The following is a 144,179-nucleotide window of genomic DNA, read 5'->3' as shown; positions in this document are numbered from 1 at the left end:
CATGACAGTGGATTTTATTAAATTTCTACCCCTCCCTTCTGCGTGTTGTCAACCAGTTGTTGTGATCTGATCCGGTCCTTTAAAGTGGTGTTTTGGATACCAGAAGGCAGACGGAGAATACGCCCTCCTCCTAAAGATTGATTGATACATCGTCAGCCTTGTTCAGCTGATTTTTGTTTTCTTTTTTTTTTCTATAAATAAATCCATACAAATATACATTCTATGCACTAAATTTCATTCTCGGCACTCGCTTTTGATGCTGTTTTGCTTCGTGCTCCTATTAACATATTAAGATGCACAAATTGCTGCACATGTCGGATTCTTCCTTGCATCACTCCTCTGAACATGTCACCATAGCTGACGCAAGACTGCTTGCACTGTGTTGCATTAACAGTGGTAAAGGCTTACACCATACAAGTGTTGTGTAGTCTCTTGTATCCAGGAAACTTTGTTCACGAGGCGCGAGGCCTGTTTTTATCCTTTGCACTTATGTGAGATCCTCCCATCCATCATGCACGAGAGACGATCACAGCTCAGCTGGTGGTGCTTGTCTGCATGTGGAATCGTTGGCTTTCTCTGTGTACAATAAGTATTAAGTGCTCCTCTCAACTGTAAATAACATAAGATGGCTCGCAGTAATTGTGTCGTGCTGTTGGATTTGTGTCAGGGAACGCACTTAAGCCTCAAACAGACCTGCTGTTCTTAATTTCTACACGTAGAGACAAATGGAGGACGCCTGTCCTGCAAAGGAAAACAATGACATTGACACACATGGAGAATATGTGCTCTTTCTCCAAATCATATGCCGTATGTAAACCTAGAGATGAACTTAACGACTGTCAGGCCGATTATGAATGCAGTTTGGAGGTGCTGGCTGATGAGGACCAGTCCCACCAGATCAGTTCCAGTTGGGCTCAGCTGGTGTTTACATTCAGCAGATAACGCCGTGCAGTGTGTGCGGCGTGTAAAGATTCTAGTCTGAATTCTTCGGAACAGTCACTGCCAGACGTTCTCATTCAGATATTTTTTTAAACCTTGTTTAAAATTTGTAACTGACAGCCGCGATTTATGGCGTCACTGTTGCTTGGAAGATGCAAAACAAACACGAGAAGAGGAATGGCGGGCGAAAAAGTTTGTGACATAGAAGTATCCCTGCAGAGCGTCCCCTCCTTGGATGGTCTCGCACATTTTGATGACGCTATATACAAGCCGCACAGTGTTATGGTAAAAATAAAACCAGCTGTGATTGTTTGGCTCTCTGCGCTGCACAATTTCTTTGTTTGTTTGTTTCGTTTTTGCACACTACGTTTTATTCCAATTGTCACTTATTTGAAAAAGTGGGACGATCCTCATCGAAGCACGTGATTTTTATTTCCAGTTATGTCTGCTCTCTTGCATCTGAACGTAGTACATAAAATGTCCAGTCATGGGACATTTAACTGAAAGATGAAGGTGAAAAACTGGGGATAGGAGCAAGAGTGAAAGGGAAGGTTTACAAGATGAGACCTGCTATGATGTATGGTTTGGAGACAGTGGCACTGACAAAAAGATGGTGGAGCTGAAGATGAAATGATTATCAGTGAGTCTGAAAGAGACAGTTCAGGCAGAGCAGTTTGGAGACAAAGTTAGCGAGACAAGGCTGACATGTTGAGAGGAGAGAGAGTGGATATACTGGACCAAGGATGTTGATGATGGAGCTGCCAGGCAGGAGGAAAACAGGGAGCAGAATGATATTATCAGCCATTAAGTGCAGTGCATAGTGGACTGCTTTAAGGGATTTCATGGTTATGCATTGATTGCAAAGCTTTGCAGACAGTCGTCTACATGTTGTAGCTGTTTCCTGTCGCCCCCACCCTCAAACCGGGAACGGCTGCCCCTCCCCGCGGCTGCTCCTGCTGGGAAGGAAAATGGTTTGATTGTTGGGGTTTTCTCCAGAACACTGCAGGGTCTTTATCATATAGTATAAAGCGCCTTGAGGTGATTGTTGGTGTTATTTAGATAAATAAACCTGAAGTGAATTTTTACGCCATCTGTGTCACTCAATCTGCATATTTTGATCTTCAAGCATGTTTTGTGCTTCTTTTTCTTTATGCACTCAAAAAAAAAATTTGCCCAAATTTCTGACTTGAATGTAAAATTTTCCCTGTAATTTTGTTACATAAGTAAAATTGTTACATTTGATTGAATCTGGTGAAGTACAATGTACTTGAATGAGCCTTTGATTGAAGGTGAAGAACGAGTGAAGGTTTGTTTCCTCACTGCCAAAGTCTCTGTGTTGGTCAGATTTTCCCACAACAGTGTCTTTGGTGGAACTGAGCACATAAACAACATTCAGCTTTTCCTTCCCCCTATACATGAGGATGTCCTGCTGTGCCCACGTTAAAAGCATTGTTATTCGCTCTCTTCCTATGGATTTTACGACTATTACTTCCTGTTCCCTTGTTTGTGGATGCAGAGTGTAGTGGTTTACACATTTGCCTAACCAAGCAAAAGATCCCCAGTTTGATCCCATGAGGAGATACAGATCCTTGTGGGGGTTGTGTCAGGAAGAGCATCCAGTGTAAAAATCTGCCAAATGTTTTTGACACTGTAGGCGACCTGTGGTGAATAGGGGATTAGCTGAAATAGCTTTAAACGTCCCCTTCCTTTGTTCGTTGGGGACTTAAAAATGTATTTTGATCATCCTCGTTTGTTTGAGATCAGTGTGACCTGCAGTCTACCATCTTTTAAAGCTCTTAAACCAGAGTTTATTTCACAATTACCCCTAATGTGAGAGGCGGGTACCCATTAAGGCCAGGTGGGTGGGTGTCAATCTGTGAGTCAGTCGGCGTAAACCTCAGACTAATTGACTGAAACACTGTCAGGTTTTATTTCTGCATTTGTGAAAGAAAAGTCCCCCTGCAGGATCTCAGTGATACTTTAAAGAGCTGTGAACATTTCACGGCAGAACTGCATTTGTGTTGTTCGATTTGGGTTATAAATTTGAGTTATTATATCATGATCACAGAAATAACAGCAAATACATGCTGCAGATCTCTTTGGTGTGGTTACGTGTAAAACAAGTGCTTCATACTGGCAAAAGCACTGGGATTTCTCTCTCATGATCATGTAAAACCACCACGCCCAGTATGAAACTGTGAAAACTTTCAGTGAGAATTGGTTTGATTCATGCAATATCAGTCTATATTCGCTTTGTCGTGTGCATTAGTCTGGACTGAGAATTGTGTGAATAAATAGACTTCAGCGCTACTATGTTTGCATGACAGATTAATTTTATTCATCCTGTCAAATTTGCTAAACGAACTTGCAGCTTTAGTGAAATCTTTCTTTTAAAAAAAAAAATTCACTTCACAGTATCAACATAAATAAGTCTGAACCTCTATATTTATAACAGAGTGTATATGTGCACACCAGACACATCTGGATATGGAAAAAAAATCCAGTTAAATGTAGTCGAATACCTACTAAGTGTTTCCCTTTGGTTTTAGTTCAGAACATTTCAAGCTGTTTATATTTGAGCTTTTAACTACATGTTTATTATTGGTTATGTCTGGGTTACTGTAGAGTTATGGATTTAATCAGAGGGAGTTGTCTTGCTTTCACTCTGTGGCATACTACATCCCCTTCTTCCTCAGCCTGTAATTTAGAGAGTGGCGGGAACAAAGTGTCCATTAGCTCTGGATGTATAGGACGGGGCAGACGCAGCTGTTGGCCCGCAGCATGTAAGCACAACAATAGGCGACTGTGGCCCTCTAAACATAGGACAGGGGCCTCTTTCAGTGTTTGTTATGGATATAATTCTCCAGGCTATTTTGAGCATCTTTGTGTTGTTCTGTCTAAGATGCACGAGCTTCAGAGCAGACAGTTTCCGTTCACCTAGATTAAAAAAGGCAACAAACTCTAGCCAATCACAGGCAGAGTATCGGCAGAATGTAGATAAGTGTGAAAAAGGAAGAGTGAGCGTGGTTAGGAGGGTAAAAATATTACAAATATGTATTGATTACATAAAGAAAAACTTTAACTGAGGTTACAACATACAAAAGTTATGAAAAGCTGTGTGTGTGTAATGCCACGGCTGTGGCTCAGGAGGTGGCGCAGGTCATCTCCTAATTGGAATGTCAGCGGTTCGATCCATCTCTCCTAGATACTAGATACCATCCTTGGGTTGTCCCTGATGCATCCGTCACTGTGAATTTTAGGTTTAAAAAAAGCTTGTGTGAGCGAATGAGGCTTGTAGTAGGAAAGCGCTTTGAGTGCTCTGTTAGTAGGACCGATTATCTACAGAGCGCCTGCAGAGCTCTATAAATAAATATTTGCTGGCCTTTAGCAGCATAACACAAGGTTGATTCAGGGTCACCTGATCCAGTTCAAACTGTAAGCTTTATCAAAGAGCAAAGTTTAAATGTAGAGAGGTTTTCACGTCTTTGTCCTGCAGCCAAACTGGGAGCTGGTTCCACGGGAGAGGAGACTGATGGCTCATTGTGACATGTTGCATCATTAACATGGTCTAGAGTGCCAGATGTGCATTAATCCGCAGCCAAATATAGTCAACAACAAATGCTCTCACCAGCTGTTTTAGCTCCTTTTATAAATGCTATTTTTAAAAATGTATATGTCTCTAATGAGGGGAGGATTTAAGGCCTGAATGTCATTAACAGCTAGAGTATTCAGAGATTGTCTGTCTTTTTACGGGGGGAAATATATATTTACCCTTAATGATCTACACTGTAGTTCCCTGTGACTGGTGTTGGCTGCTTTTTATGTAGTGTATCTATATCTTTATTATTAAGTCCTCCAGTGTCAGTTACCTGACAGACCAGTAATACCTGTGTCGCGCTCACTGTCAGAGTCACAAGTGGAGAAGCTGACTGTATAAGAGGAGCCTGGGTGGTACCAAGTTCCATGGATAGGAATAAAAGGGAGGGAGCGGCAGAGAGTATCCATGTGGGTCAGCAGGCTAAACATAGCACGAGTGGACGAGATATCAGTGTGAAGGAGAGTGGGAAAAACAGACAGTGTCCATGCATGAGGGCCGTGCACATCTTTAGCTGCGGCTTTAACTAGAACTGTACCTCAGCCATGCATATTTTACATTCCCACTGCTACATCAGGTCAGCACTATGTGTTTTGTTTGTGTCATCCTTTTGGCTCAAACTCTTGTTTCTTCTCTTGTGTATTTGTTTTTGGACCGCGCGGCCACATTCGGCACACACGTCGAGCCGCAAGGAATTCATCTGCTGCTCTTGAACGCCAGTTTAGGTTTTATACTGTTTACTGCGGAGAATGTAGAGTATGTGCATTGAGTTTTCCGAGAGGCACAGTCTACAGGACTCGCACATTTAGAACTGTGTTGCAATCTGTATCTCTTTTTTTTTTTTTTTTTTTTTATTTAAATGACATCAGAAACAGCAGTATGCGACATTACGTGATGGCAGAGCTTCAGTTCATCCTTTGTCATTTTTTTTTTTTTTTTTTTTTTTTTTTTTTTAATAAATAGGACAGGGGGAATGAATGAGAGAGAGAGGGGGGGAGAGAAAGAAAGAAAACCAAAGGGGAGAAGAGACGGTGAGAAGGGGGGGGAAGAGAGACAAAAAAAAAAAAAAAAAAAAAACTCCTGGGTCACCTGTATGGAGAAAAAAAAAACAAACAAACAAACAAACAAACAGAGGAGGCAGCAAACAACAAAGAGCAACATAATAATAGAGAAAACAAAGCACCATCACAATAAACTAGCTAGTCATAGATATCAGTATTTACTAAGTAATAAACGATATTGTGCAGCACGCAAGATAGACAGCGCACAGTGTGCTTTGAGGCAGCAGCCAGGAAAGCTTTAGTCCGCGTCTGTGAATACCCATGTGTGCATACCTGTGTGGATCAGCATGCTTGCATTCCAAAGGTTTCTCCATGTAATGATCTGCTAGGGAGTGTGGGGGGGCCACAGCCCCGTCCTCCAGGGTGTGAAGCGGGTATGGAGGAGATCAAAACTCCAGACATCCAGAGGCCCCCAGAACACAAGAGACCATGGAAGACCAACAGAGGGGCAGCCGCGCCACTGTCCCAGTAAGAGCTGAGGAGAGTCCCGCGTAATTGCTCCTTTGCCAACTTGGCACACTGCACACCAGCCAGTAACATCAGGATTTCAATGTGTAGCAGGAATTTAAGGCAAAAATAATATATGTCAAGGATTAGATGAGACAGCGGAATAATGTCACAGATCATACATTAGAGGTAGATAGGGATCAAGACAGAATAAGAGCAAAAGAGGAGACCTGTGCAATCTGTATCTCGCCGCGGAGCAAGACCTGGGAATTGAACTTACTTTGGTATGCTCGTATAGCACACGCTGTCCTGCCTCAACCTGCAGAGACTCAGATTCCATCAACATATATTCAGTTTAAACCCATGAACAGAAGGTCTTCTATGTGCTAAGTGACCAACGTCTTCCTCAACTGTGCAATACAATTATTTATATATATATATATATATATATATATATATATATATATATATATATATATATTATATATAAAAACAAATGTACTTTTCTGTTTGTTTGTAGCAACAAAACATCATAACAGATGAAGATGCAACATGCCACTGTGAATCTAAACAGCCGTAAAAGCTTTCAGACTAAACCACTTTTTAAAATACAGTCATTTTATGCCATTATGTTATGTATTATACAGCTATTTTATTTTTCAGGGTCACTCGTCACAATGTCTGTCTTTTTTTAATGAGAGCTCTTTGAACAAAGAACACCTCTGAGGTTACTGCATAGACTGTATATAAAAGGCGGAGATAGGCAATGTAATATGACTCATTAGCTTCTGGATTCCCATATTAAAGCCTTGATTTTAGGCATTGCCATCTGGTAATAAGTTCTAAGTTGTGGTACCACAATGTGGATGTGACATCATGACTACATTTGAAGTTAGGGTGGGTTATAGCCTATTTTATCATGGCTTTAGCTGATGCTAATAGCATGCTTTTTACTGTGGCTATAAACCTCTCTTGCATATTTGTAGAAACTCACTCTGTTGGTTACGTAATTCTTATTTTGATTTAATACAAAGTTTGTTTCTCTGCACTTGCGGCTGCTGTTGATCCTCATCTTCTCGCTGTTTTTCAAGTGGTCCACGTTAGCTAGCTAAGGCTAGCTGGCTGCTCTGGTCACAAAGGCCTAGAGACCAGTTAGCAACCACCGGTTGCTAGGGAAAAGTATTTCCTTTTTTCCTGTCACTAGTTAAAATTGGTCAGAAAGAGCTGTTGTTTCTGTGTTTTTGTTATTATTTTGTTATAATTTTCAGTGAATCACTAGTCATTACTCTGCCATTTGTTGCATCATTCATCAGAGCTCACGTTGCCGAGCTTGTGTTGCGGCACCTTAGGGTTTGTGCAAACTCTCTGTACAGAAATGCAGAGGTATAGGATAGTGTTTAGTGTAGTATAGAAGTATAGTCCTTGTAGGAGTGACAGAGACCTGATTAATGAGTATCTGATGTCATCCCGTTTGCTGATGTTCCCATCTGCACCAACATGCTGCTGCACTGGAAGACTGAGCTGTCACATAGCTGACAGTCTGATGGTTGTCGCCTCCAGCAGCTCCGTGGAGTGATGTTGGAGCCAGTTGGCAGAGGGAGAGATATTTACCTTTGAGTGGCATTGAGTGAAAACCCCATCGCATCTTTCTGCTGCTGTGACAGCTTTAATTCTTTTTTTTTCGCATCCTACTGGCACTTTAACTGACATGTTTGCCCACAAAGTGAATGAAAAACAACAGCCGTGTTCAAAGGCTCTCGGATTTCTTTAGGTATTACTTTGTAAAATATGCATATTGCATCAATTTGTTGTTGTATGTAGAAGTGTTGCTTCACAGGTGAGCAGCATAACTGCTAGAAATGGAGACGGTTGTCAGTGCCAGTAACATTATACCGTGCTTTTGACCACTGAAATCCACTAAAGAAGATACCCAACAGTCATGATAAATCAAGCCTTAATTCAACAGGCTGTTCAAGAGCCCAGTATAATACACATTTGTATTCTGAAAAGTGCAAAAGGGAACCATAGCTGAGAACAAGACACTGCTATAATTAAAACCAGTTTAAAATATGAAGGGTAGTTTGAGCCGGCATTCATGCACAATTATAGCAACTCGTGAGCCTGACAGGTAATTATATTGTTATGTTTCCCAGTTGGAGACAATGTTTGCTGGTGTGAAACACAAAAACATGCTCTCTTAGAGGAGAAAAGAAAAGCCTGTGTCTCATTTAGAAGCAGTAACATAAAACATGTTGTTTATCAGACGTGTGGTTTTTTTTTGACCAAGAGAGCAGAGAAGAAAAATGTGCTATATAGCCACAGAAACATTAAGCAATGAGTAACATGACTGGAGCTCATTTAGTGTAGAACTTTTTTGTTTTGTCTTTGTGTAAACAAGACATACTGAGAGCTGCAATCATGGCAGTATAGCGCTTTATCAAAGTCAAAGTCAAATTTATTTATATGGCACATGGCTGTACAATTAAGATAATCAAAAGAGAAAAACATAGGGAGACATGATAAAAGTTAAGAAAAACAATCATCAAATTAGAAGATTTGAGTAAAACATAAGATCAATAAAAGTCATACAAACTCATTCTGATTTAAAAGCCAGGGAGTAAAAGTTGGTTTTCAGACGGGTTTTGAAAGTTTCCAGTGTTGGGGAGGTCCTGATGTGAAGGGGCAATTTGTTCCACAATTTAGGAGCACCAAAGTCCCGATCTCCTCTGTACTTGAATTCTGCAGACCTCAGTGATTTTGCAGGAGTTTGCAGGAGTGTATCAATTTAAAAGATCGGAAAGGAATGAGGGTGCTAACCCATGCAACGCCTTTAAAACAAATAATAAAATCTTAAAATTAATTTGAAAACTAACTGGCAGACAGTGTAATGATGCCAGTATGGGAGATATGTGTTCTCGCTTGCGTGTGCCACTTAGTAACCGTGCTGCAGTGTTTTGGACCAGCTGCAGACGGCTAACTGATGACAGGCTAACAGCAGAGTAAAGACTATTACAATAGTCGAGGCAAGATGAAATGAAGGCATGGATAGCTCTCTCAAAGTCTCTAAAAAAGAGAAATGGCTTCACTTTAGCAAGTAGCCGAAGATGAAAAAAACTTGATTACAGCATTGATCTGTTTATCAAACATTACATTGGAGTCAAAAATCACTCCTAGGTTCCTCGCAAAGGTTTTTTTTTTTTTTAAACATTTCTAAGGGGCCAAAGTCGCAGTGGTCACAGGGACCAAACACAATCACCTCTGTTTTCTGTTCATTTAGGTTAAGAGAGTTTATCGCTTCATAAAGCAAGAAGGCTCCAGAAGCCACGCTCTCATGTTAAAACGCTAACTTCCTCCATACAGTTCATGGAGTCTGGATGGCAGTTGAATATTTTTGCAAGTCATTTGTTCAAATTATATCAAGCTTAAAGCTATTCTTTATTAAATGCATCAGCTAGATTTTAAAGCTCATCAAGCCACTGAACTGTCCATGTTGATGCTTTTTTGGATTTATTTCATGAAACAGTTCATATTGTTGCTATTCGTGAGTTTTCAGATTTACTGTTTTACAAAAAGGCTAGAAAATAGAAAAGCGTGTTATGATTTTTTTTGATTAAGATGACACTTACTTTCTCGCGTTCTTGAAAGTGTGCTGGGTCTAAAAATGTGAATTCACTGCTAGTATTAGGTAAGTTGGAGCTTACACTATTGTCCAATTGTGGCTTTAGAGACCAAGATGGCAACAGCAATAAGCTAAAGTTGAGACTTCTGAATTCAAGTATGCAAACAATGGCTGACTTCACAGTGGCTAACGCTCCTTTATCCATGTACAGTCTGGAGGAGACTAACCTACCTTTTATTTATTTGTTGTTGATGGCTAACAGGGCAACAGCTTGCATGAACTTTACTTAATAAAGGGATGATTTGTCAACTTGAGTTAGGAAGTTCAGTCCCATTTTAAGTTTACTATTCAAATCCACTCATATGCTTAAGTTAAGAGTATTTAAATTATTAAATTATCCATCTCTCTAGATGCCTGTCTTTGGATGTCTTATTGCAGTAGCTAATCAGGGACGGCTTGCCGTGACCGCCATTTGAACCCGGTTATGTCATTAGAAAGGCAGCGACTCTCTCATTAAAAACTCCTTTCATAAGATTAAAATGTAGCAGCAGAGGAAGGATCCTTTCACCCATTAATAAAGAGTACACTCTTATACATCTCTGTCACAGAGCAAATTTAACTCAGAGGCTTGTGTGTTGTGACCTAGAGTCCAGCAGAGTTGGAGCTCAGTTTATTTATGGTTGTAATGGAGTCCTGCTCCCTCTCCTGGAGCTGGCGTTAAAGGGTCCTGGTGTGGGAGGAGAGCCGGAGGCTGTTAGAGAGCAAAGAGCTGGACTCTTGGGATTCTAAACACATCCCAGACTTGCAGGGAGCACTCGCTGACTCCGGCCCATACTGTACTCGCTTTTCATAACCCCCCTTACCTCACCTCTCTCTGCTTTCATAACTCTCCTGCAAGCAGCCAGCTCCCATCTGCGCTTTACATGCCTTCCACATGTGTCAGCGTGGCTTCAGGTGTGTGTGCACATCCTTGCTGTGAATGCGTGTTGCTTTTGGCTGCATGGTTGACACCTACACTCTTTGCAGTTCTTGTCTTTCGGCTGCTATTGTGGGGTTTCCCCATGAGCGCTCTCGTAATTGGCGTGGTTTTGGGGACCTTACTAGTATTCCCCGCAAAGTCTTTTTCCTGCTACTTGGATTCAGTTTGGGAGCACTTTCAGCTTTTACTGCCAAAATGCATCAATTTGCTGCAAGTAAAGTTGCCTTTTTCTTTGACATAAACTTTATGACTTAACTTTTGGTCTAGAGAGCTCAGTTACAACTGAAAATTAAAATTTATGGTGGCAAATCATGCTCCTATATCTCTACGTGATTTGAGTACCAGATGCTTGGCTGGTAAATGGATATAGGGAGAAGGTTTACACAAATAGAGAAGCCAGTTTACTTTCCATATATGGTTTAGCATGAATTATACAGATTACATTATCTCTTAGTCACTCGATCTGTTGTTTATAGATCTGTCCTGGAGCCCATTTATACCTGATATTAACGTGGAGACTTGGATTACTTGGAAAATGATATTTCCATCTGGTATTGATTCTCATTAGCTTGATTTTGAAGCTGACGAATCTCTATAAACAGAAGTGCTGACCATGTGTTTGCCAAAATGCAAGCTCAAAGCTACCATCTGTCATCTAAAGACATATAACAGAACTTACCTGTATTTATAATCAGTGACCACTGGATGGAACATAATATATCTGCTGGCTTCCCCTCACGATGTGGCCACATTGCTGATTGGTTTTGTTGGCATAAAGGGAAACGGTGCTATTGTATCAGATCTACTTATTTTCCATTCGCGGAGAAAGCATTTGTCTGCAGTTCTTTGATGTGCAATTTGAAAAATCACAATTGAGGGCACATAATCTGTCTGGCTGAACAACCAGACACCTGCCTGCAATGTGATGTCAGTGTGAGCCAAACCCCCTCCAGATGTGATTTGTCTGATTCAGCTCAGACTGTGATGTGTTTGGCATACCTGGCTATATATTTTCTTTATGACCTACATACATACAGCTTTACAGAAATAAGTGTTGTATATTTACAGGCGTTGATTGTTCCTCTTTGCTTGTCTCTCTTTGTTCCTTTGTTATTTCTCAGGTGGCTCAATGGCCCAAAAAGGAAGAGGAAGAACAGCCAATGTTCGGTGAAGAGCATGACTGGTGAGTGTCTGATGGATTGACTCTCTGGAGTGGCACCTAAGAAAAAAGCACTTCTCTTACCTGAAATATGCCTGACGTCTTCAGATGTACCCCTTTACTTTAGAGAACAAACAGTCTCCAAATATAGGTAACCATTCATTTTGAAAATTGCTTTTCCAGCACTTTGTTTTGGAGGTGTTTGATATATTTTTGGATTCTCTGAATCTTTTTTTGCTTTATAAAAAAGGACTCTCAGTCTCGCCACAGTGTACCCAAGCACTGAGTGAGTGACTGCAAAGAAGTTAAGCACAAGATTGATTCCTGCCGCGTGTACATTACACTTTCAATTTGTCAAGAGCAAAGAGAAGAAGTAAAACATCTTGGCACCTGTCATCAATAAACGAAAGCCTTCTGCTTTGTCTGTTTTCATGTTGGATGCAGTTCATTGTCAGAGTGACAGCTCCAAATCCCCTGAGCTGGAAGAAGCGAGTGAGGAAGGGAGGTGAGAGATTGGGAGCGATAGAGTGGGAGGAACACCAACATAAAAATCCAAGTCTACAGGATAGCTGATTTAATAAAATATATCTCCCAAGGCTGAGTCCAAATGTTTCCCCTCCCAGCAGGCTTCCTCCCTGCATGACTGCTTGTGCCATGCTTTACCTGCCATGGTTCATTTGAACTGGGAAAGTATGACAGTATGTCTGTCTTAGGGGCATGGTTGTCTGAGATTCAATTATATACACTGTCAGAATTTTCCTCTGAGAGTGGACCAACCCTCAGCAAGTGAATGGATACCTTAACAACCATAATATCATTGTGTTGTGTCCATACAGTGCATTAATAGGCGACTAGCATAAATATAGACGATTATAATATGTTAATAATGAAGCCAATAATCTAAGCCTAGGTAACCAAATCATCTTGATAGATAGTAGATTTACAGTAGAGCTACTTTACAAGAGTAGCTTTGCATGAATCGCTAATGAGCCATTCATGTCCTTATTATCCATATGGCACATTTGGTGTAATTTCAGCTTGTCGTGCCCCTTCCAGTTCTCCAGGCTGGACACAGAAGTGTACAATCAAGTCAGTTATATGTGCAGGAGCTCAGAACATCTCAGATTACACCAAGGAAAAGCTGAAACAGCTTGAAAAAGTTTCTTTGTTTTTAATCAATCGGTAGAAGATTGCAAGAAGTCCAGAGCACCCAAAATGCCAGGATAAGTGCTTACAGGGCTGTGATGATGTTACAAACTGTTGCATCCTTTAAACCAAAAACTTGTACGAGCTTTGACTGCAGACTGAAGACTGAGGTTTTGGATTACTGGCATTACTGGTAATATGTGCATCAAACATTTTAGGTTTTCGATTTTGGATGAAGGGCAAGCACAGTGGCATGGATGTCAGCACTGTTGCCTGAGTTCAATTCCACCATCAGGCCGGGGTCTTTCTATGTGGAGTTTGCATGTTCTCCCTGTGTTTGCGTGGGTTCTCTCCGGGTGCTCCGGCTTCCTCCCACAATCCAGAGACATGCAGTTAGTGGGGATAGGTTAATTGGAAACACTAAATTGCCTATAGGTGTGAATAGGGGAGTGAATGTGAGTGTGGTTGTTTGTCTCTGTCTGTGTGTTAGCCCTGCGACAGACTGGCAACCTATCCAGGGTGTACCCTGCCTCTCACCCTAAGACAGCTGGGATAGGCTCAAGCGCCCCCCGCGACCCTGACAAGGATAAGCAGGAGCGAATGCAAGGATTTTGGATGCACTGATTCTCTTTTTTTCCTTTGCACATTACTCTATTTTCCGTTCTCTCAAAGTGCACAAGCCTTCTGCCACCTCAGTTTCTTGTCGCTCCCTTTGTCTGCATTTTCACATCTTCTGTAAAGGAACCAGAAACTGGCTTTTGCCCCTGCAGGATTATGTTCCCAGGCAAAAATAAACCCTCCTCTGACAGAGCAACCCTGTGCCCACCGCTATTTTAGTTTCATTTTAACTTAATTCATTTATTAAAAGTTCAAGGACGTCCACCGCTTAAAAGAAGGCTGTTTAAAACAAAAAGCACCAGACAAAAGCGCATTGACCAAAACGATTTTTGCCACGTTTGCCATAATTGGTAGTTTGATCAATTCTTCTCGGGCCCTTTCAGCGGTACATAAACACAGCATTTAATCCATTTACAGCAATAGATTTTAAGTGGCATTCAGGGAAGGGACAATAAACACAGCTGCACTTAGCTTTGCGTAATAGCTGTTGATTCAACTCCAGCTATCGGTGTAGTATTGTCCTCCGGTGTCATCAGTGTTTACAGTTTCAAATGTCACCTCGCTTGGATGTTGTCATGTAAGGACCTCTAAGAAACAATCCCGAGACTCCTTCAGGGATTCAAACGCCCCTCCCCACCCGATTTCACTCACACACACAGACATACTCTCACATGCACACACACTTTGATAAAACAAAAACGGCAAGTGTTATGGTGGGAAACTTGCGGAGACAAAATATTTATCTTGACTCAGCCACACTTGAAAAATCTCCTTCCTTTTCCTGCGTTTTGCTGGTGGCCCGTCTGGGAGGGGCCGGCAGCCAGAGCCAGAGAGCTGCAGCGGTATTGATTTTGGGCTTGGCTTCCAAACACAGCCACAGCAGCGGCTCGGGGATCCGCCTGCTGCTGCCTGCCCTGCCAACACAGCGGGGCTCACATTTTATCTTATGTGATGGTTCTCTGGTTCTTCTGACTCCTTTTTAAACCTCTTTCCCCTCCTGCATTCTCCCATCTGACCTTTTGTCATTTCTCTGGCTCACCTCCCTTTTACTACTTTTCTTTCTTTTTCTCTTTTTAGATAAGTTCTTCTTATCTTTTTTTTTTTTTTTTAAATTTGACAGAAAGAAGCCGAGTGCTCCTCAGTTTGGAAAACTGTCACTTTTGTGCCTTTGGCAAGTGCTCTTCTCTCTCTTTTGTCTTTTTTCTCTTCTTCCCACTATCCGCTTCTTGCCTTCCCCCTCCTCCTCTAAAATCTGTAACCGAGCCAAAAAGGCAGAGCCCAACTGACACTGCCAGTCACTGCTCTCACCACGCCTTGGTGTACGCACACAGACACACAAAAGCGTATATCACTGGATCCATTTTTAACCGCTAAAAATAAAGAAAAGCAGGCTTTCAAAGATATCCCTCATTAGATTTTCTATATCATTTTTTTAATAGAAATATAATCAATAGAAAAAGTAAAACTACATTAAATCAATACTTATTGTGTACTTTGCCTTTAACATCACCGGTTTTTCAGCTTTTTTTTTTTCTTTGAATCACCGAGAGCTTGCCACAGTTCTTCTGTGGATTCGCTTCCGTCTCCTAATGTAATCTGAAACTCTGTGGGGACCGAACCATCTGTTGCGCGAACCTTTAGTCTTCTTTCTTTATGATTGGGGTCTTTGTCGTGCTGCAGAATGAATTTGGGACCAATCAGACGCTTCCTTGGTGATACTGTGTGATAGATCACAATCTCAACACCCCGATCCTCACACACAGTGCGTGTATGTGCAAAGTGCAGAGATTTGTGTGGGGCTGCACTTAAAACACCCACACTGAATTTTTTTGCGACTTGTAGTGCATCGTCTCCGCCCCTCCCAGCTTCATAGCTACTGTAAATATCACATGAAATGTCTGCAAATCTGCTATTTCCTGTGTCTCCTTGCTTGCTTTTTTGGTCTCGCAGTATGGAAAAAAGAACAAACTGTGCCTTTTCTGAGTTTAAAGCAGAGGAACGACTGTGAAATAGGACAGAAAGAGAACAATCCAAATACTGTCACTTTAGATGAGCTGGCGCTGTAGTATCTGCTGTGAGAACCTCAGCTCAGTTAGGATCAAACCAAACAGTAAAGCTCTTGTGTGTTTAATTGTGTGACCACAGTAATTTGAGTAGCTTTGTGTCAGTACACAACTTAAAGGAATGACTGAAGTAGGAAAATATGCATAGTACTTTTTTCTTGTTTTAGTTTAAAACAAAGTTTGCAGACTTTCCAAAGTAATTCATGTAATACAGCTTCCTCCCAGTCTAACCCTATTAGTTACTTGGAAACCTTGTTGAATATCCTGTTTGCTAATTAAAGACTAATTACAAATGGGGGTTCACTTCTTACATGCTCTCCTCAGAGCATTATCATATGCCAGTGTAAAAAGAAGTATTTCAACTCCGGCCACATTTACTGTAGCACCAGAGGGTAAGTGGGGTTGATTGTGAGCTCTGCTGCCTCTGTAACCACACAGCGGTGTCACAGTGCACTGATGTGCTCGTCTGCATGGCTGTAGAAAGGTTAAACCATTACAGTTTACTAGGAGGGGAGCTTTAAAGAGACGAGAGCTAAAACCGTTTGGCTTCAAAGGTCACAGTAACATAAGTAACTTAGTTTTTTATTATGTGAATCATGCAAAATTACACTAGTAAAGTCTAAAACTAAAAATATGATGCTGGAAAGTGAACTCCCATTGACCACTTTAAAGGTGCCACAGGCTGCGTAGCGGTACTGTTCACCACAGAAACTGTGTGGGTATAGTCTAGTGGCCCTATTTGAATTATTAGCACTTGTCCCTATTAGAAAGGTACTGACTGCGTTACCCTGCAGGTTAAATGATGTGAAGAAACAGACGATTTTTTTTATTCAGGCATCACAGTGAAAAACTCGAACACTACTGTTGTGTTCCTTCCAAGGTCTCCAAATGTGCTTTTACTTTCTTATTCAGAGGTTTGAATTCACAGTGATGTACAGTAGCACAAAAAGGTAAGGACGACGATGATGAAGTACTTCTGCCGTGGTAGGATGTAATTGTTTTATAGATGCTCGCCCACAGCATCGGTGAGAAACACACGATCTGTCTTTTCATTGGTTCTTTCTCTTTCAGGGTACATTCCCAGCTACCTCGAAAAGGATGAGCCATGTGTGGTGTGTGGCGACAAGGCCACGGGTTACCACTACCGCTGCATTACCTGCGAGGGCTGCAAGGTACACACACAAACCCAGAGAAGCCCACAGCAGGTTCATAACCCGCATAATGGCTGCAGGAAAACTTAATTTAATGCCTTCGAGGTCAAGTGCCAAGACACACGACTCACAGCCGTGCACGCGCACACTCTTTATAGTGAACAGCCATGCACCGAGGTCATACACATATTGCTGTCACTTCATCTCTGAGCCGTGTGTCATTTGTCTTCCTCGCTGTCAGTGTGCTGTGTGATCAGACTGCTTTGCTTCCTTTTGCTCATGTGTTTGTTTATCATTTTATATTTAGGCGTCACTGAAGGGATTGAGCGTTGCTGGCAATGATGCATTTGATGTCTCAGTTATTGGGCAGCATTGGGGGGGAAAAAGACTTTTTTTCCTTTTGTTTTTTTCAAATAAATCTGATTTATGGTAAATATTTCATGCTCACTTCCCTTCGGTATGTAGAAGTATCTACGCCTGTCAAAAGAATGCTTTAGATCTAATAATACAAGCATAATATTAAATCTCCTTTCACATTTCCATCTACAGTTTGTTTGTCTTGTGCGTAGATCATTGGGCCGCCGCGTAGCTTTCACAGAAATTGCCTCAGATTTAGTAGCAAGTGGGGCTGACAATACGTTTAATCAAATTTTGCATTAAACACATAAATTTCACAGTAAAGACGCAGCAGCGGTAATTAAAATGTCTCCCTTCCCGCCGGCAGCGGTTGCGGCTGGAAGCAAAATGTTTTCAGGGCTTTTACTGTGCTCGTATTTCTCCATCTGTGTCACATCCACGTCTGCCTGCTCTGTCTACCTCCAGGGTTTTTTTCGTAGGACCATTCAGAAGAACCTCCACCCGGCCTACTCCTGTAAGTACGATGGTTGCTGCATCATCGACAAGATCACCCGCAACCAGTGCCAGCTGTGCCGCTTCAAGAAGTGCATTGCTGTGGGCATGGCCATGGACTGTGAGTGCACGCACAAAAATATAAAACGAAAATGAATTGATGTCACTTGTTTATTTTTATAATAAACATTCAAGAGGTAGTAAGACTAAACAGCACGGGGACCTAATATTTCACAGCTGGAGCTGCAACTTTATATATATATGCAAACAAATTTCAGGTGATACACAAGCAGTGTGCCTGCCTTTTTTTCTAATTTCTTCCTCCTCCTCTTCCCACCTCCTTTTCCCTCCAGTGGTACTGGATGACTCAAAACGGGTGGCTAAACGGCGCCTGATTGAGGAGAACAGGGAGCGGCGTAAGAAGGAGGAGATGGTAAAATCCCTCCAGACCCGTCCGGAGCCCACGGGGGCTGAGTGGGAGCTGATCCGCTTGGTGACGGAAGCCCATCGTCACACCAATGCTCAGGGCGCACAGTGGAAGCAGAAGCGCAAATTCCTGGTGAGAAGCTACGGCACAGTGATACACAGCCAATTGTGATTGTGCATTTTCTTTTCTACATTGTTGCCGCACTGTTTTTCCAGCATATTTAAGTGATAGCTTAGGGTTACCTCAGCTGGGATTTTTCATTGCTGTCATTTCTTTAGAGCAATTTAAGGCGACTTCTTACATTACAAGATTATCTACTGAAAAAAGTAGCTTGTTAGGTTTCACCATTACCTTAGAAAAAAGCTGCTTCTCCGACAACATAAACAGCAACAAGCTCATTAATTTTACTCAGTGACAGCCTTAGCCGAACTAAAACCTAGCCATTGCTGTTTTGAAGCTGGCTTAATTGCCTTCCTCAGCGGGCTTCACAAACAGTGTTGGGGGGACTGTGATTAGCTTGCAGTGACTGAGGTGGAGCTCACAGACACTTATTGATGTTGTTTGTGTCAGTTTCACTTGTAAGTTCAAGGTGATTACGGCATGATGTAAAGGTTGTCCTTTCTGAAATCCAGCACGCTGAGCTACAGATAAACGCTGTGGCAAAAGTACAATTCATTGTCTTTCAATATAAAGGATCCATAGTAGCTGCACACATACAGAAACTGTGGGGCAAGGAACAAAGGAGTACAGCAGCCTTTTAACAGCATAAAATTGCTCCTTTAAAAAAAATCTTTTGTTTTGTTTGGTTTTTTTGCATTACTTCATTTGCAAAACTTATCTGAGAACTCTTTACATCAGGAATACAGGTGAGAGACATCCGAAGCAGATTATCAGAGGGTCTTTTATTTTGAAAATTCTCTTTCTTTTGAAGGCAAACAATCTGCACTTCTGATTTGTGTCAAATTTTCACACTTTCATAACCACTTAGTGGGCGAGTTCTTATAGACAAGGCATTGTCTTTCATGTAAACTATGAGTGACTGTGGCAGTCTGCTAGCAACCACAGCAGTCACAAGGAGGCTCAAAGTGCAGCACTGTACACACCTTTGCAACAAATTTCACCTAGCAGCAGCAAACAATACTCATCAGTGTTCCATTTATGGAATACTCGGAGGTTGCCGGGGTCTCGCCAGCCAGTCTCTAGACCTGTTCACTGGGGTTTTAGCTGTCAGTTTCACAGCAACTGCCAGCAACGTCCAGCAACCACTGGGTGAAATCAGAAAGCACTACGCCACATACCTCTTTGCGATTGTTTTGGTCTCAAAGTAATGGATTGCCACAGTCACTTTAGGTTTGAGCGGTGGTTGAAGAATAGTCATTTTTCCCTAGCAACCAATGGTTGACAGGCTGTCATCAACTGGTCTTTAGGCCTTAACATCATGACCTGTTTACATCGATGACGAATCAATTATCTTATTTAGTATTTTGATTTATCAACCTTTCCACTTCAGATTTTTCCTCATTTTGAAAAAGTTCATATTAAAAATATATTGCATGCATCTTAATTTTGGGATGATTTCAAAGATACCCAAGCTTTTATAGAAGCCATCACACCCATATTTCTTAACCTGCCTGCATACACAGAACCAGAGAAGCTCTCTGTGCATGTGTGAATATGTGTGTTTGACAGTGGCAGGGATAATTACATTTACCCCAAAAGATTTGAGGCTTATATGAACTTTTAATTTATATTCATATTTTGGGAGTAAAAAATACCCATTGCAGAAATAAAAAGAGAACCACTCCTGACAGAAGCATTCCCACCTGACTAATGTTATAATATTTCTTTCAAGTCATCTCCTTCTTTCACCGGTGTGGGTTGTTGCAGGGGACACATCAATAATAACTGCACTTATAGTACTCTAACAAGTTCCTTTGGATGGATTCAGTTCAATTCAGCTTTATGTATACAGCCCCCAAATCACAACAACAGTGACCTCAAGTTGCTTTAGATAATACGGTGAAGACACTACAGTAATACAGTGAAACTGAAATATTCAGACGACTCCCTATGAGCAAGAACTTGGCAACAATAGGGAGGAAAAACTCATTTTTAACAGGAAGAAACCTCTGACAGAGCCAGGCTCAGGGAGGGGCAGGGTGAGGGGAGAAGAATAGAAAGGCCATTACAGCCGAAACAAGTTTAAGTCACATTAAGGTCATTTTAAATCTGTTTAAAGCACTAAATATAGGTTGAAAATACCCAATAAACACAACCACCACAATCTATTTCACACAATAAAATTCTGTAGCTCTATTTTAGTGTTTTCCAACATACATGGAGTCACTCACATGTCTTTATCGCTGTGTATTCCCCGGTCTTTTTCTATTTTTCTCACGTCGTCTGTGCCTTTATTCCTCAGTTCCCTCCAGAGTTGTGAGTTTTATTCATTCAAATCTTCTGGGTTCTTAACGCAGACATAATTCTCCACATAGTTTTCACCTCAACTTTTCGTTTCCACTTTAATCTCACGCTCGTCTTCATTTCTTTGTTTTCTCTCTCACTGTCCCTCGGCGTCTCCCCTCGCTTTCCTTTCTGTTTTGCCCATCTGCTTTCCGTAAGATCCTTTCTTATCTCAGCCAAGGCAAATCCTCAGTCATTAGCGCTCATCTGCAAGTTGGCAGGCATTGTGTGTGTCTCTCACACACTGCTCTCCTGCATGTGTTAGTGCTCAGATTCATCCTGGACAGCCCCGTCTGGGTGTCCCCGTCTGTATCAAGCTCCCCTGTCACGCATAAACACAGACTCTGACCTTATGTTTTGGCTCAGGCTTATCGGAGATACTTACACAGTTTTAAGTGCCTGTCAACAGCTTTGCAGCAGAATGAGATGATATGTCACGTACAAATCAAGGCGCTGTATTTAAAAAATTCTATCCCACCAAGGTGGAGAGGGTTTCAAAGCATTTGTGGCCTGCTTATTTCAGAAGGCAGTGGATGGATGTGATGAGAACGTACTCACATAGCTGCATAGCTTTGTCCTGTCACCACTTCCTCGTGACTCATGACTTGGTTGAAGGCTACAGTGAGCAGGTGGAAGGTCAGAGTTGGTGTTAAAATTAGGGTTAAACATATTTTTAACAGCACTTAAAATTAAAGCGCTTTATGTTACGGACGGGTCTTGCACCAAGCAGAATTTAAAGCTCAGCACAGTAACCCTGAGCTTGGTTCCTCTAAAGGATCAACTGTTCCATTTCACACGGCATTCACACACTAACGGGGCGCTGGAGTCACTTAACCCTGAATATCTAAATTTAAATGCTAAGCCAACCAGGATGAGCCCATTCTGCCCTATGAGGACTACTACTTTAAAACAGCAGCAATCACACTTCTTCTCATACATTGTACTTCAGCATGCAAATGATGCCGGATGCACTGAGGGATGACCCTCCTCACTTAAACTGCAGTGTTTTCCTGAGAGAAGAGAAGAAATTCAGTATGTTGGAACGCTAGTTTCATTGTTACGCTGCATATATCAGGTACAGATCAGATACAGGCACAGAACAAATAAAGAATATGGGGGGGATACATGAGTACCTCGCATATATGTGTGGAAACCAGCTGCAACCCACACGAACAAATTGAAAATATGTAAAGAGTTCGATTTCCTCTGGTGGCCGATTGAGGCTGACTACTGTAGCGATCAGTAGCGGTAGACTCTTATGTGAAAATGGCAAATTCTAAAGTAGAAATAACTGCCTGATGCTAAAAATGGTTTTGTTCTCTATAGCTGACTTAAACCTTTATAAGCACAGGGGAAAGTTAAACTGTCGTGTGGATGCCAATGCACATTTTAAGCATGAACTCACCACACTCATCTGTATGGTGTTAAAAGTCCCTAGAACCCTTTTGTTCAAATATGGGAACTTTAAGACCATGGCAGGCAATAATCTCAACACAATGCAGCCTAAAGTGGAAATTTTAATTCTAATGCATCTTTTTTAATTTAAAAAAAGTAACAAAGTGCTTGAGAGAGGTGGTCCTTAGGTGTCATTCACACAGGCCTAGACACTGGATAGCAACCTGCTGGCAACCTTCAGTCTCCAGGCAAAATCGTGTATTCTCCAACTGCTTCGCAAGAGGTTGCCAGCAGTTGGTAGGTGAAGTTGGTCTCAAAGAAATGTATGGTGCTACCCCGAAAACCTTATTACGATCAATATGGCCGCTAGCAGACTGCCGCAGTGACTTGTAGCTTGCGACTTGTTTACAAGCACTTGCCAACTCTTTGGTAGCGGCAGTGAAACTGTTAATAGTGTGAAGCGCAGAGAGCATTCCCCTTCAGATTAAATGTGTTTGTTTCAGCAGTAAGGCACGACTTCTGGTCTGCTTCTTCTAGCACTTGTTGGGTATTTAACATACTTTCTATGTAAATATACAGGTGACCACTGGTTCTAGCAACCAGAGAAATTCAAAGTATATTTTTAGTGCCTTAGCCTAAGTGCAATGAATTTCAGCCAGTGACAGCAGCAGCCTACAGAATCCAACCAGTTGAGGGAAACACATTTTTTCCCTACTGACCAGGGGTTCCCATTGGGTTGCTGACTGCTCTCTAGCTCTGTGTGGCTGAGGCTTTACAGACTATAAAGGATAATAAGAAAACATCTGCTATCATTACACTTAATCTAATTTTTAGACCAAGAAGAAGTGACACATGAGCCACTCTGTTTCCATTTTTAGTTTTGTGTGCTTTGTTTGTTTGTCTCGTGGCATCACCCACAGCACATTGTGGCAGTGTTGACTGCTTGTGAATGAAACCGTTTCAGAGATAATGCGGGGCCTGATGTTTCAGATTTTTTATTGTTGCTAAGACCAACTAACATATCTAGCCCATTGAATCATTTATGGAGGGGAACACACTGCTCTGACTTGTAACACAGTGTTCTCTCTCACACGCTTTGGTCTGGCATCTGGAAACGGCGTTGATGAGAGAAGATTCGGTTCAGCTGTGTGCGGCAGCTGTGCCTGTGTGGGTCTCTACATCGGTCCAAAGGTCATAGCATTCCTAATTGTCTGATAGCGTTTCTATTAAAAGTAATAGCAAATCTTGTTCGTTCACAGTTCAACGCAGTCTGCAGAAAATGCATGAGATAGTTTTGTTTGTGCACACCTACATATTCATGTATCCATCAAACAAGCTGCAGACGAGGTGTAACGTCTCGTCGACGTCAACAACCCCGTCTCAAAGAAAGGAATGTCAGCACACTGGTGGTCTGCAGCTTTCCAATGCAGTAGGATAAGATTGATTCCATGTGTATTCAAAAGGCTTTTCCCTCAATATTCAGATAGTTCTCAAAGATAGAACTACAATACACGGGATCATACAAATTTGTGAAGCATGAATGCAAAATTATTCACTCATATTTACTAACAGGCGGGATGGCGAGCTATCCATCTTCCTTCTACTTCCCGGCTACTAATGGTCAAAATGCACTACTTGTTCCAAGTTTTCTATTCAGTTTGTTAGGCGGGAGAAGTGAAGCATAAATCGTCACGGCGGCACTTCATCTCACACAAACCTCCTTTTTTCCCCCGATTGGTCCTGAACTTCTGACCTTTAAGCTGTTGCTCTCAAAAACATTAAAAGGCCTTGAAAAGCTCTCTCTAGCTACTTAGTTGTGCTGCAACCAGGCAATGAGAAACAGACATATGTGATTCATGCATGGTGGGCATATGGTTTTGGTTGAACAGAGATATCCAGAGTTAAAAACAGCAGTTTTTTAACCTGTATTCATGAGGTGCTCTTACGATCATGCCATGCAGTTCATTTTGCTCTACTGTGTATTTAAAGCACTGATATGCAAATGATATGTGACCTTGTATATCTAAAATTCTTGCACCTTGCAAAGTCGCTTCTGAGTGATTGGCACTGATAACAATTCAGCATGTTGTGGCAGTTTCACTATCAATGTTCCGTCACATTTCTGTGATTGGTGATAATTTATTCATTAGTAATGCATTTTAACCACACACATGTTCACTGTTTCACAACAGTGAACCCAATTTATCTTCTCCAGCTCTGCAGCAGCAAACTTTTTGCAGACCTATTGCATCTGATAAAATAAAAGGTCAGGATGACACTGCAGCAAAAAGTTTTTACTGTTTTCTCCTCTTAATGAGCAAATCCCCTGAATGTAATGCTGCTCATCTTCAAGTCTAAATATCTTTTGGCTTCCTTTGGGACACATTCTGGGCCTTTTCCTTTTCAATGTGCAGTTCAAGGAGAGCTTAACACTTATTAAAAAGCCTGCTTCGGCTCCCTGACTAACTAGTCTGTACAGCAGCAAACAAACACATAATCCCTTGCCATCTCTGCGGGTACAGCTGAGTGCTTTTCCTCAGTGTCACCCAGATGGCTATGCAGTAAATAAACAATAACAGTTGCAAGAAAATCACACGAGTCCATTAGAAAGCACATATGAGCATTGCATAGGCCAGAGAAGAGGAAACTATTTACAAATACTAATTAATACCCGTACATTCATTGTGCATGAACGGCTCTATGGCAATACCAATTCACCAGCTGCAGTCATGTGAAAAAGAACGTTTTCACAGGCCTCTATGCAGGGCTGTGAAAGTTTTAGAACATCCCGATAACTTGAAGTTAGCATTTTCTGTGTGACTTTTTCAGTCTCATATCCATGTGGAGGAATTTTGGCCCAATCTTCTTTACAATGTTGCTTTAGTTCATTGAGGTTTGCAGGCATTTGTTTATGCAGAGCTCTGTTGCAGCATTACAGTCGGTTTAAACACGTGAGTCTTTCCTTTTTCAGTCATTCTGTTTTGGATTTGCTGCTGCGCTTGTGATCATTGTCATATAGCATGACTTAGTTTGGGTCAAACTCTACCTGCCTTCACTCTTGTATACCTCTTTTTGGTATACAAGAGTAATCTGCGGTCGACTCAGTTACTGAAAGTCTTGTGGTTGCAAAACAGGCCTCCTCCACCACCCTGACAGTTGGTTTGAGGGGTTTGTGCTGGTATGCTGTATTTGGTTTTCACCAATTCTGGCGCTGTGCGTAATGACCAGACATCAGCGTTTTGGTCTCATAGAACTCTTGTGTTTTATTCACATGCAGCTCTGCAGACTTGCAGCTCTATCCTTTTTACAGAGAGGAGGCTTTTTTTTAATTGTCCTGTCATCAGCTTTAGCATTTAGCATCCATGTTGGTGTTTATTTGTTGTTTATTTTCAGATTGTTTTGGGTTTTTTTTTTTTGCAATTTCTTTGAGCATTGCACACCACGCATCTGACCTTGGGATGAACAGCCACTGGGAAGACTGTAGCATTGTGTTAACACACAGTTGAGGAATGAATCAAATACACTACTCACACATATAGCTGGGTTAAAACTTGGAAAATAGTCCTGCAAACTAGATACACGAAACAAATGCTGTTGAGCGAATTCTTAAAAATTGTGAACTGTATCACTGCCAGAGCAGAACAATGCTGCATGAACTTTATTCAAAGAACTGAAGGCTGCATTTGCATTTTGTTGATTAGGCAAGCTTTACTGAATCGCTTTTAATTTAAAGATACTGGATGCCACCCCTCCATAATACGCACTTGGCAAACTATCAAGTCTACTTTGTCATGTTTAATTTAAAAGGTCGGTAAGTCCGAATGAGTAATTAAAGAGTTTAAAAGTGTTCTTGTGTAAATAAAATTGTACCCATGAAGTCGGGTAGTGACGATGGGATCTGTGGAGTGTTGCCTTTACAGATGCATTGGTTCAAAGAAGAGAAGACCATCCCCAACTCTGTCTGTTGCTGCTGCCATCATGTGGGGTGGTTTCTGCACAGGCTGCAAATATTGCACAGTAGATTTGTAATTTTAGCAGATCTAAAGCCTGCTTGCTTTCTTTAAGTGCTTCTCTTTTGTCCCCATTAAGAGTGAGGGACATCAGCTGATGTTAGCAAGTGACAAAGCACATAAGATCATTGAGAAAAGGAGCTGAGGGACGTTTTCCCAAAGTCTTCGGCCTCCTGGGTCTCCTCCAAGTGGCTATCGAAAAGAGCATCTTCTTTTTACACTGTCTGTGCACTCACCTTTTTACCTATACTTGTATTAACTAGTGAAGTGTAATAATCAGCAACGATTGTATTTTTGTGCCTGTGCAAACTTCACTGGGAATTACATAACATATTTTGCCAGAGGACCTGTGAGAGTCAGCGTCTGCGATTTGAGCTCTTTTCTTTCCAAGTTTTTTGTTTTTCTGCTGCCTCTTTTTCTGCTTGAGAATTTGAGTAGAGGAGTTTGCGTCAGCAAAGCTTGGAGCAGCATTTGTGTGCGATTTCATGACTCATGTTGCCACACAGCATGATGAACAGTTTACAGAAAATGCAGGCTGAAATCCATCAGAAGCAAAATCCCAAAGGATGATCAGATGGATGGGATCAATGGCAGCGTGAGCTGAGCGACATTTTTCCTAATGAATATTTGTAATCAAGTCTGCGGATGATGGTAGAAAATTTGAGTGAAATACAAACTTTGCTTATGCCATACAAATTCATCACACAGAACAGTGACATGATGGGATCATTTCCAAATCACATTAAGTCCCCCGGTAATACTAATCCTGGATGGATTGAGCTAAAGACTATATTACATTGTCATCTGTGTCAGTTGTGAATCGTGACACAGAGCTAAACCCGAGAGATCTGCCCGTCTCTCTCCCGACAGCTGTTTTCCCAATACTGACATGAAAAATGGCCGCTGACCTCCACCAACAAAAGCAATGTTTTGTTTTGGCTCTTGCACGACAAGAGTTGCAGTCCATCAAAGTTATTATAACAACTACTTGAAATTTTCCATAATTGCCCGGCTTTCAGCCTCACAGCAGAGGACTGGCTGTGTTTGCACTGACTTACGCAATCCTTCTTCCTCTGCATCATGATGGATGACTCTTTGTTCGAGGTGATTATTCCTCTACTTTTATCTCATCCCATTTATAGCCGGAGCAAAGTCTGAATAAATGACTCTGTCCCTGACACATGCTTTATTTACTGGAGCGGGAAACAATATTTTTCATAGTCATAACATCAATTCAAACAACTCTGTAAACATATATATTAGTGATCGGCGGTCTCCCTTTAAGTAAGTGTTATCGGTTTGATTACATGTTGCCGTCCTTTCTCCAAGGACACTCCACTGTCCTCTGAAAAACTGTTCGTTGATTTGCAGCACTTTGTGGAAAACAAACCATTTAGAAAAATGTTGTGTTCTGAAACACCTTAAAGAAATCCCATAAAAAGGCCATAATATTTACTACTTTGTCTGAGGTGCTCAACTACAACAACACACCGTACGAACTGGAAAGGCAAGCAGCTGTGACTGGGAGTTGGCTCGAATCACTTTGCTATTAAAAAAAAAAGGCTATGCGTAGTACACATAGACAAATGTAGCCACAGATATAAAAGTGCAAAAATGTCTGTCTTAGACTGCAGAGACAAACAGGAGGGATGCTTTCTCTAAGTCAAGAAGTGGATCACAGATTAGGACATCTGACTGCGAGCGCATGATATCCTCAGCACATTTCCATTCCATTTATTTTGTAATTTTGTGTAGGATCATGCTTTAAACTATCAAGCTGATGAATGACATCACTTTAATGTCAAAGAGACATGAGGGGTGTGTTCCAAAGTCTCTCCTGCACAGGCCTCCTCAGTGTCCTCTTAAGTCAGGGGTGTCCAACTCCAGGCCTCAAGGGCCGGTGTCCTGCAGGTTTCAGATGCATCCTTGATCCATCACAGCTGATTCAAATGGCTAAATTACCTCCTCAAGATGTCTTGAAGTTCTCCAAAGGCCTGGTAATGAACTAATCATTTGATTCAGATGTTCTGACCCAGGGTGAGATCTAAAACCTGCCGGACGCTGGGCCTTGGGGCCTGGAGTTGGACACCCCTGTCTTAAGTCATACTGGTTTCCACGATTGGTACAGAAGCACTGAACTACTGTCCACTGGATACTTAGGATATTATAGGCTTTGGACAACACTGAGCGTGGTTGTTTTTGATGTTTTTATGGAATTGTTGACTATAAGCATTTGAAACAATGCAACTGGCCCACAGTTCAGTCAGTTCAGTCTTTTGACTGCATTTAAAAGATGTAGGTAGCAATCGTGACATTGTGCATTGTTTAGTAAGCCCTACTTTATCCTTGTTTCTGACTCATAATTTACAAAATCAGCATTTTGTTGCACATAGGTGTTAAACCAGCAACTGAACCCAAAAATATTCATGAAAGTGTTTACTAAGGTCAAAGATCGAGGGACCCTCAGGGCTGGTTTGCAGTTGCTTGGGCATTAGAAGCCTGGGCTTCACTTTGCAGAGCTGTAAACTAGGTTCATCATATATGGATGAAACAGTTTTTATTCTTTTCTGCTTTACTAATATCTAATTTAACTTTTCCTCTGTGCACTAATCAACCGCCCACATTTATTTCCCCATTTAGCCAGAGAAAATCGGCCAGTCTCCAGTCGCTCCAACATCAGACGGAGACAAGGTGGACCTGGAGGCCTTCAGCGAGTTCACCAAGATCATCACTCCCGCTATCACCCGTGTCGTTGACTTTGCCAAAAAACTGCCCATGTTCTCTGAGGTGAGTGGCGGTTAATTTGACCTGAAGAGCACAGCGGAGGCCAGAATTAACACAAAAATTGGCAAAACTGTTCATTTACCACAGCTAAACCAAGATTGCTTCAGTTTACCAGAAAAGTCCAGCACACAAGGAAAGTGCTGATCATTTACATATTTCCTCAAGCAATCGCAGTGTTTGCAAAATAAACCGGCCTTTGTTTCTGACAATTAGTGAAGCATTCCTGCTCCTGTTTGGCCTGCCTCACTTAGCAGCACGTAATCATGTTTCCCTTCTGCGCTGCTTGTAATGAGACCTCGGGTGATTGGATAATTATCAGGGTGTATCAGAACTGTTGTCTAGCGGGACAGCTGTAGTGACAGAGCAGTATGACTGTGAGTCTGCTGCGTGATGAATTACAGAAGAGGAAAAAGTCTTTACTGTGATCTATTAGAGTTTATGAAAATGTCACTTTTTTATTTTTTAATCAGCATATTTTAATGCATTGTATAATTATTATACAAGAATCGCTATCATGATGGATACTACTAATCAAGTCAGTGTCTGAGCATAGATAAACTCCTCTTAGTTTAGCTATAACAAATTTAAAGTTTGAATATTCCAGACACAAGCACATGATCAGCAATGTTTAATTTCCTATCTTCTTCTCACATTGTAACATATTTTATTATAAAAGAAGCCATTTTAATCTGATTAAAGAGGCAGAGGGAGGGAACTTGTTTGGCTTACAAGCGATCTGTTCGTGGCTCTGCAATAAATTACTAATAAGAATCCACAGAAACAAAGCCAGCATTCATTTAGCCAGTAAAAATTAATCTGTTGCTTTTTGACAAATTGATGCAGTACTAACTGCATTATTAGGCATTTACTTTTAAGCCTGCCCCCTAGTTAGAAATTTACAAGACAAATCAAGCCAGTGAATGTCAATTAATCTGCTCTGCAGTCAAGAGCAACGAGGAAAGAAACCAGCTTACATCAAGGTACGATTAATTCAGCACATCAGAGGCTGCAGATTTAATTGAACAGGTTTTAACCCAGAGTTTCTAATATCCATGTAAATCAGGGTGTATTAGTCATAATCTGTGTTCATCAGTGGGGGGGGAGGTACGCCTATTTTCAGCCCATCTTCATATTTCTCCTCCTCCCATCCCTTCCTCTTTAGCACGTCTCTCTGCCTTCCTTGCTCTCATTTATTATTTAGTATCCTCTTTACCTAAATTCTCTCTGCCATTATTTGCTGTACTGCTTTATTGACACTTGGATAATGGCGAAGATGTGGGAAGGTAGCAACGCAGCTGAGTCATATCTAATGTGTGAGCACTAAGGCAATCAACTGAAGGGCAGATATTTCTCATTTTTCTATGAAACTTACTGAATTAAATAAAAAATTGGTGTCAAAGATTCAGTTTGTGGATGGCAGGTTTACAGGGCAGTACCGGCTGTGAAACCATGGATGTATACAGATGCCAGTGTTTGAAATAATGCTGCAGAAGACATTTTTTTGTTAGCTTGCTTCATTTTTGTAGTTATTTATTACTACGACCCGTTGATATCGGCCATAAAATGAGATGATACAAGCAGCTTAATTGAGTTTCCACTGAAGGGTGTCTGCGATCCAGATTGGCTGAGGAGCTCAGTAATTTGGGATGGACTCAGATTAGAGCCACTATTCCTCCACATTGAAAGGAGCTAGGTGAAGTGGTTGGAGCACCTGATTAGGACGCCTCCTGAACACCTCCTTGTTGAGGTGTTTTTGGCATGTTCAGCTAGAATGTTGGCCCCGGGCAAACCAGGGCTCACTGCAGAGAATATACCTCTCAGATGGCTTCTGGTGTTTCTGGAAGAAGAGCTGGTGAAAAGGAGGTCTGGGCATCTCTGCTCAGACTGCTGCCCCAGCCTTTAGATCCAGATAATGAGCAGATGGATGGATATTATACAGCAAAATGGTTTAAAAAGGAACACAGCTCTCTGAAATACAGTAAACTAAATAAAATACAGTAAAAATGGGTTAATAAATTTGGTAAAAACATACAAGGACATCAACTTTCAGATGACATTATAGTGACTCAGCATAAACAGCATGTAAAGTATAGTGGTATCTTTTATTGAATGATTATTTATTTATTTAAAAAACCTGTTAAATCGTTTTGTTTTTGGTTTTTTTGCACTTAATGTTCACGTTTATTTTTAGCCTTTCGTGTGACCGCTTGTCTGTGAAAAGCGCTTCATAGATAAACTTTTCTTACGTACTTGCTTTGTTTTTGAGAATATGACAATATGTTTGCTCGGAAATGAAAACGAACGTGTTTTTCATTCACCAGCTGCCTTGTGAAGACCAGATCATCCTGTTGAAGGGCTGCTGCATGGAGATCATGTCCTTGCGCGCAGCCATGCGCTACGACCCGGAGAGCGAGACGCTGACGCTCAGTGGGGAGATGGCTGTGAAGCGGGAGCAACTGAAGAACGGCGGGCTGGGCGTGGTGTCGGACGCCATCTTTGATTTGGGCAAGAGCCTGGCACAGTTCAACCTTGACGACACGGAAGTGGCGCTCTTGCAAGCCGTGCTTCTCATGAGCTCAGGTTAATGCTAAAACCTTTATTCCACATATTTAAAGCTACATGGCAGTCTCTGGACTTGTTGCACATGTTATTAGTGATATATCAGTTTGAATTTAATGCAATTTAAATGCAAATTTTTAGTGTCCTTTGGCCTTGCAGTTGCAATACAAAGACATCATTACTCGATACTCTACATATTATACAATGTAGCCTATTTTGAATCAAAATCTAATTATAGTCTGAAGATAAATGTCCACATGCATATTCAGTGTTGGGAGCTCAATTTAAATGTGATGAATAAGTCTTTGCATGTCTCTAGTCTTGGTTTATTTATTGTAGTTTAATAAACTGGAAAATTAGGATTTTTTTCTGGGTTGTAATCACCCAGATGGCACCATGATAATATAATGCTATTTGCAGTAAGAACCTTGGACATGATGCTTGATAACAGGTCTCATCTTATTTAGTATTGCTAACATTTATAGTTCTTACATCTTCAACTATGTAGTACTCATTGTCCATATGTTCTCTTTTCCCTTCTCCTTCTTCTATCCTTTTCCCATATTTTTTCTCCAACCCCCTCCCCACCGCCATCTGTGCTCCCTCTTCCCGCTCGCCTTCTTTGCTTTGTGCAGATCGCTCAGGCCTGACCTGTACGGAAAAGATCGAGAAGTGCCAGGAGACGTACCTGCTGGCGTTCGAGCACTACATCAACTACCGCAAGCACAACATTCCCCACTTCTGGCCGAAGCTTCTGATGAAGGTGACGGACCTGCGGATGATCGGGGCGTGCCACGCCAGTCGCTTCCTTCACATGAAGGTGGAATGTCCCAACGAACTCTTCCCCCCGCTCTTCTTAGAGGTCTTCGAGGACCAGGAGGTGTGAGGCACACTTGCCGGCACGCAAAGGGAAGAGAAAGTTGGAGCGAAACAGAAGATGGGTTAGTCCATCGTGCTTGTGGGGGAAGAATGGAGGGAGAATCCTCTCTGCAGGAATCTGCATTTCTCTGACATCACATTCACAGTATGTGGTTTTAAAACTGGAAACAACAATATCAGAAACGACACACCAGCAACAGGAGAGTGAAGCAAACAGAGGATTTTGTTTTGTGAACACCCTCTTCTCCACCTCTTTCTCCTCCTTATACCAACCCCTGTTTTAAAATCTGTTTGGGGGCCCTTCTGTCTGAGCATGATGTCTTATCTAGTAAGAGTTGTAGCCATTTGCCAAGACACAAACACACACAGACACACACACACACACTCACAGCCTGTTCCACCTCAGTTCTTCAGGGCAGCACTCTTTGGAGGGTCAGTTCCCCCTCCTTGGTTTTATTGTAGCGGTCACAGATTTACACTTGTCTTGAAGCCCATGTTTCCGGCGTCAAAGCTGGCCAGCACCTCTCAGTATTATTTCTGAATAAGTGTTAAGGCATTGATTCAGAAAGTATGGACAGTAGTGTCATCTTGTTGCTCACAGTCATGCAGGCGCACGAATTTAGCAGACACTGCACATAAAAATTTCAGCAGACGTAAACGTTTCCGTGGTGTATAACGGCGGCAGTAAAGCAGAGCAGCCACACCACTTATCAATTACTCAACTCAATCTGAGCCATGACAGCTGTTTTTGGAGCTTGTTCTTCTCATATCCCTGTGAAACCGGTGCTATATTTATATAAGGCTACTCCAGTTTTATGAAATTGTGTTCTCTACCTTTGAAAAACATACAGACCATGGCTTCATATCTACTTTCATTTTTGTCATTGGACCGGTTCCTGTGACATACAACACACACATACGCACACACACGAGCAGACTTGCCTTGTCATTGCCTATGCTGCTTGTGCCAGCAGCCTACCATCTTATGAATGACAAGTAAGCCCTTCTCTGTCTGAAGAGTTACAGCATTGAAGGAAGGGAAGGAAGAGAAAAAGAAGGGGAAGGAGAAAGGGAGATGCTTAGAGGGGAGGTGGGAGAAAAGGAAGGCGCAGGGACAGAGAGAGGAATTACAACGTAAAAGCTGGACTGTAGCCAGAGTTCAGAAGTAAATCTCCCACACCCAACCTCCGAGGAGGCTCTGAATAGCAGCAAACACCAGCAAGACGGCAGGCCTCATCACATACACACTGACTCTCTTTTTGTCTTTTTAACTCTCTCACACACACACGAAAACACACATCACCTCAGAGTAACGTGAATGCCTCATTTTACTGAATGCACTGCACGGCAGTGTTGATATACAGCCCTAACCTGCAGGGTTTGTACAGAGTCCTCTTATCGTGGGCTCAACTCAGTGTGGCCCCTCCAGGCTTCCATACACATTTGCCTTCTGTTTTGTTTTGTTTTTTTTCTTGTTTCTTGGTTATTTTATTCTTTTTTTTTTTATTTTATTTTTTTACCATGGGAGGTCACTGAGAGCAGGCAAATGCCAAGAAGGCTACCATTTACCTCAAAGTGGACACACCCCTAGGCTGGGGCAGCATTACTGCCCCTGTGGTGTCAGGCACTACCTCACCTCTGTGGACACAGGGCAGCTGCCCACAGCCTACACACAGACATACACCATTCGAGTTGGAGTATGTGTAGAATGATACACAGATGTGCATAGCTTTTTGCATAGGTGCACACTCGTAGTCATGGAAAGACTAAAACACTCACAGAATACACACATACACACAGCGCTGTCACTTGGTTCAAATGAAATACCACTGAAGACAGGAGGGCCAACCATCCCCCTGGAAGGTTTTACCCCCTTCCAGGGAGTGGTACCCATAACATTCGGGTTATCTCTTCTTCTTTTTCTTTTTCTTTTTTTTTATCAAGTGGGACCAAGTGTCATCTTTTCAAATTTGGATTTACCAGTTTCTCTAAAGACAGAAACCGGCTCGCAGAAGCAACGAAGGACAGCGTGGGATGTGCAGCCCATTAAAGCAAAAAGCAGCAAGAGGAACGATTACACGGAGTAACTGAAAAGTCAAGGTGGCCACGCCCGTCAAATCAGCATGTGGTGATGACGTACCACGCTACACTTACGATAGCTGCCACTGGAGCTTGGTAAATATTTTCATGGAAAATTTCAGCTTTCTGTCATGCATGGGCAGTGTGTTTGACATAAAAAATGATGGAGTGAAGCCTCCTCACAAGCAACTCAATCGCACTTCTAGCTCCCCAACGCTCACTACTATAGCAGTAATATCTCAGCTCAAACATCCATGGCAGATATGACAAGTTTACCCTCCAAATGACCATACAAGAGTGTTTGATTTGATTTCAAAAGCTCACTCTGTTCAATCCAATTCTGGGGCCAAGCCAAATCTCACTGGGTTGAAAGAAATCTAGTTTATTTTCTATCCGATACCAAGCAGTAGTTTATACTGGGCACATGCACAGGATGGGTTATCCACACCTCCTCAGAGCTTGAGTGCAGTTGGGAGGGGAGAGGAACTGGAACGCCATCTTTGGGCACAGCGGTGGAGTCTGGTTTGACTCTTCCTAAAGTGCATCACCACCTCTAGAGATCCATCCCCACTCTTTTCTTTTCTACCCTCCTCTTGTCCAGTCCGTGACACTGCCCTTTCTGGAGCCTAGCTCAAGTCTAACCCCCCCTCCTGCCATCAATATGATAACAGACCCCACTCAGCCAGGCTGGTGGGAGTTTTTGCACTAATGCAACACCCCATAAACTCTCCTTTTCGGGTTAGTTTCCCCAATTAAAATTGACCACAAATGGGTATCCTGAACTGCTCTGTTTAACTGGGCCTTTGCACTTGCAGTGGGCTTGGCCCTAAACCTGTCCTGTTGTCAGCATTACACCAGTAGAGCCAAAACAGCCCAAAAGCAGTGGGCAGAGATCCCTCCATAGGAGGGCTTTCTCTTTATCCGTGTAGTACTCACTGTCCCATACTAGAGCCCACTCAAAGTTCACTTTAAGCCCTCTTCTGAACACTGAAAATCCTCTCCTTTACCCAAAGCATCCTAGCTGTCACCGCTGAGCAGTTCATACCCAGTTTTGTCCAGATTCATTCACACCAAACAGGATCCAGGCCTTGTGAAACAAGGCTGGCCATAACTGCCCTTTTAGAGTGGCGCCACCAATTGAATGTGACCGACAAAGCAGCAGGGACGAGAGACTGGAGTGTGAGAATGCGTGGATGCAAGAGAAGAAGAAAGGACAGGAAACAAAGAAACAAACAAACAAAAAAAGCTGAGGGCCCCAACTCTCACTGCCATCATTGACATGGGCGAGAGGGGGTGATGTGGCTGGTTGCAGAGACAATGTCGTCAAACACAGGGAGGAAGGGCAGATGTCCCCTTCGGCTCCCACGCAGCCCCACGCAAACCCCCGCTCCCGTGCCAGCTGACGACCCCAAATGTCCTCCCTCAGCTCCCACTGTAAGGATTACCTCCAACGTTCAGATTGTGAGGATCAGGAAGACAGATCCCGCATTCCTGAGATGCAGGTTTGGGATTCCAACACATCTTTGTAAAAGAACCGATAAAGAAATCGACGGCCTTTGTTTTTGTGAGCTGACTGGGTATGTGCGTGTGACAGTAGGGGTTATAATGCTGCTTTTTACCTTCTGAGTCTGATGTAGATTAAGAAAACAAAAGATATATGAAAAGGATTTTACATCCGTCAAACAATATGAAAAAAAAAAGATGACTTTAAAAAAAAAAAAAGACTCCGGAACAAAATTATTGGAGATTTTTTTTTTTCATTTTATCATTGTTTTCTTATATTTCTGTTTGTTTGTTTTTTTTGACCCTTCAACTGCTCTGTGTAAAAGAAAAACAAAACAGCTGTTGTCACTTTTTGACCATGTGTGCAGTGTAACATATTTCACTTCTTTTTCACGTCTATAGTTTGTGTTTGTAAGCCAACTGATCTGTTTGTCCCTGTCCCCGTGTCTGTCCAGTTGTCCGTCCCCTTTTATCAGGAGGAAATTTACAACCAACAAAAAAAACCCAGGAATTTCTTTTTTTTATATATATTTTGTTCCTTTTTTTTTTAATGAAATACATCTTTGGAGGAAAGAAAAAAAAACAAATAGAAAAAAAATAATGCAACAAAAACTGAAAATACAAAAAAAAAAACAAAAAAAACTGAAACACAATCTTGTCATACCTCACACAACACAAGACTCAAAGGAACTTGGGAGGAGTCATATTTTGCAGGCACATGTGAAAGTTCAGAGATGCATATATAGATTTTAAAAAAGTGTACATGTCGAGATAATATGTGCTTGTGTACGCATCAGTGTAAGTTACAAAAGGACTCTTCCCTCAAGCTTTGGTGCCCTCTACCTTATTGATTTGGTTCTCGAATGACAGGAGGTGCAACTTAAACTCAAGAAAATGTCGAGACATCAGCTCTGAGCGCTGCCAACGTGAGCACTTCTCCACCTTAAAGGCACAGTCTTTAGACGGTAAACCTAAAATGTGAATGGCCCAGAGACTGAGGGATTGACTTCTGTAATAGCTGAGTGTTTTATGGAATTGAATGTAGCTGACAGGAGGGGGCTGGACCTGACCCCGGCACCCACAACCTAACTTCCACACACCAGCAGAGAGGATAGTGGTGTCACATAGATGTTACAAAACAACCAACAAAACTGAGAATATATATATTGCCCATCTGCAAGGTGCAATACTATGTTATGTATTTTTCTATGTTTTGTGTTTTGTTTTGTTTTGTTTTTTTCATTTACAGCTTATTTTGGCCATAACCAAGGATGTAAATACAAAAACATACAACACTCGAAGATTCATTGTAAAAAGTCAATTTAACCGCTCCATCCCATTGTCATGCAAGTGGATAAAAGTAAAAAGAAAAAAAAGAGCAAAGTAATGTGTAATGCTTGTTACATTTTTTTTATGTGTGCACCCTCTCACATGTGCATGCAGATCCATATTCAGAAGTGCCCTGTGACATTAATCGTAAGCCCTGTGCCTCGTGTTGTTTGCAAAGAGATGGATGCATACCCCTCGTGTTCTCACGCTTCACATGAATGACTATAGTTTTGTGTGTGAGTGTGCGTTTACCTATGGGATCAGATTCCGTTTTTCCAAACTATTGATGTGAGTGTTGCCAGCAGCTGTGGCAGTTAAAGGTCAGGAGTGCAGTGGGGGATGTTTTATTAAAGAGACGCTTCACCCCAAAGTCAAATCTACATGGCCCATAGTAGAGCCGGGGTTCTCTAAGTGTGCTCCAGTGGCTCTCAGTGGCATTTTTGTGGCCCAAGTAAGAATCCACTACTATTATAATTTCATATATTTGCATATATTTTATTCATCCACAGTTCTATCAGGACTGAGAAGCCAAAAGTAAGACATGACAGGAAAACAAGGACTTTATTAAAGTGTCAAAGAGCAGTGGATAAAGAGGCAGGTCGATCTAGCAATAGGGAACCCAACAGAAAAATAGGGAAACAACAGAAAAGACTTGGGAAAAATGAGGCTTGACCAAGATGGATAGGTAAGGGTGATAAGCAACAGGTGAATTCAATCAACAGAACATGTTAAAAGAAAATTCAATAATCAACTAGTTTTCTGAAGATACACACACTTAAAAAGCCTTTGATTAAATGTGCATTTTTCTTGTGCTCCCTAAATCTGCAATTGGTCATCGAAACACCGAGAACCCCTGACCGAGATTATGTTGGTGTGAGTTGCCTTTTTCTTTTCCAGAGACATGAGCTGCAGAAACGTCAGCCTTCTCTTGAGGAACAATAATTCTAACGGGCCCATTTACTTTGTGCTTCTTAAAAACTCCCCTGTCCAACTGAGCTTTCAGTCGCCAAGTCGCTGCACTGAAGGAAAGCATGCATCTACCATGTGACAAGAAGCTCGTGCCTATGACAGAATGTGAACATGACCGGCATTCATTTCAGCTGAGCGGTAATGCTTTTCATTTGCAATGGCAGGCTTAGTTTAGTGCAAAGAAAACAGTCTGTACCTGAAACTGGTCATGTCGCAACACGGTTTCTGACTTTTTTGTAAGTAACTTCACATTACTTCTGAGTTTTATAGATTTTGGGGCACTTATGTTATAATTAAAGAGAAAACAGGCGTATCTACAAATTATATATCCAAAACTCTGCAACTCACACCAAATACTCCAGGTAGATAAACGTGTATATTTGATTTTGGGTGACTTACAAAGGAAAGTTGGAAGTGGGATAGGGAGCAGGGTATTATTGGGCATGAATGCCAAACAGCTGTTTAACACCCACATCGTAGTTGTCAAAGTCTAAAATGGATTTGTTCACCAATGCCCCAAAAAGCCAGCCTAAATACACTGAATCCGAACTTTCTGTGAGGATCAATTTAACTGAAACCTGAAGTAGTTTGCAACAAGTACGTGAGGCCTCATTAACACAAGTCATTTCAGATGCCATTGGGGCCTTCTTCCACAGGTCATTTGCTGATGTGGTTGCACTTGTGAGGCATAAAGATTACTTGTGCATCTTGGAAAGACAAATGTGTATGTATAGCATTTCAGTAACTAGCTAAAACGAGTCTGGAATCACCTCTCGAATTAGTTTCAGTAATCAGATCTCAGTCAGTTTTAAATGCTTTTCTGGATCCATTTCCTTTTTTCTGCTTCTATGAGATTGAATAGCTAACCAACCTTCCCACAATGCATAAATGAAAGTACAAATGGTGTCTTAAATGATGCAAGTTTGAACCAAGCATCATATTTTCAGCTCCAACTGTTTAAAGCTGAAAGTAATTTTGGTTTATAACAATTGGTGACACCCCGAGCTCACACAAATCATGCTGTTCCTCACCACAACAAGCAGACTGATGTTTTTGAGGCTGGCTTTGTGGAGCTTCTCAGCCCTTCCCCTCCATGGATCCCGGTTTATTCTCGCATGTTGACATGTTGGACAAGGGTGGAGATTGTCTGTAATGTCTTTTGGTTTTATGGTTGTTTTTGGTTTCCCTCTCCCCTCCCCCATGCCAAATGTAGAGTTTGTTAAGACATGCAAGTAGCAAGATGTCTATGCAATTTCCCTCCAAATCCCTCCAAAAGACATGCTCACTGTAACAACTGTGAGCCGGTCTTGCTTATGAAATCAGATTTGGCCCTTGCTTGAATTCCAGAGGTTCTTTGCATGACCCAGAGACCCTTGCTACTTTCTGTGGGTGTGGGCCAGAACTGTTGGGGTTAGCTGGCCTTTAGCCCAGCCTGCTGGCTGGTCCTTAGGCTCAGTAAATCTCCACAGTCGTCTGGGACCCAGAGAAGTAGGAGGGGTTCCGGGGATGTTGTGGAGAACAAGGATTCTACGAGACGTGCTGTTTTTTTGTAAACTGCTCAGAAAGTGGTGTGTGTATGTATATGTGTGTTGTTTGGAACTTTGCTTGTGTGCGTCGAATGCGATGCTCTCATTGTTTGGTGTGTCTCAGAGCCTCAAAATATAAAATTAAAACCAGGCCCTAAATTCAGTCTTTCTTGAAAATGTAGCTTTAATCTTTGCATATCGCGACCAAGTTGCTGAAATTTATGTAGCACAAGTAAGGTTAGTTAACCATGTGCTTACCTCTTCTTTTGAAATGTGAGGCAAGTGTTTGATAGCAAAAATCCATTTTCCTTTAGCACTTACTTAGAAACACTTTGAATTGACCAAACCAACAGTAGGTAGAAGATTCTTCAGAGGTAATACTATAATTATGAATATATATATATGTATATTTAAATTGCACCCAAGCCAAATGACTTTTGCACCATTAAATTTCTGTTCAATCTGAAAGTAAAAACGGCAGAGGCCTTTGGGCAAAGCCATGCAATGAAATAATCAATTATAGCGTTTACAGTTATTTTGAATGAAGTGCAATAAGTGGCCGAGTAAACATTGTGAATTTTATTTGATTTTTATGTCTAATCAGATCTCTTTCTTACATTTGTGTGAAAATAATGCACTGTCCCATGAGAGCATCGGCAAGACCCAGTACACACACACAGACACACACACGTGCACGCACACACGCAAACACAGACCACTTTTTGTGAATGGGTAAAGGAAGCTATTGAAGGATTCTCTCAGGTAAAAGAACATTTTCTAATAAATGATGATGAACCTTGGATGAAAAAACCATTGTTAGCTCCTCTTTTTTGTCTCAATTTGCAATCAGCAGTGTTCATTTTACACTTGTTCTGTCATCCTTTCCTGGATGGAAAGGAGTAGACATCCAGGTTCCCAGAAATCGGACCCCAAGTCCAACCTCGGGCAGACATAACCAGGCCCTCACTGCTTTCGTAACCCTAAATCGAAATCGATTTCTTTACATGTGGGGAGTGTTTTGTCTGTTGGTTTTTGTTTGTTTGGGTTTGGGTGCTTTTGTGTATCGCTTGGGTTTTGTGCCGCACTATATGGAAGACCATTCCTGCCAGAAAAAAAGAAAAACATCTGAAATATTAGGAGTATTTTTTAAAGCATCAGATTGATAAGAAAATGCTGAGAGACCAAGTCATCATTTTTACTTAAAGGAGATCGACTCCCATGTTCAAGTCGTATATTTTGATTTCACACGGTGATTATCATCACTTAACTCATTCACTGCAATTGACGTCTATAGCCGTCAATTGCAGTGAATGAGTCAATGGGTTTAACTCATTCACTGCCAATGGCTGGCAGTGAATGAGTTAATTTTGACATTTGATTAATTTAAAGTGTTAATTACGGGGTTATAACATCAAAGTCACATATGTTTCATGAAACACGTCTTTCATAAAAGATCATGAAAGAGAAAGTCAAGATCTGTTGTTTTTGACTCCGTTTGGTCAGTTTTTTCGTGGAATAGGTGAGTTACCATAACACAGTAAAGACATACAAAATGATTGATTTTGGTTACAGTTTTATTTTTGATTATCAATAAATTACATTCGCATAGATATGTGCAAGAAAAACTGTGTGCAAAAATTAATTCATCCTTTCATGTCAGCAACACTCTAGCGTCTTTGCACTCTTTAGGGTCAAAGTGCCAGCAGCAATATTCAGCTTTTCCTCATCCAATTGCTTGTGGTGTACATACAGCAGTGCATGGCTCCCATCCAAGCCAGGCACTATTTGCCCTCAGCGGGGCAAATGAACTGGCTGTAGTCCTCCAGCCACAGGCCTCTTTTATTTTCTGTTTAACTCTCAGTTGTATGGCTAAAACCAAGGCTGTGCATGTATATAAGTGTGTGCACGTGGATGTTGCTGTTTCACATGAGAACTGTGCTGTGTGCAAGTGAACGTTGAGTGTAAGTGTGTGAATGCTGAATGTCTGATGGACCTGCTTTGCTTCCCCTTCCAAAAATCCCTAAAGCACCTTTTCAGGCCGCGGTGTGTGACGGAAGTCTGTAAAAACAGATTCCTGTCACATACTTGTGTTATTTCCTTTGAAGAATGTAACCAACACTGTGTTCAGCGGGCTAACAGAGAGGAAGTAGGAGGGGTCACTTGGGAAGCATTTCTACTTGAGTGTGGCGGGACTGCAAGAGATAAAAAACAAAACAAAACTGTGAATTTCAGGAGTGGGTGATATTTTAAACTAAAAGCTGCATCAATTCTTACAAATGGACTGTTGCTGCAGAAAAGCGCAGCCATGGCTGCGCTTCGAGGCTTTGCAATTTTGGGTTCTCCTTTCCAATGATGGCCTTATCGATTGTTTTTATATCCCTCCTCTTGTGTGGCATTGCTGTACAGCATGTTTCATAGGACTCCAGAGGATTTATTATGAAGGCTTGCACTTAGAAATGCTGTGGAGTTTGTTCTCGGGGAAAAGAATGAATTAATATGCTGCATGGTAGGAACTGAGGACTCCCAAGAGTGACTTTAAGGTTATCACTACATACAATATTAAATGACTATGTCCAAGCTAGTACTCCCTTTGTGGCTGCATTAGTGCAACAAGAAAATCAGAAGAGAAAATTGAAACCCATGAGCTAAACAATGTAATCAAAGCACCAAATGTTATTTATTGGACAAGCTACAAACATTGTTACAAGTTTCTGACAATGTTCAGTAAGCGTGAATTATAATTGACTGTTAGAGTATGTTTGGATAGCTATGCATTAATGGCTGAGTAAGATGCATATAAATTAAGCTGTATTGATCAAGAGACTAAAGTCACCCCGTTTATCCAAGGTTACATTAAAGGGAACAGTTATCCTCATTTCCAGCTAAATATTTTTTATTCTTGGACTGTACTTGAGTTGCTCTGAATGAGTCACAATTCATTATTATCCTTGTTTACCTCATGCTCCAGTCACACTACAGAAAACAGAGGCTGGAGACACAAATTATTGCAACAGTGTGCAATGAACTTGCAATCTTGTTACCTTTGAAATGGTTGCTTTAGAGACGGGCGACCACTCGTCAGTTGCTGCCATCAAGACAATGATAAAACATTTGCAAGGTAATTCCCCTGCTGCAAAGACGTGTCATAGATGAGTTTTGCTGATTGGCGCAGACTATTGCTGATTGCATTGTGTTGGCAGTCTGTCTGGATTTATAAATCCGACTGTAATTATTTGCAAACCTGTTCTAGTTTGTTTGAGAGTGATTGCACGCAGCCCAACTCAGATCACGTTTGTTTGGAGACTGGTCGCCTCCCAACTGGCAATCTGTGCAATTGCCTTGTGATCAAATGTGGTCACTGAGAAGTTGAGGGTGTTGCACGCTCAACCGCTGCAACAATCAATGCAATCACTGGGCAACCGCCCTTTTTTCTTTGTCGCACGGAGGCTGCCTTTTTTTACTCTCATGTGACTGAGCCATCATACTCTGCCACTATTATACTTTACGATTTTACCCTGTAAGCCAACTTTCTTCTGATTGGCTGCCCCTCATAAACAAAACAAAAAAGGAAACTTCTGTGCTGGCAGCCTGAGCTGTGTGCCTGAAATTACCATATTAGGGGATATCTGTTCTCAGCGACATCACACCAAGTGAAGAGCACACTTATTTAGAAAAGATGAACTTTGCCACCGTGGCACCCAATTATTAGGGAAGTCCCATCTTGTGACATTCACAGGAATTACCCCTTTGTGGCCATTAGAAAGAATGCTGGTTTAAGGCACTTTCACAGTGCCTTTAATAGTCACACCTATGTTTTATATGCAGTTTATAGCCAAGAGTAGAGAAAACTATCTGAAATTTGAGCTTATGGCTCACAGGAACTACTTGAACTTATCTCAACCTCATTATTTGAAACACTGATCATGTTTAATATGAGTATCCAGAGAATATATGTGACAGAAAATATGTAAAAGTATAGTTGGTCCCCTGTTAGCTGAGTTCAGTGCTGTATGATTTGGCCACTATGAATAACTTTATGTGGACACTGTTTTCCTTTTTACACCAAATACCAAGTAAGACCTGAAGATACTTATAGGTGGTACAGTGGTGTGGTCTTGGAATAAGTTTTATGCTGCTCTGACTGTCTGCATGGAGATTTATAGCAATGTTTTTTGTAAACGGGTGTAAAATGCATGCCTAGACAGATAAGAATGTACACGGATTAGCTCATTTATTAACAGTCTATCAATCAGAGATACAGATCAGAGAATATATGAATATATAAACTGTATAGTAGTTGTATGGAGGTGGGGGCTGCTTCTAAGAAAATTATGCAATGCTTGTCAGGTTGAAAAATTGGTTTAAAACTGCTCAGGTTTGATTAAAAAGGCCTCAAAGGGTGCTTTCATCCATCCTCTGTCTTTCCCACTCTATTGGTCCAAGATGTCTCACTTGTCCTGTTTTGTCAAACGCTCTCAGAGCATGTGCACCATCAGCTCTCATGGCCCATGAGCCCATTCTTGTACGCAAAATCCGAAGAAAACTCTCTCTGGTCAGCAAACCTTAAGGAAAGAAATCCATTTATTTCACTATGTAGCAGGTCCAAGTCACTTGATACAGCACCAGCAAATTACCAAAAACCACCATGGCTTCAAGGCGCCATGCCCACTGCTTACATCGTCTTTACTGCACACCTTTTTGCCCACAATGTTTGTAACAGATAGGTCTCAGTGTTGCATGTACAGAAAGCTTAGCATGCTTATAGTATGTTCTGTGAAACTCGCAAAAACTGTGTTTCAAGGAAGGTTTCATTTTACCAGGAAGCAGACAGTTCTACATCCAGTATGCAGCAGCTGGTGCTCGTGCTAGATGTTTTTGTGTCAGACTATTTCTAGATGGGGTTGTCATGTACAAATGTCTATGAGCTATATGTGTCTGTATTCACTATTTTACTATTGATTGTCCTATTTAAAAGAGACACTTTGTGCAACACGGGTGTGTGAGGCCATATGATAAATCAAGAACAAGTAAAGTCTTTAGAGCTGCAATTAATAGACTGAACGACTTAGTAGGATGTATTTTTTTCTTGATTTAACATGAAAACATCAGTTTCACGGTCTGTATTGTGCATTACCCTCAACACTTTTTACAAACCTCATGTGGTAAATATTACAGAAAAATCAGCCAATAGAAGCAAAGTAACCTCACAGTCGGAGATGAAGAGCTCTTTCGCTCTCTCCCTCTTTTTTCTCTCTCTTTCTCTCGCTCTCTGGGTTAAGTTTTAATTTGATGTTTCTTTGGGAATTTTCTTTCTCCTCTGATCTTCTCAAGGACAGTCTTTCAGCCTGCATATTTGTGTCGGTGGAAAAACACACTACAATACATTTAACAAAATTACAAAAAAGGAACCACTGTTCTTTGTTTGATACCACTCTTTCAAATGTTCCTTGTTTCACTGTGACTGCAGAAGCTGCTGGGAAAAAGATGTGTTCTGCAGACACTCAGGGGTTGACCTGACCAGTCAGGGATAATTGGAAGGTGCCAAAGACAGGATGCTAGGTGTTTTTGTTAGTTATTTTGAAACTTTTCAGCCAGGTTATTATCTTTGGAGCAACCACAAACAATTGTTACTTACCCCAATCCAGGATAATGTGTAGGATTTCATCAAGTCAGTGGCTCATGAAGTTCCTTTAGTTCATTTTAATTTAAACAAAACCTCACGTAATGAAGTGATTATTAGTTGCAACATTAGAAAAAGATTTGCATAGCTACTGTTACATGGTCATACTGTTACACAGTCCCATTTTGATGCACAAAATTAATGTTCAAAATAGATTACTTTATTAAATATGACTTAAAGCGACTGAATGACCCCAGAAACTCATCAGGACAGTGCTAAAAAGTCAAGACAGAAAACTGTTTTCCCATACAGTTCTATAGAACTCGAAATCTTTTTGCGACCACAACTATCGCCATCTGGTGGCCTCTAAATAGAATGCAGGTTTAAGACACTTCCGCATAGGCTTTATTTTTTCCACTCGGAAGCTATGTCCGCGTTTTATATTGTCTGTTAGTTATATTGGCAATTTTGGAAAAAAAAAATAGGCTAGAATCTGATTAACAATCACCAGTAACTAGGGAAAAATAAGTATCGCCAAAGAGGTTGCTTGCTTTGTTAGGTGAAACTGGTTGCAAAAAGGTATATACTGCTGCACCGGCAACCTCCTTGCGATTGCTTTGTTGCTATCAGATTGATTGACGCAGTTTGAATAAAACACACCAACTTGTTTGCAAATAGTCACCAACTACTCTCTGAGCTGTAGTAAAACAGAGGCACTTCACTTTCAAAGTAAATCAATCAATTGTCGAATGACTTCTACCGCTAGCAATGTCAAATGTCAAACATTGTTGATTTTAGCTAATTAAATCATGTTGTGCAAATATACTGAGAGAGCGACATGGTAGCCTGTGTAGTTCAACACCAATATGTGGGAAAAGTTGCACATTGCTGTGAATTATCACCCTGTTGTATAGGAACATAGTTACTAACATGTAGCTAACTTGGCTAATACTAACTGCTAATCGACAGGTGGTTAATTTGCCATGTGTTGATTGGTTGATTGATTGTTGCTATAATGATTCCACCAACAAAGATAAATGGTGTATCTCTCAGCGCGACACACATGTCATACAGTAAACACAACATACGATAACAGTGTGTCTTAGTACTAGTTTGGCAATAACGCAAACGGAAACAACAAGATTCGGACTTGACTTCACATGGTGGGTGTCATTAATAATAACAATTTTATGGCTGTTACACGAGAACCTTTAAAGTTGGCGCCAACTTCCAAGAAAGAAAAAAAGTGTTGCTTTATATTGTAAGCCAGAACAATAGAGATCTCCTGTTTAGCAAGAACTTGGCAATTGTGCTGCTTTTAGGACACTATGCAAACATAAAAGAAGGAAATCCAGAAGCTGGTAGATATTTCTTTTTTATGGGCTCAAGAGAACAGCGTCATCTTGGAATTCAGTTATTAAAACACATTCATGGTTATTTTTCACTTGTCAATCACTGATATCCCTCATCTTAGAAGTTACTACGAAGACTGCCTAAAACTGGAAGAGTTTTTATTTTTATTATTCTTGAGCTGAATATTATGAGTCACTGAAGGATCCTGGAACAGTACTAGACAAGGGGAGAGAATACAACTCCAAAGGAAATAAACACTGAGATGGAAAGCTTCAATAGAAAACCATTGAGACTGCAGGTACAGCCTTTGCTAGACTTTGGTGCATTATAGGAAACAGTGCACAGAAAATAAAGGCCATTAACTGTATGAGTACAGATCTCTCATTCAATCTTGATCCCGAGGTGCCAGACCGTCATGTATTATCAGGGTAATAAAAGGGTTACAGAAGGTCTTTAAAAGTTTACTCTTATGTTACTGACATATGGGAGACTATGTAAATTTCCTTGGTACGACAAACCCCACCTTCTGGATGTCTGGTGCCAGTTCAACCACACAAGAATAACATTATACCAACAAATTTGAGGAAACCCAGGTTTTGTTCTTTTTGTCTCCTTTTCCTCTCTTTATTTACCTCTCAGTTGACGCCACTGTCACTGGCATGCAAAGCAAAGGAACAATGTTCAGGATTCATTCCCATGATGCACGGGGGTAAACAAACATGCAAAGACATACAATGAAGCTTAAGGCAATGCTCTGGGCTAAATAAATCCACACTGACAGCACTTATTGCAGATAAACGCATATACACGCAGGAAACATCCGAATATCTACTGTGATCTCCTCTCACACCACCCACAACTTCATCACACCAAACCCTTCCTCACCTGGACCTATTACCCACCCCTCCATTTTACACCCTCCACCCCTCCCCCCCCCAACATGAGTCCAGTGGGTGGTGTGCTGTCAGGTTTATATGGTGGGCTGCTTACGACAGGTCCAGACAATCAGCGTGTTTGTAAATGTCAGTGTGTGATTTTCAAATCTTTGTTTATGGTCAGGGTTTTAAAGGAAGATATTTTTTATGGTAATTGTTGCTGGTCTATTTTACTATATATTTATGTAATAAATATGTGAGTACATTTACATCTCATTGGCTCTTTGGTCTGTTATTAGCCCTCGGTTTTCCAGCTGAACCATGTGCTGGAAGGTTTTCATTAATGGACTAATAAATGGAATTCACAAAAACCTTTTTCTCATTGTCTCTTTGTGTTTTTACAGCTGTATAAGCGTGGGATTTGTTCTTAGATTTACAATCAGATCCATATGTGCAATGACATTTTTTTGTAGTTTTGCCTTTGCACACTGCCAAGTATGCACCAGACAATCAAGATGTGATTGAATTGTAGAGTTTTAGATTTGATTCAAGGGGTTTGGCAAAAGTGTTCCATTAACAGTTTGCAATTTTTAAACAGTGTCCCGATTAATTGGATTATTTGCCAGTAAACACTTTCGTGGCTGGTTATTATTTCATCACAAATTAGGCAGATAAGACATCTGGAGTTGATTCTTATTGTTATAAATGCATTTTGTAGCCATTCGCTGGAACTTTCCATGTTAGGAAAGTCCAAAGAAATTACAGTGCAAGTGAATGACACCATCACTAGGCTGAAAAACAAAATAAACATGTCAGAGGACATTTTTCCAAATGAGCAATGTTGTGCAATTAAAAAAAAAAAGAAGAAGAAAGAAACACCAAAAGACCTGAAAGACCACAGAAGGCAACCGAAGTGCATGATGACAGAATTATTTCCACTGTTAAGAAAAACAACATCGTAGTATAGTAGGCAGTTGACCTGGGTCACGGCTGTTTATTAATGAAGCTGCTGCTAGTGCTGATAGAAGCAGCAGGATGAATTTTAAAGCATACAGGACTATACTCTGCTCAGATTCAGACACATTTTCCAAAACTATTTCACTGTAGAGAGATAATGACAAAAAAATGTACTGCAAAAGCAGCCCAAAAAGTTTATCAAGGAAATTTGATAGTCTTCAATGTCCTAGTCAGTCATCCATTCCCAGCCCATCAGAGCATGCTTTTCAGATACTAAAGAGAAACCTTTAGGCAGAGAAATCCACAAACAAGCAGTGACTAAAGGGCCTAGCAGTGCATCTCAAGGGAGGAAACAGACTTCAGATAGCCAATGGCTACAAAGGATTTTCATCCAAGTATTAGAAACAATCCTTCACCAATTACTTTTGAACCTCAAAATGTGGGCTATGTGTAAACATGGCTGTAATACTAAACAGTTAATGCAATACTTTTCCTAAACCCCTTTAAATAAACCTGAAAGTCAGCACTTCAATTACATATTGATTTAACATCCACAGTGATGGTGTAGAGAGGCAAAATAGCCAACAAGAAGTCACCATCCTAAGACTTTTTCCCTTGATTGTACACACCGTGAATAGAAATTAAATTAAAATGTTATTTCAATATCTTGAATTTATAAGAGCTGCAGTAAACATAAAATCCTGACAGTTTATTTTCACTGTGCCAAAAAAATATAAAAACATTATCACTGTTTGAACTCTTTTTAATGACCAGTCTAGCATGCTATGCAGTTCTGAGAGAGGTTTTGGTATTAATATCAGAAAATGTAAATATCCCTGTAAACCATAATCCAAGAGGAACACTTAATCCTTCTTAGGTGAAGGACAACGATGTTTGCCAGTGGTCTGTGTGTACCTCCTCTTAGTGAAACACATTTGCATAATTGCAAACAACATTCTTTACAGTTTGCAGGCAGCAACTATATAAACTCAGTGTGCTGAAATAATGGCTAAATGAGGAGTAAACAAGATTTGTCTGCTCAAATCAGCATCAGAGGAGAAGGACAGGCGCTGGCAGCACTGCTCAGTTCATCAGCGCATGTCACAGCACATCCCGTCCGATTTATTGACAGATCAACTCAGATGTCTCTCAGCGTGCTGTGAGGTTTCCCAGTGAGGTACAGTGAGTCACAGGGCTATGACTGCTAATTCTTTAACTCACAGTGAATTTCCTCATGACAGATGGGAAAGGTGTCCGCCTGCTTGGTGGGGAATTCAGCAGATTCCAGCTGATGTATTAATAACATTTAGAGATGCTAAATCTTTATTTATAATTAACATAAATAAACATATCTTTTTAATGTTGGTAGACAAATCTATGGTACCAGTTAAAAAATAATACATCTTCCTCTTCTGATGTTAATGCATTTACAAGATGTTCACAAAACTTATTCTGATCTTGAGGTCCTTGAGGTCAAGTTCACTGACATTACACTTTCTTTTTGCCAAAGCCCACCCAAGCTGGTGGAAAAATCCTATTCAGTTATCACACTCCCAAGAAGATCGAAAGTCTTATCCTTCATTTTCAAGACAACAGGAACTTTTAAGAGTTGGATTCCTACTTTATTGAAAATAATAATGGCCCAAGTGACTTCATGTAGGTCTGTTTGCTCATAAGGAAGTGTTAAACCAGTGTGAGTTGTTTGTTTGAGTCACTTGTGATTTGCATACTTTATTTATTCTAATGTAATCAATAAATAGATTAAAATGTAAGAAATTCTTGCTCAAAAGTCTATATAGGACATCCAGGTGATGCTTAAAAAGTAGGTTTAAGCAATGCCATAACTATGACTGAATGCTGAAAAAAGACTGCCTGCAGCATGGCCCTTTTCACATGAAGTCCGCCATGTGGGTGGAAGCTGTTGTGGGGGCTGTGATCTCACAAAGGCAGCTTTTCCGCCAACCAATCCCTCACTTGCTGTTTGGACGCAAGCCCAGCCCCCCTTGGATCGCCCTCCTCTTTTCCTCTCTCGCTCTCACTGGTGTGTGTGTCATGCACATACACTCTCTCGCTCACATATACACACTTAATGCTCCATGCTCAGTCATAGTAGGAATTTTCCACTCAGCAGCAGCAGGAGAACATTGCAGCCAGCTGTGCTGTCAATTGCAGTATATGCTCAAATCCCAAAGACTGTTTGCAGACATCCTTATACTCCCAACCAGCTTTTTCTGTCTTCCCTCATGTGTATGGATACAGGCACGCACACAACTGTGGGGGCAGAAAAGCACATGGCGTGCTAGTGTGTTGATGTCTATTAGCAGCAAGACTCTAACCTACAAACTACGTATTGCAAGAATAACTAAAAAGAACTTTATGCAAAGATCAATGTGTGCTTTTTAACAGAAGAGTGAAGCAGAAGCATATAAATCCAACTACTGGGATCCAGAGGAGGCTGTTTCTTTCACTCTTTTCTAAACTCTCACCTTCTCAAGAATCTTTCATGGATCCCCTCCAACAACAGCACACTCTCCCTTTCTCCTTTTCTCGCTCCTCACAGTCTCTCCCTCTTTTGCGTCATCATCACTCACCATAGAAATCATGCGTAAGGACAGACATGCACATCTAGCATGTGTTCTGTTTACATTGGAGGGCTGTTATGTAAGTGAGAGCCCACCCACTTCCCTTCCCCCTTAGCCCATACGTTTCCCTGCTTCCTCTCAAATCAGGTCAGGTGAGGACTGCTGACTGAGAGAATTGCCCTCAATCGGCCCCTAAATGAAAATATATGTACAATCTTGGAAGTCTACACCAGACAGAGAAAGCAGTGACGGGGGGAAATGAGGAGTTTGAGGAACATGTTTGATAAACATTGGTTGGATGTGCGTAAATGGACAAAGAGAAAAACAAATCGGTTCTCTATGAATCTTTGAATCCCCAGTCTGACACAGCAGATGGTGCAGCCTGTTTCCAAATACAGTTTTGTAAAACAGTATTTTCCCCCTTCTTTCCTTGCAGGTTTGTTTCAGTTGATCAAACAAATTGTAACATTAGATAAAGATAGCCCAAGTACACACAAAATGCAGTTTTTAAGTGATGGCTTCATTTGTTATGGGGAACAACTCCATCCAAACCTACCTGGCCCTATGTGAAAAAGTAACTTTTTCAAGCATGACCAGCCTGTTTAGGGTTCAGATCATTGTCCTGCTACATAACATGAACTGACGGCTGGACATCCCCGTCCAGTATTTTATGGTAGAGACCAGAATTCATCGCCCTTCAATTATGGCAAATTGCCCAGGTCCTGATAGATGCTGGAGCTATTTGTAACTTAGCTGCACCATAATCAGTAAAACGGATGTGCAATTTCCAGCAATGTGGCAACCACAACACCATAAAAAGTCAATGGCATTCAGCAAGTTAAAGTCAGCAGGTAAAATAACTGTTTGTGATGCAAAATGTGGAAGTCCCAAGTTAAACTTTTCTTAGTTTCAAGACAAGAGACCACCACTGACTGTCTGGACTGTCTGGAGTCAGCTTTTATGTCGTTGTACCAATACTCAAGTACATAAGACACTATATATGGTTGCTTCATAGTCTAGTGGTTAACATATTTGCTTTACAAATGAAAGGTTGTTGGTTTGATGCTAGTTGGAGACACAAATCCCTTTAGAGTTGTGTCAGAGGAAAGGCATCTGGCATAGAACTCTCTGAAGTCAAGCTATGTGGGCCTACTAACTGTTGTGACCCCTTGTGAAAAGAGAGCAGCCAAAAGTAGCTTTTATAGTATACTGTTTATGCTCTTGGTCATGGAACAGAATCCATGGCATGCAGTATATACAACAGTGTAACGTAAGCTTGCAGGACAGTCTTGTGTGTTTTGGTAGATATGGAGTAAGAGTCCCCTCACCACAGTACAGGGTTTGTGTCCCAATGATCCTAGGGGCTATGTTGCCTTTTGCCCCTGACAGTGTTTCCTGGGGCAAACTGGCCTGGTGGGGGGCCAGACAAAGAGTGATTTAGAGGACCCCCATGAAAAAGAAAAAATCATGGGACCAGTTTATCCTGCCCAGTATAGGGTTACCAGGGCACCACTCTGTAGCCAGGCCTGGGGATGTAGCTTGAGGGAGAGTGCCTGGTGGCTGGGCCTTAGCCCACGGGGTTCTGGGCATGTTCTATTGGAAGGATGCCCCAGGACACGCTGGAGAGATTAGATCTTGGTTAGGCTGCTGTCTCTGATAAGCAGGACACCATTGATGAGGAATTTACTCATTGCTATACCAAAAATATTTTGACATGAAGACATTCATGTTACAGAGCTTGGAAAACATTTTGGAAACAGCTATTTCATCTCTCCTTAAAGCACCTAAAATCACCAACAAACAATAGTTGAATAGTTGATAAATGATTGTAACAAGACTCCAGAGAGTTGCTGCACCTATTCACTAAGAAATAGTTACAGCACTTAACTTGCCCTGAAAGCATAAACTGTCATCTGAGTATTTAGATTAAACAAACAAGAGACATTGTGTTCGCTAACAAGCTTTAAATAGCAACAGCATCAACTGTATAAAAGATGGGTGTAGTCACTGTGAAGTTCCCGATTAGTGAAGTTCCTTAATGAAGCCCTAAGCTGACTTTTTGTTGTTGTTGCTGTTGTCATTGTTGGTGAGTGTGGTGCAGATCTGCATGAGAAGCAAGAACGCAGCAAAGTACATCCCCACATATCCGCAATGGGGACCGTCTTTGTCATATTCAGGACAACGTGAACCAGCACTAAGCCCATAGTCTTATGGGAGACAAGTGCCATTTTCCTATAACTTCTACACTACCTGAAATGTCATTGCAACTGGAGTAGTCGAAAAAAATGACAGTTTAAGGCAGTATCGCACTGACTTCACTTTTTAGATTTAGAAAGTGCACTCATCTCTTATATGAAGTTCGATAAATCGAGATGCTTTGAAATGTGGTTTATTAACATTTGATTCTAATTAATAAGCTTAGTAATAATTCAGATATGATTAATAAGCTATTTCTTGATCATACTCCATTGAATCATCATAGCAGTTCTGAGTCCCAGCGATGATTGGATTTTGGTAAGGATCTCTGTAGAGTCTAGATGTTGGTGCTGGTAAAGGTGAAGATGTAGGCTTGAATGAGGCTCTGAATGACCAGGGAGAGGTGGAAATGGGAAAAAGGGATGCACGAATGATACTCTTAAAAGCAGACTGACAGAAGAGTACTGAGATTACTGAAGCACACAGGAAAGAGGCTTATTGGCTCACAGAAGATGGGCAAGAAAAGGACTGGTTTAGAGTAATGGTGCCATTACTGATCCCATAAAGTCGATTCTGTCCATCTCGACATAACATTTTCAGTGTGAGAAGATGAAATGAAAACACTACGTCTACATGAACAAAATCATCTTTCTCAGATTTCCTTCCTTATGCATGCACCAAGACATGGTGTCAGTACTGAATTTGAAAGCGTGTGAAAGAAGAAGCAATGTAAAGAATAGAGTTGTAGCCTGAACACACAGGATACCACACAGACGCATGATTACTGGTGTTCCTTACTGAACATACCCATTAGCTCACAAACTCCAGGCCTCGAGGGCCGGTGTCCTGCATGTTTTAGATGTCTCCTTGATCCAAACACAGCTGATTTAAAGGCTAAATTACCTCCTCAACTTATCCTGAAGTTCTCCAGAAGCCTGGTAATGACCTAATCATTTGATTCAGGTGTGTTGAAACAGGGTGATATCTAAAACCTGCAGCACACCGGCCCTCGAGGCCAGGAGTTTGACACCCATGCTTTAAAGTGAAGTAAGGGCTCTTTAGAAAAATAAGTGCCAACTGCATGTTTCAACATGACAATAGCATAGCATGCAAAGCCAGATGCAGATTTTCTGACCTCACCTCTATTCAGAAGCCTTGGGATGAATCAGAGCACTATGTGTTAGTGAGACTTTATCACCCTACCTCCATGCTCAACCTCGCTAATACTATTGTGGCAGAATCTGAGCCTGTCCCTGAAGATTGGAGGACATTGTTCCAGTAGATTAATGCCCATACCTTTGGAATGAGATCTTTTACAATCACACATGGGTGTAATGTTCAGGTGTCCACACATTTCTGGCTGCGCTGTGTACATGCTTTGAACTTTTGGCAGCATAGACAGTACCAAAGAGATAAACAGTGAAATAAATTCCAGATTGCATTTTGAACAGTGTGAGAGTGGGAGAAACTGACTTGCAAAAGATCATGAGGGATTTATTAGGAAAGCAGACTGCTACAATGGGAGATTCTCCATGAGAATCCCTTTCTGACTAAGTCATACTACAGGAACAAATGGAAGGATGTGATGGCAGAAATGTCAAGTGAAGTAAAAGGAAAAAAAAAAGATCAAACATGAGTGAAATTCAGGACTCGTCTGACACGGCAAAACACATTGGGAGATAATGTTCTTTTCAAAAATGATAAAATGTCAGAAGTTATGTGGATGTTATGTGAAAACAAGGCTCTTAATCAGGATTAAAGTGGTGTGTGAAATAAGTAGTGTGTTTATGAATGGTAATGAGGATTGATTTTAATAAGGAGATTACAGGCGGGAGGCTTGTGAGGAGGGAGCCAACTAGACACCAACTGAGGGAAATGTGTAAACAGACAGATGGTGGTGGTGTGTGTGTGTGTGTGTGTGTGTGTGTGTGTGTGTGTGTGTGTGTGTGTGTGTGTGTGTGTGTGTGTGTGTGTGTGTGAACATGCACTAGGGTTCATAAGATGGGTGGGGTGTCCATTAATCGCAGGGTTAGCGGTTTGATCTCTGGTCCCACCCTGTGCCGAAGTGTCCTTGGGTAAAACTTAGAACTCCGGGTTTTTCCCAATGGTAAACGAGCAGCTTACATGGGAGCTCTGCCCCCTTTGGGGCGCATATGAGTGAGAATGAGAAACAAAGGGTTCTGCAGAGCGAAGCTGAGGTTTAAAAGAGCTATAAGACTGCAGGTGATTTATCAGTCATGAGATCAAAGCTGGGAGGTATCCAAGGAGTAGACGAGGAAGGTTATCTCCTGTGCAGTGCATACCTTAATTTATCATATAAACATAGCTTTTTGCAGTAAGTTAAGATGCAGGTGATACAACATACAGTCTTGATTTTCCTTGCACCTTTACCTCAGTGAAACGTTCTCAAGACTCCACAAGAGATAAAACAGTTAGCGGGTAAAGAACTATGAATCATCGACAGTGGCAGAAACAAAAACAGAAGTAAAGTCATAGCGTGAAACTGCTTAAACGTTCACGATTGCACAGCGTGATTCATTACTAGAAACTGAATTCTTGCTGTTGCAAATCACTTTGCTTCTCATGACCCATACACATAGTTCAGCATACAGTGCATGTGGGTAATCTTTAAATTTTCATATGTGCGGTTGCTGAACATTTCATGCCAAATCACTGGTCATTCATTTTCTAGCGGCCTCTGCTCTTGTGTAAAGATCTAACTGCAGAGAGTAGTTCCCACAAGCATTTGCAATTTCATGCAAATGCGTTGGATGGGGATGAGGTAAGGGCTGCTTGCTACTTAAGCATAAAAAACCTTATCTTAATGGACTGGGTATGTGCATGATGTGCTGAAACAGAGGAGTGCCTTTACATTCTCTGGCCAAAACCATAAAAGTCAAGACGGCAACTATACCTGTCCACATACCATTAGTAGCAGGGTTGAGGCTTTCTTTTATCATTTCAAATACCCTGCACTCATCAGTGGCAATTAATTATTCATTGCACTGCAACGTTTTTTTTATGCAACAAGGCAACAACAGACATTTGTGTTTTGAAATGCATCCCAAGCTATGGCCCATCATCATAACATCACCCACTGGTTTTTGGATCTGCATTTCAAAGCCTCATCTTTAGGATTTTGCCCATTTTTTGTTGATATTTGTAGCCAGATGTGTTCATATTTACCTGTCACCATGCTGTATTTATTCACTTTATGGGTGCAAAGAACAGCTATATACTAGAATTTCACTCACCAAAACGATGTACCAGATTCTTGTGATATTTGTACTAAAATGGGCCGAAAGAAGTTCACAACATAGAGAAAGGTTCACTGGTGAAAGGTTCACTTCAGTGCCTCAGATTAGTGGGGGTGAAGCACAGAAGACAATTGTCAGCTACAGCTCCCTGTGTCAGCACACCTGTCAGTCAAAACAGCCGCACCTAACTCATTACATACCAAATTCATTTATGGTGTTAGGTTCTAAACATGCTTTTTTTTAATGAAGCGAAGTTTAGATGCTTTAATAAAGGAGTCTATGGGCATTAACTTGCTTTCAGAGAAACCTCAATTGAACATAAGAGGGGCTGGTGCTGGCTTTATTTTTTCATTTCTCGCCACTTGAGAAGAAAGAACATAAAACATGAAAAAAAGTCAATTTATCATCTATATTGTGGCAAAAAATAACGTATTAAACATTTGCACGAATAAACCATATACAGTTTATAAAACAAGCACAAAAGGCAAAATAAGGAGGAAAGCATATGGGCTAAGAACTGGCAAACCTCTTGCAAACGACATGAAATGAAAACCCCACATGTGAAGACATCTGTGGTGGAGACGTTTCAATTCAAATTTATTGTGAGGGTTTTGAGTGCCATCGTGTGGCAAGTAGGAGCCAGACCTTGAACTCTACTAAGTGTTTCCGTAAAGGGCGGAAGGGGATGTTGCCCATATCCAATATGTCTGCCGGCGTCTACGTTGTGTGAACAAAAACAACTCGTGGACGATGGCAGACATCGGAGTCGACGAGCTATCGCAGCTCGAATATCTGTCTTTAGTGTCGAAAGTCTGCACGGAGCTTGACAACCACCTGGGAATAAATGACAAAGATTTAGGTACGTATTTTATGTCTTTAAAAATCGCCTTCTGCCAAAACTAGCTAGCTAGCTTATGCTAACTAGCGGTTGTTAGCAAACTAGCATCTGTATTTACTGTAAACATATGAGTTCTTTTTGGATGTATTGTGTCGTTTACTAGATTTAAAAAAACTTTACGTACTAATCATTCAATAAATTCGTTGTGGGTCACTTTTTAATGCTGGGATATAAACTTCGACAGTTATGAGTCTCATGTAGTTCTTCGTTAATGTGTTGTTTGTGGTTCCTTTATAGCTGAATTTGTCATCAGCCTTGCCGAAAAACAACCGAGCTTTGATGGATTCAAAGCACTTTTACTCGAAAATGGAGCCGAATTCACAGTAAGTTAGTCTCTACGAGTTGTTCATGAAGCTTATTGTTATTCAACTAAACATTAACGTTTTCTTCGCTTATTGTAGGATTCTCTCATCAGTAATCTGCTCAGGCTCATTCAGACGATGCGACCACCATCCAAAGCATCTACAAGTAAAGGTAAAGTAGTTAGGCTAACTGTAAACTGGGCAGCTAATGGTCCCAAGGACATATTTTACTCCTTAAAAGTGACATTTCTAACCGTGTGCTCCTCTTCCAGCATCCGAGTCCGTGGCTAAGCCGAAATCAGAAAAGGAAAAGCTGAGGGAGATGTTTCCTGCACTGTGTAGACCAAATGAGCCGGCACCGAAGGTGTGTGGCTTCATCACACTGACATGAAGCTGCAGTGTCCACATTATCTTTATTGCAAAACAAGCTTGTACACATGGGCGCTGTACAAAGAAACGATCTAAACACACACAGGGTGTCTTCTGTTGGCAATCAGGCTAAACGGTGTCACTAAGCTGGTTATCATTTTGATAAGTGAACCCAGGATTTTCCTTTTTGTGTTTACATGAAAGGGCTGGTGTTGGCAGTACAGCTAGGAGATGCAGCCTCAAAATTACAATATTTTAAGAAACTGCGATGATAATACAATGTATACTGACAATATATACACAAAATACCAAATGTGGTATTGATGCTTGTAGGTAGGCAATAGAAACGTTGACCAATTTATGTTGACTGATTTTTGTTATACTGAACTTCGTAGGCTCTCCTGGATGAAGATGATGTTAAAGTAGCAGCTGATGCCATGAAGGAACTGGAAATGTTCATGCCCAGTGTCAGTGGGACAGAGTCCAAAGGGAGCAAGAACAGGTAAGACTCAAGTCACTGGTCACATTTCATTGTCATGTTGGGTTTATTTAAATCTCTGATACCTGTGCTCCAACTAGCAAACTTGCGACGGCTGTTTGAATTCAGGATATTATTGTTGTGTTTATTGTATTATGTATTTCTGGCTCTTCTCCTCTCGTAGATCAGAAAAAAACAGGCGAAGTCGCAGCAGAAGCAGAGAAAAAGACAGACACAGAGATCGAGACAGAGATCGGGAAAAGGACCGAAAGAGACGGCATCGTTCCAGATCCTATTCCAGATCCAGGTCACGCTCCAGAGACCGTGATCGGCATAGAGATAGAGACCGTGGCAAGAGAAGAGACAAATCTTCCCGCTGGTCTGAGCGCTCACCTAGTCCGAGAAAAGACCAAGAGAGAGAGTCTGACCGCTGGAAGGACAAACACGTGGATCGCCCTCCACCTGAGGAACCTTCTGTTGGTGATATCTACAATGGAAAGGTTACCAGCATCATGCAGTTTGGATGCTTTGTTCAGCTTGAGGGACTCAGGTTAGTATAAGGTCGCAAACATTGTATAGTCTGCTGGTTACTAAAGATGTTTTCAGTGCATACTATTTAGAGATGTCTCCTCTTTTGTCCTGTCCCTTATTTCATTGTTAAAGTTGTCCATGATCATCTTCTCAATTTCTAGGAAGCGATGGGAGGGTCTGGTCCACATTTCTGAGCTGCGCAGGGAGGGTCGTGTGGCCAACGTGGCCGACGTTGTTAGCAAAGGCCAAAGAGTCAAAGTCAAGGTGCTCTCATTCACAGGGTCCAAGACCAGCCTCAGTATGAAGGTAAAAAAACAAAACATAACAGTGTGGTGCTCAGTTGATTTTAGAGTAGTAAGTAGAGATTTTCTGTGTTAAAGTGAAGGAAGTTTTCAGATGTCTTCCTTCTGATCCTGTCTGAAGAAATAAGATTTTTATCAAATAATTTGTGCTTAATTAATTTCACATTTATTATATTATAAATGTATGTATTTATTCATTCTGGTGAGTTTCAGCCAGTAGAACTAAATCAAATTTTCCTTGAGATTTTTCAGCTGTTGTATCTCAGCTCCAGGTACAGATAATGGAATGTTTTTATTTCCTCCTCTGTTTGCCAGGATGTAGACCAGGAGACGGGAGAAGACCTGAACCCCAACAGGAGGAGGAACGTTGGCCCCGACGGGGGGGAGGAAATTTCCATGAGGAATCCTGATCGGCCGAGCAACCTGAACCTCGGCCACGCGCCGGAGCTGGAACAGGATGACACACTGGAGCGCAAGAGGCTCACCAAAATCTCAGACCCAGAGAAGTGGGAGATCAAACAGGTGGGTTCACATTTGAAGTGGCTGAAGCTTCGTTTATGTCTGTGCGTCTATCTAATTTTAAAAGGTGTTTGTTAAAATCATCAGATGATTGCTGCCAATGTTTTGTCCAAAGAAGAATTTCCTGATTTTGATGATGAGACAGGCATCCTTCCTAAAGTTGATGATGAAGAGGGTAAGAAATTGTTTTGTCTATGACTGAACTGCTTTAATAAATGAGTAATTCAGGCTAGTAAAGGCACTTAATAAAACAGTCATCAAGTATTTAAACAATTTCAGTTTTTTAGCATTAAGCATAAATATTTAATACTATCTTGTATATTTGGGTTAGGGTTAGCTCTTGTTCATGTGAACCATGACTAAGTGTGACCTGATTGCTAACTGGTTGGTTTCATTTCATACAGATGAAGACTTGGAAATTGAGCTGGTTGAAGAGGAACCACCGTTTCTGAGAGGCCACACGAAGCAAAGCATGGACATGAGCCCTGTCAAGATTGTCAAGGTAACAGTAGAAGTTTGAGTGAAAGGAAAAAAAGAATAAACTAGGAGTAAATTTTCAAAAAATGATCAGGCCATAAAGTTTTCCAGCACCCTGCTGTGATTTATAAATTGAATTAATTATATTATAATTCTGGCGAAATATTCTTGTTTATATTTAATAGTTAAATTTAAGCATCTCGGCAGTCAAACAAACAGAACGTCCCTGGTTTGAATCCATTGGCCAGCTGGAGCCTTTCTGTAAGGAATTTGCATGTGTTTCCTGCTTGGGTTCTCTCTAGGTTCCTCCCAGTGGAACATGCAGATTAGGTCAATTGGTAATGCTGAGTTGGCTGTAGGTGTGAGTGGTTGTGTCAGCGCTGGGATAGACTGGTGAACCTTTCCAACCAGCTTAACCACAGCCTTGAGCAAGAATGGTGAAAAAAGATGGATGAGTTTATAAATTTTTAATGTTATGAAGTAAATGAGTTTCTGTAATATATCACCATGGACTGATTCAGGAAAAGGCACAACTTGGTGCATAAAACACCATCTCCTGCAGATAGTGATCTTATAGTCAGAGCAATACAGTATGTGGTTTAATTTGGATTTAAGGATTTATACGGTATTTAATTATGATCTCTTCCTGTGCTCTTCATAGAATCCAGATGGCTCGCTGTCCCAGGCAGCCATGATGCAGAGTGCTCTGGCAAAAGAGAGACGAGAACTGAAGCAGGCGGCGCGGGAAGCAGAGATGGACTCCATCCCCATGGGGCTGAACAAACACTGGGTTGACCCGCTGCCAGATGGTTAGAAATCTTTTGGACGTCCTCATTAAATCAGTTTTAAACTATTGCTAAATAGGAGTTTGTTGAGCAACACATCTGCAATCGTGACATGAGGAAGTATCTTAAATTGGGTTTTCAGATGTTATTGGACAATATTTTATCTTTGCTTTTGGATAAGCTTTAAATTAATGTAGCACTGTAGCATGTATGCTAGCCCTGCTTATTAAAAACCACAGCCCAGACACGACACTTCCTCTATGCTGGCAGACAGCACCCCTCAGGCTTGCCGGTACTGGAGATAGTTATCTGGTTTCCTGCCGCCCCCCATCTGGCCGGAATAGTCTTGTCATGGTTTAGTGTGCCTGTGTGCCCTCCTTAAGCACAAGGTGGTCTAGATGGCTTCCACTGGTGGGCATTATTCTGCCAACCCAACAGAGATGTAGCTTAATATGCGGTCAAACTTGAGTTGTAAAGCTAGATATATTTCCTCTTCTCTCTTACAGTTGATGGTCGACAGATTGCCGCTAACATGAGAGGCATTGGCATGATGCCCAATGACATCCCAGAGTGGAAGAAACATGCGTTTGGAGGGAACAAGGCATCCTATGGAAAGAAGACCCAACTCTCTATCCTGGAGCAGAGAGAGAGCCTACCCATCTACAAGCTGAAAGAGCAGCTCATTCAGGTTCATTACAGTTTAAACTCAGTGGGAGAAATTTCTGAGATTTAGTTTCACGTTTCAAAAATTTGTTTCTAACTGAATCTATTCAAAGATGGCTGCAGGTTGTTAAACGTCCTAGGCAGACACTTTCACCTATAAATGGCCTTTAAAAAGAAAAGAAATGACTAAAATTGGACTTTGAAAGTTTAGATTGCTCAATCTGACTGTTGGGCTAATATGGTCATTTATAGTTTGAGCGTTTCAGGGTATGTTGTGTAATAAAAAACTTCTGAAATACTAAAACATTCTCAGCCTAAAAACATCCTCAAAATACAAAAATCCACAAAGCTTCAGCCCAGTGGGGTGGAAATATTGACATGTGCAAGTCTAATAACAAATAGCTATCCTAAAGAGGATATTTTCACGTTTTTTCTAAGATTTAGCAATGACATTTTCAAGTTGATATGTAAAAGTTCTTAAAATGTTTTACATTAACTTGGTCCTTGATGTTGATGATTAGGTTAATTGAGCTTTTAGTAATGTTAATGACCAGATTTTTAGCTGGTGTCTTCTTTCTTCTGGTTCTGACTAAGTAAAATACAACACCCCCAATAAAAACTCTGTTATTCCCTCTAAAAAAAATAAACCCAAATAAGGATGGATGCTTTTTGTTTACCAGTTACTAACTGTTGCCGTGTCCTTGTTAATCTGTTGCAGGCTGTTCACGACAACCAGATCCTGATCGTCATTGGAGAGACGGGATCTGGAAAGACCACACAGATCACCCAGTACCTGGCAGAGGCTGGTTACACAGCCAGGGGGAAGATTGGCTGTACGCAGCCCCGTCGTGTGGCTGCCATGTCAGTGGCTAAGAGAGTCTCTGAGGAGTACGGTTGTTGTCTGGGACAAGAGGTTAGCTAAATATTTCTGATCTTGAGTAAAGTGCAATCATGTTACAGTATATAATTACTGAGCACCTTTTGCACACTGCAGCTTTGCTTAATCTCATTGGGACTTATCTTTTTGTGTTTTCCAGGTGGGCTACACCATCCGTTTTGAGGATTGCACAAGTCCTGAGACTGTAATCAAGTACATGACAGACGGTATGTTATTGAGAGAGTGTTTGATTGACTCAGAGTTGGGTCAGTACGCCATTATCATGTTAGATGAAGCTCATGAGAGGACAATCCACACTGATGTTCTTTTTGGCCTCCTCAAGAAGGTAAGCAAAGGTTTCCTACATTTAATCTATGACTTAATGGAGAATCAGAGACAAAAGGGATTCTGAGTGTTTCTTCTTGTGTTTGTCAGACTGTACAGAAGCGCACAGACATGAAGCTTATTGTGACATCAGCTACACTGGATGCTGTGAAGTTCTCTCAGTATTTCTATGAAGCACCCATCTTCACCATCCCTGGCAGAACGTATCCAGTAGAGGTTCTTTACACCAAAGAACCTGAGACGGACTACCTGGATGCCAGCCTCATCACTGTCATGCAGATTCATCTGACTGAGCCTCCAGGTATGTTTTTTTCTCTTTAAGTCATGAAAAATGGATGTTCTTTCCACCTTTGGACTCTAGTATCAGTCCATGTCATCCATCTTACTGTGACTCTTCCTTTGCAGGAGACATCCTGGTGTTTTTAACTGGACAGGAGGAGATCGACACAGCCTGTGAGATCCTTTATGAGCGAATGAAGTCTCTTGGGCCTGATGTTCCTGAGCTGATCATTCTGCCAGTTTATTCTGCCCTGCCCAGTGAGATGCAGACCAGAATCTTTGACCCAGCACCCCCAGGCAGCAGAAAGGTACTTTCAGTAAATCTTTAGAATCTATAGAAACATATAACATTCGTTTTGTTCAAAGATTACAATTTGTGTAACTGTCTGTCCCTTTTCATTTGTCTGTAGAACTAAAAGTTTGGTTCATTTAATATGTTTCAGTGATTTAGTCAGTGTGTTTAGTATTTTTGTGGCCTTATATTGACATGGGTAAAGTCAATTCCGGATATTTTGTTGCTTCAGAGCAAATATATAACGTCCTTTGTTCTTTCTCTCAGGTTGTCATCGCCACAAACATTGCAGAGACCTCTCTGACCATCGATGGAATCTATTATGTTGTAGATCCAGGCTTTGTCAAGCAGAAAGTGTACAACTCTAAGACTGGCATTGATCAGCTGGTGGTGACGCCAATCTCACAGGTACAGCGGTTTTGTGATGTACTTGATGTTGTAGCAAAGGAGGTCTTAGAGCCTCGCTGAAGGCATTAGTGTTTCAAAATGATTTAGTGTGACATAAAACTCTTTATTGTATTTGCTCCAGGCTCAGGCTAAGCAGAGGGCAGGTCGTGCCGGCAGAACAGGCCCTGGAAAGTGTTACAGGCTGTACACTGAGAGAGCCTACAGAGATGAGATGCTGACAACCAATGTACCTGAAATCCAGAGAACCAACTTGGCCAGCACTGTGCTGTCGCTGAAGGTAGGAGCTGTTGTCCTTCAGTTCTTATCATGCATAGGATGACATCCTGCGTTATTGAGAAGAAGAAATTAAACGAGTTAAAAAACAAACAAACAAAACAACTAACAGACAGGAGAAGTAAACTAGACCTCTGCTTTAACATTTCAGATCACTAACGTTCATATTAATATTTACTCCTCCAGGCAATGGGCATCAATGATCTGCTGTCTTTTGACTTCATGGACGCTCCTCCTATGGAGACTCTGATCACAGCCATGGAGCAGCTCTACACCTTAGGAGCTCTGGACGATGAAGGCTTACTCACACGACTGGGTCGAAGGGTAAGGATGTTTTTACCCAATGGTTTCTCTTTGCTGCAAAGAAGAGCAGATAAATCTACATGTAATCAGATTTATGTAGCTGTATTTTCTTTAACTTCTTGTCTTTCTGTTATTCTGATAAGACTTTTAATCTCCTGTGCGTTTGTGTCTGCTAGATGGCTGAGTTCCCTCTGGAGCCCATGTTGTGTAAGATGCTGATCATGTCCGTCCATCTGGGCTGCAGCGAAGAGATGCTCACAATCGTGTCGATGCTGTCTGTGCAGAATGTCTTTTACAGGCCTAAGGTATGCTTTGAACACCGTCCAGTCATTTCTACACATCTCATTCCTTATCTGTGTAAGCAGTCATGCAATGTGTTGTGGTAGCGCTTCCTTTGAATCAATGGAGCATTGAATCCACTACGGTTTAACTGCATTAAGTTGAGATCAAGGCCACTTTATACAGATTAGTGGATGTCCAGTGGAAATGAACACTTCTGGGAAATCTTTAGCAACCTCAGGACTTATTTACTTCAGATGTTTTTAGAAACATTTAACTTGAAAATGCAAAGTTTCATAAAAACTTTACAAATGTTGAAAGTGGCTATGAGAGCTGCAGCTGAGTGTTTGTGATGTTTTTAACATTTTCATAGTAAAAGATTTTGAAATGTATTCTGAATTCAATGATTCCCCCCCCCCCCCCCATTTTTTGTGTTAAAGGACAAGCAGGCCTTGGCTGACCAGAAGAAGGCAAAGTTCCACCAACCTGAGGGCGATCACCTCACCCTGCTAGCTGTCTACAACTCCTGGAAGAACAACAAGTTCTCCAACCCCTGGTGCTACGAGAACTTCATCCAGGCTCGCTCCCTGCGCAGAGCCCAGGATATCCGCAAACAGATGCTGGGGATCATGGACAGGTACATTAGGGCCAAAATGTTAAATACTAAAAATCAAAAATCACTTTAAATGTTAACGGTAGCGCAAGAAATTATATTGCTTAGAAAGATTTAACATGTTCTTTTCTCTCTAGACATAAACTGGATGTAGTATCTTGTGGTAAAGCTACTGTGCGAGTCCAGAAAGCCATCTGCAGTGGTTTCTTCAGGAATGCGGCCAAAAAAGATCCTCAGGAGGGCTACAGAACCCTGATAGACCAGCAAGTTGTTTACATCCACCCCTCCAGTGCTCTGTTCAACCGGCAGCCTGAGTGGTATGTCAGCATTTCAGTTTTACTGTGCCACAGCGAAAGAGGAAGTAAATCTTTCTTGCAAGTTGGGCACTGTCTGATTTCTCAAATTCTTTGTCGACAGGGTTGTGTACCACGAGCTGGTGCTGACTACAAAGGAGTACATGCGTGAGGTGACCACCATCGACCCTCGCTGGCTGGTGGAGTTCGCACCTGCCTTCTTTAAAGTGTCCGACCCCACCCGCCTCAGCAAGCAGAAGAAACAGCAGCGCCTCGAGCCCCTGTACAACCGTTACGAAGAGCCCAACGCTTGGAGAATCTCACGCGCCTTCAGACGCCGATAATGTGTGTGACATCACAAACGCGCAACTCGGGTACTTGGACAGTAGTGGCAAAGTCGGACGTGTGGTCTCGTACCAGCACTGGGAAAACCCTGCAGGATGAAGGGTTTGCGTCACAGTTTGATTTGACGCTGCAGTCAGTCCTCCTTTCAGTTTTGTAAACAGTGTACATTTTCCACCAAAACTTACTGATCACATTTCTGTATTCGTCTTGACTTTTTGTTGTTGTTTTGTTTTTAAAAAAAATTGAGATGGGATGGGAATCTTGGTGTCAGCTGTTTTAGAAACACCAGAGGTATTTCCTTTGTTTAAGACTAGCAGGAAAAATTGGCGATTTTAATGTTCTGTTTGCAGATTTTGCAAAACAATTTATATTTATTTCTATTCTCTAAATTGTAACAGTAATATTGTACTGCAATGTTAAGTCTTAAGTAATGACCTAAAGGAAATCATAATGGGCTTTTATATTTTAACTAATCGACTGATGTCAGAGTAAAAGGATGGAAAAACATTTGTTTGATGTATTTTGTACAGGAATTGAGACTTTCACTTGTCGGTGTATCAAAGAATTACAGTGAAACTATGAAAACGTGTTCTCATTAAATACTGAATTTTCCTAAGCCTGTTGAGATTTTGTTGTCATCCATCCATTTTTATCCAGCTATCTGAAGTCGAGTCAGAGCTTTTTCCCTTCCTCCTGAGGGATGCCGAATACCAGACAGATCTCTGGGTTAGGTGTGCCAGAAAAACATCCAATGGGAGTCATCCAGGAGAGGTCCTCATCAGATGCCCAAACCACCTTAGCTGATTTGTTTTGGATGGGAAGGTGGGGTGGCTGCTCTGAGCTTCCTCTGCATGTCCAAGTTACTCTTCCTGATCAGTTGGTAAATTAAAAGCTTTAACTTCTAGCTCAGCTTTCTCTTCACAACCATCAGTAACACCGCTGACTCGTAAGCTCTTCTTACGAAGGTAGAGAATGGTACACTGGAAATTTTCCTGAGGGGGAAATTGTGGTATTGTAGCTAGGCACAAAGAGGAGAATAAAAATGAGCCAAAGAAGTTAATAGAAGAAAAACAATTACAGAAATTTGAATGAGGATGTTTAAAAATGCATGAAAAAGATCAATTTGATAACTTTGATGTTAAGGGTGGATATGCTAGGGATTAAGAATCAGCGGTGGTAACAAGCTAACAGGTAACCTAAGGACACCTAAGAAAATATATGAAAAGTCTTATATGAAGATGGAAACTCAAGATTTAAAACTTTAGGATGTTTACAAAGAGACACACTAAATGTAACCAGAGGTTTTCATTACCAGAATTATTCCACAGGCCACTTACAATATATTTTTAATAATGGGATTATCAATATATATATGTATAGTATTGGGTTATTAATGAGTTAAAAATAAAACGTGAAGGCTAGGTGAGTATAAGCGCATAAGCCAAAATTTTTTTTTTTAAACCCCACGCTTAATGCATATTAACCTTGAGCTATGTAGAGTTGCCCAACAGGGGGCAGCAGTGCTGAAACATTTAGCTTCAATCACGAGAAGCGAAATGGCGTTTGACGTGTAACAACTTGCACGTTTGTGTTTGGTGTGCACAGAGCTGGAGAATCTTGATGACAACATTACTCATAAAGACATAATTAGTTATCTTGACATTGCTTAATTGTAAAGATGTGTGATAAAGTTCGTCCTAGGAGTGTAACGTTAGGATGAACTGCTGAGCATAGGTTGCTGTGTTGGAGCAGAATCTGTGATCAGTCTTACCGAGAATCCCAACATTTGAAGACTTTAAAGCATTTCTGACAGAAAATTGAGCCGTCTTTATAGTAAGTACTCCTTAAATTATTATTATTTTTTATCCATTTGCTGCTGTTGTTTTATTACTTTTTAAAAATGTTTTTTTTAAGTTCGTTTTTAGTATAGCTTTATTGGTTACTTATACTTAAATATAATGGCCTTGGCATAAGAAAAGTCTCATTGGGTGTGTTGTCGGCCTTTTGTTTTGATTGTCAGTGTATTTCCTTTAAAAAAAAGCTTCCATATTTTAGTGAGTCAGGAGTGTGAATAAAAAAAACAGCAAAAAAATTAAATTGAAGTTGGACTGCAGGATACATTTTTACTCTATGCTTTCAAACTGCAGATGATGAAACGGATGGAGGTGGTTAAATGGCACTCACCATTCCTGAGGGTCAGACTAATGGTCAGCAGACGTCATTCACAGTTTTCAAGGTATACTGTCTGATATTATCCATGTGAACACTATGTACTTCTTACTTACTGACATTTTCCAGTTCTGTTATGTGTTATTTCCTACATATGGAAACTTTAAGGGTCACTTCATATGAAATCTACCAAATCTAAAAGAATTCCCTCTTGACTCCCTCAGAAAGAAATTATTTACAATTATCGTACAATAACTTTACCATATTTAACCATATTTAATGATACCATGCAAAATTCATACTCTGAATATTTAGGAGTTGTGGTACTTTCTAGTTTTGCCTTATTTGCTTTTTCCAGCATTTTCACATAACTTCATAAGTACAGGAGATAGTCACACAGACGTTTCACACATCACACAAGACAACTCTCTGAAGGTTTACCCAAAATACACTTAGAAGGTTTTCTGCACTGAGTTGCAAAAAAAGAAAAACATCCAGGGTAGCTTGTTTTTCCTCACTCTGCACTGATGCTCAAAATTGCTTATAGAAAAATTGTGCTGTGAGTTTGGCTTTAGATTGTGACACAGACTGATTTGATTGTAATTTCTAACAGAACGTATGCTTTTTCAGCCCCTGTGGATATCTCCCATATTTATAGTCTCGAGAGCTCACAAATGCTAGAAAAATAGCTCAAATTTAAGTGGCAAACCTCGATTGAGGACCAGTTTTAAGTACCTTCCATGTGTTCCTCTTGACTAAGCAAGGTGAGAAATGTAACTGGTAGGAATCAACAAAAACCAGCTGGATTTTTTTAAATCTTCAAAATGCCCACATATGAACATTTCCAAAATTTGTGTAACCTTTGCAGTGTCTTTCTCTTGCAATAATTCTCAAGCATCCTTGAAAGAAACCTACTTCCAGCCGGAAACTTAATTAAAATGCAACACCACCAATCTCTTGTTTGAGATTTGAAATTTAAAGAAATCAAACTCTAATTTCTCTTCTATGCCAGGCCTATTCCATTGTGACCTCAGAGCTGGAGATGATTATCAGGGCTTCCTCTGACTTTCCACTGGCACACAGAGGCGTAATGCACTCTTGTCTTCAGTAGCCTGAGGGGTCTCTGAGGTTTTACAAGTTCCTTCCAGCCCTGCTCACTACCTCTGACTCATACTTTAATACACAATGATCTTGTTGGGAAGTTTATTATCTTGGCAATTCATCTTAATTAAACAAAATGAAGACTGTTCTATGGATCTAGCTGGAAATTTACACATGTTCAGACTCACTGGAAGATCACTGCCAACACAGTGTCACAATGCCTGGTGAGAAAAATGGAAAGTGGAACGACTGTATAGCATGCATCTTTAGTGATTTTAAAGCAACAAGAATTAGTTGCATGTGAATTTATTTTTGATTTTCTCTAAGAAACACAGGGTCAAAAGTATACATATCCCCCTTGACATTTCATATCTGGTGAAATGTCAAGTTGCACCTTGACCAGATACTTTTGTTGACTATCAACAAGCTTTTGGCATAATTTTGTCGATATTTAATGACTTTTCTTAACACAGTTTATTTAAACTGGTTAGTTTCCTGGCGTGAACCTGGCTTTTAAGCGCAGTCGACAAATTTTCAGTAGGGCTGAGGTCGGGGCTTTTGAAAGGCCATTCCAGAAGCTTAATGTTAGCCTGCTTTGTCCGTTCCCAAACTAGTTTTGATGTATATTTGGGGTCATTGTCCTGTTAGGACACCCAGTTTTCAACCATCGAGCGATTTGTGGTTATGTTGAAGAATTTGGAGGTAGTCCTCCTCCATTATTTCATCCACTTTGTGCAATGTAACAGTACCAATGGCATGAGAACAGCCTCAGAGCATGATGCTGCCATCACCGTGCTTGACGGTGCTCTTAAGTTTGAAAGCCTCACATACCTCTTGTCATTGTGGCGAAATAGTCTTTGCCTCAACTGACCATAAAACTTTACTCCAAAACACATTTGTCTTGTCCATGTAGGCAGCTGAAAATTTCAGCTGAGCTTAAAGGTGCTAATTTTGAAAAAGTGGCTTCTTTCTTTGTCCATGGTGATGTAAAACTCACTTCACTGGACAGTGACACTGGTGTTCTGCAGTTTCCAGTTCATAGCAGGCCTGGGTTGATTCCTGGGTTGTTCCTGAATGTCCCAAGTAATTTCCTCTCGTCTCCGAGGGTGATAGTTTGCCAAGGTTAGAAGAATACCTAAAGATCTTCTCTGAGTTCCTTGGTCTTTCCTATTGTTCGGAGTATTGGTCAATCCAATGAGTGCAGTCAGTTTATGCTAGCAAAGAAAAACTACCAGTTGTAGCCAATCATGATCACTTAAGACAACTTAATGGCCTTGTCAAGTTAAAAGACATTGTAATCCCTTCAGCACCACTTTAAACAAAAGATTTCAGTGAGTGTATGTATAAAATTCATCTTGCATGTATGATTTTGATCTGGTGAGGACTGGAGTAAACCCAAAATAAATTAAAACTTAGGAACCCAGTTCTTGTTGGGTCTGTGTAATCTATACGGTTATTCCACACTGAAAACAGTTGAAAGAAATTACTACCATTCAGTGCCTTGATGAGTGGATGTAAACTTCTGACCACAACTGTATATGATCTTACTTGGAACTTTTTCTCTCTAGGGCTATTTATCCACTTCAAAGTAGTTGCTTTTTTTTGTTAGCCTTAGCATCTATTAGCAACCCTAATTTCAAGTTGGTTAATTTATCAGTTTTGTGTGTATCAATCAAGTACATGACCCATGGTGTGCTGCAGAGATATGGACCCAGACATGACTCGGTATGCTAGACAAAGTCCACAACCCTACCAGTACTTTTTAGAAGTAATTTACTTAAAGTTAAATCAAGCTATTTGATTCAATCAATCAATCTTAGTTCAGGGTGATGATATCTCCCCCCTGACCTGTCATCCTGGCTCCCCCTCGCCATACCATGTTGGAACAGTGAGCTACTTGTTGTTTCACCGACCCTTACTTATTTTATGGATACAGATGCCCCCAGAAAGGAATCCGAACTTGTGATCCTCCACTCCAAAGGTGTGTAGTCTTGCCACTACGCTATACAGCTGGCCATAAATAGTATGTATTAAATAGTGTATATATAGTCACTTTAAGATAACATTATGGAGTCAGATGAATTATCACGTTCAAATGGCATTTATTATATTAGTAAGCAATGATTTAGTGTGCCTTCTTGAATTTGGTGCCTAACACCTGTAATCGACTTCTTTTGTTCTCTGCAGTGGTTTTCAAACGTCCTGCCTGAGGCACATCGAAGGGCAAGCCAGAATTTCAAGGCACACAATGGAGGTAGCAATCGTTATTGCTACCTCCAGTTAAAAGCTCTTTGGGTTTTAAAGTGTGTCTGTAGAGACTTTGCATCGTTTTAGTGCTAGTTAACTCCAAATGATGCATTTAGCCAGAAAGCTGTTGACATTTTACAACTGAACTTGTAACAGGTAGCTTTTGCAGTTTGTTTTTTTTCCCCTCATCTTTGTGGTTTTGTGTTGCTGTCTCCAAACGAAAACGTTTCATCACCTCACAAATGTTATCCTCCCCACTATGAACCAGAATGTTTCAGTTATGCTAAAATATCATCTTTTAAAGCTCAAAGGTATGTGGCCATACCTTGGTTGGTACCATAACCAGTTTTAGCAGCAGATGGTGCAGCTCCACCCTTACAACTATCCCTTAAACTGCCCTCCTGAATGACGAATAGTACCTGGCTACAACGGGTCAGTCTAATTTGAATTAAGAAACACTTGATTAAAATTCTCATCACTATTCAGTAACATTGCTTTCAGCTGTGTTAAAGAATTCTCAGGACTTCAGTTTGAATATTATTATGAGTATTTATTAAGCAATCTCTTCAACCACAGTCAGGTTTATGGATTGAATAAGCCTCGAATGTGAGAGGAATACAGCTCTTAAAAATAAAACAAAACCAAAAAAAATCCCTAATGCGATTAATTTAAAATAAAAACACCATATCCTTATATACAAGAGGATGGGGTGGGCATGTGCAAGAGGTGCATGGGGTTTTGTGGGGCATGTATGATGGTGGGTTGGTACAATGGGAACATCTCTGAAGGTGGGGTAGAAAGGAGGGCGTGTTGGGGCTGGCTTTAGTACATGTAGCCTTTGGAGTAGGGCTGAGGGCCCATGTTTTGAGGGGCTTGTTCCGGGGTGTAAGGCACCCCCTCGTCCAGGTGCGACAGAGGCACTGTGTCCTCCTCGTTGACGTAGCGCTCGAACTCAGCCTTCAGGCTGGGTCGCTGATTGTCGGGGAAGGCCAGGGAGATTAGAGCCTCGGGCTCACAAACGAACTTGTAAACGTAGCGCTCCCCAGCCACCTAGAGAGAGAGAGAGAGGAGGATTATTTAAAATGAAATACGAATGCATTTGTAAACTAATATTTCACAGTTTCTGTAGCCTCTGAGGGCTGCAGAGACTAAGCACTCAGTATAAGAGAAAATTGGGAGATGTATATAAATATAAAAGTGCTGGAAATGTGTTATATCCACTTTGAACGAGAACACCAAACTGTTTCCTTTTCTTTAGCTATCCAGCAAGACGAGTGCACGAGTATATTCCTATTCCAGGGCGTCAGATACTAACTTTTTGTCTTAAGTTGTCACAGACAAATGCACAAGATGCCTTTTCGGAATATTTGGTGTGAGAGTTTATGTTCCTGTTTTTATGGAGCATCCAGTGTGTGGTGATATTTAGACAAAGGGCAAATCTCAAAATCAGCACCTCTCCAGCCTTTTACTGAGTGAAAACAAAGCAAATCAGTGTATTTAGTGTACTTAGACATAAATCCAGGGGTTCCTTTGCAAACATTCATACGTGACAAGTTGCAAGAGGTCTATTTTTTTAATAACTTGCCAATGCATCAGGCACTGACATTAAGGGCACTTTTGTGCATCTTTGACTGCCCTCTGACAACTGGAGGCGCTGTACTGAAAACCTATGTGGGATTACTTTGGTTCCCAGTAGATTTAGTGCTGGCTGCGTTTTGTACCTTTTGCATGATTCCCTTCTCGTAGTAGTAGCGCAGAGAACGGCTGAGCTTGTCATAGTTCATGGCTGGACGGTTCTTCTGCATTCCCCACAGCCTGGCAACCTGAGAAAGAAGAAATAAATCAGTTAAAAATGTGTTTGCATGCTTTTAAATAGTGTAAAACATAACCTTCCTCAAATTACATTTCAAGAAGATCGAGTCTTTTTGCGCTAATAGTTGGACACAGGTAGTTAATTCCACAGGTTGCCCACTAGAGGGCCTCAGTAGCAAGCCAAACTTCATTCTGCTATTAAATTCGACAGTATCAACATGCCAAGACCAGGGCGAGTCCTCACATGTGGATTCACTTCCTTTTTATGTAACCATTACCACTTGAATGCAACCAGAGTCCCACAGTGTTTGCAGTGAAACAGGAGTCAGGGCGGGTTGTCAGGGGCAGCCCAAAATTTGAACCCTGGGCTGATAAAGCAGCTCTGCCTCTTATAGAAAATGAATGCCTCACATTAACACCCCCCCCCCCCCCCCCCCACCACCACCACCACCACACACACACACAAGGGGAAATAAATCAAGGAATTGTGCAACAGTGGATAAATTTTCTGTTGACAAACACCTTGGATGTAGGAAGAAACCGTAAAGCTTGGGATGGGGGGGGGGGCATTGATATTCATGACTCAGGAAGACAGGTTGTATCCCACAGTGGCCCAGCAGCCCCGTTTGATCTCTGAGTGCACTCTCAGCTCTAATTGCGCTTGTAAAACTCTTACCCCATTCATTTTTAATGTACAGTAAAAAGATAATGGAAAACACAATATAGGCCTGTCTGTATTAGGGCCCACCTAAATGGAGGCGCTCTGATATCCAATCAAACTGCAGACTTAAACATTGCAAAAATGTCTGGACTTAAGAAATGTGAGGAGGTGAGAGAGAACAGGGGTGTTGGATGTTTCTGTGATAGTGCTTGTCCTTCATTTATCAATCCAGTGCGTGTTGAATAATGTATGGGGGCCTAATGGAAGATGGATCAGAAAATAGGCCTATGAGGAAAGTGGCCAAATCCCCCTTCTCATTGAAGGTGCTACCTAGATTACAGCAAACCCTCACTAAATTTATTTAAAGAGTATCCTTATCATATTAATGTCACAATCACTACCAGTACTATCAGTGGACAAGGCCACACAGTAATGTGTTAAAAATAATGCATTTTATATCGCAGTAGTCTTTTTTTCAAACATTTAAAGTGATATTGTTACTGCAGAGAAAGCTCCAGTTAAACTAGAACTTCTTTTAAAGTTACCCAACAAAGTGAGATGTGAGATCACATATGTCTGACACTCACTGGATATTAAAGTCTAAGGAACTTAGCAAACTGAAACATAAAGATGTCTCTCTTAAGAGCTAGACAGCCTCTGCATCTGTGTATGGCCATTTTCAAAGATGCATTAAATCTAGTTTATGTAGTGCTGCGCAACACCTTCTGCCTCAGGGTGCTTTAAGGTAAAGACCCTACAACATTTGAGAGAGAATCCCAGGAATCAGACAGTCCCCTCTGAACAAGCACTAGGTGACTGTGGGAAGGAAGAACTCCTGTTTAACAGGAAGAGACCTGCAGCACTGATCGAATGAGCTTCTGAAGGGTTGCCCCTGTACTTCTGTAAACAAAAGTGTAAAAGATGGACATGACTACTGGACCTTAAAAAGTTTAGCAAGCATCGCTGTGCCTTAACCCTTTAAGACCTACCATAGAACCAAGTCCGCCAGAGCTTATATTATATTTTTACATGCTGTAGTGCCATTTTTGGGAGCATTTCAAGTTGCTATACATCAATATAACCATTACAGCCTAAATTTTAATAATATGTCTGCATTAAGTGCATAGTAATTACATAAATTGCAAAAAAGTGCAGTAAACTACCAAAAAATTGAAAATCGTTTTTGTTTTTTTAACATATATTTCTAGTTAGAGAAATTTAAGAGGCTTATCCCTCAAAACTGTAAATACAAAAAAGTTGCACAAAATAGTTTCCCACCACAGGAAATTTATTTTGAGTGTCTTCATAGTTTTATTTTTGAAATACACCAATTTCTATACACTGCAGGAAAAACGAAAATAAATATTATAGTGCAAATTTGCAAAAAAACAGCATATGCATCAAAATAAACTATTTTCAGCAGTGCAATATGTGTCCTAAGCATCCCAGAAACGACACAGAAAGTCATAAAGTCAAAGATAACTTTTAAAAACACCAGTATAGGCTCATGAGGCCCTGATGGTAAAAAACTACATTTCCGCGAAAATGACGCCACTTCCGGTTTCGGGCAGGTCATGGCAGACATGTGAAAGTTCGCGCTGACGTCTATTCCAACATAGGAAGTGTTACAAACAGCTGATCGGATCAGCAAAGCGTGTTTCTGAATATTATGTTTTTGTTCCTGCAAGCGCTTTTTATGCAGTTTTTGCAAAGCTATATGTGGAAGGAAACTGTGACTTAGGGCAGGCTGATGGCATAAGATGTAAGTACAACTCCTCCGGTTTCATATGCAAAAAATTTTTTTGCGCTAGCTTACGTGGTTGCAGAGCTACCAGGATTTAAAAATAGTTACGCAAAACAGAGCGTGCCTGCTCCGATCGATTTTAAAGGGTTAAACCTTTGTTCTTTGTAATGGCCAGCAGGGGGCGGCTCTTCTTGTTTCAAAGAATTTCATTTTGTATTGAAGTCTTGGAAACAACCATTGACTCACTTTTACTGGGATGCCAGCGAACTCTTTCCTGATGATTTTATGGGCTTAGTCGTTAGTTTAAATTCATGTGACTACCAGTGATGGTGAAGGACACTGGTAATAGACATGTGATGTGGGAACTACACTACACTACACTTTTCTAAGCAGCCACATCCTGTCTGCTGGTTATAATCAACTGTCAAGTACAAAACAAGAAAAACGGGAAATGAGAGAATCGCTTTCGGTGTGGAAGCCCCTTAATTTTGTTTGCAATTTATGGTCATTCTAATAGTTAGAAAGGATGATCATTCAGACTCTAACCAGAGTAGATAATACCGTTTCAGTTACAAATCATTAGCCAATGAGTGTGTGGTTTCACAGTCTGATTCATCCTCTGTTATCAAATCGGGTTAAAATAGTAAGACCAGTGGGTGACATCATGATGGCTAGCCTGGTCGATTATAGTGCCTACAGACAACGCTTCCCCACCATCTTTGATTGAAGAAAAAAAAAAGGTCGTTTACAGTTCAGACTTACCTCTTCTGGTTCAATTAGTTTGAATTCCATGCCGCGGCCTGTCCAGGCGATGAAGTGGGCATTGCCTGGGTCATCCAGAAGGGCCACCAGGAACTGCCAGAGCTGCAAAGAGCCACGGCGCTGGTAAGGTGTACCCTCACGGAAAAGACCACCCCCTTCCTGCTTCACCTCACCTGGACGAGGAATACAGAGGTACTCAGTATGTTTATAGGCGTCAAAATGCTTTCCATCTATTTCATGTAACCAGGAATTTAGAGATTTGTTGCCCTATGTGCACTGTGGTTTATCTCCAGCCAGTTAATGTGATAGTTGATATATTTTCAGCACATTAATGCATCCGACCATTAAGATTCAATCACTAAATTATGGTCTAAAGTACTTCTTGCTGTGCAAACAAGAAACATTTGACCCCTAACAGCCCAAAAGTGGCTTAATTCTAGTAGGATAAGTACATCCGTAGGTCATCTAATCTTGATTCCCCCCCCCCCCATGTTTGCATACTCACGTAAACCCAAATCCCCATAAATGTCAGCTTGCAGCTAAAAAAGCCAGAGCATGTTGAACTAGAGGCAAATAGAGATAAAAGTAAGGGGCAGTACAGGGCAAAAAGAAAGAAATCAAGCTTACTACTTAGTAAGGTAAATGGACACTGATTGGTGTTTGGTTCTCGGTTGTTTACCAGGTACTTGATATGTTGTACACAGGTGTTGGAACATGAGATGCACAGCTAAGTTACTGCTGTCGTCTCTCAGAGAACTTGCACACTTGACTGGTTCAACGAGTGCTGACGGCCTCAGGCTCTTCACTCAATCTCCCTTAGCATCAATAACCAACAACACCATGGGAAAAGCTTGTTTCTGTGACAGAGGAGCCCTGCCTGGAGGGTACAAGGAAACCAAACCCACTAACTCAGTTTCTGAGGACACCGGGATCCTTCTGATGTGTGTATAATATGATAGACAGTAAGGCAGTAGTTCCCAACTTTTTTTTTTTTTGTACTATGATGTACCTCGGTTTCCAGCAGTTTCATTTTCTGCAACCACCATGACCCCACATTAACCAATTAGCATGCAGATAAAATGGGAAAAATTGGCTTCTGTGTAAGAAAAACTAGACGTTGTTTTACTCCATACTGTCAGTACACTGTGAACATTAAAATGACGTGTAAATAATAATTATTGCTGCTCTGTTCACTTCGATTCTAAAGTGCAATTCACTTTCTGCAGCAAATTGCAAATGTATACCACTTTCTTGCTTTTTGACCATCATTAAACGCATTTCTTTTTCTTCTGCTTAGCCATTTACTTTTTTTTTTTTTTTTAAATAAACCATTAACCTTTCTTCTCAAACTTGTTAAGGTTCACTAAAATTGTAATAGTTGAGTTAATCCTTTCATGTCCCCCCACAGCGACTGTAGTGATACCCTTGGGGTACTTTTACTTCTGGCAGAGAATCAGTCATGTAAGAGATTGAAGTAAGTGACTGTGTTTCCTGTGATTTTCTTTTCTTCCTGTTGTCACTAAGTAACACCTGTGTGCTGTGCATTTGAAGTTGTGTGTGTGCATGCAGAGGGGATATGTGGTAAGCAGGCTCACCTTCGAACTTCTCTGGAACCACACGGGAGTCATTTTCAAACAGATACCCTAAGAGACGAGGGGGGAGAATTGTGTCAGTATTTCAAATGGACTTCATCCTGGCACAACAAGGTTGTTCATCTGGAACCAGTGGCAAGCTTTAAATATATTTCAACCAAAATAACTCACAACATTAATGTCCTTTTAGTATACTAGACCTGTGATATCTTATATGCTGAGTGCATCTGAATGAGATTTCAAATTGCCGAAAATGGTCTTGCAAACAATGGTAAAGAAGGGAGGGCTTGTTTTCCTTTTTGCTGGGGAAATAGTGTGCTTTTTCTAAGACTTATGTTTATTCAGGGTTTCTTGAGGCAGGGGTGAGGCGAGAGCCTCTGCCAATGGAAACAGACACACCACTGGTTGGCCAATGGAAGCACGCACACTCTAGGCCGGTTAGCCAATGACCGCAGACCTCTAACCAGAGTAGATAAAGCTTTTGAGACAGGGCAGATTGGGTACATGCAATTTCTGTATACTGACATCACTTAAATTCCTTTAACTCCATAATAACTTTTATTGGAGGCCTTTAAAGGGCATTATTGCAGTAGAATGCAAAACATTCACATTACCTTCATTGCCATGCTGGGAGTTTGGGTAGCCCTCATTGTGATGGTAAATAGAGGGACATCCAGGCACATCTGTAACAGAAACAACGAACTACAGGTTAACAAATTGAACCGACATTTAGATTATGGCATAAAGTACCATTTAGAAATCCCTGTAAGGTGTCAAGTCAAATTAAAATGCAAGGATGGCTGCTAATGTGCTTTCCTAAGCACTACCTGTTTGAGAAAAGTGGGTGTATTAGCTGGATTTAGTGGGATCATTGTGACCTGCAAGGGCAAATGCTGCATTTATCATATCACTTCTCTTGTCCCTGGTGGTATTTTTAGGCCATGAGCAAGCACCTGCACCAGACCAGAAAAGTGGTACAGTATACAGTGTCTGCACTTTGTCTGGGCACATCGTTGGCTCGCTCAAATCACTGATATAGATTTTACACTGCTCTTCATAAACCTTCCGGCAAAATTCTCTGCAAGTTGGGACAGTTGTGAAGTGCATTTCACATGTAATGTGAGAATATTGTTTTCCATTTCCTGTGACCGAGCCACTAACCTTTGTCTGTGTGTTTTTCTCTTTCTTTGGCTAAGCATACAAAAAAAGGTGACTCATTGCCTATTATAAGAGCTTGTTTGTCTGTTTTTTACAGTCTGTCAACTGTATCAATGAGCCAAGCAAGTGTATAAAACTGAAAGGTGCAGCTCTTTGCCTCTGGCTCTGACCGTGACTCACTCCTGGGGAATGCAGCTGCAGCTCTGCGACTGTGATAAGATGCCACTGGGGAAAATCAAACCTCCATTCCAGAGCAGCGGCGCTCGATCATACTGTAAATAATATGTCTGCCAGAGATGGCAGGCTCTCACCAGGGATTGATGGGTAGACTGGGTGTGAGAGCACTGGGGTTAATTGTCTGCTCCGTGGCATGACCATTCTGCGTCTTTGATTCAACACAATAGCAGTGATTAAGCGATGGAATGCCAATTTGTATGTGAAACTACGAGTCTCATTATCTACCCGGCTTTTAAAATGAGACTGTATACTTGCGGCATTTGACTGTCATTGTTCACATTGTGCAAAGTGAAAGAAAACACTGGTGGTGTTTTTTATTACTCGCTTTCCATTACGTGCTTCTGACATCAAAATTTTGGGATAGAATTTCTTACAGTGACACTGTAATTCAGCAGAAAATAACAAATAACTGAAGGAAAGTATGTCTTCAGACCTGCCTGTATGTATGCAACCTTGCAGATGTTGCGGCTGGCATGGCTGGGTTTTGTATGCTGCACATTAAGAAGCTCAAGAAGATCAATCGACAAGTATGTAGCATGTACTACTTGATCACTTAAAAAAAAAAAAAAAAAGGCAATAACAACTGTCCTCAATCATTGCTTAGGAGATTTTTGGGATGCGGTTTCTATCGTGAAGACTCCAATTCAGCTGCCTAAAAGAAACATCATTTTCCATTTAAATGTTTGCAGAATGCTTTTGGATTTTTATTGACGTGTTAAAAGAAAAAGGTTCTTTTAGACCAGCGGTCCCCAACCTTTTTTGAGCCACAGACCGGTTTAATGACAAACAGTATTTTCACGGACCGACTTTTAAGGTGTCACGGATAAATACAACAAAATAAAATGATACGACCAAGACACAAACTGTGATATTTTGTAAATATAATAATAAACGTGAATTCTCGGTGTAATTGTGTAACTTTATTAGGAGCGTCCTCCTGAAGTGCGCCAACAACATTGAGAGTAACATCCTCCTCTCTGCCCCTTAGCGCTCTATGGTCGCTATGGTAACCCGTAAATATTCCTTTCAAAATAAGACACACAACTACAACACGGGAAAAGACCCAGGGAAACCTAGTTAACTACAAAAAACCTGAAAACCATAATTTCACACCTGAGCAACAACTCTCACGGCCCGGTACCGATCCGTGGCCCGAGGGTTGGGGACCGCTGTTTTAGACCACCTGAGATCCAGTGACTGACTTTTCAATACAGATGTTAAACACTGCTCAGTAACAGAGAGAGAGAGTACATGTTCTTGAGTGCAGAAAATTTACTGGTAATCACATCCAAGTTTTAGGCCCCTGTCACTTTCTATTATCCTGCACACAGTCCAGTCACTTGTTGTATAATCATCTACAAAAATAAAGATAAACTTTGATCTTTCATGTCAGATCAGCCTCTGGATTGGTTAAAACCCATATCAGAGAGAGTCTTTTAAGGAAACCCCACCAAATAAAACTTGCTCCTCCACCTAGCAGTTATCCACAGAAAAACATCCTTTGGTACTTTCCCCCATTTCTTTCTCAAGGTTGTGTGACTCTTGTCATTGTTACTGTAAAAACAGCAAGTCAAGACAGTCAGAAATTCTGTTTTCTTTGGATTTCAGCCGTTTTCAGCACATGTGGACCGCTGTCAGCCCTCTAGCCATTTTAATACAGGTGAACGAGGATGCTACGTGTTACTTTTCTCGCTCATTTTAGATTCAGGGAGAAGCCAACAGAAGAGCTACTTTGTATACTCGAATGCTGGTAGTGCTTGTTGTTAAAGTGCCTGAGCTGGCTACCCCACCCCTTACCTCCCCCCATTACCCTTCCACTCCCTCCCCTCACCCACTCCCAAAGCCCGGCCAGTGAGAGGTTCGAGTTACTGTGGCCACGCTCATTTTTCCGTTATGAGTTCATCTGCCTGCAGAAAAAGGAAGCCGCTGGTGCAACATGAAACCCTGGAGCACTCCACCGGGGACTCTAGTCTTTCCAGTGCCCTCCATTTTCTCAATGAAATTCCTCTGCCTCTCTCTCACAGAGAGCGGTGAAGGGAGGGAGCGGGATAAGGAAGGAGGGAGGGAGGGAAGGAAGGAGGGAGGGAGGGGTGTAGCTACAGCAGAAAAAAAACTTTTTTTTTCTTCCTTTTCACTGCAAAGTGTCAGAGGGTTGAAAGGAGGAGTTTTGGAGGCTAAGAGGGAGTTGAGTAGGAGTGCAGATACAGTGAAGAAGTTTGTTTGCCTTTTGGACATTTTGTTCTAGAGTAAGCAATGTACACAGGGGAGGGTTTTCAACCCATTGATTCGCAAGCAGTCTAACAAGGAGAAATGCTCTATATTTGCTGTTTTGAGTCCCTCAAATGCTTTTTTTCCTCTAATATGACCATTAACTGGTTGTGAACTATTTTCTGGACCAAAAGACAAAAAAGATTAGGACATGCCACCCAGGTCTTGGAAATTAATAGAGTAAAAGAATTTTAGCATACTCTTCAATTGTGTCTTTTGGCTCTTGTGCAAAACCTTTACATGCGCAGAAAAAGAAAACACAGTTGTGTCCATGCCAAACAGAGTTATAATCTCCCAGTAAAAAACAACAACAAAAAAAACACTATCATTGTGCCTGCAATGCCTTGTTTGCAGAGAAGGTTTTTTATACGGTCCTTATCTCCATCACTATGTAACATACTGGCACAATCTGTCTCACTTTCCCATCTGTTTCCTTCTCGCCTAATCTCTGTGGTCACATCCACTGCATTTCAAGATGGATGAAGTCCCAAATAAAGCTTTTCTCTTCTTTTACATATTTTTCAGTTGAATTTGTTAAACAGTGGAACAAATCTGACTAAAGCAGCTGTTACTTTCAAGTCATTTTTTAGTCCACGGCATTGCTTAAGTCCTGAACATTGACATCTTTAATCAACACCCAGTAATTGGGTGTTGATTACTTGGATCACTTAGAAGAAAAGTTGGAGATGTCAGAATGTCTTAGTGTTGCTAAAATGTTTTTGTTAGCAGAGCAAGTGCTTAAACAGTGTTGTCCTGTTTTTGGAATTCCACCTGACCAATCAGAGCAGGTTTGTCTTTACTGGTGGTCCTTGGACAGGAGCTAAAACGATGCGTTTCAGACAGATGAGTGTCATTATTGCTCACCTGGTTCATAGGTGTAATCTGTGGGCTCCTGCTTGACCATCATGTGGGCTGGTGGGAACCGATGTGGGTGCGAGTGTAACTGTGGGTGTTGGTGTGGTCCATGGCCATGGTTGTGTCCGTGTCCATGCCCGTGTCCCTGTCCACTCACATGACCCGGCCCCGCCATATGGGCTGCCCGCTCATACAGCGGGTCCATGTATTCTTGCTTAAAGCTTTGCTGCAGGTAAGGCATGCAGGGGTCAGAGTGCTGCCGATGGTAGCCAACACCACCACCGCCCCCTGGCCCCCCACCGCCACCCCCACCTCCACCAGTGGTGCAGTGGCCAGCTGGGGCAGATGGCATGCGCTGAAAGGCCTGCGCTGGTTGGGGGAACTGAGGGCACATGGGGTCTCCTGAAGGTCCCTGAAACCTGGAACTGGGAAATGAAATAAGGCAGTTTAGGATGCATTCGTCAGGAGAAATCAACATAATATCCAGAATTCCCAATGGTAAGATTTCAGTGCCGTGTCACCTGGCGTTCATGGGGTAACTGTTGCTGGGAAGTGGCTGGGAGGTGGCACCTGGGTTCATGTAACCAGCATCGGGCCGTCCGGCCGTGGCAGGTTTGGGGGAGTAATGCTGCTGCATGGGAGACACGGGGGTCCCTGGGCAGGAGCTCTTTGCTCCTCCTGCTGCCCTTTTCTGCTCATAGGCACTGTGAAGTCAAATAACACATGAATACACTCATGACAAAAAAAACATCCATGCATGACTACACATGTCACAACAGGGGTGAGCTGTTTCTTCAATGAATACAACAAACAAAGCAAGAGTTCATGTGCAGGGATTCAGTCAATAACGTGTGATAAGAGTTTACATGTGGGTTGACCAACTTGGGCTTGGTCATTGTACACTTTTGTTGAGAGAAAAAGTAAAATAAGCATTTATTTTGTCTTTGGTAAGAGTGGATGTCTAAATATCTGAGGAGGCAATTAATCATCCTTTTGTGTCACTTCAGAGTTCCTCCCCCACTTTCATACAGCAGAAATTAGTTGTTACGGTTGCCACAAATACTCATTGCTTGAGGTGTGCTTACTCATTGCCCATCATTTAGCAGAAAAAATGCTTATAGCCGCGGACTTGGTTGCACACTTTTGATTCCAGGTCAGCCACACTGGCCCCATTGAGCAGGCAAGTTCACAAAATTGGGAGATGTGATAAAGGCAATTTAAGACTTGCCATTGTCATCATCATGCATGGCAGCGTTTACAAAAGTGATGCAATGACTGCTGGTATACTGCACACTTTGGTGTTGTCTCCCATTTTGTGCAACGTGGGACAAGTCTGTGCCAGCCTGCTGATTCCCCTCCACAGAGATCTCTCTGATACAGATGACACCATCACAGAGAAGTTGTTGCTACAGTTGGAAAGTTTGCAGAAAAATTTCACCACCTTCAAACTTTTCCTCCCTGTTTTGACTTCTTGTATCCTTATTCCAGTGTTGTTCAGGTTTACTACCAGGATTAGACTGCAGCGAGTCGAGTGCACGTCAAGCGAGAGCAGCTCTCTAATGTGTCAACCATAAGCCAAAAACAACACCAAAGCACGAGTAGTGGTGACACTGCTTTTGTTTGTGCTGTTGCGTGCCGAGGCTTAAATTTAGAGGCGACGGTGGTGGCGGTGCTTTTGCCCTTCAGCTTTTGAACAGTTTGCCCGAGGGGGATGAGGCTTGCAGTGATTTCCTGTATATCAAGCTTCAAAACACTTAAGTTCGTGACATGACATCATATTTTCTTTATTTTAATTGACGTTTTATTTTTTGCATTATTACTTTTGTGATCTCCATTGGTTTTTTTTTGTTTGTTTTTTTTTAAAGGTGTTGTACAAAAAACTTACTGTGACTGAAACTATCCTATATTGAAGAAACAAGACCGTTTTGTCTGGATTGTCTTGAATAATCATGAAGGTAATTTTTGATGTTTGATGGCATTGTTGATGAAGAAATCCCAGAGATAAAATATTAAAAGTTCGACAGATTCAACCAAGAATTTATCTTCATAGTGAGATAAAGATAAGTTGAATGCACCGTTTTTATTTGGGTGAAGTCATCCATGACTAAACATGCACTACAGTAAATACCTGGCATAAAGGCACTGCTCTCCACTGGGGTAGCTGAAGCTCGGTTTGTGGCTACAAGACTGGCTGGGGTCGGAGCCCGGGCTCTGCGGTTCCTTCTTGATGGTGACTGGAGGGCTGTGAAATGCCACCGCTACAAGAGACAGTAAACAGAGATGAAACTTGGCGCACACACAGGACAACTTTTGTATATTCTTTTGTCATCCAGCCCTGCCCTGATACTACTGCTATTAAGCTCAAAGGCAAAAACGGCAAAAACAAATTCTTCTGTCTGCACAGGAATCTCTTTTACATGCCAGCCTAGATGCTTTAGTGACTGTCAACTGCAAAACACAGGGCAGCAGATAGACACGTATAAACACACATACACACACACTTACATAAACACTGACAGGGACAGGCACACAAAAGCACACATGCTCGCACACGACCACATTCCAGCAGTCATTTGAAAGCGCAGAGTGTCCTCGCCCACTTTTCTTCGCTCTTCCAGACACAACAGCAGTCAAAACTTCCTCTTTCAAAGTTAAGCTTCGTGTTAAACTTCAAGTTAAACAACTGTACGGGCCAGAGAGATGTCTATGGAGCGATGAAAGCAAATGTCACAGCTCTGTTAGAACGGCATATACACTCAGCATTCTTTCCGATTTGGTATCCAGATGTCAGCCTTTGCTTGTATCCTTCTTTTTTTGCATTTGATGGCGAGATAAAAAAGAAAGCACAGACAGCGATAACAGATAACCTGATAATGTGTCATGTGCTACAAAAAAAAAAAAGTTTCAGCTTCTTTTTAACTAAATGTTTTTTCCATATGATGATCCCCCAAAGGAATCTACTCAATCTTTAACACACCAAACTGTCCATCAAGCCAGACTGCTGGAGGGGACCTTTGCCTCGACAGCCACAGAAACCACCCAAAGTGGAGCTTCAAAATGTGCCGAGGGCTTGTGTTTATTATGTGAGGGGAGGTTTTCACCCGGAGAACTGTACAGGATGTTTTTCTGGTCCCGACAGGGTAAACAGCAGCAGCTGCGCACTTCCAGCTGGGGAGGCATGTATTTAAGTGTGCGCATGTGTGCAGGAGCGCGCGTGTGTATTAGCAATCTCGGCTAGTCTCAAAGTGGGCTGCGTGCATAAAAGTGTGTATCCCTTTTGTGTGTGGGTGTGGGTGTGTGTTCAGTGGGTGTGGAGCTGACGGAGCAGACCACACTGAAAGCTCAACCCAGGTAATTATATAGCATCGTCCATTCACAAAAAGAGGAGGAAAAAGAAGTCTGGCTCTACTGAATGAAGCCCAAAATGACTGTCCCACTAAAGCAGGAGGTAGAAAGTGAAACAAAATGGAAACTGACACAACATTACAGTGACATAAACCACAAACTGCCTCAGGGATCTGCTGTTAAGATGGAAGTTGGAAGTATTACTTCTTAAAAAAGAAATAAAATGGCAACATTAAAATAGTTTTCATTAAATGGTTGTACACTCGGTCAACAAACATATGTAGTCACATGAAAACAGTTATTATTTTGCAGGACTCTTCAGAAGCTTTGTCAGTTTGCTGGTCTGAAGCTTTCCGGTGTGTGCTAACACAATTCCACCCCATAGTCCTACCATTCAATGCTTAACAAACTGCCAAAAAAAGGTCAAGAGCTACATCTCAGATTCTACAGGCCTCGGTGTGTTAAATGTTAACGTTCATGAGAGTATAATTAGAAAAAGACAGATTATTTGGAAGGGTTGCCAGGCGACGACCTCTTGGTGGCAGAGCTCAAGTTTGCAAAGTTACAACTGAACAAACCACGACACTTCTGGAACAGTGTCCTTTGGACTGATAAGACCAAAGTAGAGACGTCTGGGTACAATATACAACATATGATGATCTGGGCTTGTTTTGCAGTCATTGAGGCCATCTGCCCTCCAGCTAAAGCTTGGGCCAAACAGAGACATACAAGAGTGTCATCCCAAGCACAGCAGCAAATCTACAACAGAAAAACCTATGAGATGGATGCAGTGGTGCCATCCACACCTAAACCTGATTGAAACTGATATAAACAAATGTCTGCAAGCCTTGATGAACTCATGTACACTGTAAAGAAAAGAGGGCTAAAGTCCCTCCACAGTGACCTGAGAAACTGATGAAATCATATAGAAAACCATTACCTGAAAACATTGCTGCTAAAGGTGGTTTTTACACGTTACTGAATAATGGGACGTACTTAGTTTTGCAGGACTGTACAAGTGTAATACCTTTACACAACGCTATCGCTAAAGTAATAATAATAATATTTAGTTGATAAAAAAAAGTTTGGAAATGCCAACAATTCACCCGAGTTTTTTTGCTTCTCACTCACTAGTTTCACACACAGCAGAACATTTTATATATGGTCCCATTTACAGTAAAATAAGAAACAAAACAAAAATATACTACAGGGTGTGACATCAACTGCTGTCCAATATACCTTGCCCTGCCCTTTATTATTTTCCCTCTCTGAGCATGTGTCACAAATACCCTTTTTAAACATTTTCAATAACACCTACGCATATCCAAAATCCTCTGCCAACTGCTGTGGATTCAAACTTGCAATTCCTGTTCGAGTGTTTGTTTTACTTTAACCTGAATGCCTTTGAGAAAGCAAACACATTAAATGATAAATTATGTGATTTCAGAGCGCTGCTCATCATCATATCCTTCCTATTTTTGGTCTGTACTTACTCTCCCATGGCAGGCAGGCAGGTGAGGAAGTGTTGGCTTTAGTGGAGGATCAACAGGATTAGAGAGCATTTACCCAGATTTCCCAGACAGACGCGATGGGATTCCAGCCTCCTCTAAGTCTCCGACAGTTTGTCTGCTAGCACACAGAGGGTGGCACATGACCGCTGCTCTAATAATACAGCAGTGTTTGTCTGTTGACATCCCCATCTTTCTCTGTCTTGGTCATGAACTGCAGACAATCCTCAGAGAGTGTCCACTCACAGCGCGGCCAAGCAGAGCCACTAATGCGATTGGCAGGAATATTGCCCTTGATGTGGCTTTCAGTTCATGATGATGTTCCATTTCAAAGAGACCGGCCGGGTAACGGCGTCAGCTGTACTCAGAAGGGTCTGGGTATGTGTGTGTGTTTGAGTTATTTGTGTGTGACCTTTCTGGAATATTAATTAATCTGGTAAATGAGCACCATGCAGATTTGTGTGTTTGTGTAATTTGCCTGCGAGTGTGACTGCTGTCGCATGGGGACTTCAATTAGACACACACACACAGAGTTGGTGAAACATGAATACAGCAATTTCTGAGAGAATCTGCAGTCATTTTCACTAAAGGAACACAATCGCACTTGCAATGAATGATAACGTGTGATTTGGAAAAGCATTGTGCTGACAATGGCCTAAACATGCTGGGTCCCTTAGAAACACGGATCCATCTACACTATCTATTGTTAATGTTTATCTACACTAACAAGTGACAATGATTTATGAAATCTGGGGACTGTTTACTATACATAAGTGTTCAGAGGCCTATTTTAAGCAGCCAAATCTCCTGTGCCCTGGGGCAGATTGCACTCCATTACTCAAATTTATCATCTTACATTTTTTAATTCTTTCAGCTATGCTAAAATGTGTGCTACTCCCCAGCTATTACAATCTAGTTCTTAAGAGTACCATGACATCAGTTTTAGGACCTGTAAGGCTCTGATGGCCTCTCTTTTTTTCTGGTTCGGGCCACTTTGTATCTTTCTGCTAAGGAAGCACACAAAGTTGTATTGTTTCCGTTTGTGGACATTTTGTTGCTTCGAATTTCTCATGAAACTTGTCATAGAGTTCTTGTACAAAGAAAGTTCTTTTTGTTTTTTCTTCCCCAAAAGAAATACCCCCGCGGGCGATGCTTCAGACATCATACAATGAGCCAAATGTATCACTTCTAACAGTTTTCACATGTGTACTTACGTAATTGGAAAAGGGTGGGTTTTTGTAATTAACCCTTAAGACCAGTTAAGTCTTTAATATATTGACTTGCTTTAGATAAAGTGGTCCACTGGGCTGACTGGAGCTAAAAATGGCTTCTCCAGCACATCCCTGTATCTGTAGTATCAAACCCATGAGTGAAAATGCTCCCTGAACCACTTCTTCATTGTTTGAGTTGAACTAATCCTGGCATTATCATCCTGGAGTATGTCTGTGCCAGCAGCGAATACAAAAGAAAACTCCATTTAAAATGGAAAAACCTGGTCTTTTTTTTCTGACCTCATTTCAGGTCACATCATAAGACTGCCCCTACTGGCTTGTACGGTAGCCACGAGGCGTGATGGGAACGCCACTTTATCCCCTTCTCTTCTTACCCAGAGGCATCCATTGGTCTGGACCAGGGCAAATCTGGATTCAGACCAAACAGTGTTTTCTTTACTATTGCTCCAGAGTCCAGCGTTTATGCTCCCCAAGCAAACTAAAGCCTTTAATTTTGATTAGCCTCACTGATAAGTGGTTTTCTTAAGGCTACACAGCTGTTTAGTCACAATCCCTCGAATTCTTTTTACACTGTGAGCGTGGAAATGTTCTTAATTTCACTGTTAAACACAATCAAGAGTTTTATTGCTGATTTCAATGATTTTATTTCACCAAGTGTTTAATGAACCTCCAGTTTCTGACTGCATTTATTTCTCAGAGATGACTATTATTCACCACTATGTCCTTCCAGGTTTAATGGACAGCATTATTAACTCAGTTTTATTTGTTTCAGTAGATTTTCTTAGGTTTTTTTTTTTCCATCACTTGATGCGGGCCACCAATGACTAACTCTTCAGACGTGGAATAACATCTTTTCCACGAACATGGGATGTGTCTTCCTACATGGTGCTTTAAGAAATAAGCTATTGAGTGCATCAGTTGGGGTTAAATAACCTGTTGCCAGCTGAAACATATTATTCACTGCAGTAATTATCCAGTGGAAGGCTCTTACCTGTTTGCTTAGTGAAATCCAAGTGGGGACTTTTTTTCCCCCCAGGTAGTGTATATTGTTTAAGGTGCACGTGTGCATGCAGAAAATCTTCTTCTTGACACAGTAAAACTTTGATATATTAGAGCTAGAATGGAAAATTGGGGATTGCCACAATAAAAAAAAAAAAATGTTGGGACATTGCCATCTTTAAAGCCAAGCCGCTGGTGTATCTTAAAACATAATCTGGGAATAAGTGTAACATCCAGCTCCAGGAATAGTCATTAAAACAAACTCTGGTCTCCCCCAACTATTACAAACTCTCTGGTATATCACAGTAAATCTCTCTGTCCAAATGATGTCAAATTTGCAGCTAAAGTTTATACGGTGCTGGCAGTCTTGTAAACGGATCCAGGGAGAGTTATGTTCTTCCACGTTCACTTCTCTTCCTGCTTTTATTTGGGGCAGTATAACCTCCCGGGCGCCCAATGGCTGCCCACTGCTTCACTGAGTGAATGGGTTAAATGCAGAGAGCAATTTCCCCACGGGGCTCAATAAAGTACAATAATGTACACACTTTCTTCTTCTTCTAACTGCTTTGTTAAATGTTACATCATCACAGAGACCCTCATATTTCATGGTTTTAGGGGGAGGGACAGTTTGTGAACTTAAACATGGATCACGGAGGAAACTGAAAGGTGTTTAGAAGTCAAGAGACAGATACAGTACACAACAGCTTTTGCGTTGTAAATCAGACAATTTTGAGATAACACAGAAGTATATACGGTAAAATAAATGTATGCGAGTGTAGTGATGTGTATGCCTTTCCACATTTCATGCACAGGAGTGTATAAAATGTGTGCAACGTCTGTTAGATTCCCACCACCTCTTAAGGTCAAAGGGCTCTTCCTCAATCCAAACACATCTCATCTCCTCCTTCCTTATTTTGTCGTATTCTTTGCCATTTGCACCCTTTTTCGAGCCCTGTGTAAAGGGATAACCCTGAGCTAAAGACAGGGTGGAGATGCGCTCTTACATATGTAAATGTTGGCTCTTAGAGGGGGAGGATGCAGGGTGAAAGGTGATGGTCATGGTTGAGTGCTTTAGGAAGTAGAGGGATAATTACATTGGGTAGGTTTCCATTCAACAGACACCTACCACAAACAAATGGCATAAGCAAGCACGATCCCCACACAGACTCTTCACTACACAATGGTCTCCTCAGCTGAGCCATATGGAGTTGGGGTGAAAATGTCAGGAAACACTATTGGGGTTCCACACAAAAACACAAATAGTACTGACACCGACTGATATTTTAAACCAGTTTTTGCAAAAATCTCTACGATCGCCTTGATTGAAAGAGACAGAATGATGGGATTAAACTTTCATGAACTGTATCAGTCAAAAATATTTTAATATCTTAAGTGAAGGAGCTGCTGCGTGCAGTTGACGAGACCTGGCTATGAACTCTTCCATCTTATTTTGGACAGATTATTTCCTACCATTAAAGGCTCTAGTGTAGGGAAATCCAATCTGAAGACAGGAGTGCATCTGGAGAGTCTTACGTTGGATGTTTATATGCTGCTTGGCCAAGTGCTAAGCCTCTGGAAGTCTGCAGCACACGACAGCCTCGCTCACAATAACTCATTGGACATCAGCCTCGGTGTCAAACAGGGTGACTGGAGCTTGCTAAAGCGAGGAACTTGTGAAGCGTAACGTAAATACACACTTAATGCATCCAATCATACAAATAAGATTCAAGTCGGACTCTTGGAGGGATCTTCTCGGGGTTATCTAGAGATCTGGTTCCCGTCTCACATGAAATGTGCTGTACATGGCAGAACGAATGACACGTGGCCTCAGCGTGCTGCACAGCCACGTTAAAAGCAAGCTGCAAAGATGGCCTACACCTGGTCTCCCACTCTTTCCAATTGATCTCTTGTGGTGAGTGATCAATAATAACAAGGATGCCAATTATGCCATGATGGTTTTAAAGGTTAAAAAGGAAGTTATTGATTTACAGAGGCTGTGAATCACGTTATTTGCTTAGTGAATACATTGTGGTGGAGACATAATAGGAGAATGCCTGGCACAGTATAAAAGAATCTAAAAGCATTTAAAGTGTAGGTTACATCAAACCTATAATGCATGTGTTGACAGTCAAAGTTTTGCACAGACTGGTGGATTTTACTTTGTGAGACCAAGCTTATGGTCTAATTCTAAGTTTATATAGTTTGTTTTGTGTGGGTTCTCTTTTTTAAACACTAAACAGATAAAAATAAATAGATCGCAGCTGTGTACCTGATTTTTGAGCTTCATATTAAATGACTAATACCGCATGTTGAAGTGAATGTTTTGGCCTAGTAAACAGAGAAACAAATGCTTTATTGCATTACTTCTTTCAATTTTTACACCATTTGTCATGGTCAAAAAACGGTCATGTCGATGTACATATGGAGACCAGGGATAGCGCTAACATGCAATTCCTCAGTCCAAAAACGAGCTAGTGTGATTGCACATGCTCATTAGGATTCCCTCTCTGCTTGTGGAAATGCTGTGTTACTTTCTTTCTGCAGAGATTCAAGGGCAAAAGTAATTTGCTGTAAGAAATTCACTTTTTGGACAAATAGAACAGAAGTAGTTTGCTTCTGTGTAAAGTTCAGATGAATGAATTGAAATTTACATCAGTTTATCCAGTAAAAATGAACCATGATCAATGAATATGAATGACCCATCCTTATACAGGTGCTACCAGCTAGAACACATTTTTTAAATCATGGGTGCCATATTATTATAAGCAATCATATTAGTAACAATTGCAGGAACCTTGTTTAATTGTCTTTCTTACCGTTTCACTAAACTAAATTTTGTAATGATATTTAAAAATTAAAGTACATCTTTTTGTAGAAAATATATACATTTTATGTGTTAAAGAACTATTAGCTTAAATACTGATAGTATAGAACACACACTGTATCATGCATTATATCACACACTTAAATATATCATGAATTTCAATTCTTTTCCTTGTTCATTTTTCCCAGTTTAGGGCTGCATTTTTCACGTGCATTTTAAGAGTCAAAAGTGCCCAGTAATTGTGAAATAGAGCACCAAGGGCAAATCTTAAAAATCACCTAAATCTCATTTATCAAAGACAAGCTATAACTATAGCTAAAATGAGTGTCTTCCACATGTATTTAAGAACACAAGATTGTAACATTTGACTGCACAAATTACTTGTCTAAAACCTTAAAGGGGGGAAAAATAGAAGTTTAAAAAGTCAAAATCTGGTCACAATGTGGTACTGACTTTGGCCAAGTTTCTACTTATGTGTGAAAATGTGCAAGAGTGAGAGCAAAAAGAGAGCGAGGGAGGCTAGGCGAACCAATGTGATCCAGACCGTTTCGAGCCTGTCCAGTGGTGCATGGAAACATGTGTTGGGCATGTGTGCATGCTTTTAAGGCCACTGCACAATCAGGAAGACGAACTCACCCTCGTCTCTGGGAGCCAACGGGCTCAGGAGTGGCTTCACTGTCTGTCTGCTCGGGGGAGGCCCAGGAGTGTTGGCTCCATTAGTGTCTGCTTTATCAGATTTACAGATCATCTTCTCTCATCTGATAATGGTTCAGGCTACTTGAATATTTAAAGAACGGTTGTCAGATAGCTGCCAAACAAGCCTAACGAGATTGATGGAAAGTACTATAGTATCAGTAGGGCGGAGAGATGATTTCTTTGGATAGCACAGTGGCACTTCTGACAAATGTTTTCTGGACTTTGTTGGCCGTTGGAACGCCTCTGGTGCACTATGTTGCATTGGCTAACAGGATGTAGATCTAAATGACACTAAACATGGGAACAACAGTGACGCTACAGTTTTGCAAGCATCATAGTATCACTTCCCATTTTTTGAAATCGAAACAATATTTTTTGAAAGGGGTGTAATTGTTGTCTTAACAACTAAACTTAGATTTCTTCCCCCAGAATTCCTCCTACAGTACAACCTTGAATCCTCAGTGAACTGGATCAATTTGTATTGATATTGCTCTCGTTATAAGAGAAATGGGAAAAACTGAGTATGAGGGAGAGAAAATAAAGTATCAGGGGATCAGAATTTAATTGGTAAATCTTCTGAAATCATATGTTTTCCCTATTGTCCACTTCACTTTCAATTGTGCAGCGCTGGCTTTTTATAAATGGCCATTGAACAGCCATAAATCTTGGAGCCTTATTGCTGTTTAGTGCAGGCGATACAATACATTCCTGTCTTGGGACGTGCCATGAGAGGGACATCCCGTCACAGGCGAGAGGTGGATGTAATTAATCTGGAACAATATTGACTCTCGACTCTCAATCCCTCAGCCCCCAATATAGCTGTCCCCTCTTAATGTTTAATGTAGCGATCGATCCACCCCCTCACACTGTTACTGAAATGATATAATGAGCTGCCCACCGGGGCATCTCGTGGATGTGAGTGTGCAGTCGTTCACGTGTTTGTGAGAATGCATGCCTTTACGTATTTGGAGGTGAAATCTACCTCATCAGAAGGAGGAGATAACACTGAAAGGCCGGGACACCTTCCTTGAAATTATCAGTGAGCATGCCACATCCACAGCTCTTCCCGCACTTCTCAGAAAGCCCCCACCCCCGGCCCTCTCGATAGTGATCTTGACCGTAATGCTTCGTGGCACGTTTGACCCGCTCCTAGCCCTCCACTTTCCCCTCCCTCTCCTACAGACTGATTTATCTCTGCTTTATCTTTATCAAGTCATCCATCCACCCTCTCCATCTCCTCCTGTTCCTCTCCTGGACTAGCGAGGATCAATATCAGCGTACGCCAGCTCTCAGCTCACGCTACACACCTTCTGCTGTGTGTCAGCAGGTTACTATGCATTGACCTCCTCTGCTCAGAAGCTGGACGTGTTTGGTGTGTTGATAACTGTGTTTGCTGAACTGTCTGGTTGGCCATGCAGCTACTAATTTCTTTGTTTTATCGTAAAACTGATGGAAAGGCAGCAGCATTGGTACAAGGAAAAAAAATTAGAGAGGAATGACAACACAGGTGGTTCTAAAGACAAATTTAGTTTGCAAAATTGCAAAATATCAAAGTCATTTTCTTACATGAGCTGTGAAAGCTGAAGTTGCCCCCTCTCAGTTCTAGCACATAGTGTCAGGCTTTGTCTCTTAGACGACGGTGCTGTCTGGGTAGCCTGTGCAGAAGGGAGCACATGATGCCCACTTGCTTACTGGGAATTCACCAGACTTTTACTGTCCAAGTTATTCTCACATGGGCTCAGTTAGGCATAACAAGTACTTTGTGCTAACAAGCCGGCAGGTTAAAGACTCCTTAACGCCTCAACTGACTGTGTTGGAGCTTTGTGTTCTCTCAAGCAGCTAAGCTGGGTAATGTCTAAAAATGTTGAGCGCTGCGGTACACATGATGATGGCCACCATACAAGGGACAAAGCCAAATAATGGTTTAGATGGGGTTGGGTTAAGTAAAGTATAAACAGTGCTAAAGTCTGAGTTCTGTCATGGACAGTCAAAACTTCTGTTTGGGAAAGTTACAAACTTAAAGTGATTATGACTTCAGAAAGGGTTGAAGAAGAGGGGGAAGAAGTGGAGCTGAAAATGTTGGGAATAATTGTAATTATACTGGACAACTGTATATGTACTGTAGATGGTCATTTTACCAGTTCTCTCTTATTTTAAGTGTCTTACAACTTGTTTTTATGCCTAACTGGAGCAAAACCCTATAAACTTTCAGGATATTGAGATTGAAGTGGACTGAAGGTAAACTAGACTCCTGCACCTGCCCTGGGTTTCGTTTTCGGGCCAATCACAGGTCTTTTCATACAGATTGGGTGAGTAAAGTCTCCAGATGACTTCCACCAAGGTGAATGGGGTTCGAGTCTGTTGAAATTGCCCTGGTGTGGGTGTGGTCTCTTCTGCCTAAGTGCCGTCCGTTGGGTACAGCTGACTCCAATCAGCAGTTAGAGGTACTTAAGGCCAGAGAAAGGTGAGCTCTAGGCTCAGCTGGTGAACTGTGTGTGCGCGCATCCTGCTCGATTACTCCTGCTCTGTGGAGAGGAGTGTGTTTGGTGATTAACATTTTGTTTTACTTACTTTCCAGGGCTTTGACCAACTACTGAGTTTTGTTGTGTTTCCCTTTAAAAGAGTGATAGCGGCTTGACCGTCTCTTTGAATTAGTATTGTTGAAACATTAATAAAGCCTTTTAATTAAACCAGCTTGCCTCTTTCTCTCCTTTTTCAATCCGGACACTTTTTTGTTACTTCCCCTCATCCCCAGGACCTTTAGGGGGGAACGTAACAAGTGGGGGCTCGTCCGGGACGTCTCGCACCCGAAGCAAGAATCATACGCCTTGTTACGTTCCCCTCTAAAGGTCCAGGGAATAAGGGGAAGTAACAGAGTCTCGTGTGAAGCCAAAAGTAAGCACCGACTTATTTTTAGCTTTTATGGAACGTGGAACGTGTACTTAAAAGAGATGCCTAATTGTCAAATCCAAATTGACACTAAAGTTGTAATAAACACTGATTATCATAACAGCCAACATGTTCAAACTGGCCTTTGTCATTGCAATTGCTGCTTCTTCCTATTATTATTCAATCAAGTTAAGCTACTGTTGTTTTTATGGCCTCACCCTCTTCCACGGCATCTGTTCCCCACTTTGGTCTGTGCTCTCCTTTAAAAGAGAAAAATTCCAGCTGCAGAAAGCAAAGCTGTTCATGTAAATAACACAGAAAGAGACAGGCATGCATATGAGCATCCCATCAACCCTTTTTTCTTTGCACATACACCTCCCATCACTCTCCTGTAATAAAACACATACTGCTGTCCATTCACAGAACTATGCTGCTGACATGCGGGCTGTGCTGCCTGGCTCAAATCCCCCATGGCCCCCTGGCTTTTACAGGGCTGTTCTGAATCAACACAGGAGTTCAGCTTTAACTTCCCCACTGGAAGTTATTAAACGCCTTTTCCTCTACATTGTAGACATTACAAACTCCTTTTCAGTGGATTTGATTGCCTAAAACATGACTAAAAGATGTTGTAAACCTAAAGTAACTTTTATGTATATTTAAAAGGTCCCATCTTAACTGAATTTAGGACATTTAAACCAAACATGTGGCTCTAACTCCACCAAACAGAGAAAATACAAATAAAGACCTAGCAAAACAAACTCTCTGTATCACTGTAGTCAGTCAAAGACTGGCAGAAAAGAAGCCTGTACTTCTATAGGTGTTTTGGTAGAGGAATAACTCATGTTAATGTCATGAATGAAGGTTTACTCCCCCTAACTCAATGTGCTGCCTCAGCCAGTCTTTCACAACCAACCTATTCATAAAACTGCAGGGCTGAAGCCTGTGTATAAAAAACAAAACGTATACCAGCCCAAGTGTGTTTATGTACATGCGTGAGTAAGTGGAGGAGAAGCTGTCAAAAGAAATCATATGTTCATGTTAGAGAAATCAAGTGTTTTACTCATAAACAAAACAAAATGCCGCAACAAACACAGTCATTGAGGAAGGCTCGCCTCCCCCAGAGCGAGAAGGCGAGCGGTATCTGTGCATGTCTGGCAGGCACCTGGATGTTTTTGCACACTTTGTTGCATAGCAGCTGTATTTTGGAAAGTGGAGAACACAGAGCTGCATGTTTCTCTTTTGGGGAAAGAGGGAGCAGGGAAAGGGGGTGGGGATGGGTTCGATTCACCCATCGCCCCACGCTCCAAATAGGGCCTGATTGGGCCAGTTCGGATCCAGAAAAACAACCCAAACAAGAGGAACGCTGTGAATTCATGACAAAGCAGAACACAGGGAGCCAGAGAGCCACACTGCTGGGAGGATTTAGTTAGAGCTGGGTTACTGGAACCTTTTCTTCTTTTTTCTACCTTCTTTCCTTTCTTTAGAAAGAGAATCAGCAACTTTTAGTAACAGTTTAAATAGTTATATTTTTAGGCAAACGTGTCAAATCTATTCTGATTCTGTCAAAGACTGATCAAAAAGGCAGTAAGATGGAGTCAGTCTATTCGTTCTATTACTAGACAGACCCTCTAATCTGAAACAAAATTCAGAAATTCCTCCAATCAACTACAGTCAACCATTGCAAAGAGATGGGTGGCAGACGAGCTGTGCTCAGTGCCACAAACTGACTAGGATTGATTGCAATGCATCATTAGAGGCTGGGCTACCTTAACAGGTGGTGAGAGGTACCTTTAGCCACCATCCTCTTCTGCTCAAGATTTAGTGCCAACTAGCATATAAATACGTCTAGAATTTAATGCACAGATTTGCAGGTGTCTGTGCAATGCATGGATACAGTCTACAGATGCGGTGTGCTAACCAAGCTTCCTCAGCTCTTCCAGATAACCCAACACTCCACCTGCTTGCCAAAATAAAGCCTCTCCTTGCTTCCAAACACCAAGATAGCCACAATGCTAAAACTGAGGCTTCAGAATAAGAGTTCGCAAAACAAACAGGTGCCACTGCGGTGGCTATGTCTATGTTTTATACACAGTTTGTGATTATATCTTGCATAACTTCAGCCTTTTAATGTCGGTCAGACAAAACAAGCAATCTGACAATGATGCCTTTGGGCTTTTCAGACACCTTTTGACACTTTCTGGACAGTGTATAGAAACGGATCATGCAGCCCTATTTCATAGCATGGTGTGCTACAATTAAAGAAAAGGTTGCAAAGAATAAAATGGAAAAACAGCTGCATGTAGACAATGTGTAAGGACCCCAGAAGGACGAAAGGTAGAAATTATTTTGACAAAGTTGATTTTCAGTTTTATGTGTTCATCTCTTTTTCTTTTCTTCCCCCTTTGCCCTCAGAAACTCTCGCTCTTTGTCATTTTGCTTTCTCTCCCTTGGTAAACTTACTCGCCGAGAAGAACTGTAACAGCATTCTATAGCCACAACTTCCTATATAATTACTGCAAGGCACAAAACTAAACAATCGTCCCACACAACTCTTAAAATCACTGGATTAGTTCACATCTTGGAACACTCAGTGTGTGCATGAATGTGTGTGTTTGGAGAGAAAGACAGAGAGAGGTAGAGAGAAAAGGGAAAGGGGAGTCCAGATTTTTAAATTTGACTTAGTTTGTACAGACACAGGAAGGGAGGGAGGAGTTTGGAGTATCTACTTGAAGAGTGGGGGGGGGGGGGGGGGGGGGGGGCGTCAGAAAGGCGGGGGGGGGGGGGGGGGGTCTGTAGTACTGTAGGGCTTTTTTATGAATGAAGACTGAAGGAGAGGACTGAGAGAGGGAGAAAGCGCAAGAGAGAGAGAGAGAAAGAGGGGGGAGGGAGAGGCACACTTCCTTTTACGCACACAGGGAAGAAAATTTATGAATGGGTCACATCTCTCGAGCTGCTCCAAGTGTAAACAACATACTTGAACAAAGAACAAGCTCTCAGTGCAGGCAAAGCCTCGGCAAACCCTCCGACTGTGGCCTTTTAGTGCGAAACTAGTGACGCGTCTAAACTATTTTAATTACGCTTGTGCACTGTAAATTTGACTGACACCTCCATGTGTTTCTCCTCCGAAGGCAGTAAACAGACAAAGTAATCTGTCTGACAGTAGCGTCAGCCTAACCCTTGAAGGTGCTGTCACCACAGAAAAACAAGCATTAATCCTCACGGGCAATCACATGAAGCCGATGGAAAAAACATAGGGTGCACTGTTATCACCAATGGCTCAATTACCTTTAAGCACACACAGGCAGGTCAGCAAGTACATAAAAGTTGCATGTTTGCATAACCTTCCCTCAGTGGCGGCCTGCAGACAGAGCATGCTTGTTAGCTGTGAACTGAGGGAGAATGGACCAGATATAGATTTACCAGATGTGCAGGTATTGCACAATCCCTGCTTTGCCCCCTCCTCTTCTCTAATCTAGCATTCCAACATGTTCCAATGTTTTTGCCTCTCTTTTGCCATTTCACTGGCTCCACATTTCCTCCCTTCGTCAGCACCACACCCATGCAGGTAACAACTTGACTCGGTAAACAACAATGTTTAATTTTTTACTAGGATGCTTATTCAGTGGAGGCCTCAATTATATTCCGGTCACCTGGGATTAAGGCTTTCCTTTATGTTTTTTTTTTTCTCAATGTTTTTGAGTTTCCAAAACAGGTGAGTCACCTCTTTCTTTTTTAAACACTTGCTGAGAACGCCTTTTCAGTTCAGCATGGGAACAGAACAAGCGCAAATATTTAAAGTCGCTTGTCAGCTTCAGTTTTCCACCAGTCAGAGCTGAATAGAGATGCTCTAAGTGGACTCAGCGGCTATTGACCGTGATCAGCAGGGACACTGTCTGTCAACGCAGGAGTGTCTCTGCTGCGTATAAGTGAGCTGCCTGTCAAATTGAAGCCCCGCTGACCCTGCAAATCATACCCAGGTCAACCCTTAGTGGAGGCCTGACAGCTGATTGGCTGACAGTCCAGGGGGTTAAGTAGACATGACCTCTGTGTGGCCCGGGGATCATCCGCACATCCTCCTCCGCATTGTCGGCCGACACAGTGACAATATTGCGCAGGGCATGTGTCACCGAGGGGCTGAACAGTGGTGACACGGAGCTGGTTAAATCACATGATGTTTGCACACAAAAGTCACATGGAGGAAGCGCCTTTGACCGGGAACCAAAGCTGCCAGTTTTACTTAGGGGGTGGGATTAATTCTAGAAGTTCCCTTTAAGATTCCTTTAAGATTCCAGCCATTTCGGTGTCATTGCTTAAGACGGAGAAGCCTTCAATGTGCTGAATGGGGCCGAAAAAAACAAAAAACTGTTTGTAGAGCAACACGTACTCCCACCCATATCCTGAATCGCCATTGTTAAAACACACAACAAGAAAGGGAAACTCATTCAAATAGGCGCTCAGTTGTGCAGCCCAGGAATTTGCTTTTCTATTTTACACCTTCCGATGTGGACAAAAGGCCATCTTTGTACCTGGGCCCTGAATAATTTTTTTACTGGTTTCCTGGGCCGTCTCCATTCAACTTTTCAAAGGCATGCAAATGGATGGTGGCAGGACATAATGCCAGGATCCAAACTCACTCCATGTTGACTGGGTCATTAGCCCCTCTGTTTCTGCATAGCTTTGCCTCCCAAAGAGATTACTGTAACATCAGCGAGTTACAGTATCCCCACGTAAGCCTCTGGTGGCTTCATAGCCCAAATCTGACCGCTGCTTTCATCCCGTCTTTCTCGTAACATGCAAAATTCAACAGGAATTATATGAACAGGCTAAATGCCAAAGCAGAAAGATGGGGTTAGACGGGCATGTACAGCACTGTGTGTTACATGACTCAATACTGATTGAATTTGAAATTTTGTGACAAAGTGTGGTCAAAAGGCCAGAGTTTTGTTTTCTATGAAACTGACACAGAGCGCATTTCCAGACATTCGTTTAAAGGACAAAAACTGAATGTACTCACAGTTCTCAGAATGGAAATCAGGAACAAATTGCTCATCGCTGTCAGGAACCTGAGCTGAAATTAAGAAGAAACAGATTGTGTTTTAGACAAGAATCTAATATTTCTCTACCTTTCTTTCATCTCTGATGGTGTAACTTTCTTCTCTTCTTTGAAATCTGAGTCGTGCTCATTCAGGTGACCTTCATGATTTGTGTGTGTAGCATGCCAGCAGTTTACTCATCGATAAATCAATAAAACAACAACATGGATACACTGTAGATGTTAACCTGCCAAACTGGTTTTGTGTAGCATTTGTAGCAGTCACACCAAGTCGGAGAAAATACAAATTTTTCTTTGCCCTTGCTTTAAGACTATTATATAGAGGAAATAAAGTCCTTCAGCCCCCCACTCCCCCACCCAGCCTGCCCACTTCGATTTCACAATGTTTTTGTCTATAAGTGAAAGTTCCCTCCGCCTCTTTAAAAACACTCATCTCAAACCCGTCACTAACAGGCAGGTGTTATCTAGTTTCTACTCGAAATCCCAACAGACAATACAAGCCGCTCTGGCCAAACCAGTGAAGAGATCTGTCACATGGTGTGACAAACCAGCTCTTTTCTTTTTTGATTTGTTTCCAAAGAGTTGGGGACTTTTGTCTAACAATCTAAAAGCAGTCTGGATTTCATCTTCTGCAGAGATGGCGACTGGCTTAAAATAGAAGTAGAGAGAAAACAAGGAAACTAAAAGCAAAAAGAAGAAGTGGAAGAGCGAAACAAGAGCAAGTGAAGATTACGTGAATAGTTCCCCACAAAATCAAGTCTAGATAATTTTCTTTTTGCTTGTAGGGTTATCAAGTATCTAGATTGTTTTGGTGTGCCATATTGGCTGTATTCTCTTGAATATAATAGAGCTACATTGACCGACCGCTTTATTAAGTGTACCTTGCTAGCACTGGGTTGGAGCCCATTTTGCTTTCAGGACTGCATTCTTCATGGCATAAATTCAACAAGGCGATGGAAACATTCCTCAGAGACTTTGGTCCATATGACGTGATACTGAAACAATGCTCAGTCGGTAATAAAGCAGGATGCTACCACGCTTTCGTGATGTTTACACCAAGTTCTGACCTCACCATCTAAATGTCACAGCAGAAACTCATACCTGATGATGTTTGTACAATTTTCTGTTGTCCGATTTTTTCGAGCTATTGCAAATTGTAGCCTCAGTTTCCTGTTTCTAGCTGACAGGAGCGACTCCTGGTGTGGTCTTCTACTTGAAGGTTTCGCATCTTGTGCGTTAAGATATGCTCTTTTGCATGCCTGGTTATTTGAGTTACTGTTGCCTTCCTCAAAACAATCTCATCCCTTTAACATCAAGAAGGAATTTTTGCCCAGAGAACAGCCGCTCGTTGGTTATTTTTGCTTTTTGCACCGTTCACTGTAAACCCTTGAAAAGGTTGTGCAGCAGTTATACTTAAAGTGGCCGGTGAGTGATTAAAATAAAAATGAATCTGCAAGCATAAATCCCCAAATTCCAGCCAAGTTTCAGTCCCATTAAAAGCTACATGATGTGATTTAAATCCCCCAAATATTGTGTAGATTGATAAAAGGCATTAGAGACAATGGATATGTGACTTTAGTAAAGTGCCCTCCATATGTGAGAGTGAATACTATTTAATGTGAGTAATATATTAACCCAAATTATATTCAGTTACCTTTCAGTGATAGAAAAGTTTGCATCTAAGAAACAAAATACACCCAACTTACACTGATTTGTAAAAATAGACGAGTCAATACGGTGATATGTGATATCTTCATCTGATCTGTAATGACTTGCAGTGGTGTACATTTTCAGTGGGCCTGATTAGGCACTCTCTCATAATGAATCTCATCTAGGATCTAACTGAATAAGCAGAGCCAGCGACGCCAAGCCCAGGTGCAGCAGAGCTAGACAGACGCTATTGTGCTACTCTTTCCAAACCCCATTCACAATTATCCTTTTGGAGCTTTGGACTTTGAGTCACACAAACGCAGTTGAAAAGCCTAAATCGTTGGACTGCCAACACCCTACTAAGGGTGAAGAGGTCAGATACACGCACTGGCATTTCTTTTGCCAACCCTCGAGTTAATGACCTAACCCTAATCGTAGCGCAGAGCCAGAGCTCGCAACCTTTTTAATCTGGCAATGCTCCAGCTACACAAGAGTGTGGACTTTAAGTGTTTCCATTGCTTGGGACTCAAACTTACGTCATGGTACAACCTAACTGGTAAGGAAAATTTGATGGGTATCATTAAATATCATGAACCCAATCAGGGGTGTAATGAGCTACAAAAAACACACTGTGGGTACTTAAGCATCATTTACCCACTAAAAAGAGGAAAAGTATCTACTTTTTAGATAAAGAGCAACTTTTTTTTACCTTACAAAAAGACATTTGCAGATGGCACTGCAACTCTGCAACAGGACCTTTGATTGTAACCTCACCCAAGAACCACAATCTGACCCAGCGTTCGACCTCAGTGGCCTCATCGCTCGCTCTCTCACTTCATCAGTGGAGACAACAAAACTCAGACAGCGAGCGAGCAGCAGAGGCAGAGGACAAAAAGAGGAAATAAGAAATTCAAATCCACTTTCTTGTTGTCACACTCCTCCTTCCTGTGCAGAGGAAACCGGATGACTCCGTTTTGGAGCATGTTCTGATAAATGACATCGATTTCTTATATAACGCCGCATCCTGTGGTTTACTATACCATAATAATATTACCCCCTTTTAACTTTTCAGTCTTTTGCCCTCAGGGGGGAGGAATAAAGCTGCCGTATGAGACAGAGCAGGGGCCAATATTTAGTTCTGCACATCCAACAATCAATCATTTCCACTAGTTTCAACATGTCCAAAGCGGAACATGCTGGACCTCGTAGAAACGCGGGAGAGGGAAAACAAATGATGAGCATCAGGCATCATCCTGTGTGTTTGTGTGTGCGTTTGTGTCTGCACACTTTCCTGTGTGCGTATGAGCGCTTGCACGTGTATCTGATTTGTTTCCAGGAACACCTCATCAGGGACTTTGAGATGCAAGTCAGCACAAGAAGGAAAGTGTGTTTATTCGGGCACAGACGCATGTTCTCCTCGATGCTTCCAGGCACCTTGAATGACTCCCCCCCCCCTTTCTTCTCACAGTGGGAGATCCTGGGAGGAGCTAAACAGCTACAGACATACAAACCTAAAGGCCCAGAAATCAGACAAGATGTGACAAGCTCCTGAACTCTTGCCATTCAGCGCTTCACCCTTTTTGTCTCACTCCTGCTTCCGCTCTCCTTTGGTAGAAAAAAAAAAAATCCCTCCAGCAAACCAGCTTTTACAACCTCGGTGAATCCCTCACAACTGCAATCACTCATGATAAGGTCTTTAATTAATGCAACAGGAAAGGAGAGGTCTTAGCTGAAAGCTGAAAACAAGCCCCATACTTAGGGTTAAATAACACTTTGATAAAGTTACACTTACACACTTCGTTTGGTCTTTCCCCCACCCCCTCCTTCACTCTGTGACTCAACAATAAGCTGCCAAACAATGTTTTAAATTCCTTTAAACGCCTGGTTTATCTAATTATAGAAAGGGCCTAATTTTCACTTTAAATGTTGCTTTCTGTGGTATTTAGCCATGCAGACAGTTTTAGGTTTTATTGTTCCAGGATCTCTAGAGAAAACTCTACAAGTGACTTAAATATCTGAAAAACTAAGATTGAAACAGTCAAACGTCCATTATCAGATTTCAAAGGGACCGTTTCTTTGGTAGGAAGTTGCTATGCGAACTAAAAAGGCCCCGTGAATTAGTCAGCGTAACCACAACACTGTATCTGGGAAGCAACATTTCAAGACTGTGAGCGCCACAAACTAAACTTAATTTAGCTTCTATGTAGTAAAGTTGTTGGCAAAGATATCTAAATGGCTTAACACCACTGGAGGTAAGTGGAGAAGGTACATTTAAGTGTGGCCTTTAATAGCCAAATGTGTGAATACAAATAGGGCCTCAGCTTTGAAGTGACTTTCATCGTTGCACTTTATTGGTTTGGGGTCTTGTCTTTTTGTTAAAGCGAGACGCTGGTGTGAAGAGAAATTGCAGGTATTTGACGCCGCATGTGAAAAGGTGTGGAAGCTAACGTGGAAACGACATTGTTTGCTGTAAACAGTAGCTGGCTCAGAAGTAGGATCTATTTAAATATCCATCTGCTGTTTGGGCAGACACAAGCGCTTTCCACAAGGTCTCAGATCAAAGTTGCTTCACCTCCCTTATTCTCCTATGTACTACAGATGACTCAGAATGGGTCCCATTTGACTGTTAAAAGTAATCCAACGATCCTTAATCAAGTCAAAAGACACACATTGATCACATTCAGGTTCCACCAAAAATATGTTTACAAGAGATTTTACATTTTTTGGGGGGGGAACATGGAAGGAAAAAAAAAAAAGACTCTTTTCATCCTACTAAATGAGTTAACTGGTCGACCAAAATGTTAACAGATGCTGATTAAACATGGGCTTAGACTAGATTAGCCAACTAGAGAACAATATTTTTTTAAAGCATTTTTTTGTGACTAAGAAACATGACAGACTGCACGCTACTCCCCGATCACTCTTTCACTGCATGCACAGTGTCGTTAAGGAGGAGTTGCTAGCTACCACTTTCCATGAAATGATGACTAAAATATAATTTTGGCTGCCTTATTTGACTGAGCTACACCAGCAGTTTTATTCATATCCCCCTTTGCTTTGGCTTATTTTACAGTTGTACATGACTAAGTAATATTTTTTAAAAACAAAACAAAAACAAAAAACGTAAAACAACTACTACCACTTTATGTGCATCGGGAAACACAACGGAGATGAAAATATCCCCTAGTAGGGCATTTTGTCCTACTAGGGGTTGAGTCCATAGTGTCAAAATGAGCTGGCTAATTGATCTACATAGCAACAGGAAGGTTTGTTGCTCTTTGAGAAAAGTGATTAACTTCTTTATAGGTTAATGTATCAAAGCTTTCTATTGGCCCAAAGATGACGTGAGAGGACGTGATGGACACTATATCTATCCATCTATCTATAGGCATACATGTTTTAATGATACATCATGAGTTTTCCATTGATGGCAAACTAAATTAACAGGAGCTGATCCTAAAGTGTGGCACAAACTGTCTTTATTTGTATATTCTATTTTCATTCATTGGCTTTTAAACCTGACTGATATCCATTTTTTTAAATGTTATTTTAATGCATTTTTACTTATATAGCACCTTAGTAAATCCCTGTTTTTTAAATGTACTCATAAATAAATTGACCCTTTGGCTTTAGCCCTCAAACCTTTGAGAACCATAGTTTAGAAAGAAACCAAAGACACTAAAAAACACTGCTCGGAGCAATAATTTGTGCACGACTGTCCCCAAAATTCAAAGCACAGCGCATGAAACAATCTTGAGCCTATGAACACATTAATATTTTTCAATTCCCAAATTTAACTGAGGAATATAACGCATCTCCAACTTCAAGGAAAAGTACCCTCTCACTGCATATTAGACCACCCTTAGTTTTGTGCATATGCAGCAGACAAACATTAAAAAAAAGCGTCCAACTTTAATCGTCTGCACATTCATTCTGCATGGTGAAGTTCAAACATTCAAGTAAGCAAACAGAGTAGAAAATGACCTTAAGCAGCATTTATCAGGTTGTTCTGGCTCACATTGGAGTGAATGGCATATTTTATTAATCTTCCCCATCAAAGTAATTGACACAACAAAATTCACACCCAGTGATGATCTTCTCAATTTACTTGCAGCTTTTCTGCAAATTTAAACTCACTGTCCTGCCACTGCTGTGCTCCAGGTTACCACTAAAAAAAAAATAACCCACTCAGTGACTCACTGGTTGTGTTGTTTTCCCCCTCTTGACATACAGTATAATTACTCCATTGCAGCTCACGTCATCAGTGCACTTATTAAGTCTACTAGCTGACAATCACCTCTGACTGGGCCTCATTTCATCGCTATGCGCCTTTGAGTGACACAAGCCAAACAGCCTGTTTGTTTGCATTGGCCCCTAACTCGCACGCATACTACATGCCAACATGGCCAAAATAGGGTATGCTCAAAGCTAATAATGTCCCGTCTGTGTTCACTTTTTGGAGGTGGGGGGGATTCTGAGTATTTTATGAGCATGTGTGTTGAGTCAGAAAAATCGAGATCCTGTATGGCAGCAAAACTAACCCGATTAGCTTTGTCATAAAGTTTGAAAGCAGTTCAATAAAAGTGCAAAATGTTGTGGCATAAGCACAAAAAACAGGGAGCCATGCACATCTGTAGTAGTCTCAGAATGTTTCAAGCAAATCTTAGTATCAAATAAAACGATTCTTTGTGGTTTCAGTGGTTACAGATCTGTCCAGACACATGTAGCATCAACCCCCACGGCTGTCAAAGTCACATCACAGAAATTATACATTAAGAGTCAGCCAAGTCTCACCTTCTGTGAGCCACGTCTCTTGGAGCTGGCTTAAATCCTGGAAGAGGTCTGAACAGAAAGACAGAAAAACAAAGAGTGAATATTCATCGACACACAGTAGCTATGACACAGACTGACTGACACTAACCATACATCATGATGTATAACATGTAAAAAGACCAGAGGACAAAACTTCTACTCTTTCACTTTACCTTCAGATTCCTGAGGGGGCAATTCTGTGTCCATGTATTTCCTTTTCGCTGCCATCAACAGTCTATTTAGGGGCCCATTTCCTTGCGACTTCTGCAAAAGCCATAGAGGTTAAGAGAGGAAAAGAAGTGAGAAATGGACTCCCAACAGGGCATTTTAAGCACATCAGTGTCAAAGCAGTTAACAGCTCTTTACTATGGCCAGGAAAAATGGCATGAAGTGATGCAAAAGCTACCACTTGGACTGATGATGATGATAATAATAATGATAACAGTGTCATGGATTACAAATGAGATCCTACTGCAGTTGGTGAGCGTCAAGCTCCACTGAAAACAACTGATTTCCCAGTTGTGGAGGCAATCTTGGAAAAACAAACGCGCCGTATGCGTCTGAACGACGTGACCATTTGGCACACATTGACACGTTCTCCAAACAAACTCGTTCACGTAAGAAACCCCGCGGACAAACATTAAATGCGCCACATTATATCCTTTACTTTGAGTGGGTTTTTTTCATAGTTTTAAGCGGCTTGACAAACAGTTTCCTATCGCGCGCACGCACACACAGCTGCTCCAGCCAAAACTCGTGCAGACGCGACGCCGAGAGAAATGTAAAAAACAAAAACAAAACCCGGTAGCAGAAACGTAAAAAACCAGGCAAAAGAGAAGTGGAGAGTTAATCCGAATATACGTACATTTGCTAAAGTGTAAGGCACTTGCTGGTCCAGATATCCATCCATCTTATAATCCATCCGTTAACCGTTTGTGGTCATTTAGGCTGAGTTGAGTGAGATCCACGCAGCCTGCAGAGAGAGGAGGGAGCGCTGCTTGTGAATGGAGCTGCGTGGAGGCTGCATGCATAATGAGCTCCATTCACAAAAAATGCCAAGGGGAAGCGATGGCGAGTGATTACCCAGCGGGCTGCGGCCCTCTTTACAAATCTTCTTTTTGCGTTTGTGTGTGTCTGTGTGAGTGTGACAGACAGCTCGACAGATTGCAAGTTTCAGGTAAAGTTAAAAACAACAACAACAACAAAAAAAAAAAACCGAGCAACCATCTATTTACTTGTATTTGCAGAAGGATGCAGCTTTGTTAGTTAATGTGCGCAAAAAAGTTCCCCTTTCTGGTTCAAAAACACTTCGGATGTTTAGAAAAGTGCACAACATATAAGATGTGTGTATTTGAGACATTTCGTGGGCTTTTTGCCACGTCTGCCCAGATTGCCAGGCTCCACTTTTTTTTTGTAAGAAACTGCGAGGGGAAAACAGATGTTGGATTTTTTGTGAGCGTGTGTTGTCGAGAGGCAACAACTAAACTAAACCCGATTTGATTGACGCACGCTCTTAGATAAAGTTTATACCGAAGTGTGGTGACTTTGAACGCCAGCTGTGCTGTCACTTCTCCAGCATAGATGATTTGGGGGTAATATGGAGACGTGCTTTTCTGGCTCGGTCCAGAGAGACTCGTGATTGGTGGATTTCCTCTTCAAGAGCTCGAATTTCTTGCCTTTGTCCGGATGAATACACTGGCTTATGAATGAAGTCTCGGTCCCCTCTATTAGCCAATCAGAGGCCTGGTAGTCAGGATCCTAGCAACCGTAGGTGGAGTTTGGGTCTTAGCAGCCAATCATATCTCGGCAGGCTGTTAGCTTTTATACTGGATTTTCCAGTTGTTTTTCATTCACAAAAAAGAGAGAGGAAAAAAAAACCCGTCCATTCATAAAAACCTGCCCTGGCACGAAAGTCCTGACATGTTTTTCTTTTCTGCCCAGACAAACTCAAAGAACCTCATGTTGTTTACCTCATTTCATGTCTCTCCCCCATATTTATAACAAGAGATCACAGCCAGGCCAGGAAAAAGTGGAACTAGCCCTGCAGGAGTTACATAGATCAAAATAAGCTTTAAAAAAGTGACGCAAATGAATTCAGGATTAAGGATTCTTACGTTTTTGTGGTTTTAACTCTACGCCACATGATAACCACAGGATTTAAAGCTCTTCGAGGCTGAGAGAATGGGGAAGTGCTCACTGCTTATGAAACTATTTTGCCAAATTAAAGCCACAGAAACAGTTTGAAAAAACAGAGAGAGGCCAGTCAAGAGACAGGAAATCAAGTCCTAAAGGGATTTGCGTTTAGTTTCAGTGGTGAACGAGATTCAGAGATACAGCAATGAGCCTTATAAGAGCATGTGCACCCTCCTCGTCCTCATTTCTCCTCTGTTGATATTCAGTCTCCATAACAAGGGATACTGTACAGGTTATTTCCTGCTTAATGATATTTAGATGCACATTTAGATGTACACAACAGGCTATAAATATTGCATCAGCTCTGCTCTGTACTGCTACAGTAGCACTGAGCAGTTTCACCACTGAACAGGAACACAGACTCAAGGAAATTAGAAAAGATTCTGATAATTTAATTGAATTTAAGCCGCTCAGTGCTCTTCTATAAGATGGTACAGTGGGTCTCAAGTCAGGGTTTGATGCCCCTCAAAATGCTGGAAGATGAAAGTAAAGTGGTGAAAAAAAACCCCCATCAAGTTACACAATTTTGTTTTTCTTTTGCGTAAGACACAGCATACCTTTGCAATCTTTGTTGGATCTCAAACTGCATAAACTAGGGGAGGTTGATATTCTGCATCCATTATGGATTTGCCTATAAAAGCACGCAGCTTCAGGGATGTTTTACGTGTTGTTTTGATGGATTTTCAACGTGTGTGTCAGTGTATGACCTTAAATAGGTCAAAAGACTACAGCTTAGACAGGCGTAGGTTCTCATTAGTCATTTGTCCGTGGTGTATATCGTCAAATAAAACATAAAAAGCAAAAATGAATTGTGATAACACACAGTGTGAGTTATGAAAATGGGTGTGCTGTTTATCCATAAATACAAGTCATTTCAACATATCAGGCCATTTGGGTCAATATGTACCAACAGTTATATGCACTGCAGCTAAATACTCAACCAAGATTTATGATCCCAAACAAATTCTGTCATTTGTTTCATATACCTCTACTGGTTACTCCACGTTTTGACGTATCCAGTAAAATATCTCAAGAAGTTCTATACGTTAAGTTGTGTGCTAAAGAGGATGGATCTGTCTGATATTGTTATCCTTTTAACTTTCCTCTAGCACCACTTCAAGAGTGGCTTTTGTGGTTTCTGATAACGTGTACTAAGCACTTGTTCACTAGAATATTTGGTACACTGGTGTTCACTTAGCTAACCTTATCTCTTTAGACAATCCTACTTGTGTCTAGTGTCAGTCAGAACGCTAATATGCAAAACACTGAGGGTAAACTTGTGGTATACAAATGTCATTGTATTTGTCAAGTTCACAGGATAAAGAACCCAAATGCAGAGGGCTATACTGCAAATGATGTTCAACATAGCCAGGGTTTCTTTGCCTTCACTAGCTCAACAAAACATGAAACTCCAGTTGGCAATAATGGGTATCATGGTGATGATTGTTAGCTCTCTATTTCTTAAGCAGGGCTTTCTGCTTCAGGGTCCGTATGCACTTACATAAAAATGGCCGTCATATGACTCTTCTGCACAAAATGATCCCAATGAGTGCCACCTACTCCGATCAGTGGTCGATGATGAAAAATCTATAAAGAACATAAAATGCAACTATTTTACAAACACTATGAGAAGAATCCTGAGAACTTGCACCTATAAAACAACGACAATGCACTGAAAACATGCTGTGAATATAACAGTCAGTGTCAGTTGATTTTGAACCTGACTATAACTTGCTTGCTGACCAGGTTAAGTACTCAGTAGTTTATCACGGTGATGTAGCCAGGTAGAAGGTCAGCCGCTTTTGTGACAACAAAGCTCTGACTTCCATCTTGATATAGCTTGCTAAACCATGAATCTTGCACCTGTGGTCACAAGAGCAGGTAGATGTAACTGAAAACGAAGCAAACTTTTTATTCAGGTTGATCTAGAGTCCAAAGCGGGTGCACAGGTACACACCTAATAAACATGGCCCTGTGTGTGTGTGTGTGTTAATGTTGTTTTTTAATTTCCAAACTTTATAATAAATGGATATTTTTCACAGGCTGTCCTCATTTATATTACCTGCATTAAGCAAAAATGTAAGAAGCTCTTGTAGCGAGTTAAGATTTGCATGTTATAATCCAACTTCTGCACATCTGGCATTACATTGTTGTCCAGGCACCTACTGTAAAAGCCTTCAAATTCTCAGTACACTACCCTTCTCCAGATACAAAAATTTAAGAGAACGGTCTGGACTATTTATACTCATGGAGTAATTGGGGAAGTGGAGACAGCTGGGGCAAAGGGGACACAGGTGAAGGCAATAAAGACAACCATGGGTAAGGCAGTCAAACTCAGATTTAGATACAAGAGATTAACTGATAATTAACAAAGTAAAATAGGAAATAACTAGAGGTTTAAACTAAGAAAACTCACTGAACGAAGGATGCTGGGGAGACAAAAACATTATACCAAAATATAAGGAACAAATCTCAAATGACAAGCTTCATAAACACTAAACTAGAAAAATAGGAAAAAATACAGAAACAAACTGGAATTGACTCGATACAACTACTAATCAAAAACCTGGAGCTTCTCAATAGCAAAGAAGGTCAAACTGAAAATGCTTAAAAATGAGAAAAACCCATAGACTCTAACATTACCTATATTTTAAAACATCTAAAATCTTTTGATTTAATTGTTCATGTCAGTATTAAAAGCAATGTTTGAAACGCACACAACCCCCCCAGCAACAACAACAGAAAAAGCAAAAACAGGCCGAAAACGTATGAGTCAAACCCAACATAGAAAGCTCACCAGTGTTCCCCAGAGAAGTCACAACCTAAAAAGCCCGGGCTTTACATAACCAGCTCTTTTCCAGTGACCGGTTGGAAAAAAACAAAGATTTTTTGCTGATGGTTGCACTACACTGCGCTTTATTAAAGCAACACTCAACATTATGGTGCCGTTACCACAGAGTATTGGCAAATACCTGCAAAAATAAGTCAGATGTGACAATCCACGTGACCGGAAGACATGTGAAAATTCCCCATTTTCCCTGTGAAAAAGACGATCTTTGTGTTTGTAAATGATCTCTTTCTTTATGCAAAATGAACTTTTCAGATGTGAAAAACGACGCTGTTATTTCAAAATCCTCACATGGAAACCCCCTCTCTCTTTGGCTTACTGTTACTTTTCACCCACGAGTCAACATTTTTACATCTAAAGTGGGAACTGTCACATGTGCTTCCAGACAATGCACCATGGAAAAAAAAAAAGTTGACTTTGGAGATGTGGCACGTGCTCGGAAAGCACACATGTTTTTAATTCGACTTCCTCAAATTGGATAAAAGAGGAGAAAGGAGCAGAAACAGCACGTTAAGTACCTACACAGTGATACACCTACATTTAGCGTTGTGCTGATACAGTTCTGTTGCTACAGCTTATGCAAGATTTACAACTTCTTTAGGTCCTTTAGGATGAATGGAGAAGTGAAGCACATGGGCAGTGACTATAGATCACCTCCCATCTATTTCATTTACAGAACACACATACACACGCATAGTGCTGAAAAGCATTGTGAAATCTATTGTAATAGTCATCCACCCTTCAGTCTAATATAGCTTTGTCAGCAGAGAGATAAGTACTAACAGAGACAGAGGGGAGACATTTTAAGTTCAGTGCGGTGCTGCAGAGTGGACTCAAAGTGCTTATTGATCAAAGCTGGCTGTGCTTGATGGATGGATGAAATGTTATTATAGCTTTAGCTGTTGCCGCTATGGGGAGAGAAGAAGTGAGGTGTGTTGAAATGGAGGAAAGATGGGCAGAAAGTTTTCCAAAAGAGTGAAATGCTTTCAATAAAGAACGAAATCAAAGCATAAATGCATGATGGGAATGACAAACTGATGCAGAGGGAGACGAGGGGGCAGAAGGCGTCTGTGGGGGGATGGGTGTGTGTGGAAGGGCCATCGACAACACCTCTCTGTCTTTCCTCTCTCCTCCCTCGCTCCTGATAAGGCTGATGGTGACTGATAAACATAAAATGAACTCTGATAAAACAAGGGCAACATCACACGAGGATTTACTGGAATCACGATGCATAATCAAAACAATCACACCCATACTACAGAGTTTCCCTCACCAACTCTTATGCATGTATTAATGTATTAATACATGCAGGATCACCAAAATTGGACAATTGAAGATTGGAAAAATGTTGCCTGGTCTGATGAGTCTTTATTTCTGTTGCAACATTCAGATCGCAGGGTCAGAATCTGCTTTGAGTGACATAGAAATATGGATCCATTCTGCCTCGTATCAGTGGTTCAGGCTGTGGTGGTATAATAGTGTGGGAAACTTCACACATTTTAGGCTCATTAGAACCAGTTGAGCATCATTCATATGTGAGAGCCTACCTGAGTATTATTACTGACGTGTCCATCCCTTTATGACCACAGTGAGTGACCTTAGATGATATCAAACCAGTTTATTGAACATAACAATGAGTTTACTGTAGTTAAATGGCATCCACAGTCACAGACCACGATCCAATAGAGCACCTTTGGGATGTGTTTGAACATGAGATTCACACCATGAATGAGCATCCAACAAATCTGCAGCAACTGTCTAATGCAACTCTGATGCTATCATGTCAATATGAACCAAAATCTCTGAGGAACGTTTCCAGCACCTTGTTGAATCTATGCCAAAAAGAAGTGAGGCAATTCTGAAGTCCAACCTAGTAGAGTGGGTTTAACAGTTATGGGGTATATGTAGCATATTAGGGGAAGGTGAAAGCGTAGTTGTTGAAAGCCTGTGACTTAGTAGGAAAACATTAACTTGGGAATAAAAAACAAAAAACACAGATTTATTTATTCTGATATACCAGGATAGAATAGAATTGTCTCTTCTTTTAAAATCAAAACATTTGCAATGACATTTAAATAGAGAGCACCTTTTTAAAGTTTAAAGCAGTTTGTTGTTGATATGGTATTTGTTGACTTGTCTTCTATGCTGTAACTGAAGATGAAGTGATTTAAATATTAACTATACTTCCTAATGTTATGTGATGAGCCGCCACCCTGAGCACTTGCCAGCCATTAGTCATTCTCTGACAAAAACACTCTGACCCTGGTCTCCATTACTTGAGTAATATGAATTCAACACATCCTGTGTATATATGTGGGTTTGCTAGCAACCTTCATTGTCAGTTTATTTCACAAAGCTGCCCATTTCCACCAAGCATTTGTCGACAGTTTGCATGCAGCAGCTGCAGCTTTACTGGGAATGTAATAGATTCCCCATAACAGCTATTGTTCTGCTTTGCTGGGCAGTGGTTGTTAAGGGGAATCCAAAACTAAAACATATGGGTTCAATCTATGCTTGCAAATCTTCCCTGCAAATAAAACTATGTTTATTTGTTCATTCTTTTTACTGTCTTCACTCACTTTAGTTAAAATAGATTATGTCAGGCTCCTCGCTCAGTTTGGTTTCAGGGGATAGATACCCTTTGTAACCACTCTGGGTTCAGGGGGTAGAGACCCTCTCTACTTTTAAGATCAGGCTTTAAACCTTCCTTCTTGAGAAAGCTTAAGGCTGGATCAGACGACCTTAAATCATCCTTTAGTTATCCTGCTGAGAGACCTCCTCTGAGGATCTCTCCTCTATGCTCCTTTTTTCCCCTCCATGCATTTATATGCTAGTATGCCATGTCATTTCAACCAGTTGGCCTTCACTCTCCCCCAGTGTGTGCTTTGTCCTTTTAGTCGTCTCTCTGTCTTCCTCTTTTGTCTCTTCTTATTTCTCTAACAATACCCATCTGGCTGTGCTCCCTACTGCAGATGTCTTCCTATTAAAAGTGAGCTCTTCCTCTCTGCTGTCACAAAGTTCTTGCCTGTAGTGGATCACTGGATCATAGAGTTTCTATCTATAGCGTTGTAAGGTTCTCAAAATTTAAAGTGTTTTCAAATGGCTGATCAAACAGGTCTAAGTGAGGGTAACAGTGTATTCTTAGTAATTCTTCTGATTCTACTGAGGACAGGGATGCTAAGGTGGAGCTGGAGGTTAGCGTAGCAACAACCACATGTGTTTGTTGTCTTTTGTGGCTTCCATGCTGACAATGGACTTGTAAAAGTAGTGTTTTAGCCAGGTATGCAAAATGTGGTGGTTTGACTCCCATGAGATGCAACACCATAGAGCATTATCCCAGATGAAGTTAGGTGATAGTGACTATAACCCACTGGTGGTAGAGCTGAGTAAGTGGATATTTTTCTGGACAATCTGAATGACTTGGAGAGTGGGAGGAGGAGGGCCTGAAAGGGACAGTGACAGAACACAGTGAATTTAAAGGAAGCAGAGTAGAGGCTCAGAAAACACATGCAGGTACGTAATTGGAGCAGAATATTCATGTAAATATTTATAGCATGGGAAAGGAATGAAGACAGGACAAGAGAGAACTTACTGAACTCTCAGTTTCCTAATTTTCTCTCTGAATTACTTGTGCTCACTGTGTGTGAGCACCAAAGATTGCAAATTAAGAAGAAATGTGAGTAAAAATTGCTTTGTGAAGCCTTCCTTGTTGGTCCATCTCTCCTTAGTGTTACTTGCTCAGCTCATGTTTACATGGATTTTTTTTCCAGATATGCCGACACTGCAATAATATTTGCTTATGTCTAGACCATTCCCATCACACCAACATTAGTCACTGGAGTCAGAGCATGAAAAGAAAAATGGGCTTCTAAGGAATTGTGTGAAGTGACGATACACAAGGAAGCGAAGACTTTCGCCAAGAAATATTGGAACAATGAAAAGATTTCTTTGGTCCACAAAAGCCTTATTGTTGTGATTAAGTGCTACTTAAGTAAATATTTATGCAAACGTTTAAATATTTAATCAGTACTAAATATTTAAATATTTATGCAAACATGACTGAATCAAAAACTTACGGGTTGTTTGAGTATTTCAGAAACTGCTGATCTACTGGGAAAAAACAGAGAAAAGCAGAAGAAGACCACACCGAGTGCCACTCCTATCATATAAGAACAGGAAACTGAGACTACAGTTCACACATGCTCACCAAAATTGGACAACAGAAGACTGGAAAAGTGTTGCCTGATCGATTTATGCTGATGCATTTGGATGGAAAGGTCAGGTTCAGGCTGGACGTGACGATGCAATGCTGTGAGGGATATTTTCTGGGCACACTTAAGGCTCCTCGGTACCATCTGAGCATTGCTTATGCACCAAAGCATTGTTTGGTTCCCGTTATTGGTATGCAGCCAACAAATCTGCTGCACTTTTGTCAGTATTACCAAAATGACTGAGGAATGCTTCCAGCACCTTGTTGAATCTGTGCCATGAACAGTTAAGGCAGTTCTGAAGGTAAAACGGTCCAACCTGGCAGTAGAAAAGTGTATTTCATAATCCTTCTGGTGTTTGTATATTCTAATCTTCTGAATGGCCCAAACTCAAACTTTCCAGTGCAAAACAGAAATAAAATAGCCATTCTTCTATATCTTGAAGCATACATCAGATGTCTTCACGGACAGTGGACCGTTAAAACAAACACTCTGAGGCTGGAAGCTAACAGGGAGCTCGGTTTGTTTGGAATATGGAATAGGCTTGCAAGGAAGAGCAGCCTCTCTGACATGCCATGCCAACTGGAAAATCCTTCATAATGCAAACAAGAACAACTGTGTGTACTGCCTGTGTGCATGTCCTACATGTCCTTGCAACATGTAAGACACCTTTTCCAGTTTTTTCCCCCCAAGGTGACCAAAAATAATATCAGCTCCACCTCCGCTCCCGACTATCTCACATCCTTAGTATGCTATGTTGCCAAATCTAGACCCCCCCAGGGCTGCCTCGTGTCCTGCCTGTCCAAAACCCAAGGTGCCTGATTTACATCCAGGACAATTTCCTTTGCAAACAATACATACCTGAAAATAACTCTAGACAAAATAGAGCCAGCTATGTTTGCTGTATGATTTTACAGGACACTTCCTCCAAAGGTCATGCGGGATTATTGAAACTTGGAACCTTCCTGAAAAGATCCTATTGTTTAAGGCGTTAAAAGACTATATCACGTTGCTACGCTTTGACAAACTGATGGTGATCATGCTGCATTTGAGCCTGTATGTACAAGAAAGCTGAGAGCTGATTTGTGATTCACTTTGCTTGACATGTTTGGTTCTTAACTCTGAGGCTGGTTCCAGGATTTTGATTTACGCCTTTTGGCAATGTGCAGAGGATTGTTACTGCCTGCTGGGTTTTAGACCACAGAGACATACCAAGTGATTTCCCACCCGTGCACCACCCTGTGGAATTCCTGGCAGTGATGTGCAGCCAGCACCAAAGACAGGCTTCACTCGCCTCAGCTGCAGCAGATGAGCTTCATCGGAGGTGCGTCTGTGAAAAGAGAGAGGTTAAAAGAGGTTGTGTGTTTATGAGGAAGTGTCTGTTTCATGTTTAATGCATACTACCATGTATGTGCACTCCCCCTCCTCCTTCGCCCATGTGTGCTGTAAAATCCACCCAAGGTCCTTTTCTTCATTCCCCCCAGGACGCTGCACCGTTGCTGGGATGCCTGCTTGTGTATAGCCATAGTCAGGAAATGTCACTGTTGGCATCTGACGAAGGCTAGTGCGCCAACCCAAGCGTGCCTCCTCGCCACCTGCGGCCCAACCTCCTCTGCTGCAGACACTGGCTCGCTTGTTTGTTCACCAACCATTCCCTGCCATTCCTCTCCAAAGTCAGCCTGTCTGGCCTGCCCTGAGCTTGTGAAAGATCAATCAGGTGAGCACAATAGCATTTATAGGGTTGTTTTTGACTGGTGGCCCTGTAAGTGGCTGCCATGCAGCTGCACCGTCCCAGCTGAGCTGCCAGGAACACAAACACAAAGCTGACTCTAAAGTCTCCCCCACAGAGATACTCCCACTCACACACACACATACATACACATTGGAAAATACCAATTTTAATGCTTTGAAATGGGAGAATATATCATAAACATAAATGTAATCTATGCCGTATTTATTTGTTATTTGATTTTATTTGTGTTTTTCTCCTGTATGTCCTTACAATCTTTTACAATCACCACTTAACCTAACACCATGTACATCTTTGGACTGTTGGAGGAAGCTGGTGACACCAGAGAGATTCCACGCAGACTTAAGAAGAACAGACCAAATGCACACGTAAAGGTCCCAGATTGAATTCAAATCGACTCTGCCCTCTTGCTGTGAGGTGCCAGTGCTAACCGCTGCAGTACTTAAACGGCTGGGTGATATCAACTTTTTTTTAAAGGCCAGTCTATGGAGGCATGGACATTTGCATTAACCTCCTAAGACCTGAACTCTTCCACGGCATGCATTTTAAATTTTTCTTTGATATTTGAGCTGATTGGGACCCGATGAATGTAAAAACAAAGAATTACCAGATATTTTTTTTAACCTAATTTTTGTTTCTAAGAAAAATGAGAGCCACATATGAGGATATTTGTTTAAAATTCTGATAGAACAGTAGCAGTATAATGTCCTCGTAAGTGGATATCAGACCCTTGTAGAGCAAAATTGAGTATTTTGGTCTAAATAACCCAAAATGTGATGTCCACAGATGTGGACGCCAGGTCCTAGGAGGTTAAGGTAAGGCTAAGAGATAAAGCTCCAGTGCATTCGTACTCCTAATGCTTAATTTATGCTACCACAGTCGGGTCTGTTTGCAGTGGTATTTGCCTACAGACAGCCAACTGAAAGGGGTGGTCAACTAAACCAAACATGCTCCCAAATGCAGATTCCTCATCATGGATGATAGTGTGCATGTTATTTTTACACGGTGTCATACCAAAATCAAAAGTAAATAAATAAAAGAAGAAGAAAAAGTTAATAAAATGTTGAAAGAACTGTGATATTCAGATTCAGTCATTTGTGCAAAAGGAAGAAAGTAAAGTAGATTAAGTTAATCTGGTGTTTTGAGTTTTTAAGCACGATGATGACCGAGTCTACACTCTCTATATTATGGCAAAAACATACAAAAGATTATCACAACTAATTATTCTTTAAAGAAGGAGGATATTTTTACTTATTATTCGCAACATAAACCACTTGCTATTGCATCCGGTCATTTATAGACTGTTAAAGATACATTCAAATGCGTTTTTATCCATGGTTGACATACCGACACCATAAAACTGGGCTTCTATTACTAGCCAGACATCCATCATGGAGACCAAAGTCAGTTGTGGGAGACGCTGTTTTGTTCTAAAAGCAGAATAGCTTTGAGAAGACACAGAAGAGCCTTGTTATGTCTCTTTCTCTGACTCTCCCACTGCTCACATCGGGCTGGTTTTGAGTAAACCCTCTTATTGTTGCCAGCAGCCCCCTCTTCACCCACATTTCCATTTATATCCCATTTTCCACTTCATTTCCATGCTAATTTCAGGAGACAAAAAAATCCCATGTTATGTCATTTATAGGGCTGCAGCTGGTTTATCTATCCATACAAGGGGAAAACCAGTGGGGCTGGCCTCGGGGCATGGGCTCCCCTTCATCAAAACCTCCTCTGTTAAATCAAAGGCAGGACATGTAGATGGTAGGACTGTTTGGCATACTGATGATAAAGATGTCTGTTATGGGATGCCTGGCATTGAGATCGAAAGAACAAAAACAGATTAATAACAAGTTATTTTAGCTTTCCTGAGCTGTGCTCCACATTTTCTGCTGGGGTTTCATGGTTTTGCAACCCTGTATTGTGCTGTTTTCACAAGGGGGCCTGTCTAATTTTCTTGGATTCCTGCTTGTAATGACTCTCAATCCTTGTTAACTCTGTGGTGTAAACAATGCCTCCAGATCTTTCCACCAAAACAACACACAAGCCTGTTTGGAGGCCTGAACAAGTGGGTGGTTGTGTTTAGTTTGGGTTTATCCGGTACTAGGAGACCTGATAACGCAGCTTGACCGCAGATGTCCTACTATGGGTGATTGTGAGTTTAATAGGATGTGAGGGTCAGGGAAAACTATCCCAAGGAATGTCTTAAAGTTTCTGTATGATTCTGTATATTCTTTGTTGTCAGTGTAGATTTTTTTTCCACACAAAATACAGACAAATAAAATCTTCTCCGTCCACTATTTAACAATTTAACAAGACAAGTCAGATCAGATTAAAACAAACCCTTTATGCTGACTGTCTGCAGTCTGCATGGACATCTTCATTTTTCTGCACTCCTTCCTGGCTGGATATCTCTGTGTAGGTTCTCAGTCATCCAGGTAGTCTAAGGAGTTTGGTTAAAAAGCGATAGACTTATTTAAGTTTCAAAACCTGAAAGTCAGGAATTGTACAATATTGATTACTTGTATAGCTAAATAAACACCTGTTATTTTACCAAAAACTATTGACTAGTAGCTGACAGCAACAAGTAGTGGAGGAATTTTATTTAAACTACACTTCAGTACGCACAAAACGTGTGCATAAAGTATACAAAGTAAAAATAATTCCTCTGCAGAAAAAAGATTCACATCAGTGTTAAATGATCAATATTACTCCTGCATATATTTAAAGTTTATCTCATTTAAAATACTTTATATTCTGTTTAATGTTCAGCATCATATCCTATAAATGATGTTTGTTGCTGTCCTATGAGGATTATGCAGCTCTGAAAATAAAAACAATAAAACAAACAACAAAACAGCTGTTCATGACCTCTGAAACACAAGCCTAAATCTTGATTTTAAAAATAAAATAAAATATATTAATTTAAAAAATCATCCATATTACACAGTGTGTGATTGTCAATATCTACAAGGGAGTGACGGTGAACACTGGCGGGGGAGTGTTTATAAAAACTGCTGGACCAAGTGATTTCTCACAGATGCTAATCTGAAAGTGCTGCTGAGCCTGCACCTGGTCGATTTAGCTTCTGTTTTCATTGTCAGAGATTTCCTTGATGATGTACTAAAGTAGTTTTATTACTCGATCTCCTCTACATCACACATGTTGCTCAATGTGGTTATCAAGAGGAAACTCATCTGTTGCAATGCTAATTCACTGACGCTCATTTATTTGCTAAAGCTAAATGGGTTTTGAAACAAAGCGCAGATCATAACTAATCTCGGAGAAGTGAAAGTAGAACCAGTGACAGCTTCCCTCGCACGCTGGTCTCCCATTAGTTTACTTTGAAAGAAGGTTGATCCACAATGGATATGTGCACACCGCTAAAAATAAGCACAAGTCATTGTTACTGGTGAATGGACGCACCAGTAAATTGGAGCCAGCTACAGTTTCAGTAAGTACAGTGGCAAGCGGTGCTTTTAGTGACAATAGCAAACTGCTGCCACAATATGACTGTAATGTAAAGGATAGATGGAAATAAGTAACGGGTTTTATGACAGCACCAATCTTTTTTTCGGTGGACTACAATTTATGGTTTGCCTGAAAATGTCCTCGTCTATCCTCTGCAAATGTTGCAAGTGGATGACGGTCCGTCCTAATCAACAATGCTTCATAGGTTAAACTGCTGACAGTATCTGCTAACATTATATAAATGCTTAACCTCCTAAGACCTGAACTCTTCCACGGCATACATTTTTAATTTCTCTTTGAAATTTGGGCTGCTTGGGGTTCTGTAAAATGTAAAAACAAAGAATTACCAGATTTATTTATTTCTTTTACCTAATTTTTGTTTCTAAGAAAAATGAGAGCCACATACGAGGATATTTGTTTTAAATTTAGATAGAACAGTAGCACTATAATGTCCTTTTAAGTGGATATCAGGCCCTTGTTGAGCAAAATTGAGTATTTTGGTCTAAATAACCCAAAATGTGATGTCCACAAATGTGGTTCGCCAGGTCCTAGGAGGTTAAGCTAACATAATGCAACTAACATTATACCTCATAGGTTGGTAGTGTACTCGGCAACCATACTTTTCAACATTTCAGCCTGTGTCCTGTCAAAAACATCAAAATTTATATTCACATTTTACAATAATATTTCATTTAAAAGGTGTATGGTAAATAAACAGTGTACAACCATGACTTTTAAATATCTAAATGCATGGGATGCTGAACATGGAGCTGCCTGACAGGAGGAAGCGAGACCATAGAGAAGATTTGTGGATGTAGGAAAGAAGGACATGTGAGATGGAGGCAGATGATCCTGAAATATTTCCAGGGAATCGTTCCCCTTGTAAGCTACATTCAAGCAAAAGAAACTTCCCGTTCTAATTCTCCCAACAATTTCTTTAGTTCATACGTGAAACATGCGTGAAATATGTGAACATAACCAAATCCTCTCTTTCAGCCTTCTAGTTGTTGGGATTTATTATTTGGAGACCATAACTGTCTGTAAATTTTCATCGCAATCCATCCAGTAGTTGTCGAGATATTTCACTCTGATGTTCTTTATCTAAAACCCTTCCATAATGTTTCTAGATCAAATGTTGCCTTTATTTTCAAACAATGACAAATAAAGTATTATTAGATATTAAATATGTTTAAACATGGAAGTTGCAGCTATAGTTAAAAAGTAAATCACATGAGACATCCCTACCATCACTACAGAGATGCCCCTCTTCAAACACACATTCACACACACCCTGCAAACAACTGTCACAGGAAGTCCAAAGACACAAGGTGACCTTTTGCACCTGTAAGAATCAGCTAATGCTCCACATGTATGAAATGCCTGGCACGCCACACTGTCTTTGAAGTTCTCCACCAGGCTATGTCAGACTAGCACCCATGCCATCCTGTGCCATCTGGGCCATCACCAGAGCAGGAATGTGAATGACTGCCCTTGATAGAGGAGTATGCACTGTATGTAGGTCTGATTGTCCAGGAGCAGATAGGATGTGGTTTAAGGGCCTCTGACATAAGCTTTGTCCTTGGGAGTGGAGATTCTACAATTTTGCATCAATGAAAAATATTCTTTGACACATGCTGGATGCCTGTCAGTAACAATAAAAATGAATTTCTAGTAGTTGGGGGCTTCTATTTTAGTCTGTTAGTGTCGCAAGACACTGAGCAGAATTTAGGAAAAGTGTTGAAATAACCACAAAGTAGTCATCACAAAAATGAATTAAATGCAATACTAATATTACTGGTAATATTTCGTTTGATTTTGGTGAGGGTGCTGCATCAATGGAGCATGCAGGAGGGAGGAAACAGGATGCCCTACATGCTTGCTGTGAATTTACTGGCCATGTAAGAATAGACGACAGTTCCCTGCTCTATTCTTAGATTACAAAAGTCTAACATGACACAGCCTTTGGGTACTAAGTTCATTTAAGACCATTTTATGTTAGATCTAACTGAATCAGGCTTTTGCACTCTCCCATGCAGCTCAGTTGGATCATGCACAAAAAAGTTCAGGTCTGCAATGCATGTGTCAAATCAGCTTAAATCGATATTAAGCTAATAAAGCCTTGTTAAAATGAATGCTTGCAGACGTACGTAGGTATTAATAACTTGGGGTCCATCAATGCCAACTTTTAACTTCTGTCTTCTATGAACCTATGCAATGTTTATAACTGGTTAAGAAGCATTTAAGCTCCTGCTGATTTCACAGGACAGTCTTGAGCTGTCTGAGACTTGATAGGAGGGGCTGTATGAATGTAGACTTTGGGACTTTGACCTGATACTGAAAATGTGCTTAGCCAGTGTAACCAATAAACATATACTGTTTACTTATTGGGTTTCCTGATACAATAAATTCCAAGTGAAGTAAAACAGTTTGTCCCCAGAAGTAAGTGCGCAACTTATAAACAGTTTCTCTAAATAGAGCTCTATGTGACATTATGCATGTTCAATTCTAATCAGGGTTTGTCATTTATCAGGACACATCTGTCTATACCCGACATCATATTTGATTGGATTTCATGTGGACTGCAACTGATTAGATAGACGGACATATTCATGATAATAATAATTATTAAAGTGACATAGTTAGTTAAACATATTTGGAAGCTAAAGCAAAAGTAAAAAAGTGAAAAAGACCAAATTCTCTCAAGACTTTCATCTAAACCGTCATATCTGTTGTTTTGCTCCTAATATTTTTAAGATTGTAAATTACATTTACGAGTATTTACACTTTAAAAGAGGAAAGAATGCAGTGCTTGAAAGGTGCACACTTGACTTTTAGCTAGGAAGCTGATGTTTTGTGCTTGGTTAAAGCTAGAAGAGATGGTTTAAGTAGAAATATTTATTAGTAACCTTGAATCTTAGACCTCCAGTTTTCCGAGTTCTGCCACATAAATATAGGACAACACCTGCACACGTTTCGCATCAGTCTACTCAGCTGTTGCTAACAGGTACCCTAAATAGCTTGCACAAAAGAGCCACAAGATTATTTTATCCTGAAATAAAATAAAAGCTTAAAACAAGAAATCTGCTACAGCCCTTATAAAATTAAAGGTGCTTTCACATCTCTGCTGTTCAGTTTGTTTAAACTCTGGTCCATTTGTGCAAATCTGAATATAGTAAATGTACTCGGGGTCTGGGTGTGGACCCAAACAACCTCACAGAGACCCCTTGGAGGAATTGGTCTTGGTCTGCTTCAAAAATATTTTTTTATGGTGAGAATGTAACCTAGAGCTGACCCCACTACTAGGTGAATACTTCAAATTTCAGCTAAACACCTTACTGTAACTGAAGATGCTTTGAATTGTGGAATGCAACAGACCATAGACATGAAGAGTACGCACTGCCAGATAAATTTAAATGCTGGGAGTAAATCCAGAACAGAGCATCTTCTTCCTGTATTTACTTTTGTTGCTCCCGCCACAGACGTATCTGGCCAATAAACAGACTAACGTTCTCACACTGCGGTGACGCACTTTGGTTTGTTTGGAGTTTTCTTGAAGTGAAAAGAAATCAAAGACATGAGAAAATAAAAGCCCACAGTTAATGTCTTTAGAGTTTGTATTTGTCATCTTGGTTGAATGTATTAATACAACCAGCACTTGGAGCACATGCTTGAAAGTTAATTGAAATCGAAACAAAAAATAAATAAGAACAACTTAGGACTATAATACCAGATTTCCCCAGAGTCCTTGTTTAAAGATTGCCTGGCCATGTATTTAAGAAACGTGCATTTGAAACAGTTTTTGAGCAGTTTCATGTTTCATGTCACCTTATTGTAATTGTTCCCCAGCCCATGTTTGCATGTATAACACCATGCAACATGATGCAATAAAAACAACATTCCCCTGAGAAAACTTGGCCTGGTTTGAAGTGGCCACTCCCTACTCATGTCATTATTATTTATTTGCTCTGCTCAGGTAAAGCTGCACTGATGTCAGCCCTTTCTCAGTCTAACATCAGGGTATGAAGTCAGAGGCGTTTGAAGGAGTGAGATCATTTTTCCATTGACTGGAGAGTGGGGCAATGTAAGGGACACCTCTTGTGGCAATCAGGGAGATGTTGCTCGTCTGCCTGTTTGTCTCTCTATCGACCTGCCTGTCTACCTGCCTTTCTACTTACCTGCCTGTCTGCTTGCAGCTGTCTGCCTGAAAGTAACTCTTTTTCAGTTCATTCCAAAGACACGAGGCGCGTATCCGATGCAGGTCATGGTTTTAGTTTCTCTTTTTCTTTGTTTAATGGTCTTTGTGGGCGTATCATTCGACATACACTGTGGACCTTAAAATACCTAATGCTTGAGGTAATTCAATGAAAGCACATACTGTATGTACTACATGCTCTATGATCTAACAAAAAGAACCTACAGAGATACCAAAAAAAGATACAAAACAACACAAAAACAAATAAGAAAAATGGTTCACTCTTGAAATTGTAAATATGATTAGATATGTAAATATGAACTTAGACTTGATGCTATTGTACTGTATTAAATCCGTGTGTCTACACTGTAAATCCACTGCTGAGTGAAACTGAGCTGACACCTTGAGCTAGGTAACAGCTATTCTACTTTAACTGAAATGTAGGAAAAAGATTTTAGAACTTCTAAAAAGGAGTTTTAGACCTAATCTGAAAGGTAGGGAGGATGTCTGTCTCCTGAATTCAAAGTAGGAGCTGGTTCCAAAGAAGAGGGGCCTGGAAGCCAAAGCCTCTGCCTCCCATATGGTTCCGCTTTTTAGTCTCGGTCAGTACTCTCGCTGTAGCATTTTAGATCAACTGATGGCTTTTCAGATAACTTTAAAATCAACATAATAATAATGAATTACAACAGTTCAACCTAAAAGTAATAAATGCACAAACTAGCTTCTTAGCATCGCTCTGAGACAGGATGTTTCTAATTTTAGAAATATTGCGCAAATGAAGTCAGTCCTACATATTTGTTTGATGTGCTCACTGAAAGACAGAGCCTGGTTAAAAACAAAACAAAACAAAGAAACTTTCTCCAAACACACAGTGTTTTTGGAGGCAAAGGTAATGCCATCTAAAGTATCTGGTTAGATATGATATTTAGAACCGAGTACACTAACCTGAGTTTTATCTAAAGTTTAGCAGGAAATTAGAGATCATCGAGGTATTTATGTCTTCAAGATATGTCTGTATTTTAACTAGTTGAATTCTGTCTTTATGTTTTCCTGGATAAATAAATGTAGGTATCATCTGCATAGGAATGAAAACATATACAGTGTTTTGTAATCATACTGCCTAAGAGAAGCTTGTATAATAAAAAAAGTAATGGTCCCAACACAGAATTCTGTGGAACTTGGTGACTAACTTTTGTGTGTGAAGAAGACTTTTCATTTATGGCCAAAAAGATATGATTCAAAGAGCTGCAGCACATTTCCTTTAATACCAACCATGTGTTTTAATGTCTGTTGTAAGATACTCTGGTCAAGGGTATCGAATGCTGCTCTAAGGTCTAGCAGGACAAGCAGGGATGTCAGAGACAAGCAGGCATTATCAGAGGCCACACGAGGGTAATGTTAAACCTTCACTAGAGCAGTTCCTGTGCAACTACTCTTACAAGAATTTCTGAAGTAAAAAGGTTAGAAACTAATTTGTTATTAACTAAGCTTGATGAAGTAAGGTTTTTCAAGTAATCGTTTAATTGCTGCCACCTTGTACTTAGCCTTTTCATAAAGATCAACGTCATATTTAAACTGCAGCATTAATTAATAATAAAACAGTCTTTAAGATGGGGGTCTAAAAGACACATTGATGGTTTAGATGAGGAAATTATTGAAGATACCTGAGAAAACTCAATAAAGACTCCAAGTAAAGCCATTATTAAAATTTTTGTACTTAAGGATACATCTGTGTGAAGGCTGTGAATATTCTTTTCTCTAATGGTTACATTTTCTTGGAAAGAAATTCATGAAGTCATTACTAGTTAAGGTTAAAGGAATACTTTGCTCAACAGAACGTCTTTGCCAGCCTAGCTACATTGAGGAATAGTCAGATGTCCTAGCTTTAAGAAAAGTGTTTTTACAGCACAAAACACTCTTTTTTTAGGCTGAATGAAGATCTTTCAACCAATTCCTCTTCAGCTTACGTCGTATCTGTTCACGTTTGAGCATTATATCAGGGAGTCAAGTGTCTCTGATTTGTTGCCTTCTCTTTCAAAGGAACTACACTAAACAGAATTGTATGCAGTGAGGATGTAACTCTATTAACAAGATATTCGACCTCTGTGGTTTTAGAGTTTAGATAGCTGCTCCGCATTGTGTGCGTGGCATTGAAGAAGATAACGGCGGAGGAGTCACTTCCATTAATTTAGTTACAGCACTTTCAGAAAGACATCTACTTCAGGTTGTTCAGGTTCTATGACGTATATCTGAACAGGATCCAGAGTATGATTAAAACAATGAATGGGATCAGGTACATTTTGAGAGTAGCTTGTTGAGTTTAATAAATAATGTTAAGACTGTCATTTTCAACCTGTAACACCTGTAATCACCTGCAACAATTCATTTATCAGAACCGAGCATGAAATGTGATTAAAGTCAGAAATCAGATAGAAACTCTGAAGCACTTAGAAGAGAGAGATCGAATGTATGAATAATAGTGTACACGTAACTGATTTACCCTTTGGGGGACTTGAGGATGTCATATTGTTCTTTGTGAATTTTTAATTATTATTACTTTTATTTTTGCTGGTTTTTGGTTTCATGGGAGCAGAAACAGTCTGTATGGGGATGGGGACATCTGCAGAGCAGCATGTATGACTGCTACTCTGCTCCCTGGTCCCAACTCTGGACAGTCATGATTTGGGGTATTTAATAAATAAGTCAAATATCTAGAAATGAGAGCAGCTCTATCTGAAGTGGTACGTGTGCCATTTTTCCTATTAAGTCTTGGTTTTTGAGATTTGTGCTGTTACTTGTTACTTCTGTACATGTGATTTTATAGTTGAAATTTTACAAATATTGTATGGTTTGGTTTGTGTTCTTCAGTCGGCTTTTCCACTCACTATGTGTTAATAGACCTCTCTGTATTGAATCATGCTTGTTATTAATCTCTGGCTCTCTTCCACAGCATGTCTTTATCCTGTCTTCCTTCTCTTGGCGCTGTATAAATAAAATTAAATTGAATTTACAAGTTACTTTTGAAAGTAAACTGAGGACATGTATAGTTACTGACATACTTTAACAGGCATAGCCTGGCTGTGCATTTACAGTACCTCTGAGAGCACACTGCAGCACACAAAATGAAACAAAACCCTTACAGTGTTGGCCGAACACACACACACACACACACACACACACACACACACACACACACACTCACACACACACACACACACACACACACACACACTGCTTCTTTTGTTGAAAGGACACTCACTGACGTTGTGTCGACCAGCCAAAGTGTCCCCACATGGTAGCAATGTCCTCACAGTGGTTTGAACCATATGCGCGCACACACGTTTCACCAGGTCTGACTGTGTTACATCATGAGGTCCATGGGGGCACCGTTAGTCATATGACTTAACCTCATCTCCTGATCTCAGAGAAACACACACACAGACACAAACTATGTCTGAAACATGGCCTTGGCACACACAAATGGATGGGTTGCACACACACGCACGCACACACGCACGCACACACACTCCTCCCCCTCTGTACCCATCTCGGCATGACATCAGCTCATCCTGGGTTACTCGGCCTCCCGAGTGTCCTGATAGCAAAGATAAGGTAGGAAAGTCACTGATTAGCTGGGAATCTCGTTACACAGGGAGCAACGGATCCCTCCCTTCTTCCTCCTCCTCCCTCCTCCACTGCTGATGCCATGCGTGAGTGCTTCTGAGGGCGAATCATGAGTAGATGGAGAAGAAAATAAAGAGGTCAAACGCAGTCTTCGCCACACTGACATAAAGCCAGACCTTGAATAATTTGCTGTAATGCTTTTGGGTTGTGGTCTTTTGACTTTTTCTGAAGAAGCACCAGCATGTTTTATTTTTGACTTTCTTATTATTTTTATCTGAATTTTTGAATTACTGTAGCATCTTATAAATCTTATATTTAACCTCTGGGGGGTCCTAGAAAAATGCATACACTATTGGGCTTAGAGCCACAAATCGACCACGCCATGAAAAGTGCCATAAAATATCTATATATTAATATTTTTTTCCACTTTAACTTAGCCAATCTTTTAGACCTACTTCTCCTTGAAATATTCATGTCAAGTTTTAATTACATTTCGCGGATTTTAACCCTTTATATCCCGGTTTCGTCACATGGCCGCACTGTTTTTTTAGCCCCAAAAAACAAAGAAATCAAATATTTCCCAAAAGATACAATTCCAAGGCCCGGACTCCCGAGTACCACCAACATTCGGAAGATGGCCCATTATTTGGTTGTAATGACCGTGGAATGGGAAATAGCGTTTATAATGGGTTTCAATGGGGCACAAATCGACCACTAGGACCAATAGTGTAAGTTTATCTGTAGCTCAGCCACTGAAGCTAATTTAAGGGAGTCAGACTGGAATTTTGAAATATATGTAGCCAGACTTTTTTTTGGAAAAGTTGGCTATATTCCGTTCAACACAGTGCAAATGGCGTGTATACGAACAATGAAAAATGGCACAAATCGACCCAAGACCACCCAGAGGTTAAATGACGTTTGCTATCATCTAACCTCTGCTCTAGAATGGATATTTCGTCATGGTTTTCTTGCCTACAACATCATGACTTTCATTATGTCATGTTTGTGTCTGTTTGGTTAGATATTTTGCTACATAGATAATTTTCGGTGTTGGTCCAGATTGAACATTTCTGGAGAGATCAGAAAATGCCTTGTACTGATATTCCCTATCCTAGCTGATGGTGTTTGTTCTGCAAAGAAGACGGAGAGAAACCGCCCAAAAATAGGTGTGCCAAGCATGTAGCATCATACTCAAAAACACTTGAGGCTTTAATTGCTTCAACAAAGTACTGAGCTGTGAATACTTATGTAAATGTTATATTTTAGTTTTTGATTTTTAATAAATTTGGAAACATTTCAAGCAAAATTATGTGTTTAATTTTGAAGTGAAAAAGAAATTATATCCTTTCCTGTATTCTCACTTTGGTCTTCTTTGCAGCTGAGCTAAGCTATAGTACCAATAGCACCGCAAACACCATCAAGAGAAGCCCACTGACCAGCTGAGCCACATATTTTGAACACTATTACTGCTGATAGATAGCTGCAACATGAAGATAATGGTCTGTAAAGCTCTACATAGGACATCCAGCAGAAATCCATGCTGGTCATTTGATGTTATAAATTTGTGACTTGTGGAGAAAAAGCACATGTGGGATATTTGCCTCCAAGGGTTTCTAAAACATATTTAAAGCTGTGAAAGGGTCAATTTCAGTCCAAACCATTACCGTAACTGGTCTGCACTTTACAATGTGTTCCCGATGCACCCAGTCACACTGTGGAACCGCCATCCATGGCACTGGTCTGCCATGGATGGCAGGAACAACACTGATTTTAGTGTTTTGGACACTTCAGAGTAAAGGGGAGAACTGACCTGCTCCATCACTGGAGCCATAACAGTTCACGATTGCTTTCTAAACCCAACCAAGAGTTGAGTTTCCTAAGGCTTGGTGACCCTGTGGCAACTTCACTAGAGAAAAATGTGTCCCAGTTTCACCTAGTGAGACCTAAACCTAATCCAACTATACAGTAAGTATACAAAAAATGTAAACTAAAAGTCAAAAAGTATATAAAGTCAGTATTACTCTTTGTTTTTCACAATCTGCTCCCTGCATGGCTCTCAAATGAACCAATTTTTAAGAAGTGATGAAGTTCACGTCCCCCCTCTTTACTTTAAATCACAAATGAACAATAAAGAAGGCTTATTCTAGGGAAATAAATGCTGATAAACCTTTTTTTTTGCTTATACTTGAGGTTAAAAAATATTTTCAGCTCAGTTTCACTCCTTCTGTTTCTTCACGCCACACCTGCAGAGGCTCTAACCTCTTGAGAAACCCTGCCTTAACTTAAACCCAGTCTCACCCTTACCTTCACCTCATCCTAAACTCTTTATCTAACCTTAAAAGCATCTTTACTTTAAAATTAAATTATGTTGACTAAATGAGATTGAGCCGCTGACCAGAAGCGCTGATGCTTCTGGAGCAACTATGATATTGTTCTAGGAGCAACCTCCATATGGTAATATCACGCTGTCTGCCACCTGGAGGTGGACATTTGAACCATTCAGCAAAATGCTCGAAATATTATTTGGTTATTCAGGTTTTTTTAAAATTGAAAATCTTCCATTAATTCACTTTAAAATGTAAACATTTAAATCCAGCTGAGGCTGTATGAGATTGCTGCATTGTGCTCTATTCTTCTGATGTTACAGCATTTCTCAGTAAGGGTGTTGTTGCTCAACTGCTGCGTTGGGCCCATTGTCTCAAATACAAGGAGAGCAAATGTATGCTTGAGGGAGCCCCTATTAAGACTCAATCAGTCCTTTGGTGGGGTCCACTGACCCAGAAAATGGGTTTCCACAGCTAGAGGAAATGATACTCCATAATCACCTTACTGGCAACACTGGGGAGGGATTTTACTGGGATCCCACTCATTGTTACCGAGCAGAACTAAAATTGAACCTTTGCTTTTAGGATATTGCAGAAGATGTTTTTTTTTTGGACAAACTTATGAGTCAAAATTTATGGATAACATTTTCAAGCCTGTTTATTTTCTCGCAGGTAATCGACACATTTGCTGGTTGTTTTGTTCACAGCCTGTATTGCTTCATGGTTTGTTAGTGTTTCCCACGCATTCCTGTTATATATGTATAATACAAGTGCAGGTATATCATGTGTCCTTAGTGCTACTTTCACATGGGAGATGCAGTTATGGTAAATGGTAAATGGCCTGCATTTGTATAGCGCTTTACTCAGTCCCTAAGGACCCCAAAGCGCTTTACACTACATTCAGTCATTCACCCATTCACACACACTGGCAATGGCAAGCTACATTGTAGCCACAGCTGCCCTGGGGCGCACTGACAGAGTTGATGTTTCAAGACAGACAAGTCAAACCCTGCTTTTATTTCTACTTTGGAAGTTGAGTTATGATTTTTAGTTTTTGAATAGGAACATTTTACCCAAGCTTTTAACCAGTTCACTTCAAAATCTCTCAAATATTAAATGAACTGCCATGACATTTGTTGGCTGCAGATATTCCTAGTCCCCAGCGGATGAAACTTAATGTCTTCAGTGATATTTTACTGAACAGGATGTACACCGAAAATGGCTATAACAACAACTGAGGTTCTCCTTTTCAGCTAAACCATACATTTGGTTGTATTATTCACAGCCTTTCCCACACATTCCTGACATGCACGTATAATCCAAGTGCAGGTGTATCGTATGTCTTTCACCTTAGTTACTCATGGGTGATGCAGCTAATAAGTAAACAGAGACAAAGAATGCTCAACCCATTATTTCAAGCATATACTTTTCTTCATTTCTGATTTATACTTTAGTTATACTACATTTATTACCCTGCACTGACTGTCTAGCACTATGGATGCTTGTACCAGTCATTATTTTGATTCAAACTGAAATAACGTGTCATTATAGACAGTCCTGGATATTCATAGTCCCCATTGGATGAATCCTGTGGGACTGTGCCCCACACTGAGCCTTTATAGCTGCTAAGTGACCTCTCTTTTTGACCTACCACTGTACGACATGTGAAAAACAACAAACTTGCAATATCCCTTAAACTAATAACGCCATATTATGACACATAGTACACTTGATACGGGAGGGTCTAGTTCAGTGAAAACATTTTCCCTGTGCTATTCGGTTATACATGCCATTGCATAATCACAAGTGATTCTAAATGAGTCATTCAGGCACTTGTTATTTAAGATCTTCAGAGGACCTGTTTTGACAGCCGTGCCGATTGATCTGGCTTGGAGTCCTGTTTCACATGGGAATTGATTGTGTGATAAAGATAGAAAGACTGATTGACTTGACTCGGTAAGCTTTATATTCAACAGCATCACAGCTACAGAAATTAAACTACACGTTATAGCCTAGAGTTATTTTTATAGAGAACTAGAACTGAATTTAAAAAGACTAAGCATTGCTCTACAAATGCTTTACCCCTCCCCCTAAGTGAAGGAGGGGTCTCAAACCAATTTCGGTTCACTGGCCACAAGTGATTCAGTTTGATTTCAGGTGTTCTGGGTCATTAAAATGCACAGTCTCTATTCCAAAAACAAAAAAAGTACCTCATATTTTTCTGAGATATTAACAATTATAACAGTTTGAGATATTACTGGGAATTAGGCTTGTTTAATCAAAGCCTCCAAACCTTAAGCCTGTACTTCGGAGGAAGGCAAAACTGACTTTTTTGGAAAAAACTGATCTAGTGTTTGATGTGTGTCAGAATGATATTTTCTGTTCCCTGATATTTAATAAAAACAACAACGATTTATTATGATTGCCTAGGGTCATAGGTAGAAGTAGGGTTAGGGTTGAGTTTGTCACAGATGAATTAAAAACTGATGGCAAAGAGAGTAAGTACATTTATAGGTTGAAAAAAAGCTGCTGAAAACAGTTGCGACAGCTACCTTTATTTTGGCTTTAGCTGGACAGGGCATGTCAACTCCCCTTTGTGTGTCATATGTTAGGAGATGTTTGATAATGCTAAAAGAAACGTGGCCTACATCAAAGCAGTGAGTCCAAATCATCGGCTGGAAGACTGTTGGACTGCGCGGGAGAACAGAGTCGCTAAAAACTGAGCAGCTAAACCTGACTTTTCCTTCGAGAGTTAATGGAGAACAGAAGAGCGTAAACAAGATTAGACTTTTATCTGCCTGTGGACAGACACATGACTCCAAATAAATGGTAATGCTGCTGCTATCAGCTGAAAATGTGAGTCAGTGTATTTCCATTGCCCCAAGTAGTAAAATAACTACACAGTTATAGCACTGTGATGTGTGTGGCTGAGCTAGCAAGCATCAGGTATACCCCCTTTATAAGTGCTGTTATTTAAAATTAAAAAGAAAACTCAAATACATAGATTTGATTTCAAAGATACAATATAATAGCTGGCTATGAGATACGTATAACATTATTTACCTATAAGTAACATAAACTTATCTTTTCCTTGATCTCAAGTCTTATTTAATACATTATCCCACTGTAAGTCTTTCAGAAATCCCTCATTTCTTTATACTTTGTTAGGAAAATGAGAAATGGGTGCAGTGGTTTATTGAAACATGCAGACATTAGGCAAAAAACTTGAATGTTAATATTTGCTAAGACCACCTTGCATTTGATAAACACTTCAATAATGTTGAGATCCAGGCCCCGGGGAGGTCAGTCCGTGCCTGTTTTTTTATCTAGGCATGCTTGTCCACAGTGTGATCATTATCATACTAACACAGTACTGCATTTCACTTTTAATATAAAGGAAGATGTGGACGTGCAGTCTTTGTGTTTTCCTTTCTTGTTATCAGCGCAGCTTCTAGGTCAACACAACACAAAGTGCCAAAGAAATGGAAAAAAGATTGGCATAAAACAACACCGTGATTACTTAAATCCACTTTAACACCATGTAGCTACCTGAGAAAGTGACTGGCAATGCAAAATGTGAGCAAGAGCAGATGGCAGAGGTGATCAACTGAGAGAAGACGATAAGGTTTATTGGTGACATCCCCCGGCAACACAGCGTGTGAGAGATAAACTGCTGGTGCCATGTTTGGTTTGAGTAAATATTTTTGGAGGATGGATGGTGGTAGCTGCGTGATAGTCTGTCATATTCATGTTAATGATTGTGGAACATGTTCAGCATCTCTATGATGTTGGTCTGGTTATTGTTTGCTGGCTGTTTCCAGTAATAAGCCTTTCAAAAGAAACAGGGGCCGATGACCTGAACGGTTATTCAGTCAATGCAGGTCAAATTGTAGTCAGAGGCGCCACCGTGAGGCTACTTATAGTAGAGCATGATTTTCCTGCAGGCTTGCACATGAATGTTTATGCAGTATGAGTCACCTACTACTCAGACACAACATAAAAGATATCCACATACACTTAAATCCAAGATAACAGTGGAATTAAAACTGGGCTACATTATGAAAACATCTATATCGATTGTGAATTACCACTTTTTTTCATTATTCACTCGTCTTTTTTATATGAACCAGCTGAGATAACAATCAATCTCAAAATATTTCAAGTCAAGTCAATTTTATTTATAAAGCACATTTAAAAACAACAAGAGCTGACCAAAGCGCTGTAAGGGAGGTTTAAAGACCAGTGAATTAAAATGGGGTTTTAAATGAGCTTTTAAAAGGAAGGACAGGTTCTAATATGCTGGGTCGGTTTATTTCACAGTTTCAGAGCAGCTACTGCAAAAGCCCTCTGCCCTCTGTGTTTCAGCCTGGATCTGGGAACGACAAGAAGATACTGTCAGCAGACCTTAGTGATCTAGCTGGTGTGTGTATAGTCAACAGATCACTGAGATAGTGGGGTGCCAGTCCATTTAAAATCAATTCTAAACCGCACAATTAACCAGTGAAGAAGAAGCCAGTATGATGGCAGTAATGTAGTCTTGCCTGCATGTGCCAGTTAAAAGTCGAGCTGCAGCATTTTGGACCAACTGCAGTCGGTTAATCCGTCATAAAGTCTGTTGCAATGGTCCATGCAATATAAAATCAAGGCCAGAAAAAAGACAGAAAGGGCTTCACCTTTGTGATCACTCATAACTGAAAGAAGCTAACTACATGTTTTGCATCAAGACAAGATGATTATCTGTCCTGTTTGTCGTTGTATCGTTTTCATTTGTTTTCATCCAAAGTATGTGAAGCTACATCATTTATTAACATAAAGAAACTATTTGTGCACTGTGTATATTTGTGTCTCAGTGTTTTATCGCTCAGTTTAGTTAAACCAACAAGTCATAATGTGTTCCTAAAATCTTTTTTGTTTTTGTCAGTTACCTATAAACCAATGTCTGGCTGTTACATGGAAAAATTGAACTAATGCTTTGAAGAAGACAAAGAGGAGAGAAGCAAACAAATCTAGTAAGTACTATAACATGCATTTTGTAGTATATTTTAATAAAAGCAGGAGTTTGTGTTTTATCCCTCCCTAACTTTATGAACTCTCTTAGATACATTTAAAAAGCTGTTAATTTAGAATAGATAGATAGAGTGTCCCACATTAACAAAACATTTAGTTAGGGGTAACAGTAAGGTAATAAAAAAATCAGTATACATGCATGGACTTTAAAAGCTTGGTGGTTCCTTGAGGTATTGGTATTAACAAATTTGCTTTATACATGAAATATCCCCATTCTGAGACCAGGAGGAGACACAAAACCCAGCCCAACCAAAGGAAGGACATCTGGTTTAAAGTCCCTACCAAATGAAACATTTTGATCCCATCTGGTGGGGACCTTTGGGAAAGATGGGAGCAGCCCAAAGTACCTACATGGATTTAAAAGCTGTGGGCAAGCTCTCATAAGTGAAGGATTGAAAGTGTCTCTTAGGTTGCTTTTGAGGGTACTCAAAGGTAGACTTAAATCGAAAGCCAAACATTAAAATCACACAAGTGCAAACACTGAAAAATAAAATATACAAATAAATAAATGAACGACTGGAGGCAGGCAATAAGCAAGACAGCTAAAGGACAACAAGCATAAGATTTTAAAACAACGATCTGCAAAGGAATCACATAAAAGCAGATCAATAAAGAAGTGATTTAAATGACAAAGTAGAATAGAATGCCTTTATTGACACTATACAGTTGTACAATGAGATACAGAAAATGTTAATGAGATACAAAAAGTATACATGTAATCAGTGCTAAACCTGCGAGGCCTCGAAAGATGATTTTCTTTGAAGCTTTTTTACTATGCCTGACATTTTTTGCACTGGTTTTAGACGTTTTATCAGCATCATAGGTTTTTATAGCATCATCAAGTTGGAACAAGGTACATTTGGGACGTCTTTGGACTGTAAGAGGCTGGAGTAGCTGGAGGAAGCTCGTACAGATACAGATAGATCGTGTAATCTCTGCACAACCAGCTCATCCAAGAAGGAAGTTCAAATCTTCTTGCTAACTAATCCACTGCTGTTCCACCTAGCTTATTTTTTCATGCAGATACCAACAAAACTCCAGCCTGAGAAAACCTGTGAAGTTATGCAGGGCCTTAATGCTTTCTACACCTCAATCAGAATGTCTGTCTCAAAAGAAGTAATGTTACTTGCACCTAATATTTCTCATTTCTCTTTATTTATTCTTCATAGAGTGCACTGTAATCTAACCAATAATTAACGACAGCTTAAATTATCCTACAGGCATCTGTGAAGCAGTGGTCCCCTATGTATTTGGTTTTGTATCCAATCAAAGAAACAAAGACTGATGTGACTGACCACAAGGTGGAGTCAGTGAATTATTTTTCCAGAAATAAGAGTGCTGCCTTACACGGCATATTACAGCAAACTGCACCTATGTTTATCTTTTTCCCCTTTAGATGACAGTAGTGCACGGGTGAAGATGAACCTTGCTGCTTCAGCTGTTTAATGTTTTACTTGTACTGTTTTTCTTCCATGAAACTGAAATAAATTCTAAAAGTAAAAGTAGTTTTTGGTCAGTCTCAAAACTGAGTTTAAACTGAGATGTTTTGAATGTTGGTTTTATAGTATTACTTTTGAAATATTTATCCAGACTAAAATATGATTATCGCACAAGAAACATGCTGCAAATGTATTTGTAGTTAAAAAAAAATGTAACTAGAAAAAAAGGTAAGAAATCGAACAATAAAAAACAAACAGTAATATATAAATAATAATACAAATAAATCAAATAATACAAATAAATCAACAGTACAAGCCAAGTAAAAGTCAAGTTTTTTTGGCTTTTCTCAAGCGTCCAAGTTGTGGATTTTAAGAGTGTATAAAACTCATTTCAGTTAGTGTTTGTCACTGATGCACCGATGTACCTGCATGGTTGATTTAAAAAAATCAGATTAATCAACAACTTAAGAACATATTTAAAGTTGTCAGCTCAGAAATTGGTAAATTGTAACAGGCTTTTAAAATATTTTTCAGAGGCCACTCGATGAAATCCGAAACTTTTTTTTTTTTTGAATAATTGATGATTAAAACAGTAATTTGTCAAAGGCTTTCTTATTTAAAGACCCACATAAACTGTACAAAAAGCCATCATCAAAACAAAAAGGTTCCTCAGTTTTTGAGGAGCTAGAGAACCTTTCACAGTCTCCACCTCTCATCATGAGGTTTTGGTTCGCTGGTATTTTTGTGTTGTTGAGGGTTTGTACTTACAGAACATCACCTCAGAAGTGTAGTTAAACTTCCAGGTGGTCTATTGCAAAATTGAAAGCTGCTGCACTTTCCCCCCCTTTTTGGAGACCAGTGGTTTCCTTTGTGGTGTCCTTTCATTAACACCATTCATACTCAGTGTTTTTCTTAAGAGTGAATTTTTTTACCAAGTGATTTCTGCAGGCGTGTTGCTGTTAGCTTTTCATTTTTGTCTCTGTGATTATTATTTTTTTCTTTACTGAATGTTATGCCCTGTATATCATTACTTGGGAAAGTAGGGATGATTTTGAAATTATAGACAATATATCTTAGTATGTATTGCTCAACGTTAAGAAGTGCTTTTGTAGCCTCCTGCATCTCCATAATCCTTCACCGAGGGTCTTTAAAAGTTGTTTTCTTTCTTGAGAAGATCAGACTTTTTCAGCTTCTACACTTTGCATGCTTTCATTTATATGCCTCCACACTGATCCTTAATTGGAAATCCAGTTATCCTGGAAATAAATCATTAGCACAGACGATCAGTTACTTTTCCAGCCTAAAGTGTGTCCACTCACTGTGACATGAAAGGTACAACTTGTACTTGTTATTAGCGTAGTCATGGTGTTTCTCTAGTTGAGTAATCAGTGCAGGAATCCTGGTAATTTCTGGTAATTCACTAACTTTTTCCTGAAACTGTCTCTCTTTTCTGGATGTTTTATTTTTCATATGACACATAATATCCTAACTGAAACCTCTGGAGCCAAAGGTTCCTCTGGCCACTAGAGGCTGGCAAACCTCATAGACTCCAATATTACCCTCCTCAGCTTCAGCCATGAATATGAACATCTTAAAATATCTGGCTTTCTACAACAACTGTATGTGGGAGGATTTGCATAACTCATCCATTTGGATTTTGTTAAGTTTTCATTATCAGCAGTGTGGCTGCATTGAGTGACAGATGGGAGAAGACAGTCCTTCAGGCCTCCTTTAATGTCTCTTGAACTTGTGCTGTTGATGTCTTTTGGAGCATTTTAGTAGAATTATCTGACAAATAATATATGTGTGTGGTACAGACCGTCACAAATGCTGATATCTTTGTACTCCACCCTCAAAGAACAAACACAGCAACGTCCAAAACTAAATATATAGAGTACAGAAACCAGTAAGTGAGATCATAGCGGCTACATGCAGCCTTTACACAGTCTGTGATTAGAGCAGGAGATCAGAAACAGAGCTGAGGTTGCTTCTAATTGGGGCCTCTTTCTCCCTCTGTTTCTTGTCTTTTAGATGCTTTGGATAATATTTTTATTTTGGAGACAATATTACCTGAAGAGGTGTAGCACACTCCAAACCCTGTCTGAGGTCAACAGCAATATTCCATCATCTACAGTGTCTGACTTGGTTGCATTCACCACAGATGAATTTATCATGGTAGTGCTGCAGAGCCTCTATATATATATATATATATATATATATATATATATATATATATATATATATATATATATATATATATTTTATCTCATATCTCTTTCATTCACCACATCATGGAGCAGTGTTTCAGTCTTGCCCACTCGTTTGACCTCTGCGGGAAATCCAGACGATCTGGTAATGATGTCACTTTTCCGAGCCTATCAAGAACAATTAGTGTCCAACGCAAGGACACGTGCACGGGGGCGCAGACAGACGTACATAAACACTCACACACATGCACGTATCTACATATTCGATATCATTAAGAAATAGACTTATATAAACAGAGTAATACAATATCTTAAAACCCATTTAGAAGGAACACTGAAATAAACCTTTGGCTTATTGCATTTGTCAGGTCTCTCAAACTGATTGGTCTGCCTCTTTCCTTCAGACTGATGAAATATTGTCCAGGAGATGAGTGAAATCTTGCCTCCTCTGATAAAAAGAGGTTGTTAGAAAGAGGTCTGGAGGGAAGCATAGAGGCCAAAGAGAGGAGAAGCAGGTAATAATAGTGGCTTTTTTGGAACAGACCGTAGCTGGAGCAGGTTTCACCAAGGTCCCTCTTTTTCCAGTCTCGGAGCCTGTGGGTGTAGAATAACACAGTACTGTGACCTTGTGTCTCGTCCTCATGACAGATTGACAGAAGCACTATTTCTCTCTGCCTTTTTCTTACAGTTGAATGCAAGTATTCAAGTATTCTTTTCTCCTAATGAGAAAGTGGAGAAGTAAGAAAAGGTTTGAGACAAGGAAAGATCTGGCGGGATTCGAGCCAACAGAGTCAAGTTAGTGGTGGAGAGAATATTTTATTCATATCAAAAAAGCTCAATATTTGTGGTTAGAGCTTTGGAACCCAGATTTTACCATTAATAAATAAAACAGACCTCATGCTTTGTATCACAGCAGTCATTGCTAAGCAGACAGATTGATGTAAACATATTAATATTGTATAGGAATAGAAGGAGTGGGGATGCAGGTGCCAAACCTCAGTATTACTTTTGTACAGATTGTGTTCATGCATTGAAAACATATTGGTCTGATGATTGCAGAAAATCAAGAAACCAGTCTTAGATTGGAGCTTTTACTCATACCCTGCACTAGATGATGCTAAAAAAGCAAAGTGGCAACGCAGAAGTACCAAAAAGTACATTTCCACGAATTTGAATAGCCACTTGAGGGTGCCTAACACAGGAAGCCAGTCCACACTCACTCCCATGTTCAAAAGCCTGACTTTAAAGGGGGCCTGTTATGCTCATTTTTAGTTTAGTCTTATTTGTTGTTTGTGGTGTGCTGTATGTTCTTTTTTCCCCCCCATCACCTCCAACAAAGTCTGCCAAAGGCCTCTTCCTGTTAAAAAGGAGTGCTTCCTCCCCAATTGCTTCTCATAGCAGAAAAACTCCCTTTTCACCCTAATACTGTGGTATCTTCACCTTTGCGCGACTGTTGTGAACCGGTGCTATATAAATACAACTTAATTGAATTTCCAGCTCAGTATCATTATGTTTGGAGCCTGTTGGAGCAGGTTTGCATGATTCATAGCGTAAAAAAACAACAAAAATAACAAACAGAAAGTTTGAATGGCAGGTGGGTGGGGCTTGAGTAATGATTATATTATCTTCTATGTTTGATGCTTTACAGAGCCAAGAATGATTAAAATGTTGTCCATGCTTAACATGATGGAAGGACTGGTTCTTTCACTATGAAAGCTTATTTCCATCATTAAATTTTTTTTTAAGTCAATAAATAACTTTTTAATTAATTAACTTATTTTTGGGGATAGCGTAATATGGAAACAAGCTTCCATAGTGTACTGTCCAGCCAAAAAAAAAAAAAAAAAGTCACCACCTGGATTTAACTTTAGCAAAAAGTTAAGAGCTGTCCACTGAAGTGGAAGTCGAGGTTGAGCAACATATTATTATCATGTGCCCAATAATGAGGTCAGCTCGCTATGTGAGTATACTGAAAGAGCAGGTTTTTTAATCAGTGGATTCATTGGGCGTAAGTTGTAAAGGAGTGGTTCAGAGAGCATCCTCGTGATCGAGTGTAGACTTTAACCTCCATGGGAACCTTTGGGATGTGTGGAGAAGAATTTACAGAGTGGTCTGACTTTCCAATCACCAAAACAAAATCTTGGCAAAAAATAAATAAAAAAATCCGTGCAACTCTGACTGGAAATAAATATTGTTACATTGTAAAGGCTTAGCATATAACGAACTATTAGAGTGTGTGACTTTTTTGGCAGTGTTCTTTGATAACCTTTACCTACAGGCTACATTCACTCATTCACACAGTGCTTTATGTGCTGATGGATGAATCGGGGGGAATTTCGTTTTCATCATCTTGCCCACTGCCCACAGTGATTCACTCATCCACATGTAAGAGTGAATCGCTGACCTTCTTACATAATAACTGTACCGGGTGAATTTTTGTCACAGTTATCTAATTTTGTTTTGAATTATTGTAATGGCTTAAAATTCTGCACATTTTGGGGTGTGATTCCTGTTGTTGTCACTAACTGTGTGCTAGGCTTCACCTTAGCTAATATCACTCTTCAACCAGATGTGGAGATGTGTGCAGATGATCCATGTTTCTAATGTGTTTAATACTATTATGTGACAACATGGGAACTTTAGTCAAGGAGCTTATTTACTGAAATGTTACCTCATGGTGAAGTGGTTAACACATGATTACAGGTTTGAGACCAGGTGGAAACACCCATGAGCAGACTTTTGGGTTGTGGGGTTGTGTCAGGAAGGTCATGTGGTGTAAATTCTGATTCAAATCAAATATGAGCATCATAGAAAAATAAGGGAGAAGACATAAGTAGCAGTTAGTTAAAAACAACGCACCAATATGTCCACTCCAGGACCCAAAAAGCCCATATGGTGATGGCCAAATTGCCAAAACTCAAAGGTTTAAAATAGGAAATCAAAACCCAAGGGATGCTGTTGCAGCTTTTATTTTGTTTATTTTGTGAGTTTGGTCTTCCTGTAAAAGTTTGTGGGACAACTTTAGCTCAAAAAGTGGCATATTTGATCATATCAGTTTTTCCTCAGGTCTCTGCACTGGCTTCTAGTTATTTTAAGAACTTTAAACTTATAATTTTTTTCTGAAACCATGCATGGCCTTGCTCCATTGCAACTCTATCAAATATGAGCTGACTCAGTCCTTCTGGCTGTTCCAGTGAGCCAATAAAATGTTGTCAAAGAGGATTA

General features: G+C 40.8%; 3 protein-coding genes and 1 long non-coding RNA gene across 10 annotated transcripts in view; 3 read left to right on the top strand and 1 right to left on the bottom strand.

Annotated features, from left to right (window-relative positions):
* Positions 1-36,398, top strand: part of thrab (thyroid hormone receptor alpha b) — a 154,921-nt gene extending 118,523 nt beyond the window's left edge. Inside the window, exons 5-11 of the mRNA XM_004556777.6 lie at positions 11,762-11,823; positions 16,698-16,798; positions 17,600-17,747; positions 17,980-18,185; positions 28,562-28,708; positions 31,027-31,285; positions 31,900-36,398. Coding sequence (XP_004556834.3) covers positions 11,762-11,823; positions 16,698-16,798; positions 17,600-17,747; positions 17,980-18,185; positions 28,562-28,708; positions 31,027-31,285; positions 31,900-32,150 — 1,174 coding nt within the window. The 3' untranslated portion in view covers positions 32,151-36,398. The remainder of the gene's footprint in view (positions 1-11,761; positions 11,824-16,697; positions 16,799-17,599; positions 17,748-17,979; positions 18,186-28,561; positions 28,709-31,026; positions 31,286-31,899) is intronic.
* A 20,669-nt stretch (positions 36,399-57,067) lies between these two features.
* dhx8 (DEAH (Asp-Glu-Ala-His) box polypeptide 8) lies at positions 57,068-66,636 on the top strand. The gene is made up of 23 exons (XM_004556778.6): positions 57,068-57,248; positions 57,525-57,610; positions 57,689-57,761; positions 57,862-57,953; positions 58,354-58,460; positions 58,621-58,986; positions 59,129-59,273; positions 59,585-59,791; positions 59,876-59,963; positions 60,193-60,290; positions 60,927-61,074; positions 61,557-61,738; positions 62,432-62,626; positions 62,751-62,936; positions 63,026-63,236; positions 63,341-63,522; positions 63,774-63,914; positions 64,036-64,191; positions 64,374-64,511; positions 64,667-64,795; positions 65,210-65,406; positions 65,520-65,699; positions 65,800-66,636. Exons 1-23 carry the CDS (start codon positions 57,140-57,142, stop codon positions 66,017-66,019), a joined length of 3,636 nt encoding a protein of 1,211 aa, XP_004556835.3. The 5' UTR covers positions 57,068-57,139; the 3' UTR covers positions 66,020-66,636.
* A 907-nt stretch (positions 66,637-67,543) lies between these two features.
* Positions 67,544-78,096, top strand: LOC105941037 (uncharacterized). Its single transcript, XR_001167678.3, has 4 exons — positions 67,544-67,853; positions 68,168-68,256; positions 76,535-76,708; positions 77,221-78,096. It is a non-coding gene; the product is annotated as an uncharacterized LOC105941037 (long non-coding RNA).
* etv4 (ETS variant transcription factor 4) lies at positions 72,067-112,029 on the bottom strand. 7 transcript variants are annotated; one of them, XM_076887690.1, is made up of 15 exons: positions 111,890-112,028; positions 111,571-111,690; positions 111,329-111,414; positions 108,500-108,607; positions 107,808-107,898; positions 107,617-107,664; positions 101,134-101,187; positions 84,755-84,884; positions 83,148-83,330; positions 82,636-83,051; positions 78,723-78,791; positions 78,112-78,159; positions 76,517-76,689; positions 73,259-73,360; positions 72,067-72,587 (listed from the first exon to the last, which is right to left on the bottom strand). In XM_076887690.1, exons 4-15 carry the CDS (start codon positions 108,554-108,556, stop codon positions 72,360-72,362), a joined length of 1,599 nt encoding a protein of 532 aa, XP_076743805.1. In that variant the 5' UTR covers positions 108,557-108,607; positions 111,329-111,414; positions 111,571-111,690; positions 111,890-112,028; the 3' UTR covers positions 72,067-72,359. The 7 variants fall into 7 exon arrangements, with proteins under 7 accessions (XP_076743805.1, XP_076743806.1, XP_076743807.1 ...); XM_076887691.1 differs by lacking the exon at positions 111,571-111,690 and having other exon boundaries at positions 111,890-112,029; XM_076887692.1 differs by lacking the exon at positions 108,500-108,607.
* Positions 112,030-144,179: the final 32,150 nt, after the last annotated feature.

The sequence above is a fragment of the Maylandia zebra genome, linkage group LG8, assembly GCF_041146795.1.
Source record: "Maylandia zebra isolate NMK-2024a linkage group LG8, Mzebra_GT3a, whole genome shotgun sequence".
Taxonomy (NCBI): domain Eukaryota; kingdom Metazoa; phylum Chordata; class Actinopteri; order Cichliformes; family Cichlidae; genus Maylandia; species Maylandia zebra.
The sequence above is the reverse complement of the archived record's forward strand: the minus strand, read 5'-3'. Positions and strand labels throughout refer to the sequence as shown.

Excerpts from the sequence above, each read along its gene's own strand:
- dhx8 (XM_004556778.6), top strand. The coding sequence starts at position 57,140 with ATGGCAGACATCGGAGTCGACGAGCTATCGCAGCTCGAATATCTGTCT. Across the intron at positions 60,291-60,926 it reads GCCCTGTCAAGATTGTCAAG|AATCCAGATGGCTCGCTGTC; the intron begins GTAACAGTAGAA and ends TGCTCTTCATAG. Across the intron at positions 61,739-62,431 it reads TGAAAGAGCAGCTCATTCAG|GCTGTTCACGACAACCAGAT; the intron begins GTTCATTACAGT and ends AATCTGTTGCAG.
- etv4 (XM_076887691.1), bottom strand. The coding sequence starts at position 108,556 with ATGGATTATAAGATGGATGGATATCTGGACCAGCAAGTGCCTTACACT. Across the intron at positions 101,188-107,616 it reads AGAGACGTGGCTCACAGAAG|CTCAGGTTCCTGACAGCGAT; the intron begins GTGAGACTTGGC and ends TCTTAATTTCAG. Across the intron at positions 83,331-84,754 it reads GAGCAGTGCCTTTATGCCAG|TGCCTATGAGCAGAAAAGGG; the intron begins GTATTTACTGTA and ends TTGACTTCACAG.